The sequence below is a fragment of the Maniola jurtina genome, chromosome 9 (genome assembly GCF_905333055.1).
Source record: "Maniola jurtina chromosome 9, ilManJurt1.1, whole genome shotgun sequence".
In the NCBI taxonomy this organism is placed as follows: domain Eukaryota; kingdom Metazoa; phylum Arthropoda; class Insecta; order Lepidoptera; family Nymphalidae; genus Maniola; species Maniola jurtina.
Window position 1 is genome coordinate 2,513,147 of NC_060037.1, and position 124,241 is coordinate 2,637,387.

A 124,241-nucleotide genomic window follows, 5' to 3' on the forward strand; every position below is an offset into this window, starting at 1 on the left:
TTACTCTTATTAAGTACTAGATGATGTCTGCGTGGATTTAGATTTTGCAAAAATCCTGTAGGAACTCTTTTATTACCCAGGGCAAAAAGTTATAGCCTACGTCCAGTCGTCCATCGCCAAGATGGTAATTATCTCTGTACCAAACAAATAATGATGTGCATTTAGAACTCTTTGATTTTCCGGGACAAAAGTAGTCCATGTCTTTTAATGGGATGCAAGCTGTCTCTGTATCAAAATCGGTTCAGCATTTGGTGTAGTCCCGTTGGCCCCATTAACCGTGTCCCCATTAATGGGGCCAGCGGGATTAGAATAAAATTATTAAAAATCAGTCCCGTTGTCCCCATTATCTATTCCTATTCAACGGGGACTGTAGCGAAGGTGTACCTATATGGTGTGTTCACACATGTTTAAAAACATTATGGAGAAGTCTCAGGTACATTCAGGTTTGTTTTCCTTCATCAATTGCTTAAAACACACATTGCTCCGTAAAGGTAGAGATGGGTGCCCGGGATCAAACCCTGGACCCCTGACTAGGAGGCCAACGCCTTAACCACTGGGCTATCATTGCTCTCATTGTTAGGAATCAGGTTAGCTTATTATATTAGTATCCATTTGTTCTGTGTAGGCTCCAATTCTTGATTAGTATAGTGCTACTATATTCAAAGCCAAAAAGAGTTGTGTATGAAAAAAAACATGTAAGCTTCATTTCAGTTTTTCGCGGAAGGTATTTGAGAAGGCAGCACTGGAATGGGTGGTAGTAAATAAATATCTCAATCCAACCTAGAAATCCCGTCCTCACCTAAATTTCCGTCTAAAGCACAGAAGTCAAGTATTTTTACGTAAAAAATTAGGTCACCTTTGCAAAAATTAACAGTTTTTACCAAGTTATAAAATTTAATAAGGCTAGTAAGTAAACTTATGAGTAGCAATCAGCGATAGGCATACAGTGTTAGTAATTCATTTATAGGCAACTGTTTATGTTTTTAAAATAAGTTCCCTAGACATTTAATATGTACATTGGAGATATCTCTCAATAAGTTCCAATTTTCCAAAAAACGCAAGTAAACTATTGAAAAATCCAATTACAAAATTAAATTAGGTACAATGTAAAGGTTTAACAGCTTTGATAGTTCTAATAAATCCAAGTGATATTTTGAAAATGTGATATCAACAAGTGTAAATTAAAAATTTTCAACACCCCCGACAAATCATTTTCAAATAAATAATTATGTATATCTAGGCAACGTCTATCTTGACAGCTTGACATTTGTCAATTGACACTTGAATATTATGAACCTAAGGGTTATCTAACCTTCTTTTCTACAAGAAAACTAGAAAAGAGCTGATAACTCTTAAACGGCTGAACCAATTTTTTTGGATTATAGCTAAGAACACTCTCGATCAAGCCACCTTTCAAACAAAAAAAAGTAAATTAAAATCGGTTCATTCGTTTAGGCGCTACGATGCCACAGACAGATACACAGATACACAGATACACAGATACACAGACACACAGATACACAGATACACACGTCAAACTTATAACACCCCTCTTTTTGGGTCGGGGGTTAAAAAGAATACTCGGCTGAGTTTTTTGTTGGGATATCGGTGTCCCTACTGGTATCTACTTAAGTATCAAAAATATTGATGGCATAATCCATTCTTTGTTAAGATGTTTATTATAGGCACCTACCATGCTATCACCATGTTATCACTGATGCTATAATGTGAAGCAAAAATCTTCAGAAATCTAAACCTAATACCATTAACCTTCAACAGATGGTGTTGAACCACTTTCAGCCGCGTTATTATACTACATCTACAAGAGTACAAGATTAGAAAACATTTCCTAAACGTTATCAGCTTCGCAATTCCGTTGAATTGCAATTTTTGACATGGACATGGATACCTTAGGGTACCCGAGCCAAATAATCTATCTTAATCTGTTTAAAAATATAACTTAGTCTAATATACACCATTGTCTATTATACTATCTACTACCTATGCAGGTCTTTCAGAAATTTAAATCTTCATAAAGCACTAATAGATAGTGCTGTATTACTTTCAGCCACATTATTATAATCCGTCGAAAAAGTACAAGTTTGGAAAATATTTAATTTTATGATATTGTTATGATGATTTGATGAAATTTTTGAAATGGATGACGTCCCAGGGTACCGATTCCATAATTTTCTTTTAAGTTTCTTGAAGGGTGTTTTGGGCAAACTACCCCTGGTATCCATGTTACAAATTACAAAATTGCTCTTTTACAGAAAGTAAATAAATCTTTTAGTTAAATAATTTTTGGGGTTCCGTACCACAAAAGGAAAAACGAAACGAACGGATAAACCTACCTACCTACCTTTCATGATTTTAGGTCAATGGGAAGTACCCTATAGGTTTTCTTGACAGACACGACGGACGGACGGACAGACAGACAGACAACATAGTGATCCTATAAGGGTTCCGTTTTTCCTTTGAAGTACGGAACCCTAAAAACAAATAACTTGATAAAAACCAGTTAGTCGATCGCACTCTTAAAATGCTTGTAGTATATTATCTAAAGTGACATTTTAATTAATTAATTTAAAGACACCTTTACAATTCTATCTATCTCTGTTGTACACGAAACTTATATCCTAGATAAAATAGGTATTATTATTAATTTCAGTTTAGTAAAAATTTTAGTTTTAGTTTCGTGTACAATGGAATGAATAGGAGAATTATAACTGTGAGCACACAACTATTTGTTTAAATAGTTGTGTGCACAGTATCATACTGTGTATTGTGTGTACAAATAAGTATTATAGGTGTAGGTACCTAAGTTATTAAGATGTATGACTTTGTTGAAATAAATAAATTTGAAATTTGACCTTTACAATTAGGTACCAAGTATACCTACCTACCTAAACAAAAGTATCGAATATGTCATTGAAAAGGTTATTCCAACTCCAGCTTTGGTGACAGGTTCTTGGTCCCACCCCCGCGCCGGGGTTTTGTCCCACTGTTGGGCAATACTTGTAGTAAACTAGTACAACTTGTAGTAACTAGTAGGTACTACTAGTATTTACAGGTGATTTTTAGCGTACCGTATCTCCAGAGAAAAAAGGAAACCTTATAGGATCATTTCGTTGTCTGTCTGTTTGTCATATAATATTATATCAATTAAAATTTAATAAAATAATAATTAACGACAACGAGTGAGTATAAAAGAATAAACAGACTGACAATAAATTATTACATCGAAGCACAAACTATGTTGAATCAAGGTATCTTATATTTATTTACTAGTAAAATGATTTTCTGGGATAAAAATGTATGTAATGAGTTCAATAATAATATGTTTTGTTATGTTCGTGGGATGAAAGCTATTTAATCATTTAATTAACTTACTGAAGTAACTGAAATTATTTACCATTATAATATACGAGTACATCCTACTTATATTCTTTATATTATATGTATTACCTAGTGGTGGTAGTACAAGTGTAATATGGTTATACAGACGATGTTCAAGACTGTAATCCATCTACTTCACAGCGACGCGCTGGGAGGGACGAGTGCACTCGACGCGTGGCCGCAGTGTTAGCGTAAAAATGTAGAATACCAGTAACTGTCTCAGTAGCAAAAGAAGACAGGAAAATATAGCAATTAAAATCCATCATTGAAATTTAAAATGTGTTGCAAAGTTATTCTCGGAAGCTTTCGTGATGTAAAGCTTGCAACGATCAAATTAAATAAAATACACAAACCCACATACTACAGGGCGTAAGAAAACAGTCCCACAGACTACAGGTCATAAGCTAAACAGACCTTTCATTTTGTGACCCTACGTAATAAGTATCTATTCTAGTTGGATAAAGTTATAATATACTTAGTGGCAACGTTGAGATGAATAGAGCATCCTCCTTATCCCTCCCATCAATTTTCGATCAGCAATCAAAAAATTGTACCATTTTGTCTAGTAGGTACTCTACAGTTGTTCCGCGTGAAATGTTAATATCATATTATTATGACTCGGTCAAGGCGAAGGCAACTCGAGCGAAGACTTACGCTTATGAGCTTGTTATTATTATAAGCGTTTATTCTACGAAATTCCCGCTAGTAGTTAGGGCACACGCGTTTAGAATGATGCATTAATCCCTGTTCCGCGTGAAACCTTAATATATGACCACGGTTCGACTCGGTCACGGCGAGGGCGACTCGAGCGACGACTTGTACTTAGAAAGGATATTGTTGTTATAAGCGTTATGACCTTACTAAAACTTTGTGTCCTAAGTCTGCGAAATGTGCAAAAAAAATGTGTTCGATCGTTTCGTCGTGTTTGTCTGTCTGAGGCATAGATGAGTAATTTAGTTTCTCTCATTTGTGGTCTGAGGGTTACAACTTAGCACCATTATCAACCATCAATTCGATGGTCGTAAACGTAGGTTGGTTAAGAACAAATACTTACTCTACAAAAACATAGGTAATTTTTCAGGAGACCGTTTTGAACGCAGAATTGGGATTTTTTTTTAATTAAAAAGCTATTGTGAAAATTTATCATCGCCTCGTCTGGCTACGGGAAATTATCAAATTGAAATTATGTGATTAGAATATCCCTAATAATAATAATAAATGATCACTTTCAGCAGAAATCTTATAAGAAAAAGATTGTTGCACTCAGCATTAACGCTTAGGAAATTCAATTCCAACCAACCAATACAAATTAATATCAACCCTAAAAACCAAACACTAAAGTGTAAAATCCATTAAATTGTATCCAGCTTGCATTCTTTGTAACTTGCTGAATCATTTCAGTGGTAGACAGAGAGGGAGGTATAAATCAGCATATTTCACATAGATAAAAGCGAGATGGCTATGTCTTTTTTTGTTGCTACTCCGAACGTCTGGCTAATGCAAGCTGCGTCTTGCCACTGACGAAGATGGATGGGTTCTCCTTAGCAGTTGAATGAGATGACTGAGGAAGGATAAAGGGTAATTAACTTTGAAATTAGACCTAAGAATCGAATCTGTACCTAGAATCTAGATAAGATAAATCCGAGGTTGTAGGCAAGATAGATTTTAAGATTTCGTTGACTGTGAATAGATATTCTTCGGAAATAAAACCCGTTCTCATTGCAATCTAAATAGCTAGATACATAAGTACTAAAATTTTATATATAATATATTCTACACTAATCTTATAAATAGGTAAAGTTTGGAATTTGGATGTAGAAGGTAATCTCCGGAACTAATTATACCAGACTAGGTTATGTGCATAAGTCTATATGCAAACATATTATGTACATTATCTATCTCACCTCATAATCGGATAGGACAACAATTCGACATGTCCGGAGAGACATCAAACGGCTTTACGTGCTCTTCGATGCACAAGGGCATAACATGCCAACTTCTAAATTCTGGGTTGTTTTTCAGAATTTATTGATAGAAAAACTTATTAATTTTTCTGATATGAACCAGAAATTGAACCTAGCACTCCAAGATTCGCTGCTAAAAAGCTAGCCACTAAACCAAAGGGGGAGTTGAATTCAATACAAGCCATAAAGAATGTAAGCAAAGCTTAATTTTAAAAATACCAGATTATATAAATCTTTTGTCTACTACAATAAAAGAGTTATTTTTTAAAGACTTTTCAGACATCTTCAAACAATACATTAACACATCCATTATGGAGATTAAAATTCATAATTCCCAATTACAAAACTTGATTAAGACGCTGCATTCTAATGAGGAAATATGCTAATAACAGCCTGTGCTCTCATGTGTGCGCAAAGGAGGCAAAAAGTTGAAAGAAAGCGAGACACACTCTCACACACTTTGTGTCTTGGTCCAAGGAGCAAGAATACCGAGATCTAACTTTTTTCCTACTATAAAGCACCATCATATAATACAAGCTTTATTGCTATTACCATTTAGCGTATGGGCTAATAAGTAATATTATTCTAGCTTTAACTTCTACTTATGATTAATTTCTAAATCTAATTGACAGTCCAATAACAACTGTCCTTAGTTTATTCTACCCGAGATCCAATTGACAACAATTTATTGATTTAGAATAATTATTGATTGAAACAACAAAAATTTGTCAGCTAACAAAACCGTTTCAGTTTCATTTTATGTTTCAGCTGAAGATAGCAAATTAAACTTTTGGTTGCTTGTACATCATGGATTTCGGCAAAGTAACGCCTGCTTCTATACAACAAAATAAAAGTAGCAAAAATAATCTAGAATTGAGCTTATTCTAGTGATAAAAATTTTGACAAGCTACATTACAGCCACTACATTGCTAATGAGGAATATGCTAATAACAGCCTGTATGCTCCTTACGCATATACATACGAGTAAGTATGCATTGGGGAGGCAAAGCGTTGTAAGAAAGCGAGACACACTCTCGCAAAGTTTGTGTCTTGGTCCAAGAAGCGAGAGTACAGCGATATAATATGTTTATCCAATTTATCAATTGAGGATCATAATAACACCCAGTACGATCATGAGTGTACTGAGGAGGAAACCTTTGAACAGGTATTTGCAAGGAGGTTCCCTGTCTGGCAACCGTATATAAGGCACGGCAGTAAGCAGACCTCCATGGCTTTACTTTTCAATTTTATGGTATGCATTATAATGTAAGCAAGGAATAAGGCATGATTTTTTGAAGTTCTTATGGGAGCAAAGCCGCGGGCTGTCGCTAGTTTATCTATTTTTGCACCTGTCTATCGAATACGACTTACGGCCAAAATTAATGCTCAATCTATCTTTACCTAGTCGATAAGTTTAGCAACGCTGTTATTGTCAAAAAGAATTTTGTCGAGTAACAACATTGCTAAGCAACTTATCGACAGATTACAGATAGATTGATTATTATTAATTTCGGCCGTTACTGAACTGAAATGTTGACAGATAGCAACTTAGTACCTATCTGCAGCTGTTCTGTGGGTTATGAGCTCAGTAATTTTACTCTTACGAATATTTATTGGATAAATGTTTACACACAATTCCGGGAAACGTGAACAAAAACTGCACAAACAGAGACAGGCGTCTTCGAGATGGTGTGAAGGTTACTGTTTAGCAGCTCAGGGGTCGCTGTTTGCTGAGAAAGTGTGAACATCGGACACGCACCGCGAATTCATGCTGGGACAATATTTGTTGGAGGCAGATCATTTCAGAATATGGGGGTTATGGTTTTATGTAAACTAGCTACATAAAAATGTACTATGTATGTAAAAACTTGCTGTAGACTTGTTTTGTGACTAGATGATGCCCACGACTTCGTCCGCGTGGATTTAGGTTTTTTAAAAATCCCGCGCAAATTGACATCTAGGCAACTTTTTACCCGGGAATCAAAGAGTTCCTACGATATTTTTAAAAACCTAAATCCACGCGAACGAAGTCGCGAGTCTTGTATTTTATAAATCTGTAGTTATAACAAATACCTACTAAATATGATTTAAATCCTACCTATTTATTTTTTATTTATTTATTTTATTTATTTATTATTATTGACATTAAAAAATATACAGAGAGTTTTTGTTATATTCAGCGCCACAAAAACCACACACGTATTCCACATACTGGACTAAGATAAGACGTCCTCGCACGACCACTCTCGGTTTCTACGCCCCTGTAGCATAGCCTAACTAGCGCTAGCTTATTAGCCTAACCCGAGAATAAATTAAGTATAATCACGTAATTATGCAAAATTAATGTGACTCATGTCATAATGTTGTATGGTTGAGCTTGAATCGGATGTCCTTGCTCACTTCTGGTTCAGTCAACTCTCATAGCCGACTGTACAAGTCGATAGACTGAAGATATTTGTACCTGCTTGTTTAGAAAAAAAAATTGGAAAAACGCTGTTACTAACAAGCATGACTTGGACCATGCGTGGAAGCGCTTTAGGACCGGGCGTCCTTGCAGGTCCACTCTCGGTTTCTACGCCCGCGTAGCCTAGCGGCGGTCAACTCTACTAGCCGACTGTATGAGTCGGTAGACTGAAGATATTTGTACCTGCTCGTTTAGAAAGAAATTGGGAAAAACCCTGTTACTTACAAGCATGACTTGGACCATGCGTGGAACCGCTTTAGGACCGGGCGTCCTTGCAGGTCCACTCTCGGTTTCTACGCCCGCTTAGCCTAGCGGCGGTCAACTCTATTAGCCGACTGTATTATGAATCGGTAGACTGAAGATATTTGTACTACTTGTTTAGAAAGAAAATTGGAAAAACGCTGTTACTAACAAGCATGACTTGGACCATGCGTGGAAGCGCTTTAGGACCGGGCGTCCTTGCAGGTCCACTCTCGGTTTCTACGCCCGCTTAGCCTAGCGGCGGTCAACTCTATTAGCCGACTGTATTATGAATCGGTAGACTGAAGATATTTGTACTACTTGTTTAGAAAGAAAATTGGAAAAACGCTGTTACTAACAAGCATGACTTGGACCATGCGTGGAAGCGCTTTAGGACCGGGCGTCCTTGCAGGTCCACTCTCGGTTTCTACGCCCGCGTAGCCTAGCGGCGGTCAACTCTCCTAGTCGACTATACGAGTCGACAGGCTGAAAGGATTTGTTTGGATTGTTATTTAACGTAGGTATTTAGTACCTAAGTAAATAAGAGATTTATTTTCTAACAAATACAAATATTTCAACACGCACGTTCTCTTTACAAGCTTGATTATTTTCTAGCCCAATTAACTTTTTACTAACATTTTATTCATATTAATTGGAATAAAATTTCTAACAGATGATTCCAGGCCTAATATCGTAGATTTAATTATTTTCTAAGTTCTGAAATTTATAAGATCCGAAGCCCTCATTATTATTTAACTTATTAAAATTAAGTGTTTTTAGTAGAAGTTATTTATTTATTTTGTATATCTAAACGAGGCTGTGACCACGTAAGTGTGGAAATACTGGTCTCTTAATTTTACTAACAGAAAAATGAAGAAGCCACAGTTAAACAGTTGTAGTAGCAAGCTGAATTAACGATTGCATACCCCAATCAAATTTTCTATAGGTCTCGTGAAAGAGACCGTACAAATTCCACAAAAAATTACTACACGAGGCTTAGAGAACAAAATATGAGGCTTACATCGCGTCAGGAAGCATTGGGTAGGAGCGGGCGTCCTTGAGGGGACCACTCTCAGTTTCTACGCCTTCGTAGCCTATCAATAGGCGAGCTTTATAGTGAGACAAGAGACAAGTGAAAAACTTAAGAACTTAAGAACGTCAGCGTTGGGAAGTTCGTCGTTTACGCTTTTCTCCGAGAAGCTTCTCCGATTAATGCTCTTACGATGTCAGCTAAGGCACTGACCGGATCAAAAACTTTGAGGGCATAGTGGGGTGGTTTTGCAAGCAGTGGACTTCCATAGGCTGAAACGATGATGATGAAGGGAAAATAAATTTTAAACCAAGTGAGAAAGCATCGGGGTAGAACCAGGCGTCCTTGGGTTTCCACTCTCGGTTTCTACTCCTCCGTAGCCTTTCAATAGATGAACTTTACTTAGCTGTAACCAGAGTGTAGTCCCGAATATTTTTATTCGTTCTTTAAAGCTTTTTATGTGCTTTAACCTTTTTTTTAGAGGTCATGGATAGATTTTTATTGTTCTCAAGGTTACGCTTGACTGCAGTCTATCATCAAGACAGCCAAATTGTAGTAAGACATGCTTCATTAAATAGAATCTTATACTACGATATTTACATTCTTAAACAAATAATCTACCAACAAGCTGATCCGCCCGGACTTCGATTGGAATTTCTGACAATTATTTCAAAAGAGGAACAGGTACAAAGTTTTTTTTTTTAATTTTGTGGATATTTTTGCTATTATAATATGACTAGTCATATCATTTTGGGAATTTTGTTTCATTAAAAACGTATATAATATGTAGGCATAAATAATAAATATATACGTTATATTATATTATGTACTTTATTATTTATCAAAGAAATAGTTAATTAAAAAAATATAAGTAACATAGACAGGTAGTTAGATAAAATAATGTATAATATTGTATATGCAGATCAAAATCCCCAATTACATAGATATCTGGAACTTTTAAAGTAAACACAAATTATATCGTCACGGTGTGGATTCTAGAGCACTAAACTAAAGTCTAACTATACACGAGTATGAGCTTAGTGACTAAACAAAAACACTCGCCTAATGACCGCGCGCCACTGACCTTCACTAAAACAAGTACGCTAGAATTGAAATTGCCCAACTGTTTAATGCAACTTGATTTTCGATATTTTGGCGCTGATAGCAGCAGTGAGCGTCATGTGAACGTACTCGGAACTAAATGTTACTGATGAGACATCTATCAACATAGTGGCAACACGAACACCATCACACAAAGTAGATAGGCTGTACCTACGCTCGGTGGGGCACGTCAAATCGGCACAAAAAAATATCGGTCGAGTGTGAGTTGGACTTGCACACGAAGGGTTCCGTACCATCATGTAAGAAATAACACTTTTTTATGGCTTGTCATTTAGAAATTTTTAGTATTTGTTGGTTATAGAAATACACATAAGTACCGACTATGAAAATTTTAACTCTCTACCTATTACGGTTCACGAGATACAGGAGATAGACGGACGGATAATGGAGTCTTAGTAATAGGGACCCGTAGCTTAGGCACCCTTCAAGTACAGAACCCTGAAAACTGTGATTTTTTATGACACTACTCTTCCAGCGTACCTAGTACTAGGTGTATAATGTGTCTATTTCAGTGCCGCGCGCGTACAATAGACAGAATAATTGCGCTTTCGGAACTACGTCTTGCACTTAAGAAGTGCGCACACTTGCGGAAAATTAAGTACATATGACAATTATGTCAGAAGTCTGTGTGTTTTTCGGTATTGTAAAGGAACCTAAAGTGAATTTGGGGCAGCAAACATTTGTGGATAAGACCACAAAACACTTTGCCTTATGTGCCTATATTTGTCACATCGACCGATAGGAAAGAACATAATATATTATTATTATTTTATTATATTATTAAGACAACCAGATGAGTTTATTATGGACCATCCTAACGTAAAAGCTATGAATTAGATTCCTCTTTTTTCAAGCACTCTAAGATAAACACCTGGGTAGAAAAAAACAATCCGCTGATTCCTCTATAGTAATAACTATTCTGTACATTAGGTATCTTGGTAGAATATTTACATATTGGAGGGAACTCATGCCTTTATCGTGAGTTTTTGAGATTTGTTGTATGGACATGAAGTCAATTATACTAATTATAAAAAATAATACTCGTTGAGTCGTAAGTATTTATCTGGATTTCGTCTGTGTTGGTGTTAGCCGGCGGGCGTGCTCTTCCTTTTTGGAGTGTTTTTTTTTTTTGGGAAGCGCTCTAAGGGGGTGCAGTGCGAATGTCGGCGAGCGCCGGCACAGACGGGGTTCATACTTGTATAGTTTAACTAACTTGTTACAAATAACTACAAACTTGACATTGGCTAATCTTTGTAAAGCCAGACGAGAGAGAAAAAAAAAAGTATTTATTTAGGACACCTAACAGGTTACAATTCAAGGCATTTTACTAAAGTTATCAGCTTGTGATAAAATAAATATGACTATAAGTTAGATTGGGGAAAAAAAAACAAAAAATGAGGCAAGTGAGACTAATCACATAACAATAAAATATGTACCTGTTGAAAAAAAAAGTCTATAGTGTGTGCGCGCTCCTGCATTATAGATACGTTGATGTCTAGAGAAACTTAAACCCACTAGCTTGAAAAAATACGTCAGAAAAAAAACGAGCGTGTTAAACCGTTTGATGTAAAGCAAAGAGTAATTTTACTTTTCATAAATTAAATTGCAGGCAACGTTTCTGTATTTTACTAATATATAGCTATGGATAGTGACTTTTTTTGAGTAAGAATTCTGTATCTTTATAATTTTTATATTAATGTTTTTACCTACACTACAAGGAAATTTCAAAATAACTTTTAAATACTTACATATCAAAAATTACAAAACCGGCAGGAATCGAACCTGCGTCTTCTGAGTTCGCGCCCGACGCTCTAACTGCTAAGCTACGACGTAGCTAAGTAGTATAGTTATCGTATCTTTACTCTGTGCTTCGGATATTAATTAATATTTTCTCACTTACTATGAAAATGATAAACGACTCCAGTGCTTTTAAATAGATGTGTCAAAAATATCAGGAAAATATGAAAACTAGTTAAGGTAATAGTTTTCCCACGGTTTTACAAAAGAAGGATGGATCGTATAGGAGTAATTAAAAAGTACGGCCAATAATAACACAAACTACTCTGCCTAATAGCTAACAGGCACCAAAATAAAACTTAGACGATCTAAAAGTCCGTGTAGGCTATCCTATCGACGTACGTAGGGAGATTTATCAAAATTAGGATACCGAGAAAGGTTCGGAAAACCCTGTAAACTCTTTTTGATATTATTTAGTATACGGCTGCGTAAAAAAAGAAATATAATGTTTTAGTCAATTTCTGTATTCCACCATAACTTCTAAATGCCTGAACAGATAAAAATCATTCCTTACACCATTCCAAGTGACACTGACTGCAAAAAAAAAATTCAGTATGGTGGCTGCATGGCACCATATTTTCAAATGTGAAAAAAGCTACTTTTAAATTCGTTTTTGTCAGTGCAGTCCTGTTTTTATATTTTTTTAAACAAGTTGTTTTCATATTTATTAAGTCAAAGTGTAATACCTACTTGAAAAGAAAGTAAATGCAAAATTCTACTAAAGACATTCGTTTCATTTTCCTTCACCCTTAAAGTAAGTGATATTTAATTACTTAAAACGCTCATAATCTTTGACAAGTTAGAGATGGGCGTACACGGAATCGAACCCCCGACCTAAGATTAGAAGGCGGACGTCCTAACCACTAGCCTATCACGGCTTACGTATAAACGTAGGTACTTATTACTAAACAATTCGAAGCTCGCTACTGAACTTTCGGTCCAGTTACTGACCCCTTTTTTCTATTTTTCGCTTCGACGTAATAACATAGTATTTGGAAGATTAATATACCAAGGCTAATGCATATCATTAGTTAGAGTGGGCCCTCTCGAACTAGCTTACGATATGTAGTGACGGCGTAACCAAGCACGACTAACCAAGTTTTATAACCAACATCACCAGACCTGTACTTTTGGCCATCCATGTAGGCAAATTGATATAGGCTTTTATAGATAACTAGCCGATGCCCGCGACTTCGCCCGCGTGGATTTAGGTTTTTCGAAATCCCGTGGGAGCTCTTTAGTGCACACACACATACACACATATACACAAACTTTCGCCCTTATAATATTAGTGTGGAAAACGCGCCCGTGAAATCAATCGCATAATATTGATCTATTCTATCTCCCTATACCTATAAAACCGGTTAGGTACGAGTCAGATTCGCGTAACGAAGGTTCCGTACTACAGTCGTATTTTTTTCGACATTTTGCACGCTATTGTGCATAAAAATAAATAAAAATCTGTTTTAGAATGTACAGGTAAAGCCCTTTCATAATTACCCCACTTGGTATAGTAATCTTACTTTGAAAGTTGAAAATATACTAATTTTGCTCATGAACACTTTTTTTTAAAAACGAGTCAAAGTGCACCTAAAGTTTTACTTCAAAAAAGTATTACAATTACTAATAAATGCAGAGCTTTTCTGATTTGGCTTAAAGCGACCTTGGCGCGGGATTTCCATACAGTATCTATTTACATATCAACAGGTCCGACCACTCGGTCGCCAAGCAAGCGAGCTTCTGCAGCCGCCGAATAAATAGTCAACCACAATCCACCTTTACCAATAATAATATTATGCAAAGTTGTGTACAAAGTGAAAGAACTTTAAAAAAAATACCTACTTTTTACAAAGTTTCATGCAGAAAAGGATGCCTTGATTTAAATCCATACTTCCATACTTAATATTATAAATGCGAAAGTGTGTCCGTCTGTCTGTCTGTCTGCTACCTTTTCACGGCAGTTACAACAGTTTAACCGATTTTGAGTTAGCTTATATCCCGGGGATGGACATAGGCTACTTTTTATCCCGGAAAATCAAAGAGATCCCACGGGATTCCTAAATACCCGATTTGCATGAAATTTGAAACTGATGTTTTTATTACAAACTGATGTATTTATTACATACTGACTATTTATTTGAAAATGATGTTTTGGAAAACTCAGATACTTTGGATCGTAGGCGCGAAATAGTCCAAGAAAATCGGTTCAGCCGTTTAAGAGTTATCAGCTCTTTTCTAGTTACTGTAACCTTCACTTGTCGGGGGTGTTATAAATTTTTAATTTACACTTGTTGTCTGCTAGCTTTCACGGCCCATCCGTTTGACCGATTTTGACAAAACTTGGTACGCATCAGATATCTTGCATTCCGAGGATGAACATATCTGGGGACTTTATAATTTCCTAGTTTTTATAGAGTTACTACCTGTTTTAGTCAGTAGGTAGTTTTCGATTTTCTAAGGAGGGTAAGGGAAGGCCTAAAAGATCATAAAAAATTATCTTTGCTTCAATGAAACAAAACTCAAATGCCGGTGGCATATTGGCTTTTGGTTCTTTGATGATTCTGGTTTGAATTGACTTCAATTCAACCGTGTAAAGAAAGCATGACGTATTACATTCAAGTGTCAAGTTACACTGGTCAATAAAAGTGAAAAGTAAATAGTGTGGTCGAATGTAGAGCCATGGTGATTTGCCCGAATCTGCCTGTGGTCGCCATAGATTGTGGCTTGTGAGTTGTGACGTTTATATAACGCGTGTAAAGGCTGCAACATATTGAACGCGAGGCGGCTGCGTGACGTGATAGCCCTGCAAGCAGGCCAGGCTCACTTTGTCACGGGACCCTATGTCTACTGTGGCTCCCTATCTCCTTCGATCTCATAAGAAAGAGAGATATAAGAGATAATAGTTTGTAAGATAGAAAGTGATCCGTTTGTTAAACTTTAGATCGCAGTTCTGTGCGCGCTGAATTGTACTTTATTGTGTCGTAACAAGAGTCGCTATTTATTTAAACTTCTTTGTAGAGTAAGCCTTTTGTACCAGTAAGGTACTATTCAGTATTGTGTAAATCTGTGCTGCATGGCAGGATTCATTTTGATGTTTATTAGATGATTATTAGACGATGCTGTCTTCGTTTGTGTGAATTTAGGTTTTCAAAAATCATATGCGAATTTTTGATTTTCCGGGATAAAAAAATCTTTGTCCGTCTCCGGGATGCAAGCTATTTGTGTACTAAATTGCGTAAAAATCGATTAAGCAGATAGGCTGTAAAAAGGCAACAGACAGACCGGTAGACGGATTGAATAAAACTGTAAGGGTCCCTTGTTTTACTACGGAACCATAGAAATATGTCTGGTCAATGGACCACCTCCTTAACTGCTGCTGCAACTTGTTGTCGTTCTATCTACAGTACCTAAATTCTGCAACACTGCTTTTTTCAGAAAAGCTCTCAAATACAGCGTGTGACGTGGATTACGCCTTTATTTATACCATTCCAATTTCTAGGCTTGGAGCTGCGTACATGTTACTATCACGCGTTCTGTTTGTTAGAGCCTTACCTGCTAAAGCTTTGCCAAAGAGAGCGGAGAGAATTGAGGAAGTGCATTCGAAGGTTGCTATCCAATTTAAATTAAACTGGACATGTAGTGTCGGCAAAAAAAAAAGCGCGAGATTTTGTTCTTTTTAATCATGTGGTTAACATTACGTTTGTGGTGCTTGAAGTGATGATTTTGTCTAGACATGTCTCGATATAAAGATATTCGAATAAAAGCTCTAATAGATCAACGGATTAAAGATCCAAGAATTTGTAGAATCGGTACATTCATTGATTTTGGAAGCACCATTAGTTCTGTGGATTACCTATATTCCTACATACAAACTAACAAACTTCACTTATTAATAATATTAGTATAAATGGGCAAGGGGTTGGACTGGAATCCATAAAGGCTTAGGTGCCAATAATAATAAAAATCAATGAAAATTTGTAAAACACCGACATTTTCCCTTTAAGCTAAAAGTTACAGAAAGTTGTATTTGAACAAAATAACTATACTTACCAATGTATTTAATTATTATTAAAAATTTCAAAAGAAAAATAAAACCGACTTCAAAAACGACAAACACTAAAAAGTAAAAAATAACTTTTGTTTAGCTACACGTGTAATGCACCTAGGTATGAAGTCGAGCGAGCATATTAAAACAAAATTAGAAATCCAAGAGTGAAGCTCGCCCGACTTCATACCTAGGTGCATTACACGTGTAGCTAAACTAAAGTTATTTTTTACTTTTTAGTGTTTGTCGTTTTTGAAGTCGGTTTTATTTTTCTTTTGAAATTTTTTTATTTCACAATTTTTAGTGGCCCTACTGTACTATAATATGCTGTGCCCAGTTAAAACCCTACTGTTTACTAAGCTATTACACTGATCGCGAGCAATTTGCTCCTATCCATTGAGGAGTTCTGTTCTCCATCTCCGAAGATATTCATCAGATCTTCACCAAATTTATATGGGACCACCTGCACAGTATACCCTTTCAAACAAAAAAAATATTTTCCAAATCGGTCCAGGGGTCTTTGAGTAATCGGGGAACATACATAAAAAAAAAAAAAAAGATCCCGACGAATTGAGAACCTCCTCCTTTTTTGGAAGTCGGTTAAAAATGTATTCGCTCAAACTTATCAATACTAATATTATAAATGCGAAAGTGTGTCTATCTGTCTGCTACGTTTTCACGGCCCAACCGCTGAACCGATTTTAATGAAATTTGGTACAGACTTGGCATACATCCCGAGGAAGGACATAGGCTACTTTCTATCCCGGAAAATCAAAGAGTTCCTACGGGATTTCAAAAAACCGAACTCCACGCGGGCGAAGCCGCAGGCATCCTCTAGTACATAATATAATGTAGTAGGTATGCATCTATTATAGGCTCTATTATTTTGTTGTTGTCCGTACGAAATCGGGTCTGCATTCAATTAAGGTATTAAATATGTCTTATTTTGTCCAAGAATAAGATGCTTAGGTACGCAGTAGGTACTTACAATATTTGGTCTTGTCTTTTTTCAGTTATTGAATTAAATTATAACTGACACTTTTTTGTTCATCTAATAAGTACCTACCTAAATAATTGCAAAAAAGTGCTCCACCCTAAAGTTTTTGGCGTTATATTTATTTACTTTCTTAATTTCATAACTTATGGTTACCTACTTAGTAGTGGCCCCGCACGGCGACGATGGATGGGCTGAAATTATGATGGTCTAAGGTATCCCCGCTTCTTATATTTTGATTAACTAGAACTGCACATGATCTAAGACTAGACACTTTGGCATTAATAATATTAGTACGGATGTAATTATCCTACGGGTAATAAAATCCTAAGTCCTTGTCTGCCAACTCTCACTTTGCCACTTTCTCTCGTGGGAGGCTATGACTGCAGCTGTGCGCAGTAGATCGGCAGTTGCGAGACAGTTCTGTCAACTGCATACAACTGCATCCCAATTGCAATTTTGCAGTTGGCTATGCAGTCCAGTCATAGACACCTTAGACTGCATCTATCAATAAGTACCTACCTACTACCTAGGTACGTGCTTATTTTTTGCACTAATATGGTTTTTAAGTAGTTGTTGCAAAAGCTTTCAGTTAGAACTTGTTGTAGAACAATTTACCTGAAGAGAATGGATTTTAACTGTAACAAAAACAAATATCTAGGTATCTAGATCTCTGCCTACGTAGAGCCGTCTCATTTATTAATAATTTTGGTTCATTTAAAAAATTGATCACGGAACATGTATGGCGCATATGAAAGGCACTCGAATTTTTAATCAAATTAAAAAACCCCACTCAAATAGTAATCACTTCCATTGGGAAAAATGCACGCCGGAGCGCAAATTCAATCTGAAAATTTCTATATTCAAAAAGAGCAGCCGGCGTATGCACAAAAAAACATCATACTTGAATATTCCGCATCAGATTTTCGAGTGTAGAAGTACCAATACCATTTCTATCTATCATTCATTAGCACAGCTAGAATCCAATACGACATTTTTTACAATCCCCGGCACAAAGGACGGCGGTCCTACCCACACATAGAACCACAACCATACAAACACAACACGGGTGTGTGCGTAGAGAAAAACTTGAAAAAAATACCGACTGACCCGCGCACACATAGAAAACTCCACGAAAAAAATCACCGACACAAAGAAGGTCTACCGAAAACTTCTATACGAACTTTTGTACGCAAACACCGACGAATCACCCACACCAGCATAAGTCACAACGAAGTTTTGTATGTGTGCGTGAGTGCACCTCGTCCCTATAAGGGCTAAACTTAGCGTTTGCGTGTGGGTGTGCCTACAGTTGCAAGAATCCGAAACTTCAGCGCGACAACACGCAACGTGCAACATTTTAAGTACACAAATATTAACCGTATGCGATTGAAATAAATTTGAAATTCCTTTAAACAATTTATGGGATGTTACTTTTGGATTTTGAGGATTATGATGCGCAGCGCGGGTAGTTTCCGTACTAAAGTTGCGGCGCGAGATGCAGCGAAGGGTATGGGTATATGTGTGTATATCTCTGTTCCGCTCGCACCTCCCGCCGCCCGGGGCGGGGGAGAGGGTCGGAGGGTAGAGGGGTGTCGTGTCGCGTTGATGAACATTTTTCTCATTTTTTTTCCTTATTTTTACGCGAATCGTTTTTAAAGGGTTTCATCATAATTGCGAAGCGTCCGATTATGTTGACGACCGATAAGCCTTTCCTTAATCTTGAGACTGTTATGATAAATAATTAGGTAATCTTTCCAAACCCTCGAACCCTGGAACCCTCGTAGCTTTAGTTTTAAGTTCACGTAATTAATTATCACCACTATATCATCTTTCAAATCTAACAAATCGGACAAACAAAAACTGTACAATAATTCTATTTTTTGATTTTGATTTTTGATTTTGAAATAACGGACGCAAAAAAAATTGAGATATTTTTTATGAACTTTGTATTTGAACTGTACATGCATGCATCTTTGCAACTGCATGTTTTTTATATCTACTTAATAAACTTATTTATTTATAACGACTCTATATGATATTTTCACTTTAATTATTATTTTGCTACATAAAAGTGTAGGTACGTTCAAAATGCAGACAAAGAATAGGGAAAACCCTCTCATGTTAAGTTTTTTCCCAGCATCTTAGCCGAGCAAATCCATTTAATAACGAAAACCATCATAGTTACCTTACTCTACAAAAAATGATAAACGCAACACCACATTTTCCTGTAAACTAAGATGTGAGTCACCATTAAAAAGTTCTCTACTCTACTGTCTTAGTAACGTGAAGAAAAAAAACGGTTTTCCTTATCAAAGTGGCCGTAGACTTTTGTACGCATGTCTCGAGAGCAGGGTACGACGGTACGACTCGGCGGGAAACTTATTTTCCCGCCTTTTCAACTCGCCGCCATAATGCGAATTGTTTTGCTAATACGAATCTAATTAGAATATTATCTAATTATGTTTCTTGTTTACCCTTATAGTATTCCTTTGCCAGTTTAACTTATTTTTAACAGTAAAAATATTTTATCTAAATATTTTGTATATTTAATGTAAGTACCTATTAAGTTGTAGAAAAGGATCAGGGTTATTCCACAAAATTTATGCAATTTTCACATAAGAGTGCAGGAGTAAAAAATTAGTCAAAAAGTTGAGTTATTCATAGACTTTTTAATAAAATTAATTTTTTGATTAAAAAAATCGGTTAATAAATTGGATCGGCTTATCCGTACATGTTTCAGCATCCCGCTCGCAGGGGAAGCAAAAAAACAGCTTCGGCCGGCAGTCTCGCTGACTACGCGGCGCGCGCCGCCCGCATCACCCACGTTATTTAATTTTATTACATTTGTTCACGTGTTTCGTTTCGCGTACACATTCGGACGGCGGTTCAACTTCGCGCCATGTGCACCAAATTGTGATTTCGGACCCTAAACAAAATGGAACACCGTGGTACTTTTCGACAACAAAAAACATTTTTCGGCAAAATTTCCGTCAACCGCAACTAAACGCAGTTCAAAACTAGGTTCATTTTTTATTACGTTCGTTGATTTTTTTACACCTCAGTTTTTCACAAACTAATGCAGTTGAAACGGTTTAAGTTGATTCTTATGAGTTCTTTTCGTTTCTAAATGAAACTGTAACACACAACCAAGAAACTGTAGCACCGACAGACGGATAGAAGTAGACAGAAGGCGGCAGAAGTCGAGATGGCGCTTGCTTCTTCTGTGAGCTTGTACTACTCCATCGTGCAGCGGGCGGCGAGGCACTATCTAGAAGATTATTGTCATACAGGTGCGTATCTCGTTCTAAATTAAAAATGCCACCATTTTCCATTTTTCTTTTCAGGCTAATAAGAATTTCTGGAAAACAGCGCGCGCTTTTTCTAATAACGAGCAAATCGTTTAAAATGCTAAAAAAGGACATATTAATGAGCGTTTTTCTCGTTACAGTATAAAAATTTAATTCTAATATGAATTATTTCAGAAATATTTTTCTTTCAGTAATAATTATTAAGGTTTATATCATTCTGTATTTGAACACAAAAATAAAAGTTATTAATAACGTTTAAAATTAAATTTGAAAAATAAAACTAAATCAAATTGTACAAAGAATAACTTTTATCACCAAGCAATAAATCTTAATCCATTTATTGACATCAGCTTATGTTAAAGAAGAATCACTGATCACTCTATTATTAAACAGTAATGCAGTTTATGAAATAAATAAACCACATAATAATTCCTACGGTAATAAAAAAATCTAGAGTTGATCTAATTTGAATAAACAGTAGAGTTCTCATAGTAAAAAGACACAATTATCAAATGACTGGAAAGATCTTCCAATATAATTAATCTAAATAGATATCTAATAAAGGATAAGTAATAATAAATAATGGTAGGTTTCATATTAAGGAATGACCTAACTTCTCTAAAACCTACATGACGTGTAGGTGGTAAAATTGCAAACTAGTTTTTCCAATAGTTTTTATAAAGGTTAAATCAAAGGTGAATATCAAATAAAATATTCATAATAATCACTTTGTTTTTATTTATAAATTAAATAATTTGTTACCTCCTTATAGGTGAAAATAGGTGATTAATCTCACTTAACCACTTTTAAATTTTTAACAAATGCAAGGGGCAATCTTATTGGATGAATTATTTTTATGTAAAACTTTTTTATAAATTGATATATAACTTCCACTGTTTACTATGATTAGGTATAGCGACGGGTTTTAAGTTCCAACTTCTCTTTTATTTATCAGACTAAAACATCGACTTTTGGATCATTCTTCACTATCACAAACTATGTAATTAAAAATTAAATGCATAGCAAGTGTTACATTGCATAGACTGACCATGTAATTTTGAATCATCGAAATAAGCAATAACTCTACCGCCCTTTAAGAAATATTATAAACTTGCGAAGTATATTTTATATAGAAAAAAATACAATTGCTGAGTTTGATGTTAATTACTGCGCAAGCTTTGTTATGTAGATATTTGTATATTATATACATTATATCTTTTATTTCTATCTACACCAAGTCACCTCTCCTGCAAAAATTCTTCACAAAAGTCGACATCACGTTTTAGCCTTATACTTACAAAATAATAACAAGTGTAAATTAAAAAATTTATAACACCCCCGACAAGTGAAAGTTACAGTAATTAGAAGAGAGCTGATGGGCTGAACCGATTTTCTTAGATTATAGCTACGAACACTCTCGATCAAGCCACCTTTCAAACAAAAAAACTAAATTAAAATCGGTTCATTAGTTTAGGAGCTACGATACACAGATACACACGTCAAACTTATAACACCCCTCTTTTTGGGTCGGGGGTTAAAAATATTCCCCTTAAATTTTATTACATTAAAGACTATAAAACAAATACATAATACAGATTGCTATCTCAAGTTTAAGCTGGAAGCGAAAATAACTTTACAGCCTTTTTAGAGCTTTTTTGTAACATATTTACGATCACGTTATACTTAAACCGTAGCGCGTTGATTTTTTGAATAAATATGATTAATTGGAATAATACTACTTAGGTACTTATTTATTTATTCGTGTACCAATAACTTAAAACTAAAACATATACATACAAGTATTAAGAGAACAAAGCCTCTTGTAATACCGTTTTTACTTCCTCGGGAGGCAGGGCCTCACAGTAGTAGTAATATGTTTTGTAAAATGAATAAAGATTTACTCATACAATAAAACAAACATAAGTATACTATATTGTTATACATATTAATACTATAGTCATTTTTACTTAAATATCATTTACATTTGTCTCGTATAATTTATACATATCATAATACTTAATACTTTCGATGCCACATTTCAAGTAGGGTCCGGGCTCCTGTTACTGGACAGGCCCCCGTTTGCCGTCCACCTAACCGACTACTGTTAGATAATGCTAAAAAATAGGATTATTACAACACGCTTTCAAAAAATATGCATCTATGTCCCAACTTGAACATCATAACAACTCATCTCATCTTTTATCTTTAATCTTAACTACGCATAAGATTCTTCAGAACAGTGCAAACAAGTTTTAAGCTGGTTTGCAAAAAAATTGAATCTGTTATATTAATTCGATTTTTATACACATACATATACGTTAGGGACTAGTTTACGTCCACTATATTTTAAATGTATTAAAAACTATGGGCCTCCAGAAAGCTGATTTTGACCCCATGTGGTCAAAATCAGTTCGTTCAGCAGTTTAGAAAGTTTAAAAGGTATTAAAAGAAAAGAAAGAGGCAGAATAAGAATTTTTAAATCGGTTCAGATTAGACGGAGCTATGAAGTAAAATTGCCAAAAATGAAAATACGCGTCAAATTAAGCACTTCCTCCTTTTTCTGATGACGGTTAAAAATAAATACTTAGTAAATATTATGCTATAATTGTTGCCTTTTTATTTCACACATAGATGTGCAAAATTATGCACGTTTACATAGTTTTATTCACACAAAATAAGTGCATGGGAACCGGTGCACACGTGGACGGCACCTGGGTTTAGTGGACGGCAACCGGTGAAATCAGCATTTTTAGTATTTTAAATAGAATAAAAATAAATAAGTATACTTTTTATTTTAAATCTCACATTTTATAAAAAAAGACTATATTAGAAGTATATTCTAACAATTTATCATTTTAGGTTTTTACAAGAACATATATTGTCACCCTGTCAAACTTTGCAACTCCTCTAATTGGACGGTATCCGGTTCCCTTACCCTATCTTGACTTATGGTTTAAACTATGATTAGATGATGTCAGTCAGTCAGTTCACCCTTTCATATACGTATAACATTATTAATACTGATACTTATCAATAAAATGTATATTACACAAACGTATCGAATAAATATAGTTAATTTTAATAGCTCAATTAATCATTGACTGTTTTTTTAGCCTTTAGCTACCATTTAAAACTTTGGACAATAATACCTACCTACCAAAGACTTGTACAGTGTAATATATATAAAAATTACCTATTTTACAGACTAATATAACTGCTAATTTAATAGCTAACTAAAATATTTCATATAAGTACATTTTATTAATAATAATAATACATTTCACATGCCATTAAAATCAAGATAATCTTACTCCTGAGTCCTGACTAGAGATTAAGACCGCAGTTAGATAACTATACGTAGGTACCTACTTAGATCTTTATGTACTTACATATTAACAAACGTACACATTCATATAACGCTTTATTTTTTCCATGTTAAGTAAATTAATTTAAGTTAACAATTGTACAAAATAAACTTAAATCTAAATTAAAACTAAAAAAAATGATGATTAAATTAAAAACTAAAATAAATTAAATACTATAGGTATGTAATAAGTTGCTTATTAACTTAAATTACGTGTATATTGTAAACTCTTAAAGTTGTATGCTCTAATATTTCTTATAGGTGGATATTAACAATACTGCCTAGTATAGAAAATATAGATAGATGCATTATAGTAACTAAAACTTCTTAATATTGAAATTTCTTTAAAATTTAAAAAAAAAAAAAACATTTTACTAACTCTATTTCAATTAAATCAAATTCAGTCAAAATATTTTAGAATCAACCCGGAGGCAATTCCACAGCACGCTTACGATTTTCTCCTATTTTAAAACAAACGAAACTTACACAGACAGATGGACGTGCACAGAAGGTCTGGCAAAAACCATAGGGGTTTCTTGTTTTACTACGGAATACTAAAACGCCTCTACGTTCTTCGATAAATCGTAAACGACAACACTTTTCGCCCTGAGCGTCTTGAAAACCAATTGCGTCTATGGACTGGTTTGGCGGTAATGACACGCGGTCGTATTTAGACCTTAGGTACATATATGCAGAGCTGAAAGCTGCCTGCATCCTTAAGGTCAAGGTCAGATGCGTACACGGATTTGTATATACTTATGCAATTTTAAAGTTATTTTGACTCACAAACAATAACACTTCGCGACGCGCGTCTTAGAAGTCAGAACCAGCCGCGTCAAAGAACCAGTTTGACATAATCGCATCGCCGTCGGTAGAGTTTATATGCAAATGCAGTGCATCCCGCCTAAAGGTCAAGGTCACAAGGACACTTTGGCTTGCAAACTATTATTTATTTAGTGCTTACTACTTATGCGTAGATATTTAGGAGTAGAAGGGCTCACTGAGGTAGTTTGAGCATAGACAGACTGACTGATAGAATCCAAAGATATGGTCGCTAAATATGAGCCTCATAAGAAAGCTTAGAGTCACTCAGCGTCCAATGGAGAGAGCTATGCTGTAGAGTTTCTCTGCAAAACTAGGGTATCCACCATAGCTCAACAGGTAGCGAGGCTGAAGTGGCAATGGGCAGGTTACACTGAAAAACTTATAGACGTTGGTTCCCCGAGATGCTAGAATGGCGATCTCGTACCAGAAAGCGCAGCGTTGGAAGACTCCCTACTAGGCGGACAGGCTACATCAAACCAGACGCAGGGAGGACCTTGATTCTAGTGGTGCAAGACCGTGGCGAGTGGAAGTCCCTACAAGAGACCTACGTCCAGAAGTGGACGTCTATTTACAATATAATATCACGTACCTATAGCTTAAATCGTGGGATTTAGAAACTTAATATTTTGCATGTAGGCTCTCCTATATTGTAGAAGACATAAGAAAGGATTCCAGAATTTCCGACCGCGTGGAGCAGGATGGGTCGTAATTTTCTTCGTAACCAATAGGCAATAACACTTTTCGCTACGAGTGTCTCAGAAGTCAGAACCAGTCGCGTCGAAGAAACCAGTTCAACATAATCGCATCGCCGTCGGCTGAGTTTATATGCAAATGCAGTGCATCCCGCCTAAAGGTCAAGGTCACAGAGGACACTTTTGCTTACGAACTATTATTATTTATTCAGTATTTGCAATGTCACATAGTTCTATGAACAAGCGTTCGACAATCTTGATCATTTGCTTTTGGGGTAGCGTAATTTGATTTGAGGGTTGAGGTAACGTACCTAGTCAACTAAATCGTAATCAAGGACTAACGTGTCATCGATTAACAATAGAAAAACTAAGAAAAATGTAGTGAATAGATACAAACTTTATCCTCTATTTAGCCCCCATTAAGGGTAGTATTTCCAATAATGGTTTCTGTGAATGCCTACGTGGCAAATGAAACATACTTTCAAAATATCCCAGCTGGTTAGGCTATGCGGATAGAGCAGTCAGTCGGACAGGATATAGTCATAGATTATAATATTGCCTACCTATTAACCAGTTTCCCAAATAGCTGCAATGAGGACCATTGTACCCATTTTTCTTTGAGAAAATAAATAGTAATATTAATAAATGATTGAGAAGCTGAGCCGTGATGGCCTAGTGGTTAACATTCGCCTTCTATTCACGAGATCGGGTGTTGCACCTCTAACTTTTCGTAGTTATTGTGCGTTTTAAAGAAATTAAATAACACTTGCTTAGCGATGAAGGAAAACATCGAGAGAAAGCATGTATGCCTGAGAGTTCACCATAATATGCTCAAAGGTGTGTGAAGTCTGCTAATCCGCCTATAGCCAAACCCTTCTCATTCTGAGAGGAGACCCATGTTGAATAGCACCGGGCTGGCAATGGGTTGAATATTACTTATATAACTTTTCTAGAAAAAGTTTAGTTAATCTACATGCTCCGGTTTAGCGCTAACCACACGCGCAACAACTGTAAACCGACTGGCTGACCGAAATAATCTGTTATTTCGGTTGAATTCAGCTAAGCACATCAATAAGATTACAATGCAAGTTAGAAGTAAATTCGAAGATTCACATCGATGATTTTAACTTTATCAGACAATTGGAAGTAATTATTATTGATTATTATTATCTGGTGTAAACCTGTTTCCGAAATCGTCGCAGAGAATGAGAATCATTTTGCCCATTGCCAAATAATTTAATGATTATTATTATTATTTTCCTAGAAAAGGTTTAGTTCGCCGCACCACGTCCCGGGCCCGTTCCTAGCGGGTAATTGGGCGGAGCAAGTGTTAACATCTGATTACCGTGGCACCGTGGAGCGGAACATGCCCTAATCTACATGCTCCGGTTTGACGCTAACCACACGCCGCAACAACTGTAAACCGACTGGCTGTTGCAAATTATTTCTGTATTACTAGATTTTGGTTGAATTCAGCTAAGCACATTCAATGAGATTAGGTTGCAACATAAATTAAAAGTACTAACTTAAAAAACTTTTTAAAATGTAAGTCCTACAAAAGAGTTGAAACTTATCTTCTCATAAAAGTATTACTCAAAATTTAAAAACCCCCGACACAAAAACCTCTATAAGAAAACTAGAAAAGAGCTGATAACTTTCAAACGACTGAACCGATTTTCTTTGATTATAGCTAAGAACACTCTCGATCAAGCCACCTTTCAAACAAAAAAAGCTAAATTAAAATTGGTTAATTCGTTTAGGAGCTACGATGACACAGACAGATACACAGATACACACGTCAAACTTATAACACCCCTCTTTTTGGGTCGGGGGTTAAAAATATCCGTAAGTAGTCGAAACACTAGTCAAAAACCCTGTCGTATGCCATTAGGCAGTTAAAATCCGGGATGAAAAGTACTCTATATGCCCGTCCCCGAGGCATACGCTAACTATAAGCTAACGCTAAATAAGCTAACTCTATACTTACTAAATTTCACCAAAATCGGTTAAACTTTTGGAAGATGAAAAGCCAGCAGACAGACTGACAGACACATTTTCAAATTTATAATATTAAGCATGTATAGTATGAATGGATTATTACATATTAGGACAAAGTCACGGCCTAAAGCTAGTTCTCAAACAAACACATTAAAATCAAACTCAAAAGATTTGGAGATAACCACGAGATAAGCGACATCCGTACCAAATATCAATAGGATTTCAACCAGCGTGACGCACTTATCCGACGATCTCAATCCAATAAGTAGTAGCGGGTACTAAGTGGACCATTCCACGAAAATGTCCCTTCCGGTGTCATTCACCTCGCCTGGGAAAATCTTTTGCAAAGCCTACCTTTTCCAGTATAGAGTTTATTGCGATTTTTTTTTTCATTGGATGATGAAATGATGTAAATTTTCAATTTTTAACCCCCGACCTAAAAAAAGGGTGTTATAAGTTTGACGTGTGTATCTGTGTATTCGTATATCTGTCTGTGGCATCGTAGCTCCTAAACTAATGAACCGATTTTAATTTAGTTTTTTTTTTTGTTTGAAAGATGGCTTGAATGAGAGTGTTCTTAGCTATAATCCAAGAAAATCGGTTCAGCCGTTTGAAAGTTATCAGCTCTTGTCTAGTTACTGTAACCTTCACTTGTCGGGGGTGTTATAAATTTTTAATTTACACTTGTTATGGTAGTGTTTCACCCATAGTTTAATGAATTTTTTTAATGAGATTCAGATAATGCTCATTAAAATTAATTATACGTATGGGCCATTAAAAGGTAGAAGATAGACACACATTCACATTTATTTTCTCTTTGATTTTCCGGGATGAAAAGTAGTCTAGGTATGTCTGTATCTCTGCACCAAACATCAAAATCGGTTAAACAGATAGGCCGTGAAAAGCTAGCATACAGACAGACAAACTTTCACGTGTATAATACAAATATGGAATATGGATTATGAGTTAGAGTTTGTTTCAACTACTTTCAACCCTTTAGCAGTAAAATCCGTAAACGTGAAACAGCGGCGTTATCGCAGCCGGACGCACTTGTGCGCAGGTTTGTAAACTACCTTGTAACGCGATGACACACGTGATGTTTGTAAACTTGCGAAGCGCGACCACGCACGTGACGCTGATTAGGGGCTTATGATTCTCGATAGTGATACCAATGAACCGTCGAGCCTATTGCCTACTACCTGTTCTACTACTGAGCACAGGTCTCATTTGAAGAAGGGCTTAGGCCATTATTTGCCACGCTGGCCAAGTGCGGATTGGCAGACTGCACACACTTTTGAGAACGTTATGGAGAACTCGAACAAATCCCTGAACTCCCAAATCCCAGGTACCTCTGGTGCTGCAAATGTTCATGGGCGGCGGTGATCACTTAACATCAGGTGACCCACCTGATCATTTGCTCGCTATTTTATTAATAAAAAAAAACTTTCAGCCGTGTAAGTTTCCCCACAATGTTTTCCTTGCTCAGTAGTGCTAAGTAGTTGATCATGACGATTGACGATAGTGAAAAATATTAATAAAATAGGTACGATTAAAAATAACTTAGCATTAAAATACTTTTTGAGTTTTGACTTGAATAGGTAGAGTTCAAAGATAAACCCTTTTTTTAAGTCACTAAAAATGAGTCAAGCCCTAAACAACGCAACGCACGCTCGATCCACCCTCCTCATTGTATTGTGTTTGTAACGCGTAAATAAAGGGGGTGGCACACTACCGTGTGTATTGACCCGCCAAGGTCACGGCCAAGCCAAGTTCAAGGGCGGGGTCTGTACAGGGCCTACAGGTGGACTTTACCCTCGTTACCAAAACTTGTCTTGCTTACTTTCAGTTTTCTTTTTCCATGTACATTGGATGGTGATAAATGCGTGAGTGTGTATACTGCTTTATAAAAGTTTCTGTCGTAAGTTTTAGTAGTTTTTTTTTCTTTCAAATATTAGGTAATTACTTTCGAAAATCTCTTACAGTAAGTAACCTTAGTGATTTTTAATATCGTTCTATTCAACAAAATAATGAGGGACCATAATCAAGGGAGTGCGTCCTATTTTTTTTAACCCCCGACCCAAAAAGAGGGGAGTTATAAGTTTGACGTGTGTATCTGTGTATCTGTGTATCTGTCTGTGGCATCGTAGCGCCTAAACGAATGAACCGATTTTAATTTACTTTTTTTTGTTTGAAAGGTAGCTTGATCGAGAGTGTTCTTAGCTATAATCCAAAAAAATTGGTTCAGCCGTTTGAGAGTTATCAGCCCTTTTCTAGTTTTCTTGTAGAAAAGAAGGTTACATAACCGTTAGGTTCATAATATTATGTCAATTGACAAATGTCAAGCTATCAATATGGACGTTGCCTAGATACATAGTTATTTATTTGAAAATGATGTTTTGGAAAACTCAAATACTTTGTCGGGGGTGTTATAAATTTTTAATTTACACTTGTTAATCTTGCACACGTTGCTTAAACTATGACATTCTATCAAAGTACTTAATACCTATTAGTATGAATTACTAAGGTACTTTTGATCCCGATAAATCAAATAGTTCTGAATGAATATAGACGTAGTTGCGGGCACCACTTACTTGGTACAAAGACAGCTTACATCCTGGAAACGGATATAGCCTAAATTTTATCCCGGAAAATCAAAGAGTTTTAATAAACCTAATCCTCTGCGGGCAAAGTCGCGGACATCACCTAATAATAGTTAATTAACCATCCTTCGTTAATTAAGAATCTTCGCTTCTAAATATTTCATGTCAAATTACAAAATTAAATAACTTTTTAATCTAACAAACAAAAATGTAAGTCGATTAACTTTAACCTAATTCAGCGCATCAAAGCATAACCTACGCTTACGAGTATTATACCCATCCAACATATGCATAGCATTAGTTTACAATGCCTAGTACCAATAGCAAATAGATCACCCCTCGGAATAGAAAACCCTCATAGAATTACCCTCTATTGGCTATGGTATGTCACAATATGTTACGCAAATCTTTATTAGCGTTTGAGTGACCCTTAAAAATAAGTCAAATCATGTCTTTTTTGCTACACGTATGTTTTACTCTAGATTTTTTGTTATATGTTGCATGACTTAACTTTTGGATGAACTTACTTTTTTCCCACGCGAGCTTTTTCTACCTGTGAAAACATATACAAGTTTCTAGCCTAATTTTTCTGCTTTACTATATATCTACTTCTTCCTACTAAGTTTTCTTCACAAATAAACCTTAAAAAATGCGTACAGAGAGTGGAGAGCTTCAGGAAATAGAATTAAGAGAGATAATAATATGCTTTGTTGACTATTTATAGACGTACTAACTTTTAAAGTTTGATGTCAACTTTTAATAAAAAAATATCACAGAATACTTGTTATATACTAGCTGTTGCCCGCGACTTCGTCCGTGTCCCACGGGAACTATCTCTTCCAGTGGTTTTTTTTTTTTTTTTAAATATGAAATAAACCTTGTCCTAACCATAACAAACACAATAAAAAGAGAATTATCCAATTTGGACCAATCGTTCTCAAGTTAAGGCGTGACTAAGGGAAATAGGGATTCATTTTTGTAAAGATTATTAAATTTATACTTGGTCCTGAAAGGGAGATCGCCGTCGATGTTATAGATCGCAACCGAATAAGTTAAGTTACTGAAATAGACCAAAAGAGCAATCGTAGTCCTAACCTATCGAACTAAGAAACAAAATACTTCCCTTTAGGCTCCCGCAGTTGGAAGCGATAAGTTCGCCCGCGCCGTTTCCAAGTTGTGCGTAATTAGGAGCGGAAGTGCGTGACGTCACGTCCGGGGCAATTGAGCCACTTGCAGCTATTAGCGAGGTCAGGGTTTGCCCGCCGATTGGCGAATTATTTCATGTGCACTTTATGTTGCAATTGGTCGATTTAGTATGACGGTCACTCACATTTAACCCGCCGTCGCCGCGCCGCACACTTTTGATCAGTTTTCTCCCTTTTTAACCATTGACCCAAAAAGAGGGGTGTTATCAGTTTGACGTATGAATCGATTTTAATTTAGTTTTTTTTTGTTTGAAAGGTGGCTTGATCGAGAGAGTTCTTAGCTAAAATAATCCAAGAAAAACGGTTCAGCCGTTTGAAAGTTATCAGCTCTTTTCTAGTTACTGTAACCTTCACTTGTCGGGGGTGTTATCAATTTTTAATTTACATCTGTATTATTTTCTTTTTACATACAAAAGAAACTTCTACGTGTGAATTGAAATTGCACTTGGCCGGTTTACTTTTCAAGGTCAATTCGTTCATAAACTTAGCACCGACTGTAAACCACGCACGCTGTATTTATGTATGTATGCAAATATATACGTTTATTACAATAAGTGTAAGACCACACTAGAGAATTTGTCTCATGATTTTTTATTCTGTCGCCTGTAGTTAATTAACATGTTAAGACGGTTTTATTTTAATTGATATTGATGTTGCGAAAAATTACATGAGTGTAGGTAGGTCTTATACGTCTTATAGCACGAGTAAAGGAATAAATCCAAACCGTGAATTTGCGACATCATAAAAAAAAATTAAAAGGTGTTTAAATTTTCAAAGTAAGATAACTATACCAAGTGGGGTATCATATGAAAGGGCTTTATCTGTACATTCTAAAACGGATTTTTGTTTATTTTTATGTATAATAGTTTTTGATTTATAGTGCAAAATGTCGAAAAAAATACCCGAGCACGGAACCCTCGGTGCGCGAGTCCGACTCGCACTTGGCCGGTTATTTTTAATTTATTTGCACCAACAACTTCCATACAATTATAACTATAAAATATACAAATTCACTACAGTATGGTTGACCATTACAGGTGCACTTCTGAAAGAAAATAACACTAACCTAAAGTAATACAATTTTAATAAAGAGTTGTTGATCTGTTCAGTAAGCAACATTCCTATTCCTATAGAACACGGAGAAAATGTCGCTAGTATGTTTTATAGCTGCCGGTAAAGCGTCGCCGCGGCATTGACCGCGCATTACGCAACTACTTGACATCAATGAGCGCAGACGGACAGACAGACGGCGGGGTAAGTGACCAAGTTCATTGCTTGTTATGCGATATGTGCAATGGACTTGCATCGGTCATTGTTTGTATCCATTAACTAACTTTCAGGCGCAACGCACATCGGCAGAGTGCATTGGAGTCGCGGCAAAGTGTTTTACGATTTAGATTTTCGTACGTCTGTATCTCGTGAGCCGTAATAGGTAGACAGTTAAAATTTTCACAAAATGTGTAATTCTATTACCGCTATAATAATAAATCACACTGTATATTATAAACGCGAATGTTTGTGTGTATGTACCTAAGTGTGTATGTGTGTATGTTTGTTACTCATTGACGCAAAGACTACTGGGCGGATTTGGCTGCTTAGAATGCAGATCGATTATACCCTGGATGACAACATAACACATAGGCTACTTTTTATCCCGGAAAATTAAATAGTAAGAGATATGTATTTTTAAAAAACCAATAAGTTTCCACGCGAACATAGTCACGGGCATCAGCTAGTGAGTAATAAAAATTTCAAAATGACCGCCATGAAATTTAAAAAAATAATTTAGAAGGTATTATTTCTTGCATGATGGTACGGAATCCTTCGTGTACGAATCCAATTCGCACTTGACCGATTATTAAGAATCCCGTGCTTCCCGTCCTTAACTATCTCCTTGCAAAAAATCACGTCGATCTAGTTCCGTTGCTCCGTTGCGACGAGATTGAAGAACAAACCGACAAACAAACACATTTTAACATTATTTTAAAATATGGGTAGTGATTAACTCTAAACAAGTCTGCTAAAATAATAACCTTGCCATTAATTGCATGTAGTCGAGTAAGGTACAACTCACTAAAGTTGCATCGTAAGCACTAATTTAGCGGCAGATTTCAGGGAAACGTGTTCAGTGTCAGTGCGAGCGGGAACGGTAACCATAGCCGCAAAATAAGAAGTCTATAACGCGGTGGGGTGCTTTTTCTACACTTTTTGCTCGTTTTTAACGCTAAAGCATTGACGAAATATTATTTACACATACGAAACCTTAGCATTTTTTTACATCTTAAGTTGTAGGACTAGGTAAGTAAATGATAATGAAATAATGTACGAGTACTTACAACAAATATTAAATTTTAGTAACCTCTGAATTCCATACTATTTTATACTCTAGCGGGTTAATCGATTTCAATAACTAATTGTAAAGCCATTCAAATGAGTTCAAACATCTGAAGTTTTTTTTAACTCGAATTCCTTATTAGACCGTGGTCGTCCGTTTGTGTTCTCAGAAATTACTACGCGGATTTTAATACGATTTTCAGTAATAGAAAGAGGAATTCATTATCTAAGAAGGTTATAGATTATAAATTATGAACATTTTACGAAAGCAAGCCACCGCTGGTTTGATGAAAATATTGTGAATTAAGTCGGAAAAAATCGTCCCACTTGAGAGCTTTTCTGGCGTGCGCTGTATAAAGAGTTAAAGTTACACAAATACAATGGATAAGTAGTAGAATAGTTTCTCTCAAGCTACCCGTGCAATAGCGGAGCGGGTGGCTAGTTAAGTATGATTTAATCGCTGTCACTCGTACCATACTTAAAATAGCATTTTCCATGGCTTTTCGTGTTCACGCGACTTGGTCCTCGGTACTTACTCGTAGACGCGCAAACCTCACCGATAGCTCCTATGCTCTTTACATAGAGGCTTTTATAAGAGCTATCGTAGCTCAATGGTAGCTCAGCCTCGTTGTACGAGCATTGATAACATTGATATACATAACTTTAGACATACAAAATTGTAGTTGTAGAGTTTTGTGTAAAAGTTTTGGTGAAAAAATTGTCTACTAAGTCTTTTAGTGATCTCAAAACTAGAAATCATACACCCATATCAAGTGATAAAGTGCAAAAGCTGAATTAAAATCAGAGGTCGTTAGTTTCACACTTGACCGATTATTTAGTTGTTATTTTATTAACGTTTCCATTAACGTGCATTACTACTCGTTTTAGTGCCTACTTTCAAGGAAAACCGTTAACCATTATATTATTTCCATTCAAATCCCGTTTTCGTGATGGGTGGCAAAACGCAGTTATATTTTCTTCTCTTATTTTCTTTAATTTGTTTGTAAGCATGATACAAATTCGTTAAGATAAAAAGATCACATGAGAAGGGAGATAGTTTTATTTGTGCTAGACCAAGGAACTTTCATATTTATCTTTACGAAAACCGCGGTACTTACTGCTATTTTATAAGGAACTGTGTGTATCTTGGCTTTGTATATCAATGGTGTGTAGACAAAACTTGTAAACGGCAGCCGGTTATGGCTTATTTATGTGTTTATGTGTTTGATACGTGCTTAGTGATCGTTTTGTTTGAAATAATGATGCTATAACCAATCAACTAAATGTGCCATAGTTTTATCACTAGAATGACTAATGTTTGGTGTGTTATAACCTTTAAATAGTTGACATGAATTGGGTGTTTATTTATGTTTTTAACCCCCGGCCCAAAAAGAGGGGTATTATAAATTTGACTTGTGTATCTGTGTACCTGTCTGTGGCATCGTAGCTCCTAAACTAATGAACCGATTTTAATTTAGTTTTTTTTTTGTTTGAAAGGTGGCTTGATCGAGAGTGTTCTTAGCTATAATTCAAGAAAATCGGTTCAGCCGTTGAAAGTTATCAGCTCTTTTCTAGTTACTGTAACCTTCATCATTCAGATTAAAAATTGATTATCTTAGAAAACCTTCAATGAATTAAATGTCAAATAAGCTCGGTGGCTTATCATTCAGTGCTATAGACACTGAGTTAGCGAATCAGTATAGCCCCGTTGAACTCATTTTATTAACCCCCGACCCAAAAAGCGGGGTGTTATAAGTTTAACGTGTGTATCTATGTATCTGTGTATCTGTCTGTGGCATCGTAGCTCCTAAACTAATGAACCGATTTTAATTTAGTTGTTTTTTTGTTCGAAAGGTGACTTGATCGAGAGTGGTCTTAACGGCTGAAAAGTTATCACCTCTTCTCTAGTTACTGTAACCTTCATTTGTCGGGGGTGTTATAAATTTTTAATTTACACTTGTTTCATTCAACTTCTTTTGGGTGCCTACTCCTATCATTTACAATAATAATTGATATTCTCTAACAATTGGTTACCTTCACAACTTACTATTTTTTAACCCCCGACCCAAAAAGAGGGGTGTTATAAGTTTGACGTGTGTATCTGTGTATCTGTGTGTCTGTGTATCTGTGTATCTGTCTGTGGCATCGTAGCGCCTAAACGAATGAACCGATTTTAATTTATTTTTTTTTGTTTGAAAGGTGGCTTGATCGAGAGTGTTCTTAGCTATAATCCAAAAAAAATTGGTTCAGCCGTTTAAGAGTTATCAGCTCTTTTCTAGTTTTCTTGTAGAAAAGAAGGTTAGATAACCGTTAGGTTCATAATATTATTATGTCAATTGTCAAGCTGTCAAGCTCACTTGTCGGGGGTGTTATAAATTTTTAATTTACACTTGTAAATATCCTCTAGTAATCAGGTAGCTGTCAGGTAGTTATAAGGTGCCTGTACTTATTTTTTAACCCCCGACCCAAAAAGAGGGGTGTTATAAGTTTGACGTGTGTATCTGTGTATCTGTGTGTCTGTGTATCTGTGTATCTGTGTGTCTGTGTATCTGTGTATCTGTGTATCTGTCTGTGGCATCGTAGCGCCTAAACGAATGCACCGATTTTAATTTACTTTTTTTTGTTTGAAAGGTGGCTTGATCGAGAGTGTTCTTAACTATAATCTAAAAAAATTGGTTCAGCCGTTTAAGAGTTATCAGCTTTTTTCTAGTTTTCTTGTAGAAAAGAAGGTTATATAACCGTTAGGTTCTTAATATTATGTCAATAGACAAATGTCAAGCTGTCAAGATGGACGTTGCCTAACTACATAATTATTTATTTGAAAATGATGTTTTGGAAAACTCAAATACTTTGGATCGTCGGGGGTGTTATAAATTTTTAATTTACACTTGTAATAAGCTAGATTATTCAAAACAACTAAAGACCATCGGACTTGCCGAAACAATGCAAGGGAATTACAATTGAAACTCTTAATTAAAAAAGCCCAAAAGGAACCCGCGATACGAAACCGTCGCCTGGCAACACTGAAAAAAGAATTCTCCCGAATCCAAAAGAAGTTTTTTTTTTCAATTTATTTTAATTCATCTCGATAAATTAAGAACGAGGTAAGTAAATAAATAAGAAGTCAAATCAATCTTCATGACTGCTTTAAGAATAATACTAAGTTATTAAAATAATTAGTAAAGTCTAAACAACTTTTCGGAATAATTTGTGTGATGCAATAAATAAGGAAAACATCGTAAGGAAACCTGCATGCCTGAGAGTTATGTTCTGAAAGGTGTGAAGTCTACCAATCCACACTTCTTTCTCTTCTCTCTACATATAATATCTTCTTCAGACCCAGCAGTATAAAATGTACCTACGTTGATATGTTAGTCAATCAGTTTCATTTTTTATAATTATCGATACATGTAAGAACAATTACAATACATCTTTATAAATACCTACCTACAATACGAGTAAGAATTCAAGTCATACTTCGCGATTAAGATTAATAAGTACTGAGTTTGTTTAAAATAATAAAGTAGTCCAAACAATGCAAAGGAGCGGAGCGCTCGCATTACAATTGAAAGTCTTCATTAAAAGCCCAAAAGGAGCTCACCCGCGATCCGAAACCGTCGCCTGGCAACACTGAAAAATGCATTCGGGAGACAAAAGCAGGCTATTACGGCCCCAGGATTAGCCCTATTGACACTACGTTACCAATTAAAAAGGGAGGGGTGCTTTTTCGTCTCGGTTTTTTCAGCAGACACTTTTTCAGGCCGCGGGCGGGCGCTCTACCCCCCTACAGAGCTGTAGAGAAAAATCAATAACGCAGCACTTTTTTCCGCGCGTAAAGCATGCACCGACACGGCGCCGCCGATGTGTGAGTGCTGCACGCACACATCGATGCGCTGCATTGGGCTGTCAGTATTTTTTTCTTTTGGCATTAAAATTTGTTGCGCCGTTTCCTAACGTTACGAGTACGAGGCTTTGATTAGGATGCACCTGAAGCCGACGCAATATGGGAGCCATTTTCATGTTCCGGGGGCTCGGAGTGGTTGCCACGGCCGGCGAGGCTTTCAGTTACCGACGTATGCGGGGAACAATCGAGAATTCGCGACTAATATACTCTACTTGATGAACCCTACGCGCTTCGGCTGTGGAGAAAAACAATATATTTTTATTTCTGCACGCGAACAGAAAATGTCACGTATCCAGAAGAGTGGACTATAAAACCGACCGTTAAAATATAGCTCAGTAGATAATTTTGGCAAATATTCGTTAATACTATTAAAACACAATTGCAACTTTAAAATAGAATCACTTAGATTAGGCATTTATATAGAAGAGAGATGTTATGTAGACGTTAGTGTATTTGCAACAGACTTTTAAAACAATGACATAATGCTAGTGCATAATTTTGTATTCGCAGATGCATGTAAGAAAATGTACTAAACAAACAATCTAAAGAGTCCATTTCTTGATGCAAGATTTGGACGTGCTTTTATCTTAATTACACGCCAACGTTGAATGTAAGAAGTCCCGGCGAATTTTTATTTATTTCTTAGTTCCGAGCCTGAAACAATACTCTCATTATATTTAAAGCATAGCCATATCTACTCCAATTTCACAAAATGAAACAATTTAAAAACATTTTATCGCAAGCCTTTTGTTCGTATTTATTTTTAAAGAGTAAAGACGGCTATATCGCGCTCCGCTAAAAGGATTGCAGTAAAATGAGGAACTGATTCGTTGAAAGAACTGACGTCATTATCTACGAGCGATATTGGTTCAAGACTCAAGTTAATTCATAAAGAGCCAAAGAACTGGCGACCTTGGACGCGCTTCCGCAATCCTTTGAGTCCGCTGAATAAATATCAGACAAAAGCTTTTTAAGCCCCAACGGATTGTGTATACGCAGTGGGTAGGTAAAGTACTCCATTTGCATGTATTCCTAATGCTCAATACTCGACGACCGCACATCACTAATTGCGAACGCAGACTACCATAAAAAAGCATCACATTCTAAAAAAGAAACGCTTTGCACATTTTTATTTCGCATCGGCCGTGTCAGAAGAGGCTCCGTCCCGCTTGCACCCCATTGTTGCTCGGCGCACGGGCCCGGATCTCGTCATCAGTCCATCTTTGTCTGGCGTGCTTTTTTTGAATGTGCAAAAATATAAAAACGCCGATTCGGGTGGGGGTGGTCCCGTGGTACACTGCAGTTGTGTGTGTCATAATCGTTGTTTTAGAGTTGCCCGATCATAAGTCAATATACCTAGGTATTAGGGCACCGAAATGTTGTATAAACAGGAAATTATTACGCTTTCAGTTAAGACTCTTAAATGCTGCACTTGAATTATGCATAAGAGATTGTTTTAACGTTCACCTCCGTATTAATAAGGTACTTACCTATGTTGCACAAAAGTTCTTTCGATATTGACTACTTAAACGTTAACGTAAAATTTCGTAACTCTCAAGTACCCATACTAAATTTCATACCTATTTATTTTGATATCAGAAATATTATTGCAGGCTAAGTAAACATATATTTGGTTATACAAGAAAAGAAACGTATCTAACTAAGAACTTAAAGGCTTGGTCAAATACAAAGCGCTACGACAGCGACGCGCGAATGTAGCAGCGCAACAGTATTTCACACTTTACATGTACAAGGAACTGAAAGCAACTCAAATTATTATTATTTACTGAGCGTGGTTTTGATACAGGTTTTGGCCATGGTTAGCTACCACCTTATCGACAAAGACGTGTCGCCAAGCGATTAAGCGTTCCAGTACCATACAAGCGTATAAAAATCAAGGCATGTTCGTCATATTAGGTCGCATGAGATCGCATTCAACTTAATGGAGTATAGAAATATATTTTCGGCGTGAACACCTTCATAATAATATTTATAATTTTTATGATAGTGTTTCACCTACTCTTCTTGCATCGTTTCCTCAATTTTGAGGATCGTGGCTCCCCTTCGATGCAGTCTTTGCTACGATGTTCCTCCATTGCTCTCTATTTCTTGCCGCGTGGATTGTATCGCAGATAGATATGACGACCGCTTCTTTTATTTGGTCTGACCAAAGTATTGGGCTAAGTCCGCGGGGTCTCTTTCCTTCGATCTTACCAGTGACTATGAATTTTTCAATATTGTTTTGACCTACACTTCAAGGAAATTTCTACATAAATTGATATAAGTATTATACTTATTTAAAATTTATTATATTATCTTTATAATAATGTTGTGTATTGAGAGTAATTATTATTATAGACATTGGAATTTCGCGTTGGATGCGCCGTTCCTCGTTGCATCTTTCCAAGCCTTATCTATTCAAGTACCTCTAGACTCTGAAGTCTAATTAGAATATAGTCTGCGTCCTAAAAAAAAGTGCATCATCAAAATGACACTAAATAAACATATTCTGTGCGTTAGATGATACAAAACCTTATAAAACGGCGCCTTTCTCTACACCTTTCACCTGTCTACGATTAGCGCTCTGTTAATCATAGAGTAACAGGTGGCTAGTTTTTTTTTTGGTTAATCCAAATTGAGCGTAACAAGATCAATGTACGTATAGTGTATAGCTACTGCGCTGCTGATTCGTGTTGCCATACAAAAAACCAAGTGCGAGTTGGATTCACACACGAAGGAATCCGTAGCGTCTTACAAGATATAACACTTTTTAATCTTTTGGTGACTGTAACCAATAATTCACGGTTTTAGGATTTTCCCTTCACTTGGACTATAAGACATTGTTGCCTACCAAATTTCACGATTCTAGGTCAACGGGAAATACCTAACCCAGTTAACTTAGTCAAAACTAGTTACTTAAAACCTAGTTTTGATACCCTTAACGTGGACGACAGCCGGAATTTTTTTATTTCGATTTTCATTTTTCATGTTCAGAAGTTATCTTGAAAAAATATTTTCAAAGCCTCTATGAGTGTGAAGAAGAATAGGTTTCTATAACTATACTTTTTTCAACCTTATTGACAGACTGTTCGAAGCTGTAAGGGTTCTTGTTTTACTAATGGAACCCTAAAAATATGCAAAAAGTTTATAATGTGTTCGTGCTTATCAAACATTAATAATTCTGTAGTTGCTGATGTTGCCACACCTAGATGTTTATTTTATAGATGAAATGGTCATCAACAATGATTACTCAATATTACAGACACTTACCTATCTAGATCATCTTTTGATCAAGGATGTTGCTTCAACTTAAATAAGTAATCCTAATAATTATATAATTCACTACATGATGCCCTCAACGCAACGGTTTTCCAGAAATCCCGTGGGAACTCTTTGATTTTTCGAGATAAAAGTAACCTGAGCCACTCCCCCAGGTCTTTAACTACTTAAGTATATCTATGCGAAAAATTATATCGATCCGTTGCTCTATTGTCACATAATTGAAAGACAAATCAACAATTATGCGAACTTTCGAATTTATATTAATAAAACAGGGATTACCAACTTCCCTCATTTTCAGCTCTACCTAGGTATAGTACCTATCTATTGAGGGCTTAGACCCACACAAAACTCAAAAGAAACTACGATAGAACGTCATCAGATCGTGCAAGCTTGCGTGTATACATAGACGGGATATATGTATATTTAGGACAATGATCTTTTCATTTATTTCAATGACTAAGGAGTATGTTATACAGTCGATTTGCTTCCGACGCGATTTTTTGATTTGTTACTTTATTTTTGCGATTTCTGCAAAGTTAACACATTATGCAGAAAACACAAACATTAAAGTATACGGGTCTGAGATTGTTTGGTACTTTAAACTGAAAACTGATAAAAACCGACTACTTCTACCTTTTTAAAATATCGCATCGATATACCTGAGGTTAAAAAAAATTGAAGCAAAGCTCCCTACACCTAGCTACGAGCAAAGTAACCTACTATAGGTAGACAAATGAACTATAGTTACAGTGACTTCCATCGCGTTCTTTAAAAAAATTTTTGGTCAAGCGCGACTCGTACTCGCACACGAAGGGTTCCTTACTAGTGAAGTTAAGGTAATTACAATTTTTTTCATGGCAGCCATTTTTAAATTTTTATTATTTAGCAGCAATGGAAATACACATTCTGCAAAAATTTCAACTCTCTACATAATGGTTCACAAGATACAGTCCGCTGACAGTCAGATGGACGGACGGATGGACAGCGGAGACTTAGTATAGGGTCTCGTTGGCAGTCTTGGATTACTTACAGAACTTGATAAGTTTGAAAGTAACTTTAAAAGTATCACTCCGAAATAAAGTTAAAATAAAATTGAAGCGCTCAACATTTATAGGTCCATGCGCAAACTTGATTATAAAAAATTTTCAAAAGAAAAATAAAACCGACTTCAAAAACCAAAAACACTAAAAAGTAGAAAATAATTTTTGTTTAGCTACACATGTAATGTACCTAGGTATGAAGTCGAGCGAGCATATTAAAACAAAATTAGAAATCCAAGAGTGAAGCTCGCCCGACTTCATACCTAGGTACATTACATGTGTAGCTAAACAAAAATTATTTTCTACTTTTTAGTGTTTTTGGTTTTTGAAGTCGGTTTTATTTTTCATTTGAAAATTTTTTATTTCACAATTTTTAGTGGCCGCACTGTACTATAATATGCTATGCCCAGTTAAAACCCTACTGTTTACTAAGCTATTACACTGATCGCGAGCAATTTGCTCTTATCCATTGAGGAGTTCTGTTCTCCATCTCCGAAGATATTCATCAGATCTTCACCAAATTTATATGGGACCACCTGCACAGTATACCCTTTCAAACAAAAAAAAAATTTCCAAATCGGTCCAGGGGTCTTTGAGTAATCGGGGAACATACATAAACAAGTGTAAATTAAAAATTTTCAACACCCCCGACAAATCATTTTCAAATAAATAATTATGTAGGCAACGTCCATCTTGACAGCTTGACATTTGTCAATTGACATAATATTATGAACCTAACGGTTATGTAACCTTTTTTTCTACAAGAAAACTAGAAAAGAGCTAATAACTCTTAAACGGCTGAACCAATTTTTTTGGATGATAGCTAAGAACACTCTCGATCAAGCCACCTTTCAAACAAAAAAAACTAAATTAAAATCGGTTCATTCGTTTAGGCGCTACGATGCCACAGACAGATACACAGATACACAAATACACACGTCAAACTTATAACACCCCTCTTTTTGGGTCGGGGGTTAAAAATAAAATAAAAAATAAAAAAAAAAGATCCCGACGAATTGAGAACCTCCTCCTTTTTTGGAAGTCGGTTAAAAATAAAGTAACACAATGGAACTGGTTCCAGTGGCTTCCCTCGCCGTCTGTAAAAACTAGTAACACATATCCCACCAAAAACATTTCATGTAAAAATGTAGCCAAGACTCACAAGTTCATAATGTTTTCACTGTTAAAAAGTTATGAGATCTCTAGTAGAGCCAAGCCCCTAGCTGAGCTTAGATTTGTGCTGGCCATGGGACCTATCCCAAGTCCAAAGTAATATATAGCTCTTAAATGTTCTTGACTGTATCAAATTTATAACAATAAATAACAAATCACTCTACTTACAAGCTCTGATTCTACAAACCCTATATCTTGGTAAAAAAAGGACGGCTTGGCCGTTTAATGTTCGTAAAACTATTACATGACATAACATATTTTAAGGCCTTAAGGAATAGTTTGTTCGACAATTACTAATTTGTATTGTACTTCGTGATGGTCGCAGAAGCAATTCCGGGCTTAGATGTCATTTCAGATAAAAAATCCACGAACTGTAAACGGCCAAGCCGTACTTTTTTTACCAAGATATAGGGTTTGTAGAATCAGAGCTTGTAAGTAGAGTGATTTGTTATTTATTGTTATAAATTTGATACAGTCAAGAACATTTAAGAGCTATATATTACTTTGGACTTGGGATAGGTCCCATGGCCAGCACAAATCTAAGCTCAGCTAGGGGCTTGGCTCTACTAGAGATCTCATAACTTTTTAACAGTGAAAACATTATGAACTTGTGAGTCTTGGCTACATTTTTACATGAAATGTTTTTGGTGGGATTTCATTTCTTTTTGGCAGGTGCCCTAGATTTTTTTGGATCTATTTTTTGTAGGTACATCATTTTCATGGCCCACTCCCTAATAAATCTGCCAAGGACATCTTATCCTGAAAATATCAGCATTCTAGCGACAGAATTTACAGATTTGCTTTTCTCATAAGAGGCGTAGAGGGGGGAAATTTCCAAAGTCTTAATTTCCCTGTTGTTTGTATGCAATTTATAGTCTACATACCAAATTTCAGTCTTCTAGGACTTCGGGAAGTGCCCTAGAATTACAGACTAGAAGTTTGACTGTCAATAAATCTGAAACTATAAAAGCTAGGCAATTGATACTCAGTGCGTTTAATAAGTCTGCCAAGGACATCTTATCCTGAAAATATCAGCATTCTAGCGACAGAATTTACAAATTTGCTTTTCTCATAAGAGGCGTAGAGGGGGGGAATTTCCAAAGTCTTAATTTTCCTGTAGTTTGTATACAATTTCTAGTCTACATATCAAATTTCAGTCTTCTAGGACTTCGGGAAGTGCCCTAGAATTACAGACTAGAAGTTTGACTGTCAATAAATCTGAAACTATAAAAGCTAGACAATTGATACTCAGTGCGTGTAATAAGTCTGCCAAGGACATCTTATCCTGAAAATATCAGCATTCTAGCGACAGAATTTACAGATTTGCTTTTCTCATAAGAGGCGTAGAGGGGGGGCATTTCCAAAGTCTTAATTTTCCTGTAGTTTGTATGCAATTTCTAGTCTACATACCAAATTTCAGTCTTCTAGGACTTCGGGAAGTACCTTAGAGGTTTTGAGTAGAGGTTTTGATGATCATCAGTGAGGGACGAAATCGGCGTATTTTAGGTATCAATAAATCTGTAACCATAAAAGCTAGATATTTGATATTTGGTATATTTGGTAAATTTGCTGAGGACACCTTATACTGAAAATTTCAGCTTTCTAGCGTCATCCAGGCCGAAGTTATGACGGGTCGAAAATACGGCGAAACACTTCGAGAAAAAGGTACGTAGCGCCCCGGCCGCCGCGTTTGGCTCGTCTTGGCGGGGGCACTGCCGTGCCCCCTGATGACAGTTAAAGTATTGAGGTAGGTTAGGGATGAATTGCTTACATTTAGTAAAAAGTAGCTACTTATTCGTGACTTTTTAAGTACAATTTGCTTACAAACTAAATACAGTTCCATCTTTTTTCGTTTACTTGTAACACTTTCGTTTACATGTATGTAAACATGGGGTTTTAAGGCAAGTTTGGGTTCCACAATACATACTTTCATAGAACAATAGACATGTTACGTTCATACCTATTCATAATCATTGACATGATCAACCCATTGAGGGAGAGTCTCCTCTCAGAAAAGAAAGACTTCAGACACCTTGGAGAACATTATGGAGAACTCTCGAACAAGCAGGTTCTTCACGATGAAATGATCAAGATACGCAAATCTCGTAATAAATCAAAAAGCAAACATCATTTTAATCTTCATTTAAATACGGGTAATTAAGTCATTACCATCCGTGCTCAAGAGAGCAATAATGCCTTTCCGGTTATTATCATTCGTCTGATGAAGGCATTCACGTAATAGATGTCCGGTCGCACTTCTACGCACTGGTTCATACATGAGTTAGTCATTTTATTATAGCCACTCGATACTTGATAGGTGGGTAAAAGGTAGTTATTTGTACAAGTGTAAATTAAAAATTTATAACACCCCCGACAAGTGAAGGTTACAGTAACTAGAAAAGAGCTGATAACTTTCAAACGCCTGAACTGATTTTCTTGGACTATTCCGCGCCTACGATCCAAAGTATCTGAGTTTTTCAAAACATCATTTTCAAATAAATAATTATTTATTTAGGCAACGTCCATCTTGACAGCTTGACATTTGTCAATTGACATAATATTATGAACCTAACGGTTATTTAACCTTCTTTTCTACAAGAAAACTAGAAAATAGCTGATAACTTTTAAACGGCTGAACCAATTTTTTTGGATTATAGCTAAGAACACTCTCGATCAAGCCACCTTTCAATCGGTTCATTCGTTTAGGCGCTACGATGCCACAGACAGATACACAGATACACAGACACACAGATACACAGATACACACGTCAAACTTATAGCACCCCTCTTTTTGGGTCGGGGGTTAAAAACGCTAAAGTTGGAAATCTTGTTGATAAGGTAACAGTCAAATACCTCTTTATAATTATCATGATCAACGCATCGTACAGTTTATATTGAGTTTATATTCTATTTGTAAAAATTTTTTTTTTTCATCGGTTGACAGAAGGGCTGGCTCATTTTTTGCACAACGAATCAGCCTGGCTGTCCAGCGTGGAAATGCAGCCAGTATTCTTGGCACCATTCCACGCGGGCATGATTTGTGTAGTAATTAGATAAGGCTAGCTTTAAGTTTTATTGTAATATTTTCTTAATAAAAGTAAAAAAAGTTAAAATAATAAATATTCGCACGATAGAACAACGTTTACGGTATAGGTTTTCTTCTCGGCATCTTTCCCCACATAGAAAAAAGTGTCCACAAAAAGTTTCGCTCCCCGGCGACCTCACGCAGTATCGTTTTATTGCGATCGTGCTCGGCCGACTCCTTACCTCATAACACAGATTCCCTTTTCCTGTTTTACTCTTTTCTTCTCCGCTTGCTTTAACTTAACTGTTTTTCTTCCTTAGTAAGTGTGCTTACTATGTTAATCCTATATTTTTGATCACAAGTTAATTGAAGAGACCTTTTGATTGAATGTTTACATTTTAACAGATTACAAGTTGGGGGTCTTTCACAGTTTTTTAACCCCCGACCCCAAAAAGAGGGGTGTTATAAGTTTGACGTGTGCATCTGTGTATCTGTCTGTGGCATCGTAGCGCCTAAACGAATGAACCGATTTTAATTTAGTTTTTTTTGTTTGAAAGGTGGCTTGATCGAGAGTGTTCTTAGCTATAATCCAAGAAAATCGGTTCAGCCTTTTGAAAGTTATCAGCTATTTTCTAGTTACTGTAACCTTCACTCGTCGGGGGTGTTATAAATTTTTAATTTACACTTGTTAGTCAACTGAAACTTTGACGGAGCTTGCCATATTATGTTCAGATTACAAATTTAATTTGCTCAGCTACTAGTAAGTAAAATGCTGTAAAGTGTAAACTAATCAAGTATTATATTTAAGAGTACAATAAAGCTGACAAAAATTAATACAGCGATGTAAAAGCTTCCCTGGCTTCGTCTGTGTTGGCGTTTGGCCTTTTCAGAGTGTTTTTTTTTTGTTCTTAAAAGTGGCCGGTTTTTGTGTTTTACTGGTGTTTTTTGGTGGTGGAACTGACTGGGAAGCGCTCTAAAAGGGCGCCGCGGGTGTCGGCGAGCGCCGGCACAGACGAAGTCTATACTCATACAGTTTCCCTAACTTGTAAATAACTACAAACTTGACATTGGCTAATCTGTGTAAAGCTAGACGAGAAAAAAAACAGCTTCCCTTGACTGCGATAGTTTTTTAAAAAAAAATTGCTGCTCCTCTTCAGATAAACTGCGAACGAAATCGTACATGGCTTATGATTGTACACGTGGAAAAAGTTCCTCTCTAGTATCGTATTATCTCGATGAAGCGTGGTCCTCTCCTTACCTCGTAACATAGTTTCCGGAGCTTTCTATTTTTATCCTTTTTCTTCTCGCTCTAACCGTTTGTGTTCTTTGCACTTCTCTTTTTCATTTTTTTATATTTTGCTAACCTTGCTGCAAGCTAAATTGTTGTTTTTGGATATAGTAGCATATTAAGTACATAGCAAAATTAAAAGGATGACTATCAGAGCTAAGGAGGTCTTACAAGTTTTCACCTGGTGGTAAGTGATGATGCAGTCTAAGATGTACGCAGACTAACTTGGCAAAGGTATGGCGGATATATAAAACCCATATATAATAGTCGGGTTTCTACACGGCATCATACCGGAACGCACATAGGCTATTTTATAACCCGGAAAATCAAAGAGTTCCCACGGGATTCTTAAAGGCTAATTAATCCGTTTAATCGATTTATATGAATTGTGGTACGGATATAGTTTGCATCCGGGAATTATTTTTTTCGATTGTGCTTAATAATATTTATTGAAAATAAAAAATTAATAAACTAAACAACTAAACTAAATAACTAAATAATAATTATTAAAATAATGAACCTAAAACTAAAAACCTAAAAAAATATAATATAATCCGGGAAATTAACATAGGCAACTTTTTATCCTGGAAAATCAAACCCGTGAGAACTCACGGGTTTTTAAAAAAAAACCAAATCCACGCAGACGAAATCGCGGGCATCACCTGTAATTAATATATACGAACTTGTAATTTGTTTGGCAGTGAAATACAGAGTAAAAACAAGTGTACATTAAAAATTTATAACACCCCCGACAAGTGAAGGTTACAGTAACTAGAAAAGAGCTAATAACTATAGCTAAGAACACTCTCGATCAAGCCACCTTTCGAATAAAAAAAAAACTAAATTAAAATCGGTTCATTAGTTTAGGAGCTACGATGCCACAGACAAATACACAGATACACACGTCAAACTTCTAACACCCCTCTTTTTGGGTCGGGGGTTAATAATAACATAATCGAGCAAGAAGTTTATTTCCCCACGTGGTCCCTCGTACAGAAAAAGTGTCCATTAAAAGTTCCGGTCTCGCAGCTTACGCAGTTTCTTTTTATTGCGATCGCGTCGCACTCACAGCCGACTCCTTACCTTATAACACAGTTTTTCTTGCTTTTTCTTTTCTTTTTAACCCCTGACCCAAAAAGAGGGGTGTTATAAGTTTGACGTGTGTATCTGTGTATCTGTCTGTGGCATCGTAGCTCCTAAACTATTGAACCGATTTTAATTTAGGTTTTTTTGTTTGAAAGGTGGCTTGATCGAGAGTGTTCTTAGCTATCATCCAAGAAAATCGATTCAGCCGTTTAAAAGTTATCAGCTCTTTTCTAGTTATTGTAACCTTCACTTGTCGGGGGTGTTATAAATTTTTAATTTACACTTGTTATATCGTCTTTTAGTCTTACATGCCTACAAAAAAAAATCCATTATTCTATAAGTGTTTCTTACATTAAATATACGTAAATGTATAAATGGCTCTGAAAATACTGAAAAATTCAAAACTTTTACTACACAAAAAATGTTATCGAATAATTTTCTTTTATGATTAAACTAGCATATTCCCGTGACTTCGTCAGTGTAGACTATAAAAATTTCAATCCCCTATTTTACCCCGTTAAGGGTTGAATTTTCAAAAAATCTTCCTTAGCAGATTTCTACGCCATAATATCTGCATGTCAAATTTCAGCCCGATCTATCTAGTGGTTTGAGCAGTGCGTTGATAGATCAATCAGTCAGTCAGTCAGCTGATGCCTGTGGCTTCATTCGCGTGGATATAGGTCTTTAAAAATCCCGTGGGAACTCCTTTTCCGGAATAAAAAGTAGCCTATGTGTTAATCCATGGTATAATCTACGTCAATTCCGAATTCAGCCAAACATACACACATACATACACGTAAACTTTCGCCTTTATAATATTAGTGTGATAGATAAAGTGTTTTTAAGTAGGTACTCTTGATATGGTTGAATCACCACAGCAAAATCTTTCAGGAACATTTGCTACACATTTTCCATAAAAAGTTGTTATTTCCGACCTTCGCAACTTCGTTTTATTGCGAGTTGGTAGTTAACTTTGTTTCTTTTGTTATATTACCTCATAATTTTTAAAAAGTTTTCTTTTCATTTCTAAAACCTTCGTAAAAAACATAATAATCCCTTTACCATGGGTAGCTATAATCCATGTAAGGGGTCGTCATCAACATGTTACCGTCTCACTACTGAGTACGGGTCTCCTCTCAGAATGAGAAGGGTTTTGGTCATTGTTTACAAAGTCTGGTAAAGTGCGGATTGGCAGACTTCACACATCTTGAAGAGCACTATGGAGAATTCATAGGCATGCAGATTTCCTTCACCGTTAAAGCAAGTAGTGTTAAATTGCTTAAAAAGCATAAGTATAACTAAGATTACCTAATGAGATCATTGGTTTCGGAGATTACTCCCCACATCCACACTTACAAACTTACCTACCTCTTTATAATGCAGTAATTAGTGTCAGATTGATTTCTCACTTGTTCGCAACTTTGTTTTATTTTTAGTTTTGCAACCCTTATATAATTATCATTAGAAGTTCACAGACTTTCCTCTCCACATTTTCCCCCATATCGAAATGATTGTCCATAAAAGTTCCCGCCTCAGATTTTCGCGTCGTCTTATTGCATCTGTGCCCATGGCCGAGTCTTTAGACTTTACCTTGTTACACAGTTTCTCTTTCCCTCCATTTTAACTTTTTTTTTGTTTCTTTTCAGCCGTGCGTGTCCTAGTTTTCCTGATTTTCTTTATAAGTTCTAATTTGCTATTAATAAAGCAACATTTATTTTCTTGTTGCATATAAACATGAAGCGTGATCATACACGAACGATGTTAAATAGTACTATTGAAACATAGTGCGCCGGATTTTATACTTAGTGCACAAAAATATACTGCTTAAAAGAACTTTACTAGAAGCATAATTTGGCTCTCATATTTTAATAAATATTAATCTAATTAATTAGAACACTTCTTAGTTTCCTGGGTTAATTTATTAGGAATTTTTATTCTTTATCTTTGAGAAGTTTTCTTAAACTCAAAGGTAAAGAATAAAAATTCCTTGGCGCGTATGAACACGTGCGTATACACACTGTGTAGGTATGCTGAATGCATCATCACTCAGCTTGATTGAGATTGCACTCAAGGGCTAACTTGTATCCGAGTAAAAAAAGTTTCATTCAAATCTGTTGAATACTCACTCCGCGGAAAAATTGGCACCCTCTTATTTTAAAGCTTTAAATTAGCAAATTTGTGGTTTCTAGAGAAGCCTGGGGGAGAGTCGCGAGCGACACCGGGAAATAACGACCATAGACAATCGGACAAACTTTCATTAAAAACTTTTTGGTCAATTACCGGATTTATTATAAGTAAATGTGTACATTCCAGTCTCAAGAAAAAACCGGCAATTCATTAAATTGCTGTAAAAAAGGAAATTTCTTTTGAGCATTATAATTACGGCTTCGTTAAATTCTATACTTTGCTGAGTAAAGTAAAAGGCGCTTTGAAAGGACGGTTTTAAAATTGAAAACGGAGCTTAAAAATACGTTTCTTAATTGACTTTCAGAACATAGTGTAATGCCCACTGAATGGGGTTTATAAAAGTGAGCTCCTTCCTATATGAACTTTTTTCTCAGGTACACTTTGAGCTGCGCATATTTCGCAGGCACGGACATAATATTTGAACTGCTCCATATAGCGTTTTTAATATAAAAGCATAAACACTGGTGTTTTTCAATTAAACTGAGCCTTTTATATAATGAAATAACAAGTGTAAATTAAAAATTTATAACACCCCCGACGATCCAAAGTATTTGAGTTTTCCAAAACATCATTTTCAAATAAATAATTATGTATTTAGGCAACGTCCATCTTGACAGCTTGACATTTGTCTATTGACATGATATTATGAACCTAACGGTTATCTAACCTTATTTTCTACAAGAAAACTAGAAAAGAGCTGATAACTCTTAAACGGCTGAACCAATTTTTTTAGATTATAGCTAAGAACACTCTCGATCAAGCCACCTTTCAAACAAAAAAAACTAAATTAAAATCGGTTCATTCGTTTAGGCGCTACGATGCCACAGACAGATACACAGATACACAGATACACAGATACACAGACACACAGATACACAGATACACACGTCAAACTTATAACACCCCTCTTTTTGGGTCGGGGGTTAAAAAGGCAGATTTTGAATTAACCTACTGGGTACATACATGTAAAATGGGATGTAGTTACATCGCATTTTTAATTAAAGAACATTTATTTATACACTGGATAAATAAAAAGTGAGTACAATTAAAAAGACAGCAGTGTGTAACTATTCTAACAAGTTTTTGAATCGCAAAAAGAAACCAGCAAATAATTAAACTAGCTGGACAAAAAGGAAATGAAATTAAAATGACAAGAACTTAAAGTTATAATTTTTTAATGCTATAAAAAAAAGATAGAATTACAGTTCAGAAAGCACGTTCCACATTTGAAATCTAAATGGCATACGAAACAATCATGCAGATAATTCGAAATTTAAAACTATACATGACACAAAAGGGGACTGTGCTACTCCCTATTCAGTATTGAACAGTATAACTTGACCTGTAAATAAAACAAAAGTTCCTCCGAATGATCTATTTGTTCGAACGTTGAGGGAGGGGTGGGAGGTCATAGATACTGGCGTGTAGGTATAATGCACATTTTTGCATGGCGTTTTGCACGCGATGAGGCTTAGCTCGAGCTCGATTCTGCAGGCGTGCACACATTGACGCTGTGCACTCATAGCTACACAGTACACACGCACACTGATGCAGATGGATTTAGGGTGTTTGGGTTAGATGGATAGAATATTATTTATTGTGTACCAAAATGTACACTAGTTGTTCACTCGGAAGTTTCATGCTTTAAGGTCTTCCGTAAATTCTTGTAGAATTGGTTGCATGGTGTAAAAATTCGTGGCAAAGATATGTTCAAACAAATAAAGTCTGGGAATCGAAGATTATGCATGTGTTTTCTCGATAAAGTAAACCCCCATTAAGAAAGTATTTTCAGAAGTTTCGCCCGAAAAAAGCGAGTTACCTACTTTATTAAAGAGGGTCGAAAGTAGCCACGTTTAAAAGATAAAGAAAATATTAGTATAAAGTTCAAAATTACGAAAATGAACTTTACTGACGAATAAAAGTGACATTTTGACCCAATATAAAAATTATTATTATGAAAATGTCCAATTTGTTTCTCAAATAAACTGTTTGGTGATTGAAAAATCGGCTCTAAATAAGATAACTGAAACTTATTACTTCTTTTTAGTTCAATATTACATTTCAAATACGACAGTAGTTGCATTATACGTAATTATTATTAGTACTTAAGTAATTCTAATTTGAAACTCGTAGTACAAGTCAAGCTAATCTTTGATTACGTAGAGGCGTAGAACCGCTACCGATAGCGTAGTAGACCGTAGCACTGCGTCAGCCATTGTTTACCCAAAGAAAAGAGCAAAAGTGAGTTACGAACCAGTGTGGTACATTCATTTGACGATTTCAAAGCACTTAAGTTTAGTTGAAGAACAAATGTAAATTAAAAATTTATAAGTGAAGGTAATTAAATGTATAAGTAATATATAGTGAAGGTTACATACAGTAACTAAAAAGCTGATAACTTTCAAACGCTGAACCGATTTTCTTGGATGATAGCTAAGAACACTCGATCAAGCCACCTTTCAAACAAAATAAAACTAAATTAAAATCGGTTCATTCGTTTAGGCGCTACGATGCCACAGACAGATACACAGATACACACGTCAAACTTATAACACCCCTCTTTTTAGGTCGGGGGTTAAAAAACTATTCTTACTCTGTTTTAATGCAAACTATCTATTGTTATTTTATATCGTTATTTAAATGTAAAATGATGGTAAAATGTAAAAGAACAAAACAACTTTGTGAAAATAAACTAGGAACTTACTGTAAAGCACTGTAAACTAGGCAGGTAGGTACTGCAATGCAATGAAGGTTAGTTTTGACTATTCTACCTGTACTATAGACTATTAAATAGACAGACAGTCATTTAATCAGGCAATGGAGCTATGTACTGCCTGTGTGCCTTTTGAATGACTTATAGTTAGCGATCATGTCTCAGAGTCGTATTATTGGCAACACGTACTATTCGACTGAGGAACTGCTAATTAGGACGAGAAGACATCTCGAAGCTTATCGAATGCTGTCCAGCCGATTAGCAATCATCGGTAGCTTTTGCTTGCGTAACATTAAAAACGTTTTAAATTCAAGAAACAATTCCTAAGCTCAGGCATTTAAAGAGGAGATATGAATGGAGATATGACCAATCAGATTCTTAATAGATGACGTGAAAAAATATCACGTCATCTCTCTAAAATCTGATTGGTCGACTAAACACATTTTCGTTCCGCTCACGTTAAAAAAATCAAAATATATAATAAATATTCAATTAAACTTTTACAAGTACTTTTGAATCATCAAATACACCTACCACTGATTCGAAATGCCTTTCCTACCGAGAAGAACCAGCAAGAAACTCGGCAGTTGCTCTTTTAAGTGGACACTAGCATAGGTACTTGGTACATTTAACATCTAGCCTAGGCACAGACTCCAGACGTCCTGTAAAAGAAGAATCACCTGGAAATATCCCATTACAAATTATAACCAACACGTGAAACCGGTATAATACCGATCATTATTTTAATAGGTACCGACAGTAGTCAGTGCCGGGGGTGACGCTCGAAAAAATCACATCTCCCCGCCGAGTGGGGGGCATTGCGGGCCACTGGAGGGGGGAAAGGGGGAAGTGGGTGATGCAGGTGGGGTTGCCAGTGTTTTTATTTTTCGATTGGCGGATTGCAAGCTGTAATGATCGATGGAATTAACGGGCGATGGTACTGGCCACCTAGACGATCTGAATTTCGAATGCTGGAGCGTATTCTGTATTTTTCTTTCGGGTTAAAACTATTCGCTACGTTATGAAAAGGCATTGAAGTTTTTTAAGAAAATTAGGTGATGCGCACGCCTACGTGTGCGTGGATATAGGTTTTAAAATTCCCGAGAGAACTCTTTGGTTTCCCGGGATATAATAGCTGAGTACCAATGTGCGTCTTCAGAGTTTGAGATGCGAGTTATCTCTGTGCCTCTCGTCAAAATTCGTTAAACGGATAGGCTGTGAAAAGCTAACCTATACTATTACTATACAATTACTATAGCGTTCATATTAGATTAACTTGGAAAACCCCTGACAAAGACGGCTGACCTTATGTCTAAAGAGTCGGTGGACATAAGCGGCTCAATTCTATAGAGTTTGGAAACTCTTCCATTGCACGACCGTCGGTTGACGATGAACTAACAAGTTTAGTATTAGGTGCGAGGTAATCCTTCTTCGATCTTCGATTCTTCCTGTGTAAATATAAGTATTTTCAACTCACTATATGTATTTATAGAAAACGCTCCATTATACTTACATTATTTTGGATTTCTAAACCGCATTTTACGAAAAGATCTTAGGAATTACCAATTACTACAATGGTGGATATCGAAATATAAGATCACAACTTCCGTGACCCTACAGGGTAAGAAGCTTGCTGACACAAAATACTAGTAGGAAACCATGCATAATATAGTGCATGATTCATGGCACTCTTGTTTTAATGCAATTTAAATAGCGGCAGAGACGGTTGAGGTGGATGGCCCAGTGGTTGAGACTGAGAACTTTTCAGGGTAATGTGTATCTAACCAATTTAATATTAGTTACTTCAACGGTGAATGAAAACATCGTGATAAAACCTACATTAATGTTCTCAAAAGTAAGAACTCTGCCAATCCGCACTTGGTCAGTGTGTCTATAGACAAACCCATCATTCTGAGGAGACTTCAGTGTTTAGTAGTGAGCCGGCGATTGCTTGATAATGATGCGTTATGATGAATACAATGTTAGTGTTGGTTAGATACTTATCAGGTTTTTGGCACCTTTCGGGTGCTACTTCCGCATACGTACCAGAAATTAGAATTTCAAATTAAACTTTTAACGCTGATCCATTCACTTCTATAATTATTCCAGTAGGTAAGTACATATGATTCGAGTAGGTACATTATCATTACCGAGCACGACAAATATATTGAGGTGACAACATCCATATTCATACGAGTGGACGTAACGGGCGAAAAGCGCTATTTGCTTTGTCGGACGATGCTACGCCATTAACGCACTCGGCCATTTTTCAATTATGCGAAATGTATGTGCCGTATATAAATCATGCACATATGTGGCGCGAGAGGGCGCTGCGAGCGCATGTACGGGGGGTGTGTTTAATTTGTAAACGGAAAATGTATCGGAACATTTATAGCTTATCGTGACGTGGGAGGGTGCATCCAAAAAATTATATGCGAGCGATGAAAGGACCTTTTTTTGGCAACGCTCGGAAAGTCAATCAATACATGCCTAGACACATAGGTACATTATAACTACATAGTGCATATACTTTTAAGTAAGATAGGCTTGTGTTTGATGACACTAAAGTTTGATGGAAAGTAATAATGAGGTCTATGTTGGAACGCGCTTGACTGAAGATGCGTGTTGAAATTGGATTTTTTTTAAGAATATTGGCCAAGTTTATCATGATGACTAATAATCTTCTTTCCCCTCGAACTAAGTGTAAAGCTTGTGCTAGGAGTAGGTTACGACAATAGCGCAGCGGATGGGGTTTGAACCGGCAACCTTTGGATTTCAGTCCGCTCCTTTAACCGTTGAGCTATCGACGATATGAAGGTACTCAAGCTGCGTTACGTAGGTATAGGACGCGACAGGTCTAGTATCTACTTGTATCTGCAATATGCAAATCCAGGAAATAGCTAAATAATATCTGTCTGTTACTTACCTTTTCTTGACGGGTACGGAGATACGAGTAGCTTTCATTGGACATAGGCTATTTCTATACCGGAAAATAAAAGAGTTTTTATAAACCTATAAAAAATACCTATCCCAGGCTGATTTTAAAGCTCCAATCAAAAAGTCGAGATGCAAAAAGATACTCGTAGCTGTTAGTATACATTAATACTTACTTGTTATAAAGAGGCAAAGTTTATAAGTTTGAATCCAGGAGAATATTTCCAAATCTACTCATCCGATTTCAAAACTTCTTTCACTGATAGATAACTCTATCCCTTAGTGCATATGGTTCTAATTAGAATATGGATCCCGAATGAAATCGAAAAACAGAAAAGTTGCATCTCACTCACTGACTGACATCAATGTCCAGTCCGAACTGGCCAAACAGGCTGATTTGCACAGAGGTTCCCTTTATAATGTAGGCAAGGAATTCTCAAAATTCCCACGGGATAGGGAATTAAAAGGATGTCATTTTTTTCACCTGGCGAAGTCCCGGGTAGCCGCTAGTATCTGATAAATGTAAACGACTCAGATAGTAATACATTTCCAAGTAACATAAAGCATTAACGTTACAGTTTCTTGCGCGTGTTTTTCTTAAATTACCAGTAGGAAGAGGAAGTGCAGGAGACGACTGCCGACAAACTGTCAAATATGACAGTCGGGGCTTCGTTTATATGACAAGATAAAACGTTAAATTATTATGTTTCACAGTTTACATTCTACGTTATTAAAATACCTATAACTTACTTAGTTTCAATTTAAAAAGAGTTGATCCCATAGCCTGAGTTGTAGAGTTCAGAGTTCTGCGTTCCGCTTTCAAATTATGTTCTTTTGATTATGTAGGTAGTTACCCACTTAAGTAGTCATTAAGTATTATGTTATTATTATAATCCATAGAGATCGTTAAATAGCCCTAGGCTAACCTGCATTAATAAAAGTGCCATATAATATTTATCATACTCCTAATATGCGGTGTCGTATCGGAACGCTAAGTCGCTGGGCTACGGCTTTGTCGGTGTATTGGTAACTAACCACGGCCCAAGCCTCTCACCAGATTAACTGGTTTTTATTAAGTATCCAGAGGGAACTCTTTAATTTTCCAGGACAAAAATACCCTATGTCCATTATAGGGACGCATGCCAGCCATCGATTAAACGGAAGGCCTGTGAACAGCTAGCAGACAGACAGACAGATACACTTTCGCATTTATAATTAGTAGGGATTTGTTCCGAGATGTTTTATTTGGTCCGATAATCGTTTTACCTATATATAAGAACAAAAGCAGTAGATTTTTAAACAGCTATCTATTTTAATGGAGTCCGAACGTGATGTAAATAGTCAATGCCGCTATGTTGGCGACTCTGTTTCACAACTTTACTGTGACGCGACTTTAAATAGTTTGTAATTTTGTATCCTGAAAGCGAGAGTTGCATTAGTTTCAGGGTTGTCGACAGGAAAATGTAAATAATGATATTTTGAACATTCTAGTGATTTTTAGGGTTTTGTACCCAAAGGGACCCTACCAGGGTGCCAATAGACTGGGTGGTAATAGACTAAGGCTGAGATCGACAGAGCGCACTTTGACTTTGCTCAGCTCAGATTTAAGACACTGGTAAAACGAGACAGCGTTATATCGCTGGCATAAGTCTGTCTCGTTTTAACTGAAACTTAAGTCTAAGCAAAGTTATAGTGCGCTCTATAGATTTCAACCTAAGCCTCCGCTGTCTGTCCGTCTGTCGGGTTGTTGGGAACTATAATAGATGGAGGGTTAAACTTTTATGTATACTTCTATTACCGCTACAATTAGATGAAAACAAATAATTATCAAAATGGCCGCCAATTACTAGTTTTTGACCACTCACTTTTGCCATGATACATCATCATACCTGACGGTTACAAATGAACCTTACAAAGATTTGTATCATTTGTAACAACCGCAAAGCAAAGGGCTAATATTATATGTAACTAGCTGACGCCCGCGACTTCGTCTGCGTGGATTTAGGTTTTTCGAAATCCCGTGGGAACTCTTTGATTTTTCGGGATAAAAAGTAGCCTATGTGCTAATCCAGGATATTATCTATCTCCATTCCGAATTTCAGCCAAATCGGTCCAGTGGTTTTTGCGTGAAGGAGTAACAAACACACACACACACACACACACACACACACACACACACACACACACACACACACACACACACACACACATACACACACAAACAAACTTTCGCCTTTATAATATTAGTGTGACTATGTAAAAGGAAAAGGTGACTGAGTGACCGAATAACTGATCTATCAACGCGCAGCTCAAACTACTGGACGGATCGGGCTCAAAGCTATGAAGATAGCTAAGGCAGGATTTTTGAAAATTCATTCCCTAAGAGGGTGAAATAGGGGTTTGAAATTTATGTAGTCCACGTGAATGAAGTCGCGGACACAAGCTAGAAATTCGATACGTAGAACCCTTCCCATTCCGAAAAAGAAATTAATGATGATGATGACTATTACAGCCGACACATTGGTATGGATAAACATTGGTATGATAAAAAAAGCTTCTTTCAAATTAGATCACTATTGATTACGTGTTATCATTTAATTAATCTAATGTGTAACCGGTTTGTCAGTAGATAACAGAAGTTACTTGGCGTCCACTCAATTTGGTAGAACCTTAGAGTTTACGAAAAGAAGCTATAGAGTACTCACACCACTCATAAGCTATTATACCGATCTCTCTGCCTTATTTCTGAGGTCTGTAATTCCTTTCCACAAGTAAAGGCAAAAATTTCCCACCACATGAAATAGTTTTGCTCATAAAAAATTTATTACTAACTTAAACTAAACTTTATTACTACAAATAAATCAAGGTTGATATTGATTACAGGGATTTTCTTAAAATAATAATGCGAATGTGCTTACTAACTTATATCTGTCACGACAAGTGTAAATTAAAAATTTATAACAGCCCCGACACGTGAAGGTTACAGTAACTAGATAAGAGCTGATAACTTTCGAACGGCAGAACCGATTTTCTTGGATTATAGCTAAGAACGCTCTCGATCAAGCCACCTTTCAAACAAAAAAAACTAAATTAAAATCGGTTCATTAGTTTAGGAGCTACGATGTCACAGACAGATACACACGTCAAACTTATAACACCCCTCTTTTTGGGTCGAGGGTTAATAAGACAGAGTTGCTCCATAATGTTAGCATGAAGTTACATCAGTAAAGTTGTCGTAGTCGAATAATTTTAACTTTGAGTTTTTGTCAGAAAGTTTTTGAGCCTTGAGATTACTACAACAATGAGAATTAAAATGGTAGTTTACGGTTCAAAGGCTCACTTGCAGCAAACTCCTTAAGCCGGTTTAGTTTTTGTAATACTGGCACATTTTGACGTTTTTTTCGTGATTGATTCGAAATGGACTGGTATTGAAATATTAACTTACATTTAATATGGTTGCTTAAGCGCCCTACTCTCTCTATAGCTACTCGTTGTTTATATTATAACTCCACGGGTAAGGCAATTTAGTTTCACGGTCGATGAGAAAGTGAGAAAGGTTTGATAGTACAAAAAAATTTAATACTTAATTAAAATTTAATAATTTTAATTACTTGACTAGCCTTTGCTTTCGGCTTCGCTTATCCAAAACTCAGTCCAAATTGTATTCCGATAACTTAAAATCGATGTGATTTATAATACCATGTAGACGAAATTGAAACTTATTTTATTCAAATCACCTTTGATAAATGACTCTTACATATTTTTCTTATTGTACTGGTTACTATTTTAGTCAGCTGAAACAAAAGCTTCGAGGATATAGATCTGAAAAGAACCTGCAACAAATAGCTGGGTACTATTTTTGTTGTTATAAATTACACTAAGGTCAATTCTTAACACTTTGTAAACCAACTACGAACCAAAGTACGTTTAAAAGTATAAAACAAAATCCTACTCAGGGTTTCAGGAAGTGATGGCATGTCTCAAACTTCTGAAACGCGCGCTTTCAGGGGCCATTCACCCGCCCAGACACTCGTCTTACAAACTTAACTTCCACACCCATAATACACCTTATTGTTATCGACACAAAGTACGTTTTAACTTAACCCAACTACCCTTGAAAGTTTGCCTGAAAACAAATTGTTATGCATCACAATTGTTATTTAAGTAAAGGGAGTAAAGTTCGTTTTTCCATATCACAGTTTTTAGTGTAAAGAAATCGCCTCGGTTTTTCTTTTGACGGATTTCTTTTGAAAATACCACAGAATGTATTCGAAGTGAAAGAAAATGCTCGGTTTTCGAACTCTTTGTTTTAATTGGTGTCTGATTTTTTTTAAGTTCAAAATGAATGGTCAACGACATTTAAGGGGCATTATTTGCATTGTTTTCTTGTAAATTTTTCATTGTATTGTTTATTGTACACTCTAGAGACTACAAAGTGTCAAGACTCAAGTTGCACTAAAATGAGTAATTTTATTCTTATTGTATAAATATTTTTCTCTTCATCTGTGAAAGTCTGAAGGTTTTTACTTCATAGGGTTCCGTACTCGGAAGGTGCCAACAGGACCCTATAACTAAGTCTCCGCATACCTACTTATGTGCCTCCGCTGTCCGTCCGTCTCTCCATCGACCTGTTTGTCAGCGGCCCGTATCTCATGAACTAGAAAGTTGAATTTTTCACACACTGTGTAGGTATTTCTATTGATTGCCGCTATAACAATGCCGCGACGTTAATGACAAAAACAAATAATGACAGATGGACAGACAGTGGAGGCTTAGTAAGAGGGTAACGTTGGCATCTTTCGAGTACCTACCTACGGAACTCTAATAAAGGATTTTAAGAAATTCCAACGGAGTAAAACCGGGGCGCCTCACTTAGTCAAACAAAAATAATAAACGGTAAATTAAATCACTATCATTCAATTTTAAGTAAGTTTCATCCTCTCACACATGTTCAGTTAAAGCTGAATAGTGCAAACTACAAAATTTTATCGCTCGTAGAGGATAAGTGCTACGAAATGGAATTGCACGAAACTCAAGTAGGCAGTTTTGTTGCTACGAGCTATGCTAAACCAATGATGGGCATAGATTTTTTTTAAGCGAAAACTTCTTTAGGCGCGTTGCGCGATTTCGGGATGGGTAAAAACTTCAAGATTGCGTCATCGAGTGCCGATGGATCTAAAAATTAAACTAATGTTAATAGGTTTAATTTGCAAATGAAATTCTAGGTACAATTTATTAAAATCCAAAAAAAAAAAAACACTGAAGTTTTTGGTTCTGTCAGAAGTAACCACTGATTGCCATTATTTTAAAGGACCCTTTTTCCATTAAAAACATATTTAGGGGTTTTCTTGGGTTTACACGGTGGGTTTTCAAATCCTTAGTAAACTTTAACCGGCGAATGATGTTTTTACAGATTTCCATTATGAAAACTGTCAAAACGTCATAACATTAATTTATTACTGAATTAAGCATTATTTCCCGATTGGAAAATCGGTCTTTACCAAAATTTAGATTTGCTGACATTAATCTTTTTTAAGTTTTACTTACATAAAGTAAGATCCTTAGAATTCCTTGAATGAAGAGAAGTAAAAAAGTATGAATTTGAATCAAATCGATACCCAATCACGTGTTCAAAGGTTAGCTCAAAACGCTATAAGCCATAAATCCTTCCCAACAAGCACGTTAGACCACCCTTTTCTTACTAACATAATTGATCTTCGTACCCATTGATATAAAACCCAAGATATGTCAACGACATTAAAATAAAATCCTTATGTTACTTAATCTTACATGAATTAGGTACCCGAACAGTAAGTTACCAACTGTTTAGGTACGTAATTCATTGTAAGATTTGCGCCGCGTTTAAAAAAGAAATAATGTTTCTAGATAATTAGTTTTTTATAAGTAGGCATAGATAACTTAATTTATTTGCAGATTTTTTTAGAACTTTAGTATGCCTAAGTTTAATGTTAGAACGAAGAATTATGTTCTTCTGACCGAATCGGTATTGTAGCCGACCTAAACGGAGACTATTTTAATGCATAAGTATGTGCGCAAACACAGGGGCACTCTCTATTTCCTCTCTCTCATCCAGCAATCTGACGTTACCGGAGAGATATAAGACGCAAAACCAAACTTTGACCTTTACGCCCGTGACTCAGAGGCACGGGATGTAACACCCCAAACTTTTAAACTTTAAGCTGCTGCTGAGAATTTCTCGATAGAAAACACTCAATGACTTATTTGACTTTTTTTAATTTTAATTTATAGACTAGCGCTTGGCTGCAATCAGACCTGGTGGCAGGTGATGTTGTAGCCTAAGACTTTGACCTGGGATTTCCTGATCAATAACAAAATGTAAGCTAGTTATTAGACCAACAGATACAGATTAATAAAATGATAATCTTTGAAGAAGCTAAAGGACTGTGTATCCTTGGTTGTTTCATATCAATATTGGTATCCTAACCGATGCACGGGATCGCGTGCGAGGCGCCAAACGAATTCGTTCGTTGATCCCGCCATATTTATTACTTTTACTTTTTAATTTATTGCCGGTAGGACATGCGATGGCACCGCGAACTTCGCCCAACTTCGACTCTGCAATGCAGTTTGTCTGACATTCGGGAAATGCATTCTTCGCCGTGAACATTACTTTGATTTTGAAACGGTGATAGTAAAATTGTTTCTGAAATTATGACGACAATGTAACAGCGTTTTAACGCTATCCGATGCGATATCGGGATCAAGTATCGCTAGCGACATCGGGTCACATTATAGTAACTGCCCGGTAAAAATATATCGTTTACAATCAAAGGTGGTACAGTTAAAACTCTTATCCGATCCAAACAATTTTTGTGTGCAAAACCTGTCTAAGATACTTTTAACTAAAAGTATTGGCTTTTGACTGACATAGATAAAATGCTGAATGGCTCTACACTGCCTTTACATTGAGTGCAAAAAATCTCGCCAGCTCTGAGCCTAATCTGAGCGGCTGGCCTAAAACTTTAACTTTGCAGTCTCTATTAAAGTCTAATTTTCTTACACAATCTTAAACTATTATCTATCTACTCCAGCTTCGTTCAGGTTAAATTTCGAAAAATCCATTGTTTGTCCACGACAATGAGGAAACCTACATGAACAATCTCAAAATTTCTAGCCCCGGCTGTGTGACTTGCAGGAGGTGACATTTTTTTCATTTCTACAGAAAGATGTTATTATACAATGGTTTATTACAATTATAAACTTGCTATTTCCCGGTAGGTATACGTTGAAATGCCTCTTTGTATTGCAATGACTCGCGTACTACTCGTACATTGTACGTTGATGGTACTAAATCTATATATCAGAAACCATCCCACAAGTCACGTTAATGACTACAAAGTTTCATTGCAATTGCTTGAACAGTATATAAATGCATTAGAGATAAACAAACAAAGATATTTTATTTTTATTAACATTTTAAATAAACACAAACAAGCAAAAAATATTGTGTTGATAAGCTACGTTGTTACACAAACATTTCCAAATTAAATTCCTGCACGGGCCATTAATAAGGGCAGCCTAAATTAGTCCTCTCTCATCAAATAAGTCAAGCGCATGAAAAACAAGTTGCAGCTATTGTGACCAGCGAATCTTCAGCACGCTTCGTCAGCGTGCCCCGTGCATAATCTGTTAAAAATAGAGCTCCTTGTCTCTGGTTGAGAGCCGTTGTCTACGGTACCACATGTTGACATTCTCTCCAGTCTATTCTCAACCTTATTTTGAAACACATAAGCACCATCGTCGCCGAACTGAAAAGCTTCGAAGCTGCAATCTTTTTTTTTTCGTCTCAATGATGCTTTATTATACAGCCATGATAACTAATACAATGATGCAGCGGGTTTTTTGTTGAGAATTTTCCAATGTCGAAACATGAAGAGTAAAAGTATATGAAAGCTGTTGAGACGATTTTTAATAAATAAATTCCTCAACCGCTGTATTTTGCTACTATAAGTCGTGTTTCAGATTTCCGATAGCATTATGAACTACTTGAAAGCTCGTAACACTCGGAATGATATACCTACTTAGGTACGATGTAAGAAACTAAGCTCATAAGTTTGTGCTATTGATGCTTGATGATATTTTGCTTTGATACCTTAACTTATTATTATACCTGTAAGTATATCTTTTATATTTACATTATGAATAAATTCAAATGTTCAAATCCCAAGCACATACTTCTAACTTTTCGAAGTTACCTACCTATGTGCATTAAATTTCACTTGCTTTAACAGTGAATAAAAACATCGTTAGGAAACCTGCATGCCTGAGAGTTTTCCATAATGTTCTCAAAGGTATGTGAGGTCTGTCAATGTGCACTTAGCCAGCTTAGGGATAGCCCTAAACCCATCTCATGGGTTAAGATCTTGAAATAAATGACTTCCATTTGCATGACAAACAAATTGATTGATTGAATTCTTTGATGCATCAATATGATAATATTCACCACTTAACAGGGCTCTCTCCGTCACTCGTTTCATACAATCGTAGTTCCAATTTAATTTGAATATTAAGCAACCAAAGTCCATGAAATTTTGCAGACATATTCTAGAAACTAATATCTGTGTCTGTGGTGTTTTAGATTTTTCTAAAAATGTGTAGTTTTAAAATTACAGGGGCTCAAAGATTTGTATGAAAATTTTTAAGACCGCGTAACTTTGAAACCGAATATTTTAACAGAAATCTGGAAAACCACAGACATAGATATTAGTTTCTAGAATATGTCTGCAAAATTTCATGGACTTTGGTTGCTTAATATTCAAATGAAATTGGAACTACGATTGTATGAAACCCTTGTATGAAAGAGAGAGCCCTCTTAATATGAATGATGGAATTGACTGATGTAGAATCTGTTATCTTGAAGGTCTTGATCGAATCATGGAATGTAATCGAATAGTTATGCAGACAAGCGATACACAGCGACGTCCGCTATGGTGGCGTTCCTTTCATAATTAGCCCAAAATAGATTTGTCTCTCTCCGCCATGATGCATTTACATCATGCCTATCCCCTCACACCTCATAACGGCTAATTACGTACCAAAAAGAAACATTATCTTCTAGACGTCCTCATAACTCTGTCGCTCTTTCTTTGAAGGTAGAATGGTAACCTTCAAAGTAGCAATTGAAACAGCTGCAAATCGGCAAAATTATTATTGCTCTATCTTTGGCCTACAGCATAGAATATGCCTATATGACTGAACTTATCTTTGGACACAGCAATCATTCATCATCCATTGATCCATCACTGGCCCAATTGAGCACAGGTCTCTTTTCAGAATGAGAAAGATTTAGTCCACCAAGTGCATATTGGCAGACTTCATACACCTTTGACAACATTTTCAGGTTTGCATGTTTCTTCACAACATTTTTCTTCACCGTTAAAGAATTGATATAATATATTAATTGCTTCAATACAAATTGGTGATTTTTTCTATCAAAGCTTTAAAATTGTTTACAAAATACGGTCATTTTACATTTCGTATTTATAATAGGTATGTCAAGGTAAAAATATTTGATTAGATATAATCATTTAGCATAATGTTTAATTCACTCATTCGAAGCTAAAAACCAGTCCTGTGCCTTATTTAATAACCGATTTATCCTTCCGAGAAGTCCGCCCGTGACCGTGACTGAGTCATTTAAATGTAACTCGCTTTGTCCTTACGCGTCGTAACCTATAGATGTGATAAGTAGATAATAATATTCGTAAGAGTTCCCGGAGCCGAGAATGGCCGCTGAGGGGGTTTTAGTGGGTAGAAATCCCACATAACCCGATCCCTCCTCAAAGAGATTTGGTATCTTGAGAAGGTCTCCCCCCCCCCCCCCATCAACAAAAAAAATATGAAGGTGAATTCTGGTTGGAAACCAAATCATTTATTAAAAGTTCTGAGGATTGAACTACCGCCACTTTCTACAGAAGAGCAGGGTCCCATAATCGCCAGACATTTCTTATTTTCTAAGAAACAAAATGTGTGGGATAGAGTAAGTGTACGTGTAAGTCTTTTGGCATTTAGTTATAGGCGTATGTTAATCAGAAGTGTTTGCTGAGTTGCGTTCAAATCCTTTCAGAAGTTTCAGCGTGAAGAGTGCACAAAAAGGCAGGCAGAAGTCAAAATTTCAAAAAAATCTGTTTAGCGGTCAATATCTTAAGAAGCATTACGAATTCTAACCACTAAACCACCGTGACATTTAATTTCAATTTGGGTATTAATTAAATTTTTGCTATTTCCGTAGAAACCGAAAGTCGAAAATCTTGACATGATAATATTTAATTAATATAAACATTTCTGTCAGGTTCATTGAACTCTAAAATACATTTAATGAGAATTAAGAATGCTCGTATAAAACCACAAGTATTTAATAACACTTATACCCTTCCGGTTTGAATACCTAAAAGTAAGACATTAACTTCAAGGTCCCAAAACTATGCTCTACAGTAAAATAAAATCCGTTACTAAAAAAGTGTGAGTCAAGTTACTAAAAAAAGTGAAGACGTTATAAAATATCCTTTATTAGGCACTTGTCCCACCGCCGACGAGGAAGCTAGTAACTACCGACTATTTTTGAGCTCAAGAAACTTACAATCAATGTATATTGCATATCAATAAGATAAATATATTAAGAGTTGATGGCTGACAGTGCAAACAACCAGCGAGAACTCTCTCTTCACTAGTTTGTCGCAGCGAAAAGAGCTATCAAAGAAAAACTCTCTCAGCAAAGCTCTTTTGGTGGTCAAAACACTCGTGCAGTTTGCGCAGGGATTCACTCGCCCGCCGCAGTCTCACACTCGCTCATAGTTAAAATTACCCCAAGTACACACTCGTTTCTCGTGCTCGGCAACTCGTTTCTAGTTTTCAGCTCAACTAGTTCCTCGCTTATCGCCGGCGGTCGGACGGCTACCTTATGCTATTCTAGAACTTAAATTAGCATGAGTGGTACAATGCGTCACATGTCCTGAGGAGTCTATTTAGAAATCACAATTTATTATTATGACCTAAACCTATCGCCATTCTACTGAGCATGCTGGTTTAGGTCATAGTCCACCATGCTGGCCAAGCGCAGATTGACAGACTTTACATTTATTCTTAGAATATTATGAAGTATTCTCAGGCATGCAGGTTACCTCACGATGTTTTCCTTTGTTCACCGGTAAAGCAAGTGGTGTTTAATTGCTTGAAACCCACATGCCTACCTACTTGACTCCAAAAAGTAAAGGCGATCGAGATCGAACCCTGGACCCCTCGAATAGTCAGGTCAAAGTCGTAACCCACGGCGATATCACCGCTTACTCTAGAAATCTATGTACAAATTACAATTATTATGTACCTACCTAGTGGCTCATGCCAGCAACTTCGTCTGCGTGGATTTAGGTTTTGAAATCCCATGGAAATCCTTTGATTTTCCGGAATAAAATGTAGCCTGTGTCACTCTCCAGGTCTTTGACTATACCCATGCAAAAAATCAGGTCGAGCCATTGCTCCGTTGCGACGTGATTGAAGGACAAACCAACAAACAAACGCACTTTCGCATTTAAAATTCCCAAGTTGCCCCCGCCCGGAAATCAAACCTAGGATATTTCACCACTTCACCATACGAGTCGTGCGAGGGTAATAAACTTTATCCTATTTCTTTAAATTATACCGAAACCCAAGCGTTTCATTCAAGAGCAAATAAATAATACGTGAGCAAGTATAACCAAAAATTCAGCTGAGTGAAATGAAGACGTTTTGTAAAGTCAAGTAGTGTCAACAGTGCACAAAAAGTGGAACATAAGTGGAACAGCATTCAATTACACGGCAATAAGAAAAGTACCGGTAGCATTGCTGCATTTGTTTCAATTTAGAATGCATTAGCTCGTTTAAGTGCTGCTACGTGCAGCTTGAAGCTCCAAACTTTCAGCTTGATGGTTCAAAGTGACAGCTCGTTTTGGCGGGAAACGTGCCAACACGCCATTTTGGCATTGGGTTCTTTAACGTGGCAGTTATAAATTAATTCGATTAGGTGCTTTTTAGGTTGATTTCTGACAGAGAACTATTAATGTGAATGTGTTTGTTTCAACTAAAAATGCGTTAGCTAGTTTAAGTGCTGCTACGACCTAAGTACGTGGAGCTTACAGCTTCAAACTTTCAGCTTGAAGGTTCGAAGTGACAACTCGTTTTGGCGGGAAACGTGCCAACACGGCATTTTGGCATTGGGTTTTTTAATGTGGCAGTTAGGTACAAATTAATTCGATTAGATGCTTTTAGGTCAAGCTCCGAAAATTAAATATTAATTTCATATGTGTATCAATTTGATTTTTTTAGCTCGAACACCTCTGGCACAACGTCTTGTGGCCCGAAAGGCTGTTGTAATTTCTGAATCCGATTTGATCCTGAAAATCAATTTTGAAAAATATTTTGCATTTGTTCATGCATCTGATTGGAAAGGTTTAGTCATTGATTGCTGGAATGAATCTATTAGGAATAAGCTACCAAACGTCTTTCTAAACAATATGGTACAAAGGTCACTTATCACGTTTATGTGTTCTACCGTAGACATTGTACTTGATAAAAATAATTGGTAATATAGGTAAAGCATAAAACTATCTATGGACAAAAAAGGCGTTTAATTGATAAAAATAAAAGCCCATAAATCCCTTGGCGACCCATCCCTAATTCCTTATCCAATCGACATCGGTACCGGTTGTACGCACGACACTGCGTCGCGACAATTTATTTCGGTTCGGGGCAATGCACTTCGCACGCAGCCCTGAGATCGTGGCGAATAAACGAGAGTAAACATGGGACGGTGGAGTAAAAAACAAACTACAAATCAAGGCTATTAAAATTAGTTGACATGCAAGGAGACCGTGCGCTGTTTGAACTTAACAACTCGCCCGTGCTTTCTTATGTAGGTAGGTCTACGCCTCAGTACAGTCACCTTGCGTTTACAATAATGTTTGCAGAAATAGATGATGCCCACGACTTCGTCCGCGTGGATTTAGGGTTTTTTCCGAATCCCGTGGAAGCTATTTGCTTTCAGGGATTTAAAGAGGATTTAGGTTTTTTAAATCCCGTGGGAACTATTTGCTTTCTGGGATAAAAAGTTGCCTATGTCAGTTTTCGGGAGGCAAGCTACCTCTGTAGCACGTATAAATTGGTTAAACGGATGGGCCTTTAAGAATTCCGTGGGAAATATTTAATTTTCTAACATAAAATGTAGCCTATGTCCGTCCTCGGGATGTAAACTAACTCTGTACCTAGTAGACAGACAGACAAACACATTTTCACATTTATAATATTATTATGGATGGATTATGAGACTACCCCACTTCTATAGCGCAACAAACAGTGATGTTCACTAGCACTAAAATTGCAGCAAATAACGTCTCATTTGACATCTCCATACAATTTCGGCAAACGCACAGAAAGTTTAACTGAAAAATTTCACTTAGAACTATGTTTTGGGACATTAATATTTTCAGGCTTCAATTTCTTTTGCAATAAATATTTACAATACTTATAAAAGGTTTATGACACGTATAAGATTAGGTACAACAAGAAATGGCTATATGTAGCCATCTCTTTTTATTCCTATGGATTATGAACGAAAGCATTTCATAGCCGCTACGTATATGTAGAGAAACCTGTGCTTTCTTATCCTAAACTCTATGGCTGCTAAAGAAGCTAACGCATAATAGCTGGCTGTCAATATTGGCACAGCCAAAAGGTTGTAGAGCATTGCGCATTTAAAACTTCAGCATAAATCTATAATACACATAATAAATCGTTTTAAATGGATTTGGCTGTAATTAACGACGCGTTCGCACCCGCGGCCGTCGCAGCGACTAAAGAATGGCACCGACGGCAATAAAAGTTTAAAACACCCGATGTAACATGGATGCACTTTGTTATTCCTGAAATAAATGGACCGGACTCTGGACAGTGTACAGTACGCCCTAAATCGTACTGCGACACGGAAAAGCAATTTAAACACATGCTAATTAAAAACGGTCAATATGCGTACGCAGTTTTTAGCGAATTTCGTATTTTTTTACATTTAAAAATGCACTAGGTATCCAGTTGGCAAACATACTGTTGATAAAAGAAAATGCGATATAAAATTTCAATGTCCTTTTGTAGTTGGTAATTGGAAAAGAATTATTTCATACCCAAAAGATATACCTATTTACTTATAAAGTATCTTCGCTAATTCCTTCACATAACTCGTAGAACGGATGAACGTTGGGGCTCAAGATACTGGAATGTCCACCGTGCTTAGTAAAATGTACTCTTGAGAAACCGCCCAGTTTCCGCCCAGTTTGAGAAACAGAACGAGCAATCACAAGCGAGTCGGAGAGGCCAAACGGGACAAGTTTTGCTTTCAGGCACGCAGGTTTTCTCACGATGTTTTCCTTCGCCGGTTTAATTGCTTAAAACATACTTAACTCCGGAAAGTTAAAGGTGCGTTCCAGGGATCCAACCCCCGAGCCCCGACTAGGAGGCCGACGACGTCTTAAACACTATAAGCTTACTTTTCCCCTACTTCAACTTTATCTCTTTCTAACATTAGTAGGTATACATGTGAATTTGATTATCTATAGATATTTAGTGTAAAGATCGTTGATCTGTAGGGTATTTAATCTGCAAAGGACAGGTGATTTGTCATATCTCGCGGCAAATGTGACGTGGCACAAATGCACAAATCTTCGTAATGGTGTTTGGGCGCAATTAAAATGAGAGGCTCGCAATAACCGGCGATGGCCTAAGGGTGGCCATATACGGGCAGTTTATGAGCAGTTCACGCACCGCTCGAGCAGTCGTTTTTAACTGCCCGAACAGTAAGCAATACAACTGCAACAGTTATTCCGCAGTAATTCACCCTAAAACCCGGGAGGATAAACTGAATTTATTTCTGACAATTGAATCCATGCTGTAGGATGGATTTTCCGAAATAAGGGTGGATTTCTCGGGTGGATAACCGAAATACGAAACGTAAATTGTTGAAATATCTATAAACTGTAAATGATTATTTGAATGATAAGTAAGCTTGGGAATTAGTTGCTTTTACAGTTTTGATAGCTATTGTAAGAATTTTTAAATGATGTTGTGAAAAACACAGCTGAGTTTGTTGTGAGCTTTTTAAGAAATCAATGGGGAATAACTACGCCAGAGCAGTCGACAGCTCGAGCAACTGAGAGCAGTCAGTGTAGATAGGTACCGTGTAATACAACTGCTCGACAGCTACCGCTTAAGCGGTCTCATAATATGACAATGAAATGAGTAGTTTGCTATGCAGTCGCAGCTTGAAGCGGGCAGTCGTGACTGCTTCAAACTGCCCGTGTATGCCCACTCTAAGCTCGCTGGTGACGCGATGGCTATTTCTGTGCACGACGCCCCTTCGACAAATGCTAATGTCCTCTAGGACACTCCAGCGGGTGGGTACTCCGGTGTAGTCGCTTCTGTTCGATTTATCCAAATACATACCCCATACCTTTAACTAAGTACCTAGATAAGGCGCGATTATTTCAAAGTGGATTTTTATTTAATAAGAAAATACGAGAAAGGATCTTGATAACTGATGTATTTTTAAGGCCTGATTAGGTATCCCTTATCAAGCCTAGACCTAGACTTAGACTACATGGTGTTAGTCTAAATAAATAAAATAAAAAAATAAAGTCTTAGTAGTTATTTTACTGTACCATAAATCATAATAATTAGGTACATGTCGACTTAATTGATAATTAAGGATTATTATATATTGTATAGGTATGTCGGATTGCTAGCAAAAGACGGATTCTACTATCTATGATTGGTAGAGTATCTATGATTTGGTAGTCCTGCACGGGATAAACTTGATTCAAAAGCTACAAACGCTTTTAGGTCTACTTGAACGATACACCCTTACCGAAACACTTTTTATATTTTGAACGTAACGAAGTTTGCAATGAGTCAGCTCGGAGCATCCTGTTCTCATTGTGATCGCAGTAAGTGAACAAGTTCCATGATCCGTGAATCACCCGCTAAAACAACCGCCTACCAATTGTACAAGCCAAAGCATCGACTATTTTATAAATATGAGTGCTTTTTCATCGTCAATATGATCCGCTTAGCGGGTTGTTAAGCTGAAGTGGCATGGGCAGGACACATAATTCGAAAACCCCGTCGACGTTGGGGTCCCAAAGTTCTAGAATGACAACCTCGCACCGGAAGCGCAGCATTGGAAGACCCCCAACTAGATGATTATAGACTACAACAAGAATTGCTTGTTGTACAAAGGAACCCTAAAAAGGAAAGTTTATCATAGAGCCCGAAAGTTAACCACAACTCATCACATACCAGTCATCACTCCAACCGTCCGACTATAGTCATCAAAAATAATTGTCCAAAATCCAGTGGACAAACCACGAAATAACAAAAACTCATGTAAGTAGATTATGTTATTTCACCCGTTCGATTCTCGATCTCGATGACAAACATACAAATTACATTTATAAAAATTGTTAATAAGCTTTATACTGTAAATTATAAGCGTTATTTTCAATTTTGTGGGTAGTAAATGTAACTTTGTCGGAGCTTAATCCAGTGAGCCGCGTTGTTCTTCGGGTGACGGGATCGACCATCCGTGAACCCTAAGTACGGTCGGCATGTGTATTATAATTATTTTTTTTTCATAATTTTCGATGTTATAATATTGCTTGTTTTGACCGCACTGCACTTGGCCAGCTTAGTGAACTGTGGCCTAAACCCTCCCAATTTCAAGATTTAACTCCTTTAACGGTAAACGAAAACGCCAGGAGGAAACCTGCATGCCTGAGAGTTCTCCATAATGTTCTCAAAGTGTGAAAGCTAACCCCCACTTGGTCTGAACCCTTCTTATTCTAAGAATATACTGAATAGAATTTTTGAACTTGTGTAAAGTTAATTAAATTGTGTAATTTAATTAGAAAATATGAAAACACCCGGCTGAGCTTTCAGTTGCCCACTGGATGTAGTTCTATTGTTACATATTGTAATTTTAATGATTTGAAAAGAGCAACTGCTGAGTTTCTTGCCGGCTCTTCTCGGTAGAAACTGCATTTCAAACCGGGTGGTAGAGTCACAGACATAGCAGTTTTATACACTAGATGTCCTAAATAAAATGAAATACATTTTGATTTAATTTCTTCTTTCTTCTTCTTCTCTCTGGGCTGGTTTCCGCACTTAACCGTGTCCGTCTGTTGTGTGTGCGTTGCCCCTCCCCGCTGACGTCTTCACTCCAGTCATCCAAGCTCGCTCCAGAAGCCAAGTAAACCGCCCAGGTTACCGAGGGTTGTGTAAGTTTTAAAAATGTATGTAGAATTATATTTTTATTTATGAAACTTGTGCTGCTGTCCGTACTGGCTGCAGGATCAAACGCAGGAAGGGGCGGTTCGTCTCGGACCAGTTTGGGCCGCACTTGATCACCTCGCGACTCGCGCACCTCACTGACTTACATTCCTACCGCTTTTTATACAATACAACCATATGAAATTACCCGCTGTTTGCAATAAACTATAAAAATTCCATAACTTATCATTATAAGCATACATTTCATAAATAGTTTTTTCTTTAATTTAATCTTTTACTAAAGATTCATCTTCTAGCTCTACGATTTACCAGGCAGTATGGTCTACGATCTTTGCCTGTTCTGCCTACTGATTCGCTAACTCAGTGTCTAACACTGAGTTCCCGAGCTCATTTGACATTTATTAGGGTTCCGTATTTTTAATCCATTGAAGGTTTTCTACGAAAGATTATTTTAATGTCACTCAATAAAGCAGTAATTTAGAACCAATAAGTGTCAAATGAGCTCGGTGGCTATCGTTCAGTGTTAGACACTTAGCGAATCGCTCTCCTGAAGACGATAAATTGAACACCTCGCTTTATATGTATAACTTACTAGATACCCTAACGGCCGGTTCACACATGTCTCCGTTTTACTGTTCCGTTTTATCGTGTACGTTTTTTTTTCGTCGATGGCGTATGTAGTTGTATGAGCGACTTCACACATGGCACAGTATTCTGTATACAGTAAACAATATCGTTCCGTAAAAAAATGACATTCCGTTTTGTCATCGAATACTGGACGACGGAACAGTAAAAATATACGGTAACACCCATCACTTCGTCCGTTAGGTTTTTACGGCCGGTTCACACATGTCTCCGTTTTACTGTTTCGTTTTATCGTGTACGTTTTTTTTTCGTCGATGGCGTATGTAGTTGTATGAGCGACTTCACACATGGCACAGTATTCTGCATACAGTAAAAAATATCGTTCCGTAAAAAAGTGACATTCCGTTTTGTCTTCGAATACTGGACGGACGGAACGGAAATATACGGATACGTAGAATTTTACCAATACAACACGACAGCGTCCATCCTTGTAGAATAGCGGCGGCATACTGCGAGTTTTCTGTTCACACATTGCATCCAGTAATGACGGATCCGTTGAACGTTATATGGTGCCTATGTGTGAACAGAGCATGAATTTATGACGTATCCAGTAAAACGGACCAGTAAAACGGACTCCCATGTGTGAACGGGCCGTAACCCCATAGAAACTCCGATTTTCCGAGACAAAGCCTATTATGTCTGAATAATAATGTCTGAAAAATAGGCTAAACGGATGGGCCGTAAAACGTAGCACCATTCGCATTTATCAAATAATTATAATGCCGCTTTTTAAACGACGCATATAATAGACTAGCTATTGCCCGCTACTTCATATGTGGGTTTAGGTTTTTGGTTTGATTTTCCGGGATATGAAGTAGCTTATGTCATTCTGCAGGTCTTCAACTATACCTATACAAAAAACCACGTAGACTAGTCTCTCCGTTGCGACGCGATTGATGGATAAACCAACAAACAGACATACTTTCGCATTTATAATATGGGTAGTGATGTACGTACGACTCTACTTACGGCTTTTATTATCATTTAAAAAACAAGTGTAAATTAAAAAATTTCAACACCCCCGACAAATCATTTTCAAATAAATAATTATGTATATCTAGGCAACGTCCATCTTGACAGCTTGACATTTGTCAATTGACACTTGAATATTATGAACCTAAGGGTTATCTAACCTTCTTTTCTACAAGAAAACTAGAAAATAGCTGATAACTTTTAAACGGCTGAACCAATTTTTTTGGATTATAGCTAAGAACACTCTCGATCAAGCCACCTTTCAAACAAAAAAAACTAAATTAAAATCGGTTCATTCGTTTAGGCGCTACGATGCCACAGACAGATACACAGATACACAGATACACACGTCAAACTTATAACACCCCTCTTTTTGGGTCGGGGGTTAATGAGCCATAAAATAATTATAATTCTTAAACCATAGACCTATGCCTTAAACATATAAAAATTGTACCTAGCATTCTGACAATAAACTTTGAATACGAAACATTCTCACCATGTGTAACCCACAAACTCGAAACATTAAAGAGTGCTGTCACTCATTGCATCACTAAAATGAAAATAAATAAAAAGCCGTTTGCGTCACATCTTTAATTGAAAAAAAAAAATTAACGCGGGAAAGTTCGTTATACTAACTTACGAGACGTAGGAAAGGGGTAAATGCATTCCCATAAGATCCTACGTCATTCGAACGCTATAATTTAAAAAGGGTTAAGACAAAAAATCTTAATTCGAAATGACACCCCACATGTGGAGGCATCCGGCCAAAGATACAAGATTTAAAGCCGTACTACACGTCATTAAAACATCGCTGTCAAGTGAAGAAATCATTTGGTTGCTCTCGCGTTTCCTCCCGTATTATTTATCCGGAGATTATAAACAGATGTTATTCGACTATAAATCTTTGTCTCATGGCACATGAAAAGATGTATCGTGCACGGTAATGTATGCACCGAGCTTTATGCGTCAGGTTTCGCTATGATCGTAAATATTGCTAAAGTACATCGAGAGTCCACGGTTTATTTAGATCCTATTGTTTTAACTTTTAAGAAGTGCAATTAAACATTTTTTTCTGTACCATATACTCCCAGCCCACAGAGCATTTATAACCCTCGGAGTTTTAGTTTAAGTTGGCGAAAATAGTTATTACTTATCACCAATTTATCTTATTACGTCGTCGGGCTTATGTCAGCCTTTTTTTCGGGAGGTCAGGTGTTCGATTCCGAGCACGCACCTCTAACTTTCCAAAGTTATATGTGTTTTAAGTAAAACATCGTGAGGAAACCTGCTTGAGAGTCCTCTATTATGTTCTCAAAAATGTGTGAAGTCCGCCAATCCGCACTAGGCCAGCGGTCTATGACCCAAATCCTTCTCATTCTGAGGGGAGATCGGTGCTCAGTAGTGGGCCGGTGATGGGTTGATCATGATGATTACCTTATTACCGATACTATAAAACGAAAGGATTTCCCGAAAATCCATAGCGAATCCGGGGCGGCTGAGTTAGTCATAACGCACTTTTGTATTCGGGAGTCGGGTAATAGAGCGTTCATATCATGAAATCTATACATATAATAAAATTATAGAAAAGTGGTGTCTGTACAATGGAAATATATAAAAAAAGTAGCAGGGGTTGTTATTATATCGATGCCAAACCCGAAAATGTAATTAATTTTTTTTTGTCTGTTTGTCTGTTTGTCTGTGTGTTTGTGCACGCTAATATCAGAAACGGCTTATTCGATTTAGATACGGTTTTCACTAATATATGTTAGTAAGCTTCACTTAACATTTAGTGTTTATTTCATGTCAATCGGTTCATAAATAAAAAAGTTATGTCAATTAAAAGAATCACGGCGAACATTTTTAACGTACATGCTGCCCGAAAAGTCACTATTCCACGCGAACGAAGTCGCGGGCACAGCTAGTTCGATAATAAAGTTGAATAAAGTCAAAGTAAGCGATGGCTGCAAGATTAAACGAGGCTTGTAAACTAATTGGATATTTTATACTGCCAAAGAGTTTGGTCACGATCATCTCGAATCAAGATATCGACTAATCGATAGTGGCCGCGATAAGGGTATAGTAGCACGATTTTATCGCCCGCTTAGCCCATCCAAGAAGTTATTAACGAACGCCAGGCCACGATGGATGAAACGGTTTTATAACGTTCTCGGATGGAGTTGGCGCGCTTTTCTGGCTTCTTGCTTTCTTGTTTTTTTTTTTAAGTTTTCTAATATAGTCCTTTAAAACGTTAATCGTGTTATAATATATCTAAGTTTAAGTATATCGACTTTAAAAATTATGGGAAGTAATAAATAATCTTATTACGGAGCTCAATGTAGCTACTACGCACTACTAAATAGTAAGTAAGGACTGACACGTTTGTTGAATCTTTCTGTATGAAATTTTTTAACGAAAACGAATTCATTCGCAGTACATAAGTATACCTACTTAATAGTTTGTATTTTTATAAAGCTTTTTATTAAAATCGCATATAATACGTTGATATCACTACCCATATTATAAATGCAAAAGTGTAGTTGTTTGTTAGTTTGTTGGTTTACTGGTTTGACCTTCAATCACGCCACAACAGATCAACGGATCTACCTGATTTTTTACATGGATATAGTTGACATAACTGGAGAGTGACATAAGTTACTTTTTATCCCGGAAAATCAAAAAGTTCCCACGGGATTTTTGAAAATCAAAATCCACGAGGACGAAGTCCCTGTTGCTAGTAATAATAATTAAAACATTTAATTTGTCTTCACAAGATAGATAGGTGGGCAAAATTAAACCACAGCACAAGCCTACATTCGCTATTCATACTTTATTTTTTTAAACACACGTTACTTTCTTTGTTTCCTTCCGTTAGGTACAAGAATTTCCATAATATTTCAAAATCAGATTTAACCGAGTAGGTAATAATGCAGTATGTAAAATCAGAACGTCAGAGCGATATCTAATGGCCGGTCTATCGCTCGCCATTTGCATTTTCTTTTAGGCGGTAAAAGAAAATTGTCGCCTTTTCCCGCGTTTTTATGTAATCTATTGAGAAAGTAATCATTAGAAATCGTAATCATTTCGTATTTCCTTTTTTGTGTTCGTGTTCAAAATGCTTATGATTGTTTTGCAACAATTTTTTATCACTGTACTTCATAACAGAAATTAAGGTTTGCCATTAAAGTCCGCGTAATTTTAGGTTTTAAAATCATGCTAAAGTTATTGTATAAAATGTAATAACTGTAAAAACCAAAATCTCGTTCTTTTAGTCGTGTTTTGTGCGGAAGGATTCGGTAACCCATCGCATCACGATAGTGATGCGATGGATCAATGTGATGGTTTCTTGGGATACCAAGAAAACTCCTACCATTATGTTATTCATATTCATATTCATTCATTTATTGCAAGATTGTAAGTACAAAAAAGATGTTACATATATTATTAAGTAGGTACATATCACAATCTGCCATGAAATGGCGTGCAAAATTTACTAGCTTAATATTAACCCACTTTTATCCTGTCATTTACCACTAGGTGAGATAGCAGTCCAGGGATGACTTGTATCTGAATAAAAAATGCGGCTTAAATCGTACCTATGTACGATTTCGTATTTCACAAGTAGGTATATCATAAAACGAAGCGATGTAACCATCAACAATGTCTCGCCCGGTGTGCAATGTGACATTTTATTAAATTCTTATTTGGCAGCGAGTGTTGAAGCGGCGGCGGCACGCGACGTCGCGGCGACTGCACGCCAGCCTCGCTTATAGCTTCTGCCGATTTAAAATCACATTCCGCTGATTTACGAGTTACGACTGCCTATAGTTTTATCTAACGTCAAGGAATATTTTTTTAGGGTTCCGTACCTCAAAAGGAAAAACGAAACCCTTATAGGATCACTTTGTTGTCTGTCGTGTCTCTCAAGAAAACCTATAAGTTACTTCCCGTTGTGCCTAGAATCATGTTTGGCAGGTAGGTAGGTCTTATAGCACAAGTAAAGGAAAAAATCCGAAAACCGTGAATTTACACCGTGAATTTGTGGTTGCCTAGAAGGGGGGTGGCTTTTACTTAACCTAGATCCGTACTCGGTTTTAACGCGAATGCGACGGTAGAGCTGTAATTGACTATGGCCAAGTATAAAACTGAATCAATTTGGAAATTTTAAGTTCCCAAATTAACAGCCTAGCCGGGAACTCCCTCACTAACAGCACAGTATTAACCGCCGCGACATAATGGTCGTCATCACAATCAATAAATCAGTGGTAAATATCTTTTTTTTTGTTTGCAGATACGACAGCGCCTTACGTGCTGTACAAGGATGGAGTGGAGCGCGCTCCGCCGGGCACGCAGTGGGGCGGCGCCGTGCTGGACGGCGGCTACCAGCCCATGCAGCACCAGAGCCCCGGCGGCCCCAGCCCGCAGCCGGAGCCGCAGCTCGCGTCGCCCGCGCCCTCGCCCTACCCGCCCGCGCCCTCCACCGACCCCGCGGCGGACGAGGCCGCGCAGCAACTCGCGCAGCAACAAGCCCAGCAACAGGCCCAGCAGCAGGCGCAGCAGCAGACCTCCCCCGACCATATGCAGGTCGAGCAGCAGCTCCAGAACCAGTCACAGCCGCAACCGCCTTCACAGGACCATCTCGACAGAACACCCTGCTTCGTCCCCCAACCGGATCTACAACAGCAGTACACGCCCTATTTCAAGGAGACCAGACCCACGAGCCATATGCTCGGAACCGGAGGCTTCCCCTTACACTATTTGAAGCAAAACGGGGGAGTGCTCTCCTTAGAAGGCCCGCTGGATCAGTACGCGACGCCCGACCTGCGCCACTTGCCAGACATCGTCCAGCCGGAGCAGCCCAAGCCGCGGAAACACAACCCCAATTCCGAACTCCGCCTGTTCAAGTGCCTGACTTGCGGCAAGGACTTCAAGCAGAAGTCCACGCTGCTGCAGCACGAACGTATCCACACGGACTCGCGACCGTACGGGTGCCCGGAGTGCGGCAAGCGGTTCCGGCAGCAGTCGCACCTCACGCAGCACCTGCGCATCCACGCCAACGAGAAACCGTACGCGTGCGTGTACTGCCCGCGCTCGTTCCGCCAGCGCGCCATCCTCAACCAGCACCTGCGCATCCATTCCGGTGAGAAGCCATATACGTGCGGCGAGTGCGGCAAACATTTCCGCCAGAAGGCCATCCTGAACCAGCACGTCCGCACACACCAAGGCGAGCGCTATTCACACATATATGCCCCGCCCCGCTCCCCGCGCGCGGCGCCCGCAGCGACGCGCGTCCCTGCCGGCGCCGCGCGCGCTCCCCGCCGCCCCGAACCCGTTCGACTCGGTCTCGCATCCATTGGCCTTCCTATCAGACAAATTCTCGGTCCCCTCGTCGCCCGCTTCGCGGAGGACGCTCGCGAGACGCGGAACCGATCGCCGGACGCTCCCGTAACCGTCCTCAGCTCGATTAACCCACTCGTCGATTATCCTCATGAGGACGAATCAGACTAGTGACTGACCGAAATGTTCAATGTTGCAGACGTGTCACCGCACCTCATCTTCAAGAACGGGACGACGCCCACGCTGTGGCCGCAGGACGTGCCGTTCCCGCCCGACGAGAACAAGGAGGAGGTGCAGTCCACCTTCGGCGACGACGGGCCCAACGGCGACCAGCGCGGCTCGTGCTTCTCGCCCGGGGACACGGCGCAGTACCCCGCCTACTTCAAGGACACGAAGGGCCTCAACCACGCCGTCTTCGGCTCCAGTCTGTCGCTTCAGTATCTAAAAGGCGGGAAACTCCCTGACGTGCTAGGCGGCCGAGCGATGCCGCTGTACGTCCGCTGTCCGATCTGTCAAAAGGAATTCAAGCAGAAATCGACGTTGCTCCAACACGGTTGCATACATATAGAATCGCGGCCCTACCCGTGTCCGGAGTGCGGCAAGCGCTTCCGGCAACAGTCACATTTGACGCAACACCTCCGCATTCACACGAACGAGAAACCTTACGGGTGCGTGTACTGTCCGCGATTCTTCCGGCAACGGACGATTCTCAACCAGCACTTGCGAATCCACACCGGCGAGAAGCCGTACAAGTGCACGCAGTGCGGGAAGGACTTCAGGCAGAAGGCGATCCTGGACCAGCACACGCGGACGCACCAGGGCGACCGGCCCTTCTGCTGCCCCATGCCCAACTGCCGGCGGCGCTTCGCCACCGAGCCCGAGGTGAAGAAGCACATCGACAACCACATGAACCCGCACGCGGCCAAGGCGCGGCGCGCGGACGCCAAGACGCCGCGGCCGCTGCCGCCCGCCGCCGCCGTCGTCAAGCCGGAGCTGTACTTCCCGCAGTGCTACGCGCCGCCCTTCCAGCAGTTCCCCGCCGCCGGCGCGGACTTCAAGCCGGCCGTGGGGCCGGGCGTGGCGTGCCTGCCCGCGCAGTGACCCGCGCCCCCGCGGTGGCCGCACCCGCCGCACGCGCCGCACACGCCGCACCACGACCTCTACATCAGCGACCGCCTCTACAACTAGGCGGCGGCGGCGCCCTATACGACGCGCGCTCAGTATACGACTCGCACCCGCGAGCTTTGCTACATACAAACGAAGGATCGCTGTAAAACACGCTTCGGTCTGTAAATAACGATATTCTTTATACTCTATCGAAGGTCTGTCGCGAATGTACAGTTGAAGACTGTGTACACCATTAAGGACGTATTTGCACACTTGTATAGATTTTCGGTACGCTTTGTGGCTAAAATATACTAAGTAAATTGGAACTACAGATTGCTAAAAATAGATTGGTCCTTTATCTCCAGAGATCGAGTAATTTTTTGATAAAATCATTAATTTTGATACTATAAGAACGATTTTCCTTCACCTCTTCCACGCAGAATTAACGATTTAGGGTCAAGTTTAGGTACATTTTTCTCAGTTTACGTACGGATTTTATTCTTCTAATAAATATTTTCCGTTAGCACATAATGTGCACCTCAAAAAATAGGATTATTATATTAATAATAGTATAAAAATAAATAAAAACATCGTGTATAAATTTTTCACGTATTTTGCTTCAACCGCAAACCTTAATACAGTGCACTAAGGGTTATTTTGATATTGGGCAGGCAATGGTATGATTTCAAAATTATATCAGTCAGCGGCCAGCCGCCTTCGTGGGTGGTCTCTGCGTCGGTTGCTATAATTTTTTGATGTGGAAAAGATCGCTGTACGAACACAAAATAGTTCGACAAAACCCTAACTGATATTTATAGGTACTTATTCCGTGATTGTGCTGATATTTTGGCAAGGTAAGATAATAATGATAATATTATGTACCTATTATCACATTTTATCGTTAGCTGGATTTTTTCTTGAGCATGATAGTGATCTGATAGTGAACTCTCAAGGCTGCGACAGGAACTTGAAGACTAGAAGAACTAGATGTGTCCAGTTTGGGCTCGTTTTCTTAGTCATGACGAGATCTTACCTCCGGATTTGTGGAGTGACCTGATGGTATACCTCGAAAGTCACTATTGGAACTCGGAGACGAATAGAGCTAGGTGTTTCGAGTTTGGGCTCATTTTCTTAGTCATGATGAGATCTTACCTCCGGATTTGTGGAGTGACCTGATGGTATACCTCGGAAGTCACTATTGGAACTCGGAGACGAATAGAGCTAGGTGTTTCGAGTTTGGGCTCATTTTCTTAGTCATGATGAGATCTTACCTCCGGATTTGTGGAGTGACCTGATGGTATACCTCGGAAGTCACTATTGGAACTCGGAGACGAATAGATCTAGGTGTTTCGAGTTTGGGCTCATTTTCTTAGTCATGATGAGATCTTACCTCCGGATTTGTGGAGTGACCTGATGGTATACCTCGGAAGTCACTATTGGAACTCGGAGACGAATAGAGCTAGGTGTTTCGAGTTTGGGCTCATTTTCTTAGTCATGATGAGATCTTACCTCCGGATTTGTGGAGTGACCTGATGGTATACCTCGGAAGTCACTATTGGAACTCGGAGACGAATAGAGCTAGGTGTTTCGAGTTTGGGCTCATTTTCTTAGTAATGATGAGATCTTACCTCCGGATTTGTGGAGTGACCTGATGGTATACCTCGGAAGTCACTATTGGAACTCGGAGACGAATAGAGCTAGGTGTTTCGAGTTTGGGCTCGTTTTCTTAGTCATGAAGAGATCTTACCTCCGGATTTGTGGAGTGACCTGATGGTATACCTCGAAAGTCACTATTGGAACTCGGAGACGAATAGAGCTAGGTGTTTCGAGTTTGGGCTCATTTTCTTAGTCATGATGAGATCTTACCTCCGGATTTGTGGAGTGACCTGATGGTATACCTCGGAAGTCACTATTGGAACTCGGAGACGAATAGAGCTAGGTGTTTCGAGTTTGGGCTCATTTTCTTAGTAATGATGAGATCTTACCTCCGGATTTGTGGAGTGACCTGATGGTATACCTCGGAAGTCACTATTGGAACTCAGAGACGAATAGAGCAAGGTGTTTCGAGTTTGGGCTCATTTTCTTAGTCATGATGAGATCTTACCTCCGGATTTGTGGAGTGACCTGATGGTATACCTCGGAAGTCACTATTGGAACTCGGAGACGAATAGAGCTAGGTGTTTCGAGTTTGGGCTCATTTTCTTAGTTATGATGAGATCTTACCTCCGGATTTGTGGAGTGACCTGATGGTATACCTCGGAAGTCACTATTGGAACTCGGAGACGAATAGAGCTAGGTGTTTCGAGTTTGGGCTCATTTTCTTAGTCATGATGAGATGTTACCTCCGGATTCGTGAAGTGACCTGATGGTATACCTCGGATGTCACTATTGGAACTCGGAGACGAATAAAGCTAGCTGTTTCGAGTTCGGGCTCATTTTCTTAGTCATGATGAGATCTTACCTCCGGATTTGTGGAGTGACCTGATGGTATACCTCGGAAGTCACTATTGGAACTTACAAAACGAGCTCAAACTCATAACATCTAACTCTACTCGACTCGAAAGTCCAATAGTGGCTTTTGAAGTATACCTTCAGAGCACTCCAACAAGTTTCAAGGTATAATCTCGTCATAACTAACAAAACGAGCCCAAACTCGAAACACCTAGCTCTATTCGTCTCCGAGTTCCAATAGTGACTTCCGAGGTATACCATCAGGTCACTCCACAAATCCGGAGGTAAGATCTCATCATGACTAAGAAAATGAGCTCAAACTCGAAAAACCTAGCTCTATTCGTCTCCGAGTTCCAATAGTGGCTTCCGAGGTATAACATCAGGTCACTCCACAAATCCGGAGGTAAGATCTCATCATGACTAAGAAAATGAGCCCAAACTCGAAACACCTAGCTCTATTCGTCTCCGAGTTCCAATAGTGACTTCCGAGGTATACCATCAGGTCACTCCACAAATCCGGAGGTAAGATCTCATCATGACTAAGAAAATGAGCCCAAACTCGAAACACCTAGCTCTATTCGTCTCCGAGTTCCAATAGTGACTTCCGAGGTATACCATCAGGTCACTCCACAAATCCGGAGGTAAGATCTCATCATGACTAATAAAATGAGCCCAAACTCGAAACACCTAGCTCTATTCGTCTCCGAGTTCCAATAGTGACTTTCGAGGTATACCATCAGGTCACTCCACAAATCCGGAGGTAAGATCTCATCATGACTAAGAAAATGAGCCCAAACTCGAAACACCTAGCTCTATTCGTCTCCGAGTTCCAATAGTGACTTCCGAGGTATACCATCAGGTCACTCCACAAATCCGGAGGTAAGATCTCATCATGACTAAGAAAATGAGCCCTAACTCGAAACACCTAGCTCTATTCGTCTCCGAGTTCCAATAGTGACTTCCGAGGTATACCATCAGGTCACTCCACAAATCCGGAGGTAAGATCTCTTCATGACTAAGAAAATGAGCCCAAACTCGAAACACCTACCTCTATTCGTCTCCGAGTTCCAATAGTGACTTCCGATGATACCATCAGGTCACTCCACAAATCCGGAGGTAAGATCTCATCGTGACTAAGAAAATGAGTCCAAACTCGAAACACCTAGCTCTATTCGTCTTCGAGTTCTAATAGTGACTTCCAAAGTATACCATCAGGTCACTCCACAAATCCGGAGGTAAGATCTCATCATGACTAAGAAAATGAGCCCAAACTCGAAACACCTAACTCTATTCGTCTCCGAGTTCCAATAGTGACTTCCGAGGTATACCATCAGGTCACTCCACAAATCCGGAGGTAAGATCTCATCATGACTAAGAAAATGAGCCCAAACTCGAAACACCTTGCTCTATTCGTCTCTGAGTTCCAATAGTGACTTCCGAGGTATACCATCAGGTCACTCCACAAATCCGGAGGTAAGATCTCATCATTACTAAGAAAATGAGCCCAAACTCGAAACACCTAGCTCTATTCGTCTCCGAGTTCCAATAGTGACTTCCGAGGTATACCATCAGGTCACTCCACAAATCCGGAGGTAAGATCTCATCATGACTAAGAAAATGAGCCCAAACTCGAAACACCTAGCTCTATTCGTCTCCGAGTTCCAATAGTGACTTTCGAGGTATACCATCAGGTCACTCCACAAATCCGGAGGTAAGATCTCGTCATGACTAAGAAAACGAGCCCAAACTCGAAACACCTAGCTCTATTCGTCTCCGAGTTCCAATAGTGACTTCCGAGGTATACCATCAGGTCACTCCACAAATCCGGAGGTAAGATCTCGTCATGACTAAGAAAACGAGCCCAAACTCGAAACACCTAGCTCTATTCGTCTCCGAGTTCCAATAGTGACTTTCGAGGTATACCATCAGGTCACTCCACAAATCCGGAGGTAAGATCTCGTCATGACTAAGAAAACGAGCCCAAACTCGAAACACCTAGCTCTATTCGTCTCCGAGTTCCAATAGTGACTTTCGAGGTATACCATCAGGTCACTCCACAAATCCGGAGGTAAGATCTCATCATGACTAAGAAAATGAGCCCAAACTCGAAACACCTAGCTCTATTCGTCTCCGAGTTCCAATAGTGACTTCCGAGGTATACCATCAGGTCACTCCACAAATCCGGAGGTAAGATCTCATCATGACTAAGAAAATGAGCCCTAACTCGAAACACCTAGCTCTATTCGTCTCCGAGTTCCAATAGTGACTTCCGAGGTATACCATCAGGTCACTCCACAAATCCGGAGGTAAGATCTCTTCATGACTAAGAAAATGAGCCCAAACTCGAAACACCTAGCTCTATTCGTCTCCGAGTTCCAATAGTGACTTCCGATGATACCATCAGGTCACTCCACAAATCCGGAGGTAAGATCTCATCATGACTAAGAAAATTAGTCCAAACTCGAAACACCTAGCTCTATTCGTCTTCGAGTTCCAATAGTGACTTCCAAAGTATACCATCAGGTCACTCCACAAATCCGGAGGTAAGATCTCATCATGACTAAGAAAATGAGCCCAAACTCGAAACACCTAGCTCTATTCGTCTCCGAGTTCCAATAGTGACTTCCGAGGTATACCATCAGGTCACTCCACAAATCCGGAGGTAAGATCTCATCATTACTAAGAAAATGAGCCCAAACTCGAAACACCTAGCTCTATTCGTCTCCGAGTTCCAATAGTGACTTCCGAGGTATACCATCAGGTCACTCCACAAATCCGGAGGTAAGATCTCATCATGACTAAGAAAATGAGCCCAAACTCGAAACACCTAGCTCTATTCGTCTCTGAGTTCCAGTAGTAGGTTCCAAAGTATGCAATTTCATCAAGTCGGGAGGTAATGTAATGCTATCCTTCTCAGATTATTTTAGTCATAGTAGGAGCTCATAATTTCATAAGCATGGAAATGTTGTTCATTGCCAAGAAGTCATGGTGAAATATTTCATCATCAGACCCTTAGTCTGTAGGCACTGTTCTACTTACTGTATTATTGTCAAGATACATATTTAAAAAAAAAACTGTTAAAAAAAATAGATGACCAAATATAAAATAAAATAAAAATATCAAAGTATCAAAATCAAGTCGATTCACTCATTTTGACGCAGCTGTGTGCGTGTGGGCAGTGTACTTATGTAGTAGTGCAATTTTGATACCTATTCATTTTGCAAAGACGTCCTTAATAGTGTTACCGTTCAGAAAGCGAGTATAGATAGCATTTTTGCCCCGTAATATTAAGTTACCACGTAAGAGTTAGGTTTCTCGGCGATTCTTCGGTCGACACGGTCGAAATGTCCGTCAAAATCTAAGCGAATCGAACCAGAGATTAGATATAAAACTCTTCGTTGAAATATAAAGAAATAAGATTTGCTCTTTTACCACATTACAACAGTATTTCGCGATGAATGCTTTCGGTACATCGTTGTGCCTATTTGTAATAAATATACATATTTTTTAGATATTATTTTAATTTTATTTAGAAATATTAGGGTTATGAAATCTGGCAGTTAAAGTAGGATGAGAAAATTGAAGAAACGATGCTCAAAATTTCACTTAAGTTAAATATAGTTAATCGTTAAAACTTAGCCCAGAACGTGTTGGAGAAACGGTGCAGTGAATTGCAGCAGAAAATTATAGCAACAATGTAAACCAAAAACGTAGGTTACCTATTGCCATCATACATATTTTAATAGTGCTTACGAATATTCTGTTACTTCTGTAGAGGATGCAAGAGGTCCATCGCATCTTGTAACACTGTAGGTGCCAAATAACTTGAATTTATTCTGTCCGCGTGTAAAGATATGCCTAGTTTAGGTTGTTACCAGTTTTTTCAACGACATGACATTTGGCGAGATGCATTTAGGGCGTGGAAAGGGTCAGACTGAGAAAGGACTGTGATAGCTAAGGTAGGATATAAGCGTCTATTTCGCTCACTTAGCATAATGAAATTCGTGTATTGTGACGAAACGTGATTGTGAATCCTTTTGGAGTCGAGTGAATGTTTGAACTTTAGTTTTCGTTTTAGCTTCCTTTTGTTGATGTCGACTCGAAATTGCCAAACTTAAAAACTTTTATGTTCCTAAATTGAAATTTAGTAATTGTTTGGAGCCAGCCGGGGAGTCCCCGGCGTGGCGTCTTGACTGATTGGGTAAAGTAATTAATGAGTGAGATTAGAGAATTTTACCAGTTGAGTAACGTGTGTGATGTCGCCAAGTGCTTTTTGATACGCGTAGTCCGGCTCGGAGCGATGATATGCCAGAGTAAAACGCACGCCACACAACAAGCTAAGCTAACTTAGTTAAGCTTACTTCACGTAGCGTAGCTTACCTATACCCAACTTATGAGCTAAAGCAAAGCTAGATAAGCTAACTATCTGGATTTTATCGGAAATCTAAGGATGTACGAGTGACGTGATGGGCTGCCAGTCGACGCGTACGCATGCAGGTGTGCGCTAATGACAATAACAAAGAAAACTAAATAAGTACCAAGAATGTAATGGCCGGGGTGCACCCTTAACCTTGCGCGACAGGCGACAGTTGGCTTAGCTGACGTCGTCTGGTTAGCCAGCTCACATAGTTCAGTTAGCTCACTTAGTTTAGCTTTATAGTTCGCGATGTGAACCGGGGTATGAAAGATACCGCAGTTATATGAACTAAGCTAAACATAGTTAGCTTAGCTCGCAGTGGGGCCTGCGCTAAATGTTTCACTTAATTTTAGCTTAGACTATCGTCATTCGAATTACCAAGCAATTCGATCATTCATCGCGAAATAAACTTAATTATAGGAAGAATAAAGATATATATGAATTTGCGAGCTTGTCGGAGCGCCGCGTCGCTGAACGAGGCCTCGGTCATTTCGCGTCCACAATAGATACAGGTAGACTTAGAACTCCACATTTATTTAATTACGAATGACAGTGTAATATAAGTTTCGAGCAGAGAAATGATATATGAAATATATCAGCTTTGTTGTTATGTCGTTGTTAAGGGTTCTATCACACTGGCGTTAGCACATTCACAGATCATCTCGCTTTGAACAAGCTCGCCTAACGCCAATGAGAGAAGGCCCTAAGCGATCCTTCAAGTCTTCAGTGACTATAAACTGTGAAACAGCGAACGCGGAGCTCCGACAGGCTCTTTGACGTTTTATCATCTCTATTTGCATCTATAGACGACTTATATAGCTTATTTTTACGATATTATTGTGATGGTTTCGTTTTCCTACCGCATAAGGAATGTTACGTATTAACTAGTAGTGTAATAGAGTGCAAGTGGGAGTATTGGAGTCACAAACACTCGGATGAAAATTATTATGATTTGTCACAGATCAAGGTGACACGCAATATTATTTTTAGTGGAATCTGTAAATTAAACTCTTATCAAATTTGCGCTCATTGGACAGTTATGAAAAATTATACGCCGACCAGTTTTGAAGGCCAAATTTTTTAAGAATGACGACACTACAACACTTGAAAAAATCTCTAATATTTGTTGTTGCATATTTATCGAACCGAAATTAAGTTTATTGGCCGAAGCCGAAAACGATTATTTGGCTACCATAATATTCTGTACCGTAACCGAAAATTAACACTGAATTCTTACAAAACAACGGCTTAGACCAAATTCTGGCTGGTTATAGAACCAGAGCCAAAAGTAAGATTTCATTCGGCGATGGTTAAAGTAAAATCCAAAACTATGTTCTCGATCGAATTATCAACAGAACTCATACTTAAAGGAACGGTTAGAATATCTAAGTTCAAAAAGGTACCTACAAGTTCGTGACATTTTCAAAAAGCTGGCTTCAAAACTGATAGGCAATTCCGTCAAGTTTAAGTTTCTGATTACTTTTCCTATCAAACTTTTGGAGGTTTACAAATGAAAAACGAAAAAAACACCATTATCGAAGAAAATTTGATACAGTTATCTTCCGTGACTAAAATTTTCCACAGCATAATAATGTGATCCTCCTAAGGGCCTATGTACCGCTCCCGATGTACACATACAATAGACTAGGAATCAGTTTTTAAAGGTTCCAATTTTCTTCTCTGGCTGCGTTGAGACATTCGACTAAGAATTGAAAAAGAAAAAAATGTCTTAGTTATTTCGTGACAATATCTGTTATAATATCTACGCTATTTATGCGCAACATTTCTTGAAGTGAATTTCAAGCACTGATCTTGCAATTAAATATCAAAATATTGCAGAATATACTAGAAACATAGCCGTCCTCTCTAGAAAAGTTGTGCATGTAGAGCTGTACCATCCTATCGCACAAAATATCTGAATAGAAAAGTTCTCTGTTCGAATGTAACCGCCAATAACGAGTGTGGCCAGACGAAAAAAATTCAACCTTATATTATATTTTAATTATACCTACCACAATACAGCAGCCTTATAACAATAATAGCTATAAGTATTTTTATACAGTTTACGGTTAAATATTTCTGTTAAAAGCCGTCGGGAGCGGCGCTCGGGGCCGTAGCAAGTTTGAATACATAAATACAACACAGTGCCATAGCCGAGAAATAACCTCAAATTTATACTTATTAGATTTTTATACCGAATACAAATGGATTTAATTTTTAAATATAAACAAAGGTGATTAAGTATACAGAGATTAAAGATGATATTTTATACATTTATTACAAACAATATTATTAAAGGTAAAAATGTGGAATAGACTTAAATTATAGTGTCGTATTGCAACGTGCTAAGTACCTAAGTATCTTGGAGACAGGTTTTTGTAAGTTAAGCGAGACGCGAGTGGTGGAAAATTGAATATCAACATTATTATGTCAATTTTTCTCAACTTTTCCTGTGTCTCCATACAAAATAGTAAGGGTACGTTAATTTTAGCGACGTTATTTTTTCCACTGTGGTTATTGTAAATACATATCACATTTGAACAGGCAGTGTTGCAAGCTCAAAACGTCAATATTGCGGTTATTTTATTGCAATTGGTCGTTTCCTTGTTGAAAGAAATCATTATTTAAACGACCTTTAAAACCAGAATATGCATATTTTTTTAAAGAGATTTCATTTATAATTAAAAATTATATTTAAAAAATAATGATTCCGTAAATATTTTGTTGGCATTGCTCACTATTTCGTTATGTTGTTTGCTCAATTACTCATGTATGGGACACGTTATACCCACAGTTACATGTCTTAGTTTATCGTCATTTATGTATCAGTAAATATTTTTGTATGATAATTATTAGAGAGCACGGTTTTGCTTTTCTTTTGATACTATTTGTTAAGCTTGAGTTATTCTCGTCAGTGACATTTATATATACATACTGTAGAAGGAAAATTTAAAAGAATGTTTAAAAACGTTGGCAACATTTTCTACTAGTAAAAAGCGATATTACAATATTTATGCTAAATTACGCATTTGCCGTCCGTTGGTTTTTTTTCTCAATTTTTGTTAGGCTCTAGATCATTATTCATTTTGAAACATGCTTATCTAATTTGCTGCAGTCTTTACCACTGACATTTAGTTAGGTTCGTACCATGTTCCTAGCATTAAACACGTAATATTTATTTATAGCTCCACTAGCCAACTCTTTAAAGCTTTTGATATATGGCCATTATAATTTATGCTATATCCTATTTTTATTGCGCTTCTCTGTAACAAATGGAATCAAATTCCGAAGCAATATGTGTTAACTGTGCTTAATAGGAAAAAACTGCAAGTTATCTTTCTTTATACCTAGTAATAGTGAGTGCTACCCGATTATGTATACTTACTTATTGTTTAAGTTGTTAACAAATAAAAGGAGAGATTAAGATTGCATTGTGAAAAATATACTTTGCATTAAATACTTATATTATCAAGAGAGCGTCAATTGTATCAAATACAATGTTTAAGTAAAAATAAAAATAATCAGTGCTAAGCTTAAAAAATAATTTAGTTAAGTGTCTTAGATTAATAATGCTTGGGTAAAAGTTCGGCTTGAAAGTAAACACGATCGTAACGCTGACAGCTATATTTGTGAGCAATGTTAAAACTCTGTATTACACGGCAAAAAGAGTGTAAAAACTTTCGCTGAAATAGGGGAAATTACGCGTACTAAATAAATGTATTTCCCCAATTTTAGGTCTCAGTGAAAAAACTTTCGCTGAAATTGGGGAAATTACGCTTACTAAATAAATGTAAAATTTCCCCAATTTTAGGTCTCTCAATGTACGTAGTACGAGTACAAGACACACTTGGCCATAAAGACTGATAGTCCGGGTTGTTAGGGACCATAAATGGTTTCCATTAACTTACAAATTCTTTTATCTAAGCCTTATTAATTTAAGTTAAGAGTATAGATGATTTGAAACTCATTCTGTAGCGGAATATTTTTTCTAACTAGTCGCCTACCATGACGAACTTAGGTCCTAAATGTTGAAAAATTAGGCACACAGAAACGGAACCGTTGAAAAAAATTGAAAAGTCTGAAATGTTGAAAGTCAAAATTTAATAAAAAAAAATATTATGTCACATAATGGTAGCCGGCTAGTTCAAATTCCTTTATAATAAAATGCATTTATTAGTGATCTCAGGCATATAAAATCTACATATAAGAAATATTTGGCAAAATTGTAACCTTATGAATGTGTTTCCGAACCGATTACGTAGCGTTTAATTTTTGAAAAACGTTTTTGATTTTATTGATCCATGGTGAACAGGGCTGCTTCTAAAAACTGATTTTATTTGAATAACAGACAGATAAAGACTATATTGCACTTGTAAATAAAAAGCAGTCTATAAATTGAACGAGGTTGATCGATCATTTTGAACAGTATTTAATGTTTTTGTTTGATTATCTACCGGCAAATTAAGTACAAATTTATTTTTGGCAGCTGCAGAATATTTTATAATAATAATAATAATTTAAATTACTTTATAAAAGTAATAAGATTTATTATAAGGATGATTTTTATTGCATATTGAGTCTGGTATAGTTTCGATGGAAAAATTAAACTTGAATTTATTTTAAATTCTGTATAGAAAACTTTTTATGTTTTAGTGATAACACTAAAAGTGATACTATCCTTTTCGTAATTTTCTCTGCAGAAAAGAAAAGTAGCTTTGTGCATGTTGGATTCATTAATGGTCTGTATAACAGAGTTATCTTTTTTACAGTATTCGGTCAACCTCCTATGTATTAGTAATTTTCAATGTTCATACAATATACAGAAATTGTGCATGCGGTTATAAGTGACAACCATTTACAACTCTTAATAGTTAAGTATATAAAATAATATTTTATGTTAACCACTCTTATGTACATCTAGAGAAAAGATTAATAATATTTTGCGAGTTTAAAATTTTTAAACATGGCAATACCTTTTCGAAACATGCACAATTTATTACATGGTAACCCTTTAATAAATCGAATGTAATTTAATCTATCTCTATGTATAATATACAAACCAACCACGCGTAGATAAGTAAAATGGAACGTATTTTTTTGATAGTTGGCTACGAATTATTTAATTGTCTTCCATATTTGACGTAGTCTTTATTATCTTGTGAGGTTTTACAATGTGTTTGAGATGTTTTTCGGTTATCGTTTCCGGTTATTTGCACTACATTATATAGTTTTTAAAAGGATTAAATAACGCAGTCACTGCGTTTGAGTGCAATATACACATTTGTTTCAACGTTTTATTGTGTATTATATTTTATAATAATTAATTATTGCTTAAACTACTTATTAATTTTGCTAAAATCGTGACAATCGCTACTCTACTACTTTTTAGTCTCAAACGACCTAGATACATGCTTTTTCCGAAAAACTCATAGGACCTTTACACAAACTTCTTAAAGAAAAGTTAGAGTCATGTTTGAGAATTTAGCTATTTGAAAACAGTTGGTTACTCTTCCAACACTTTTAATTAACACAGTTAATTAGGTACCTACCTAAGAGTTCTAGGCATATGGGCTTTCTCATGACAAAAAATTCTCTGAAATTAGCTATGTATTTTGTTTGTTTGAAGATTCATTTCTAGACTAGCACTTGTAACGATTTACGTTGTCGTAGGTTCACAAAATAATTGGTAGCCAACATGGATGGCCTATTATTTTTACTCGGGTGCGACCGCATCAAGCTTACACTGCCACACTCGCCAACCGCTGTCATAAATATTATAAAAAAACAAATAATAATTAAATAATTAATTTTTATCACAATAGAGACTTGTTGAAACAGTTCCACGATAAAAATAAGAAGTTGTTGAATTTTTTATAAAAGATAAAACATATTAGAATATAATGATCTTGTAGTCTGGATTGATTTTTTTGTAAAAGATTTTATTACGTAGTATTCATAGCGTCCAAAACGCGCGTCGCCTATTCAGCTTATTTTTGCTACAATACTTATTTACTAACAATAAATGTTTACTTATACCGATATAGTACAATAGATATACAGATTTTACAAGATATACAATAGATTTTTATACAACAAAGCCGTGATATACTTATTACAAAGATTTTTTTTTACAAGGAGCGTAATAGGCGGCGTAGGTTTTCGGATGTACGGTTTCAGTGAAATGGGTGCTGTTATATTATTACTTGTACATATTTATTGTAATATACGACAATAGACTGGTAATTTTACAATGTTGTTAGGTTTCTACAGATGTATCCACCGGGGCTGGCGGGATTCGATGTTGTTTTGTTCGCTTTTTGCTGAACGACAACACGATTGTGTTTACTGTCTTCCATCGATATAATTTTCATAAGTGAATATTATTGTAAGCTTTGAAGCACGAATTTTATCACATAATTTTATTTAGAGACGATATTTCGGCTACATCAATTGTTAACCCATCCCTATGATGAGGTTATTAGAATAGGCACGGTAAAATATTAGCATAACGTAATTGATTGAACGCTGCTAGCAACATACTTTTGATAAGTTTCCGCTTTACTAAGATTCAATTTTTTGTATAGCAACGATGCATTTCAAAACACAATAGGTACCCCAAGTCGATAAGATTTGGCACATCGGTATTGAAAACCATACCCCAAAAAAAATTGAAAATCCATACATTTCTTAACTTGATCAACACACACTCTTCAAATGTCCTTGCAGTTTACAATTCAAACAAATATACTTAATAATGTAGTAGGTATTAAATGAAACGAACAATTTAGTTAATCATTTAGGTTACTAAATAAACCTTCAATATCAAAACTAATGATTTAATATGATCGTTAATATACATTAGTTTTGTGTTGAAATTTTCCAGTAGCCTAAACAATCGTCTCCCCTCAGCCCCGCCCACATGTTACAATAGAATATATTTTCTTACATACAAAGACACCGAAATAGACTATATGAAATTGATTTTAGACAATCCCAGAATACAAGATCGAACTTTTTACACACAACAGTTCAAAGCAGAGATTTTTCATTTTCGTTTATCCATATTATGATTTCTTCGAAAGCAGTTGGTTGCGATATGGTCACAAAGATCCAGGCGAAAAATTTAAACGTTGGCATATTTAAAAAAAAGTAAAAATTGTAAATATTTTTTCTAGTTCTTCCAAAATGATATCAGTATTAAATACAAAATTTGTCTTTGGTTAGATCCAAAATGTATGTGTGATCTATAGGAAGTTTTTATTAGAACCTTCTCGGTGTAATTTTTTATAATAATTATTATTATTACAATATTACTTTTTTAATTACTTATAATATTATTATTTTCATTACGATATATTTTAAACTAAATTGTATTGATCTTGCCTAGATTTGCATTTATGTTAGTTACGTATTATACGTTTTGAAGTTGATACCATCGTATTTATGTATATTGTATTAAGGGTTTTGTTTGTTTTTTTTTGTCATTAATAGAAGTAAAATGTTGTAAAAAGTAAGCTCGTTGTATTTTATCAAATAAACACTTTTTAGTCCAACTGAAGCAATATAATGCAGTTTTATTTCAATTTTGTATGAAAATCTAAGATGGAGGATGGGAATCAAAAGATGCAAATTTCGCCAAGCTTGAAGAGATATGGGACTATTAATTTACATAGACCCATACCCTATGTCGCTTATATTTTCTATAGAACCACACCCTTTGATAGCATAGCGATACTGGGTTGGGAACTAGATGCAGGTTAGCTTTATTGAATTAGGATCCATCCGTAAGACAATTTAAAAAGATGCTAAATATGAACGGTAGTATGGAGTAATAGTAGCGATGATAGCCATTCTCGGCCTCCTATACAGAGGGTTCGAGCACAGGTTTGAGCCTAGACACGCAACTCTAACTTTTTGCATTAGGTGCGCTTCAAGCAATGAAATATCACTTGCTTTAACGGTGCAGAAAACATCGTGAAGAAACCAGCATGAGAGTTTTCAAAGGTGTTTAAAAGTCTGCACTTGGTCAGCGTGTTGGACTGTGGCCTAAGCCTTTCTCGTACTTAGTAGTGGACTGGCGATGGGTTGAGATGATGATGAAGATGGAAATTTCGCTTAGCTTGAAAAGATATGGGATTTTGATCTATAGACTGATATCCTGTAGGTATAACTTTTTTGTAAAAAAGACTAATAGTACGCGGCAGGTCAAGATGGCAATCGGGGTAGGGACGCCCCACACACCCGCACAGCCCTAGCGCAAACCCGGCTAGCGTAAATCGCGGGATATCGCAGGACTGCGGGGCGTCCCCCCACCTCATACCCCGATTGCCATCACGACCGGTCGCGTGCTATATTAGTGCTTAATCGCATAGCAATACTAGATTGATAGTAACTAGACACAGGCTAAGATTTGAATCAGAATTCATCTCTGAAAGACAATTTAGAAAGGTGCTAAATATTGCCTACAATCTTATTTTACCCAATCTAAAAAACTAAGTATGGCCAAAGGATAATCAACAAAAGACAACATGTAAATTCCATAAACAATCTATTTCATAATCAATAAATCAACAATTATTCGCTGCTTTTTAACAAATTGTTTGTTAGTACTAACCTTATTCATATAGTAGCCAAGACTTAACAGCCAATAACAAAGATAGGATAATATGCCAAACATATCCTTCTGTATCGCTTACAATAAATACATCAGGAAATCTCATCAAATACATCAAATTGTATTTCTTCAAAAATCATTTACCTTGTTTCAACAATCTATTTAAGTGTACAATACACACACATATTCCATGGCCAAAGAGGTCCCAATTTTCATTTATTTCTTCAACAATCATTCGCCACGTTTCAACAGTTTGTTTATACTATCCTTGTTCAAATAAACGCACACATCCATGAAAGTTAGGGCCAACAACAAACATTGGCCCAACATGTCCTTCTGTAGGTCCTTTTGGTTTCTAAACATTGTTACCAGTTTATCAGGGACATACACTTGAGAATTCGACTCTCTATTTTTTACTTCTTGTAGGAGAGTTTCCACTGTTTGGTCTGTTGATACTCTTTCGTTGCCAACTAGGGTGCCGTACAACCTATAACAAAATAAAAGTTTTAATATACGAACTTCACTGACTAACGGCATGATGATTAGGAATCACTCAGCGAGCTGTGGAGAGGGATACCTATGTTAGGGATTGCTTGAAGGATAAGAGGAGAAATGAAAAGAATTGCAGAAGGAAAAGTTTACTGACATTGGCCAATCATCAGTAAGTTTAAGTAGCAGTGGGCAGGCCATACTTGTAAAAACGATGGTCATAGGAGCTGGATTTTCTTCGAGTTATATAGGTACCTAAGCATATTGAGTGGGACGTCAGCATGATGGACCAACGATATGCAGAGTGGCGAGAAGGAAATAGCTAGCTAAGAGAAGCTGAGGATCGGGATGGTGCTCATAAGAAAGGTACGAATTGAAGTAAATATTTGGAACAATGGGAACACTAAGGACATATTCTAACCTATGTGTTCCCATAGGTACAGTACCCGGCAGGAAAAATTGCACATCGAACTTTAGAAAGAAATATCGGCTTCGTAGTGTGTCGTTCCTGTCACTCATACCGGTAATTTGTCGGCCTTAACGACAGAGACAACGCTCTATGAAACCGTTATCTCTTTCTAAAGTTCGATGCGCAAAATTTTCTGCCGGGTGTACTGTATGTTCTTTTAATAATAACAAAATATGGTGGTTATAGCGGTTATGGCCGGCAGTACACCCTTTTAAAATTTTGCGCATGATAGCAAAAAAAACACAGTCAGCAGCGTTTGTTTCTAGGAAAATCATTGGATTTTAACTTGAATCTGTGGGATCCAAAACATTTAAAAACATCTGTGTGGGAGCAACATTAGTCAACTTGACATGACCTGAAATTACGGACCTGCATCGCGTCGCGTGTAGGTACGTCACAATGATAACCCTTGGAAAGACGGGACGTACAAAAGAGGCAATTAAAATCTTGAGAACTCAAGAGTTTTGACCTGGATACATAGTTGCTACCCAACCGTGTTTACATTACACCATTCCGTAAACTAAGTTCGCATAGTTACCTTAGAATGTAACTCTTTACGCTGTCTAATTATTTTTCTCAGCCCATGTTTACGAAATTCTTCCATACATAATCCATTAATATTATGAATGGCTACCTTTTTCCGAGCATCCGTTGGACCGATTTTGACTAAAGGTGCAGAGATAGCTACTACTAAAACTAAAAATAGTACTGAAGAGACCTAAGAAAACCTTAGAAAATGCTTACATAAAATTGTTCAAAATCGGAATGTTATGGTCATTTTTTCTCTCTCATCTGGCTTTACGTAGATTAGATTTATGGTCATTATAACTCAAAATTTTGAATACACCTGATGCTTCAGTCTACCATCATGACCATACCAAAACTTGTAAGTATTTTGAAAAACTAAAAAATGTTTCAACAGTAGATTATAAAGTAAATTAACGCCATCTAGTGAAGAAATGAGTAACCAGTGATGTAAGATTAGCTCGCACGATGGCGCCACTGATGAATGTATTTTAGGGTATATTATTTTAAGCTACATTTAAGGATCTAAGATCGGACTACTTTAGTATTTTAGTCGAGCAGCGAGTAATTTAGTAGTTAAAATACTCGCTACTCAATTAAAATCATTCGCTCAGAGTAGAGTTCACAAGTGAGTGGTATTTTGGAAGATGAACAGCCTGCAAGGCAATAAAGTAAACGTCGTCTTACGCACGGAACTCGCTACTCGACAAAAACAAAAGTTACAGACTTCAGACTCGCTACTCGACTAAGATACAAATGTAATCCGCTCTAGGCTTTAGGCTTTACAAAGTCTTACCGAAACGGAAGCGAAGGTCTCAGGAAATAGACTTTCTGTTTGAATTCCAATTTTTCACTACTCTCTTCATTTGCCCTGATACAAAAAAGATATTAAAACAAATAAAATTCGAAAACCGTGAATTTTTGGTTACATCACAAGATACATTAAAGAATTGTGTTTCTGACCAAATAATAATAATTAGTTAACTAAATTACATCAAGATGGCGCTGTGCGCATTAACTTGCATTACTATACTGGTTTGAGATTTCTTGTACTATAGTGCGGAACCCTTCGTGTGCGAGTCCGCCTCGCACTTGACTGGTTTTTATTTAGCCATTTTAGTAAATAGATCAAAGTTAATGTTAGTATGTCAGTGTGTCAGGTCTGGGATGGATTTTCATTTATCGAGATCTAAAAAAAATTCTTACCCATCTACGTAGAAGCTGTTTTTAGCATTAATAAGTGCAACGATCATAGCTATAAGTTGAGCCTTTTGTAAATTAACACCTAGAACTTTGGGATTGTTGGGGTCGCTACCAGCTGCTCGGAGGCTGGTGGCCTCTGCCTTCATGACGTAGATATCGGCGGTTGGTAATTGGTTTGTGATGTCCCATGCCTTGCCAATAAAAAATTAAAAAAAAAAAAACAGATTCAGAAGATCAACCAAATTCGAAAACTATTTAAGCTTCCACATTTCAAATTCTGTGAAAATTTCTACTCTCTACCTATTAGGCCTGGTATCCACCAAAGTGATGAGATGTGTTCAGTCGACCAGTCAGATTCATATAACAGAGGTTTGAAAAAATTATCGCGTCATCTTTAAAAGATATGATGGGTTAATTGTACATATCTCTCCGTTCCGCTTAGGTGGACACCGGGCCTTACGGTTCACGAGATAAAGACCGCTGACCCTTCGAGTACCTTCAGAATCTATAAAATAATAAACTTACAATATCCAATATATTAGTGATTTGCATCTTCTTACTGTCTGGGTAGTCAATACCATGGTACCTCCATTCTAGTACCTCATAATTGGCTTTATCGATGAGTGTCCAACACACTGAGTTTACTGTAATATACACTGCTAACACAGATTTGCAATTCTAAAACAAGAAAAAGTTTTATTTATGTACCTGCTAGGTACTAAGTAAGATGAACCGACTCCCAAAGCCACTACAAAATAAAATAAAAATTGTTGTTTCTACAAGTTGAAGTCACACTGGTACACTACCCCAACTTCAACATACTTGTATTGTAAATGTAGAAACAAAAATATATTTTTTCACTTTGTAATGGCTTTGGAAATCGGTGTTTTGAAAAGAATTTATGGTATAAAAAATAAATTTTGAGTTACTTAAAAACGCACCAAATTGAGAATCTCCTCCTTTTTAGAATTCGTTTAAAACTGGTTCTTCCATATTACATTAAGAACAATTACTTTATATGTACTTATTTTATTCTCAGAAACTATACAAATGAGACTTTTCATATGAGACAAATGTGTTATTTTCAACCAATTTCAAATAATGAGGTTCTGTGTTTGAATTATATTACATACTAGCGACCCGCCCCGGCTTCGCACGGGTGGACACTACCACGAAAAATCCTATCTATTTTCCGGGATAAAATATAGCCTATACGGATTCGGAAGAATCCCTCTAAGTAATGGTAAAAGAAATTTTGAAATCGGTCCAGTAGTTTTTGAGCCTATTCAATACAAACATACAAAAATACAAAGGTTTCCTCTTTATAATATTAGTATAGATAATGTTTGTTTGCAATTTCTCACAAACAAATGATCCAATAAGTACCTATTTCACTTACATGATCAAAACATTTTCAGGAAGGTTTTAATATAACATAAATAACATAACACATACATAACATACTATCATAATTATCAATATTCTTGTGCATTTTAACCTAAATCCGCATTTCTTAATTTCTATGTAATTTGGAAGATATGCAGAAATAGAAGGATACACAAATAAAAAAATCAACAACAGAGTACTTTAACCACAAAAGAAATCAGATGAAAAAAATTTAAAAAACTACCTGTCTCAAAGTCTCGCTTAAATGTGGATGCAGTACTTGACCTTTGATCTTTTTACTGAGATTCTGAACATTTTTTGGTGGTCCATTTATTATACTATCAAACAATTTTTCAGAATTTTTCTTAGTGAAACCATCTATGGCTTTTATATCTGATAAGTTTTTTATTTGGCCATTTTTTTGAACCCAGGTGGTGAAATTCTTTAGTCTTGCTTTGGTTATCTCATATCTGTAAAGAAAATCCTTAACTCAATTTTTTTATATCATAATCATTTAGTCGGGCTTCGGTAAAATTGTACAAAAAAAAAACACTTTTTATTTTTTTTAAATTTTTATGGCAGCCAATTTGCAATTTTTATTATTATAGCAGCAATAAAAATACATATTCTCTGAAAATTTCAACTGTCTACAGTACAAAAGATAGTCATATGGCCTGCTGACAGACAGATGGACAGACAACAGAGGCTAAGTCACAGCTGGGTCCCAATAGCAGGCTTCAGGTATGGAACCCTGAAAAGTACTAAGTGGTATAAACTTTTCAGACAAAATACCCATACTATTTTTTATAGCCCACCTGTTAAACCGATTTTTATGAAATTTGTTAGGGGTAGCTATCATCCTGGGTACCAACATAAACTGCTGTTTGTACCAGAAAATCAGAGTTCTAATTTTTAGAAATCTAATCCTGCATGGACGGGAAAGAAGCATCATCTAGTTTAAAGATACTCAAGTAATCTACTTTTCTTTGGATAAATTAAAATTATATAAACAAAACACAGAAACCTTCTTGGAGAGCTGTCGCGTAATACTTTTTCCAGTACTTGGGCAATCTAGTTGGGGTTGGAATGATTTTTAAGAATGGCCTATGCCGTCCACTTATGGTGGATTCACACAATGCTGTCGGGTTAAACCCGGCAGCATATGTGGATACAGCATTACGCATTTCGGCAAGAAACGGCTTGTTCACCTTAAGAATAAGAATAAGAAGTATTTATTTGCTAGAATATGACAGCTATATCTTATGGCTTCTATGTCAGCTAAGGAAAAATAGATCGTAAATAGGTACCCATAAACACCTTGACAAAAGGGATACATCATCATTCATAACATTCAGTATCTTTTCTTTCTGTACCTCTGAATACTTATTCTCCAGCTCACCACCAAAACATCGATTTACTATGGTAAATACACATCGGGAAGCCTGGAAACATAATATTACTTTGATAAACTAAAAGAAAAAAGCCTAAAACAAGTTTTATCCAATTAGAATTATATCTTACCCTAAATTTTACTGACAAACCAAACATTTTTTATCGATAGCGCACTACCACTGGTTAAATATTATTAATTTAAATAAAAATTTGTAATTTTAAGGTTAATTATATATTCTGTTGACATCCCTTTGCGGCATCCTTGGGTTGGGTTTTGGATTTGGAGTGTTTTTGTTTGCATAGGTACATTTTCAACATAACTTTGACAATGACAAAAAGTTTTGACATTGACGACCATAGACTAAAAAAATATCAAAGCCACCTTTCAGAACGTCTTGTATGTACGATTAAAAAAAAATTATTTTGAAGATTGAATTAAATTCATTTCTTTTTTATTTTATTAATTATTTTGGCTATCAAATGAGAATTTGTACATTATCATAATAATTTATTGGAGTGGTGCCCTCTATAGTTAACTAATGAAATTACCTTTCAAAGCATTTTTTTAAAAACAACAATGATGTCATGACTTTATAGATGGCGCTAGTTACATAATCATACACTCAAGGTGCTCAAGCAAGCGGCAATTTTAATTGCCTTATTTTGAAATTATCACAAAATCGCTAATAAACCTAACGGATTACGGACGTAGTATAAAAGGGAGGGATAAAATTGTGGTAGGTACCCACAATTTTATTCCTCGCAGTTTATGTGAGAACCTTGTGAGAATTGAGAAGATACCGCCGCGGCATCAAGATATTGGGCAAAGAAGTTGAAACCTGGAATGTTAATGGAATAGCATGAACTTTTTTAAGTCACTTTGTGACTTTACAGTTCATAATGTTCCATTGACATGGGAACGAAATTCAAAAGCGTAGGTAAGTATACAATATCACGTAGACATACCTTGGTACGTACATAGAGCAAGCAATGCCTATTCTATGAGTCCATAATATCTAGGTACATGAATCGGTTCAATAGAAGTAAATAGGTAAAGTATAATAAGGTAGAGTTAGGCACGTTACCTACTAAGCCCACTAAGTAAAAAAGCACGCTAGATTTGAAACAATATTATTGTACCTAAGCACAACCTAAGTAGGTATCTAGGTAGGTACTAGGTAGGTACTTCGCGATTTAAAAAAGGAATATATCTTTTAGCAGTAGGTACCCACTAAGATAGAGCAGTAGCTCAAAATACATAATAGGCAGTAGGTCAATTCCGAAAAACCTGCATCAAATCAACGTTAGTACATAATAGTTCAATGCATCAATCATTATTACAATCGTAATTGTTGTGATTGGCTGAATTTATGGAACTCTTGTTGCAATGATGCATTGTGTCCAATAGTGAGCGAGCATCAAGGTGATTGCGATCGTGACATTGTAGTTGTCAATTTATCGTAATCAAGGCGCCTGTATAATGCTGAAGTTATTAATAGTTTCAATGAAGTCAATGACCAAAACATTTGATTTAGAACACCTACGTACACAAAAATCAAATTAAAAGTATGGATTAAAAGCAAGAAACAAACGAAACGATGACGCAACCGGAATTTTGACATTAGATGTCATTTTATTATTGTAAGCAAGAAAAGAAAATTCAGAAAATTACGAATTCGAATTGTGTCTTTTAATTTGTCATGAAAACTGAAAACCGCTGAATTTTGAAGAAGTGCATCCTTAAATCGATAATTCGAAAGAAGAGAAGTAGACTACAATAAAGAACTACATATTTGTAGATAAGAAGTACAGAACAAACTAGTTACAGCTGGATCGTCGAATCGAGGCCAGCGAGAAAAGAAGAGACGGCTATATTCTCTATACTGCTCGAACTCATTTAACGCCCCACGACAAAATGGCGGTTGTTGCCGTCCGCGCGGAAATCGCGCACGCTTGTGCATTCGATCACCTTCTCTCTTCCGAGATACTGCAATTACTGTGGTTCGAAAGCGTATAACCTGATCATACTCAAAAGTGGACACCTGCTAAACTTCTCAATGCTGAAAGGTGAGTGCTTACAAAGTTTTTTTTTTCATTTCAGATGTTCGAGCACAAATTCAGAGCTGGTGACAGGAGTGACATTTGTTACGGCTTCGTGATATTCCGTTCTCTTCCGTCATCGATTCACTTACTTTTCCTTTTAGGATTTTTCGCAGCAGTTTTTTCTTAAGTAATTTTAAAAATCTTGTTATAGATACATATTGTAGGTATCTTAGGTATCTTATCATTTTATCATCACGACTCCTCAACAAGTCCTCAACCCTAACTTTTTATTTAGTTTCATAACTAGTTACTTATGTACTAAAATTAAAATTTTGGTTCGCACTCTTCGCATCTCCTCCGAACTCTTACATTTTTCTTGAGAAGCAATGCAGTCCACGTGTCGCTTGTCAAACTTTATAGTGGTACCTACGCTGGATAATATACTTATTTAGCAATTTAAACCTGCAGAAGACTGGTTTATTCATATTGACCTGAACTGAGCTCAAAGTTCAAACCGCACACGTCACGAAATTGTATAATCCTTATCTCTAAAATTAGGTTAGGATACTAATCTGGGGACTATCTTTAGCATAACAAAATAATTTTATTGTAGAAGCCAGGAGTAGAATTAGTAGTAGTAGCAGTAGTCTAGTTGACAGGTTGTGATAATCACAAGTATCACAACCCATGAAAGTTGGAACCATACAACAATCGATGCTACTATATCTGACTCGATCATAAGTGCGGCAACGTCGCGTTTTGCTGCGCTGTGGAAGTAAACGGCAAACGCAAGGTTACTCATTGCTGCCAGCATATTATTATTACGATTACGTGCGCGGCCACACACAATTTTATTGTGTTTTGCGGTGATAATTATTGAAGTCACACAGATTAATTATGAGCCGAATTCTAATATAAATTCTAATATACCTACTTCCTACTTATTTAGCTAACCTTCTCCAAAAGTTTCTCTAAAATGTCCATCTATCATATGTAAAATGCACCTACAGTTCTAATCATATTTTTTAAATCCAGAATGATGAAATCATGGTCTCAGTCTACTGCATGTCATTCTCTAACTTTTCCGTCTTATCCTCACATTTCTTACATTCTTGATGTGCTATGAATATGATTTCAAGTTGTGTAGTACCTATACCTACACGTCTAGATCTTGGCCGAAACTGAGTTAAAAATAAAATAATTTTTACTTAATAATAAGAGTATCGTCATGGGATTGCCCCTCACTATTTCAACTTTTCAACCTCATAGAGTATTGAGTGACACAGTTACCTACTCGTTTTGTAAAAGATATATTAAAACAAATTGATTTCGAATATTGAATATGTACTAGGTACCGACCTAAGTAAATGTTTCAATGGTTTCATCCTTTGCGGCAGCGTGATCCGCCATTTTGTATGGACTTCGCGCGCGACATATTTGTTACTTTCCTTGACTTATGAGTTGACCATTTATCCAGAGTATCGAACTGTTTTAATAATGAGGTAGGTAGGTACCTCCATTCGTGTTTTTTTGTGAGACTACCTACAGTACCTACCAACATAATATCATAATCTACCTAGGTATTTATAAATAAATATTCGTGATCGACCGGACTATATTAATAAGATACATCACTCACACGATTAACCTAGGTACATACCTATTTATCAATTAATTACTAAATATAATATAAATTGCAAAAAAAACCATGAAAATAAAAAGAGAGAGAAAAAAGAACCATTCTTCTTTGAATATTTTTATTGCGTCTCCGATTCCTTCCTATGTAGACTATCCAAATGCACGGCATCCATTGCTGGTGCTGACACTTGGTGTGATAGTAATGTTCAAACGAAAACAGCGTTGTATGTTTATCATTTTAATTTCCACTGATAAAAGTTGAGAGTTGGGCACACTTATCTCCATAAAGTATTATAGGCAAAGTGGTTCCACAGGATGATTCGGTTTATATTGCTGAACGTAAATAGGGATACTAGACTAGGTAGGTAGGTAGACAAAAACGCGATTTAGGAGCCTATTGTGTTGCTAGATATCCAACTTCTAAAAGGTACTAGGTTAGTACCTACTTCTGATATTTTTGAGAATAAAAGGAACGTTGGAGTAATAATGTTTATAGGTCATGATCATCATCACTATGGCTTCGAATCGATCATGATGTCCTGATGAAGTGGCACCTATCTGCTCTAGAAATAGCTGTCAGAAAAATGCATAATTTATATTGATGACGTCTGTTAGCTGATTTGGTTCTGGCCAGACGGCTTCGGCGTTAATCGGCAACGTTCGTTCAATTTCGGCTCCGTGTCAGCCGGCCCACTCGAGTCTCGAGGTGCCCTCTTCTGCGCGGTGTGGCAACGTCGCATGATCCCTATAAATTGAGAACTATTTCTAAGATCGTTTTATTAATTTACGAAATAATAATCATATACCTTCTCACTTGCTATTGAGGAACCAATATTTATCTGGTGCATCTGCATTTTAATCACTTAATAAATAATTACTTATCTACGTGGGTATTTAATATACTTTCCTACCTAATTTTTACGTAAGAATTTGTAAGTAGGTTTCGAAATATGTACCTATCTACCTAGTTACTTATCGAAGATTACGTTCTAAAATGATGATAATAATAAACAGGAGATTTATGATTACACAAATGTAGAATACAAGAGAATGAGATCACGATGTCACTGTGTGCGTAGTATGTAGAAATCCCGTGCAATGAGTACATGTGGCATAGAGTAATGTGCAGAAAAAGTATTTCAACTCGAATGTCAATTCGCCGTCTCTTTTTTGTACACTACCGAGAGCTATGACTATCTCGTTCTCGCCGGGATCGGACCATTTTCGTGCATAAGTGCGGCGTTCTCTGGACTGAGCGTGTTCTGTATTATTAGTTTGAGTTCTTGCCACGAGCTACGTCGCTACTATGCCGGCGGCCATTTTCTTCTTTCTCTTTCTGCTAGTCAGTTTGGCAAGAGTCGTGTTTGAGTGCGCTTGTGTCTACGGATATTGAAATCTTCTTAATTGTTCTTTTTCTTCTTTGATCTCTTGCGCAAACATCCTTAAATAATATTATTATTAAAAAAATATTTATTAGAGTTATTGTTAGGAAGAAGTACAGTAAGTACCTACTTATTATTTAGGCATATGTATATTTACTAGTATGTATATATTGCTGTGTTTACTTATCGTTTTTTCAACTTTTTAGGGTTCCGTATGTATAATTTTGTAATTGTAACTACCTATTTTTTTTTAAGTTAGACATTGCAGTTTTTTAAATTTGGACATTGCAGAATTTGTAATTTTATTTGTTCCGGTTTTTTTTTAAATTTAAGCAGGTATAAGCGCACCGAGGTTATTCGATGTTTTTTCCGATTGTGAGGTGGTTGCTTGCTGTCATATGCATAGTTTGACAGCCTCTATTGTTCAATCGTTGTCAAAATTAGATTTTTTTTAAATCTCCAAAAACTTTGAATTTAGCGGGCAAACAGTTCGTTACTTTGAATTGTAAACTGGTTACAAACTGTAATGTAACTCGTTTTTATCGACCCCGAACCTCAAATGTCACTTGTGGGAGAAACCTCATCAAAGGAGTTAGCGTTAAAATGTCAATTTTATATTTGATGAAAAAATGAACAGCGCCCCTTTCGGATAATTTGACAGCTCGCTTCGCCATACAAATAAACAAATTAACAGATCAGTGCCAACTTGTGTGACTAGCTTTGTTAACCCATCACAAATTTCACTCGGCGTCTAATCTCTTGTTCAACGTAACTCCGCCGCCGTTCCGTATTCCACCTTCACCTCATTTTTTGTCTTTTAGTCTGTCTCTCTCTCGTTCGTTGAGCGTGAATGGCAGCGTGAAGCGACAGCAAGCTTGGTGATGTGACGTCTGCAAAGGATTGACGTATCGGAGTGCAGCTCTCTAGTCCCCGCCAGGCGGAATTTATTCCGGTACTGGGCGCAGTGAACCGCTGCTTCGCCCGCCATTTTGTTTTTCGTATGTTGATTGTTGATCTTTTTTGTAGGTATGTAAATTGCAATTGAAACTGTTTTGGCTGGTTGTAGCATTTTTCCGATCCGTATTGTTTTTATTTCTATCATTTAATATTACACGTATTCCTGTTAACATCAATTTTTTTCTGGTATTTTATATTCCCAACTTTAAAATTTTTCGCTAACATATAGGTTTTTAGGTTACTGTGAAGTCAGATTGCAATTTTAACTGATTGCAGTATTTTTTTGATTTTATTTTCATCGATTTTTTCGAGGTTTCTGAGCCGATTTGCAATTTTTTTAAATCAACAGTTTGGGACTTAGTCCCATAAAAAATTCTGAATCCAACTCCTTAATCCTGATGCTGCGGGATTACTGCCCACCCGCAGTTATCAAGATTAGGGAAGTGTGAATTAATATTAAAGGTACCAAGCAACCACTTCATGCTTGGATTCCGAGTCCCAACTCTTCAACTCTGATGATGTACAGCACTCCTCAACTATAGTGATTCAGAAACTGCGGATAGTGCAATATTATTTTTGGTACCGAGCATTGACTATATTACCTTTTTTATTATACCTTGAACTTCGGATCACAACTCAATCCTGATGCTGCAAGGTACTGAACTCTTAAGTCGAGGGTATTCGGGAAATTCTGATGGTGAATTGATATTTTAGGTATCAAACAACGGCTTCATGATTACACTTCAATTCTGAACTCCTCAAACCTGATGATGCAGGGTATAGCACTCATCCACCACCACACCATCGGGATTCAGGAACTGTTCCTAGTGAAATAATATTGCAAATACCGAGCATAGACTTTGTTATTGAATTCCAAGTTCCAACTCTTCGATCCTGATGCGGCAAGGTACTGAACTCCTAAGCGTGAGGATTTGTATAGTTTTGCTGGTGAATTGATGTTTTAAGCACCTACCAAGCAATGACCACTTATACTAAAAAGTTTAAATTTCTTTATAAACCAATCGACTTCCAAAACTATTACAAAGTAAAAAAATATTTTTTTGTTTCTACACGTGTATGTATGTTGAAGACGGCTTTTTTAATTTTTTTTTTTACTTTAAGTAACTATTTTCGCCTAAATTAAGTTTTGTTAAGCAACTTAAATGATCCATTTAAGTTGCATGTCGAAGCTAATTTTTAACCGACTTTAAAAAAAGGAGGTTTACAATTCGACTGTATTTTTTATTACATATTTGTTACGTGATTACTCCGCCAATTATGAACCGATTTTGAAAATTATTTTTTGTTTGGTAGGTTATATTTCAGAGGTGGTTTTGTCTATTTTAGTTTGGCGAAAATCTGATGAATGGCGAAAATCTTCGGGGATGGAGAACAGAACTCTTGAATGGATGAAAGTAAATCGCTCGCGATCAGTGTAATAGCTTAGTAAACAGTAGGTTTTTAACCAGGCATAGCATATTTTAATACATTGAGGCCATTAAAAATTGTGAAATAAAAAAATCTAATTAAAAATCTAGCTCTCCTCTTGTCGATTTTGCCGATGCCGACAAAACAATTTGTTATTTACACTTTACTGCCACCTTGGATGAATAATATCTGTATGACTGCCACTCACTATCCGCCATTTTAAACAGCATTTCTCAGTTGTAATATTAGTTCAAAAATTTGTCACTGACAAAACTTAGCGCTGCGGCTTTTACAAAAAATGCAGTAATCTTCTACAAACTATATTATATTCGATTTAAAAATCTGGAAGTATAGTATAAAATATAATATGGACATACAATCCAATCGCAGAAGTGGTAACAATATCGCAATCGCAATGGATGACATCAATGAAGGATAAAATAAAGGCGGCGCCACTAACGCGTAAATAGTCCACGCCATCTATGATCTTAGTCTGCGGCGATATGAATAATCAAGGTTATATTTGTATGGTTGTCTAGCGAGCGAACTAAATCCAATAGGTTTATAAATATCCCGTGGGAACTCATTGGTTTTCCAGGATAAAGTAGCTAATCTTACTCTCCGTCATTTCAACTATCTCTATGCCAAAATCTGTTATCTGTACCACTACACAAAATATATAATTCTAGTAAAATATAACAAGCTAGATGACATCAATGCGATAAAAACAAAACGCTGAAATGGTAGCAGCTGACTGACGGTGATGCCTGATTCGACCTTTTCTGAGTACGGAACACTAATTTTTGGGTTCCGTACCCGAAAGGTAAAATGGAGCCCTATTAATGTCACTCTGCTTTCTGTCTGTCTGTCTGTTTGTCCGTCTGTACGTCTGTCCGCGTGTCACACGTCTCTAGCTCGTAGACGAAATGAGTTACAAATCCGAATGTTTGGTAGGTTTTTCGTGTAGAACGTTGAACTAAAACCAAATATTAAATTAAAAAATGCAATTAAATTATTTTGCTGGGGGCTTTTCCCATACATGAAAAAGGAGCCGACAAAATTTTTTTTTTCTTACTCTAGCATTGTTAGTGGGGTATCATTGTTTAGAGCTCATTGAGTTGAGTACGGCCATATTTTTTTTTTCTTAAAAAATAAAGAAATGGGGGACGTCAAAGTCGTCAGTTTTAGACCATTTTTGTGACTGGGGCTATCTCGAAAACTAAACTAGTTAGTTATATGAAATTTCGGTATATTATGTACCAAATACTGTATTTAAACAACAAATACTGAAATACTTGGGTTTTTCTTTCACAGTTTACTACGATGTCGTAGGTCGAAAAACAAATATTTCATACACCATAAATTATGTACGGAACCCTAATAGAGCGAGGCCCGACTCGTACTTGACCGGTTTTTTTATTTTACTATGGATTAGGTATGAAAATCTGACCAAAGAAACTTAAATTTATTACCGCAAACAAATATTCTTATAAAACAAATTACTTCGAGGATTTTTGTATGCGAACCCCCATGGGGGTCAGAGAATGGGAGTTTCTATTTTTTCTTTGAAAGGGGATTTAAAAAACGTACCCTGTGGAAACTTCAACTAACTACCTACTATAATACCTAGTATATTTGAAGCTCTGACAGACAAGCGGACGGATAGGCAGACAGACAGCACAGACATAGTAATAGCACAGTTTTACGATATTCGTAAAACTGGTAATAGGTTCCCATTTGGCATTTGGTACGAAATCCTAATAAATGGAGAAACTGTCTGACTGACGTATCAGCTCAAATCGCTGGGCGTAGAATCTTGAGGTTTTGTATCTGTGTCCTAACTAAATTCAACCTGACAAAACCAGGGCGAGTCAGTCAATAATTTATAGGTTACTATTGTATTTTGCATGGATTATATACCCCTACCTATGTTAACTTTTGGTTATCTAATTCGTATCTCATTTATTATATCAGTAAGATGGATAAATTAACTTATGTAATAAACTTTTATTTGTATATTTTTTTTCATTAATTTCAGATAATCTGCGCGTAAAAAGTGTATGGAAATGTTGAATAATGCAACTAATGGCAGACACTGACACAGAAATAAGTGTTCAAACGAAGATGTCAACCATTCAGCAAGAGTCTCTGAGTGAAAAATTTATTAATACTAGCTTAATTCAAAGTGCACGTATTGATAACATTACTGACGAATGTGTAAAAAATCAAGAAATTGAAGTTGATGCAAATGTTGACGCAGTTGATCAAGCTATTCAGTCTATTGCAACAAACCAGATACCTATTTTGAATCAAAAAAGTAATGATAATTTTGAAGACCTTAAAATACGTGATAAACAATCTACAGAAAATAATGAAAACGATAAAAAAGATTTCCAAGAAACAGTAAATAGTCAGATAACAATTAAATTACATATACCAGTTGAAGAAAAAATAGAGATAGGATTCTGTAATGTAGAACATAAAAATAATAGTGAGATTAAGAATAAGAACAAGCTAGAAAATAAACAGAATTGTGAGTTGGATAAAGATGTACTAAGCAACAGACTGTTAGAAAATAAAATAGAGAATGAGGAACAAGTAAAAGCGAATACTGAGAAAGACAATGTTGAGACACAACATGATGTGAACATCAGTATGAGGAAAATTAAAATTGACAATCTTGTTAATAGTGATATTGAAGATACAGTTGAGGACCAATTTGTAGTAACTAATGAAATGGAAAACAAAACTGAAAAACAAAATCAGGAAAATATTGAGGTGGATATTACAATTGATGAACAGGATAAGATGAACAACATCGTAAAAGTAGATACAATTGATGAACAAGTTGAAGTGACCGATGTAGAAGCAGAAGATAGAATTGAAAACCAAAGTGGAGTAGAAGTGACCAATGAAACAGAATATAATAATAAAAAACAAAATCAGGAAAATATTGAGATGGATATTACTAATGAAGAACAGGATAAGGTGAACATCCATATAATAGCAGATAAAATTGAAATGACCCATAAAATGGAAGATAAAAGTGCAAATCAAAAGGAAATTGAAGTGAATAATAAAACAAAAGAAAAAATTGTAAACAAAGAAAGTGTTGAGGTGGATGTTACGATTAAAGAACAGGATAAGATTAACATAACTATAACAGCAGATGATAAAGTTGAGCAACTAAATGAAGTGACCCATAAAATAGAAAACAAAATTGAAAAACCTAGTCAAGAAAATATTAACATTGATGTTACAATGGAAGAGCAGGATAAGATTAACATCAATATAACTGCAGATAAAATTAAGGAACTAGTTGAAGAGACCCATGAATGTAGAGAAAAAATAGGAAACGAAACTGCGGAAAATATGGAATTGGATATTATAATTGAAGAACAGGGTAAAGATGACAACGGTGTCAGTAGTACAGCAGATAAATGTGTGGGAAAAATCGATATGACCCATGAAATAAAAGATAAAACTGAGATACAAAGTGAGGAGAATATCGAGATGGATGTTGCAATTGACGAAAAGAATAAAGTTACCAGCAGTGTAACAGAAGATAAAATTAAGGAAGATGTTAAATTGAATAATGCGATTGAGGATCAAGTTAAAGAAGACCAAACTGAGCAAGGAAAAGAGGACGATAGTGAAATGGATGTTACATTTGAAAAACACTCCAAAATTAACGCTAATGTTACAAACGATAAAATTCAGGAAGGAAATGAAAAAATTAGTGTGATGGACGTTTCATTTGAAGAACGGGATGAAGTTAACAATAGTGTTATAGAAGATATAGTAAAAGTTGATAATTTGATGGAGAATACTATTGACGATCAAGTTAAAGTAACCAGCGAAATAGAAAATGAAATTGAGCCAGGAAACAGAGAGAATAGTGAAATGGATGTTACATTTGAAGTACAAGATAACGTGAACACTAATGTAACAGAAAAAAAAATTGAGGAATTACATTCAGAAAAGGGAAGTATGCTTGAAAAAGTAAAATATGAGCTGGAGGCACCAGAATATTCAAACAACAGTGCGAAAGAAAATAAAACTGAGGCACAATCTAATGATCATAATGAGAAAGTTATGTTCGATAAATTATGCGAGGATAAAAGTTCGATACAAGACAAATTTGAAGAACAGCAAAATGAAATTAGTGCCATAATCAATAAACTTGAGCAAGAAGAGGAGGGAAGACAAGTCAAAGATAACGTTATAGAACAAATTCAAATTAACAGTGATATTGAAGACAGGCAAAATGCCCAAATAAGTATACCAAAAGACATAATCGCAAACCTTGATGAAGGAAGTGCGGATAACTGTAAAATAAATCAACTTAAAAATAACCCGCAAGCTCCACCTGTAAATTCTGAAAAAACAATTGACAAGAATAGACTAGATGACATAACAAACATTACTCATGATGTAGCTCAAAAAAATAGCCAGTCTGAAGAAATAAGCCAGGCAATTGGCAAACACAAAAATGAGAGTGAAAGAATGTCAGAAAATGTACACAATACAACCAAAATTGATGCTAAAAATATGATTGAAAATACAGAACAGGTACTAGAGATACAAGATAGTAATGAAGAAAGGAGATCAAACACGATCAAGAACAATACTGAATCTGCAATTACCCAAATGGATACTGATGAGGTAATTGACATAGCTGATGAAAAAGATGAAGACGATGAAAAGGAACCTATAAATATAGAAAAAATTGATACTTCAGTAAGAAAAGCAGAAAGTGAGTTGAAAAACGATATCCAAGAAAATAAAAGCATTTCTAATGATGAAGTAGCTGCTGAAACAGATGAGAAAAAGAAAAAGCTTAAACATATATCTAAACTGTCCAACACACTAGACATTTTGTCAGATGAGGAGGAAAATTTACCTAAAGAAGAACTTCAAAAGAAAAAATCTAGTGATAAAGAATGTACGAGTATAAACATCGATGATGATGATGATATTATGCTGATTGATGAAGAATCAAGTCCTAAGGATGAGAAAAATAAAACTGAAAGTAAACCTGAACCGGAAAATGAGGTCCTTAAGCAAGAGAGTGTAGTAGAATTAAAAGATAAAGAACAGCTTTCTCCAATATCCGATAGCAGAAAAGGTATGAGATATTTTTTAAATAATTTTATAGTTTATGTAGTTTGGAATTATTTACTTTATAATGTTATATAGGAGTAAGGTGAATAACTTATGTCCGGTATTTGGTGGTACATTTTGACAGTAGTTTTTTTTTTTTTCAAATTATTAAAAATGCACGTGAGCAAAATGTATCATTAAGTTATTTTTTTAATTCTTGATTTTAATATAAGTGTAGATAAAAAATATTTGTTGTGTAAATGCTTGTTATGAACAAAAATTTATATAGATTAATGTTTCGACGTTATAGGATTTGGTATGCCATATGATTGTATAGTGTTTGTATTACTTTCTTTTCTTCACTGAAATTATCTCTGAGCTTCATTTGTTAGGGGCACAATATGGGATACAAATAAATATGACACAAGCAAGATAACTTCTACTTATTATGATAGATACCTACCTAGTATCAGATACATACAACAGTGAATTGTAATTTTTACGTTTGACTATTCTCGAATTCATAATAAATTAAGATAATAGTATTCTTTTGTAATAATATACACAATACACAAATAACGACAATGTATGACATTAATATTAACTTGTGAAATGATTGTAATAAAATTGAAAATGAGTTAGGGTTGATCAGAATAATCCTTGTAGGTAGTCATGTATTCAGTATTTATGTTATATTTTACAGACACAATACAAGCAGAAGTGGCTGCCCCAAGTATTGCTGAGACGAAAACGAGTGAACCTAAAGTAGACTTAATAACGCCAGAAGAAACTCCTGCATCTAAAAAACCACTGGTGAAAATGAACTTCCTCAACACATACAAGAAAGACTTAGCTGATATGACAAGAGATGAACTTGAACAATTCTGCATTTTAAAAATAGTTGAAAGTGTCGTAGACCGAAGTAATTTAAGTGAAATGAAATCGCAGTTTAAAGCTATGGCGCAAAATATTGAAGAATATAAGAAAAAAGCTTCAGCACTTACAAAACAAAACCGAGACTTACAGGTTGTGTTAAAGTCAGTTCAAGAGGAACAGAAAAAAAAGTCGAATATGCCAATAACTCCTTTGAAAATAACAAGATCTGTTGGTATGCAGGTGCTAATGACCGACAAAGTTGGCGTGCGAAAGAAAGCGCAAAATCCTAATACAGCTAAAAACAATGCTGCTACTAACAGTGGACCCAATCGGCAAGGAAAACCAGCACAAAATAACATAAGGCTTCAGAAAATGCTAACAAATACTACTCATAATTCACCAATTCCTGTGCCCAGATTAGTCCCGGCAGTTAACAACAGCAATATGAAAATACAACCATCCCCTGCAAACACTCCAGGAAAACCACAAGTCACAGGACCTGTCGTCAACAAATCGCCAGTCACTAATGTGTCCAATGGTCTACCTGCAACGCCACTTCCAAAACCTGAAAAACGGCCACACAGTCGAATGCAAAATAATGATTCATTAACAGTAGATTTAACGGATGATGAGCCACCAGCCAAAGTAATTTCACGTAATGCTGCTCCACCAGTAAGATTAGTGCCACCGCAGAATTTGTTGGCACCGAACAGACAACCATTCGGACAAAATGTTAGTAGCCCTCGAAAGGTATATATACCCATTAGTGGCTCTCAAACTCCGGTGGGCGTCAGACCTGGACAGACTATTATGTTGAGAACAATTTCTCCACAAGGTAAATTATTTTTTGTTATGAAACGTCTTGCTTTTAACAAATCCAATATAAACAACCTATTTACTAAACCATTATATTTTAGGTCCAAGGCAAAGGGTTCCTACACCTGGGATTGCGAAACCAAATCAAAATCCTGGTGCCGTAAGAATGCAGCGAGTCCCAAGTCGACATCCGGCACCTTTACCAGAATCGGTAAAGCAATATCAACCACAGAATTGGAAAGCCTTGCCTCCGGCTCCCGAGCTCAAATTGTCAAAAGTAGAAAATGGAATTGTAATATCGTGGAAGATAGATGGATACCAAGAAGATACCTATGAAGAAATTGCTAGTTATCAATTGTACGCTTACCAGGAGACTACGTCGCCTCCGAGTACTGCTCTATGGAAAAAAATTGGCGATGTCAAAGCTTTGGCACTGCCTATGGCATGCACGTTGACACAGTTCATGGCCGGATATAAATACTACTTCGCAGTTAGAGCTGTCGATATCAGATCTCGCTTAGGGCCTTTTAGCTTGCCTGGAAGTATCCTGCTCTTAAATAAAATGTAAGACTGAATTGTAATTTTTTTTAATATAAGTTGCGTTTTCAATGTCATACATTGTTATTATTTGTGTAGAATTGAATGTTAGAACTGAATACTATTATTTTAATTTATTTAAACTAAACACGGTACATGACTTACAAACATTTCGCGATTTATAATTTTAAAAAGAAATGCTGTTTTTTTTAACTTATTGTAAATAGTTTCCCTATTTAATTCGACAATCGCATGTAAATATTACAATTCACTGTTGTATCTGATAATAGGTAGGTACCTATCATAAGTAGTGAAGTAATAAAGATTTTAATACTAAGTTATCTTGCTTGTATCATATTTATTTATATCCCATATTGTGCCCCTAACAAATGAAGCACAGAGATAAATTCAGTGAAGAAAAGAAAATACCTACTGTACAATATTATGGCATGCCAAATTGCCAAATGCAAATAACTAATAAGATACGTAACGAAATGTTCCTACACTATTGTGAAAGTTAAATATGATGCAAATTCCATATCGAAATCGGTTAGTCAATAATTTTATCAGAATCGGTCAGTCAATAATTTTATCAGAATCTGTCAAGTAGTTTTGCCATACATTACATAGAAGTACCATGCTGCCGCGTTGTATGTGGTGTTGCTAAGTAAAAAAATCTAAATTTGAATGTTTTTTTTTTAAATATAAGAGTCATTCCATTTACATAACTTCGCGATATATTCTGATAATACAGCATAATGTGCCTGCCTTTTTTTAGCACTAGGTAAGTATAGTATTTGAGCAGATAAACCTGATAGGTTGCGAGTCCCTGGCCTATCAATGGTTTTTATGATTCTTTTTCGATGTACAAACAGGAACAGGTTTCCTAATTTCTCTTTAAGTTAAAATTAGGTGAAACCTGGTAAAACTTTCTCCATTTTCAACATTGACATTTTCAAGATATAGGTAAGTAGTGTTGAATTGGGGATCCTGTATCAAAATCCATGGGGATTTTGGATCACTCTCGCTAACGCTCGTTCGCTACGCTCACCGTGATACAAAATCCCCATGAATTTTGATACAGGATCCCCAATGTAGGCTACTGTCCACAACAACACATTAAATAAATGGAGTATTCCTAAATCCAAGCAACAATTAATCACTATCAACAGTGAGACAAAATCCTCAATGACTAGTTATTGCGGATCCTATATCATACGCCCGCACCGCACAGTGGATGATATAATACGATGAGTTCGACGAGACTGCGGCATTCATAAGAAATGCGAACGAGCCCATATGCATGATAATTTTACGTCTAAAAGTTTGCTCTCGCATAGTTAACCATTTGATTTGTTGCGCTCAAATTATTTTTGTATATTGATCGTGTTTCTGCTTGATCCGGCATTGCTGTATTCATTAGTATGAATTTCGATCGATTGATTCGAGGCTTGCGCATACTTATAATAGGTTGGATAAAGGTAGACTCTTTAAATGTTTATAGCTCATCAGAAATATATTCGTATTACATTAACGATTGCTTTTCCACATATCGGACATAACATTTTATCCAACGATAAAGCACATTTAGTACACGTTATAGCATGACCACATGGTATATAACACGCAGCTACTTCTTCTACAAGACAAATTTTGCAGCAAAGTGTTTCTTTAATATTTTCAACACATAATATGTTTCTGTCTGCAAAAGAACTTATTATATTGTTATTTACAAATTGTTCAGATACTTTTGATGCACCACAAACATCTTTGCTATCACTTTGTAGGTATGTTTCACCCTTCACAAGTAAAACATAGGGACAGGACGGAAACCAGCGTGCGTGCTCCGACCATGGATGATCTTCGATGCCCCAGTCTTTGAGCCTGCCATCACAAAAGTAACAAATCACGCGATCACTATCTCCTGTATAAAAAAAACCAGCATCAGCCATTTCTTGAGGTTTTTGATTTAAATCTTGAGGCCAGGTATCAAAACTTCGCAATCTTGCGATTTGAGTTGCATAGCGAGGATATTTAGGATATATTAACTCCATTCTGATCTACAAACAATGAATTTTGGATAAAGATTTATTAGTAAAAATATATTATAGCAGATTTCTAGTAAGGTGTGCAAGCTTATCATACATTATTATTTATCGAAAATTAATTCTTTAATGATGAATTTAGACACATTTCCCGCTATTTAAATATATTTCGATTGTTATAAATACTTTGATAAATAGAGATTAATGGACGAAAAAAATACGTACAATGCGTACTAATATAATAAATTCACTGATGCCCCCACGACTTCATCTGCATGGATTTAGGTTTTTAAATCCTGCGGGAACTCTATGATTTTCCGAGATAAAAAGTTGTCTATATCTCTCCAGTTCTTTTACTATACCCACGAAAAATCATGTCGATTCGTTGCTCCGTTGCGACGTGATTGAAGGACGAACCAATAAACAAACAAACAGACACACTTTAGCATTTATAATAAGTATGATTAGTGATGCAAAAAGGCGTCTGTCTAAACTAAAGACTAACGGCTGAATCTTGCCGAAATTTGATACACAGACAATTCACATCTTGGAGACGGATCCAGGATATTTTTTGACGTCGAAAATTAAAGGATTTCCACTCAAGTTTTAAATCAAATTCGCAAGGAAGAAGATTGAAGCATCAAATAGGAGCAAATATTATTAGACCTTTCACAAATTTTATACCTACCTATGGAAAGTAGTAAAATGTATAACCTTTTAACATTTTAACTATCGCGAGTCCGACGCATACCATTCCTTTTACGGTTAGATCTCAATTCACTGCGTAACTATAAACAACAGCGTCTTCCATGCTTCAAAATCGAACACCTATAGCTGATGCGGCAATAATTTATACGTAAGACAGTGTTCATACGAATGTATAAATCTAGTCTGATTACTTTCGCAAATATAAGTTTTATGTTGTGATGATTTAGTGTTTAAAGTTACATGCGCAAATGTTTAAATCTAATTTATTTCAATCCATTTCGTTTATTATGAAAGAGGTTTTAGAATTCGAGCGTATAAATAGGTCGATCCTAAGCGTCACCATTCCTTTCTTTCCGAGTTTTGGATACGACGACAACAACAGTCGAAATAAAGTATGTAAGTATTTTTATTTTATATGTTTATTTTTGAATTAAGCAACTAGGTACCTATTGAATTTTTATTTGGAGTTTTCATGTTGATAGTTACTTAAATTGTTTTTCAGGGCCTCTTCATCTTTCATCAATCCATTTGACGAAGACGAAGACCCCATCGCTTTGGTGCAGCCCCCATCAACATCGAAGTCTCTTAAGAAGAAACGTGAGGTGAAGCGGAAGAAGACGATCAAGAAAAAGGAGGTGACTTCTTCTGCTCCGAAGAATCCGTTCGAATCGAGCGGATCGGAATCTGAACCCGAAACGTCTCCAAATACACCTACGAGTCCATCTGTTAAGCGGAGGAGGTTTATTACCGAATCTGAGGTGAGTTGTCTTATTTATATTTTATTGGATTAAAGCTTTTAAAAGACTTCCCAATAAGAATGTTGTTAGGCAATTGGTCTGTATATAAATTTATGAATATAGTTTGTTAAAGTTATTATTTTGTTAGGGATCATATCCGAAGGGTACCAGTGGGATCCTATTACTAAGCTACCGCTGTCCGCCCGGACGTCTGTCTGTCAGCGGGCTTTATCTCATGAACCATAATAGGTAGAGAGTTGAAATTATCGCAGATGATACTAAATTGAATATTTTTCAATTTCAGGATGAATCTACTAGCAAGCCAGTGCGCGCTGCGAAATTGAGAAGTTTTCTCAGTCGGCGCGTTGCGTCGGGGTATACATCCCAATCAGACCCATCGAAGAAAGGCAGCTACTACTTCGAGCTGCGCGTCTACAACTCTGAAGAAGTGGAGAAACTCGCGAACAATGAGCGTTGGAAGCATGCCATCTGCACACTAAAACTTGCAACTGATTTAAATTCGGTGGTATGGAAGTCCCTCACCAAATTAATTGATGATAGTAAGGCTGAACTAAAAAATATTCAGCCCATTTTATACCCTGCAAATGAAAATAATTTCTAAGATAAATTTTGTAAATTAAATTTTGTAAATCTTAGAAATTATTTTCATAAATAAATTCAAAAAATATTTCATCTGCAACATATTGTATATAATAAGTATGACAATTAAATTACTATCTTTATGTTTGTGCCTGTAAATATTTTTTAACGTGTTTTTTTTACAGAAATTACAAAGCCTAAACCATACAAAGCCTAGACCATACAAAGCCTAGATCATACAAAGCCTAGACCATACAAAACCTAGACCATACAAAGCCTAGACCATATGAAACTAGAAATATAAAAACTAGAACCATATGAAACTAGAACCATATAAAATTAAATTAACGTGTTTTTTTTTACAGAAATTACAAAGCCTAAACCATACAAAGCCTAGACCATACAAAGCCTAGATCATACAAAGCCTAGACCATACAAAACCTAGACCATACAAAGCCTAGACCATATGAAACTAGAAACATAAAAACTAGAACCATATGAAACTAGAACCATATAAAATTAAATAAAAATGTCTAAATGTTCATATCGAAAGATTTGAAGTTGGGATATTAATAACGTGATACTTACAGCCCTTATACTCTTACTAAGTCTGCACATTGTCTGAAAATAACTAGATTACTTTATTTTAATACAGTCATCTCATAACTATCCAAAATTTAAAATCTAGAACTGAGAAACTAGAACCATACAAACTAGATACTTGACATGTTTGAATGTTGATATCGAAACATCGCATTACTTCCATTCTATTAATAACTGTTTACTGTTTATTAGCCAATAGCTTGATTTATTATTTAGCTGTATTTCCTTACCGATTTTTTATACGCAGAATATTAAAACCAGAACTGAGAAACTAGATACTAAATAGATAAACAAGATAAGCAATTCTATGAAATTGAAAATGTTTTTCTGCAAAGAGTGTAACCTTTATGTTAAAACATCTATATCGTCACATAACAGAACAAATACTCATAAATCTAATAGTTTATTTCAATCTAGATATGAGAATGTGCAAATTATAAAAACGGCTTTTAGAAACAGAATAATCAGTTACAAAGTAAATCCGACCTCTACAACTTTAGTTCCAGAGAGTTTTTTTTCACAAATATTTAAAACCACACGCGAGATCATAAATATATCTCTAAAGAAACACACTGCCATTAAAGTAAATTTCGAGTTATTTGTTTCGTATATTTTACCAAAAAATTTTGAAAAGTCTATTAAATCTTTCAGTACTAAATATGGTATTATAGTCCAAAGTACTGATATTGATAATTTTTTATTACAATGTGCTCAAAAGTTAACTTGCAAATGCGCAGAATTCGAACAGTCAGAATCTGGTTGGACAATTGATTCTATCAGTCATTTGGAGATAAATATTAATAAATATAATCCTCTGAAAGGTGGATCATATTTGGCATTACCATCACATATAAGAAATACAAAATCATGTCTAAATATTCATAATTTCGATGATTGTTGCTTTTTATGGTGCATTGCTGCTAAAATGTATCCTACAAAACTTAATTCCAATAGAGTTTCATCATATCCTCATTATTCATTGCTTTTTGACATAAGAAATATGACATTTCCTCCGGGAATTGAAGATATTAAAACCTTTGAGAAGAACAATCCAACTATTAGTGTAAATGTTTATGGGTTAGAAGCCAATAATACAGTTACAGGTCCTTTGTATGTGACTTTAGCTCGAAAACTTACCCATGTTAATTTATTATATATTACTAAAAATGACAAAGCCCATTACTGTTTGATTAAAGACTTTGGCCGACTTGTGCGAAGGCAATTAACAAAACACAAGTCTAAAATATTTTTATGTGATGAATGTTTTTTATATTTCGCAAATGAACAAAAACTACACAATCACGATTGTGCTAAAAGACAAACTGTACTTCCAGAAGATGGTAGTAAGTTGCATTTTTCAAACTATGAGAGAACTCAAAGAATTCCTATCGTGATATATGGCGATTTTGAGAGCTTGCTTTGTAAATATTCAAACGAAAATAAATCTCTTTATACTGAAGATATACAAACACATGAACCATCTTGTTTCGCTTATTACATATGTTGCCATTCTAAACCTGAGCTTAATGACTTTGTAAGCTATCGCGGACCAAACTGTGGTAAAAAATTTGTTGAAAGCATTACGCGAGATGTAAAAAGATTGCACGGTATTTTAAATACAAATAATCCAATGTTTCCTCTTACTACCGAAGAGTTGACTTCATATAATGAAGCAAAAATTTGCTGCATCTGTAAAACAATGTTTAAAAAATATGATATAATAGTAAAGGATCATGACCATTTTACAGGTAAATACCGAGGCCCTGCTCACAACACTTGTAACATAAATGCAAAAAAATGTACGTTTATACCGATCATTTTTCATAACTTGAGTGGTTATGATTGCCACTTATTTATTAAAGAATTATCAGAAATTACCGGAAAAACGAGCTTGATACCAAAATCTAAAGAAAAATATATATCATTCACAAAATTTTTACCTATTGATAAAACAAATGCTGCTCAACTGAAGTTTATCGATTCATTTAATTTTTTGAGTTCGGGTTTGGATAAACTGGCAAAGAGTCTTCATCCGAATGATTTTCAGCATATGCGTGTATTTATTAAGGATGAACACTTATTAAATTTGGCCTGTAAAAAGGGTGTCTATTGTTATGATTATATGGATGCATGGGAGAAATATAATGAAACAAAGTTACCAAAACATTCGATTTTTTTTAATAAACTCACAGGTGAAAATATTTCCATTGAGGATTACGAACACGCTTTAAAAATATGGAAAACTTTTGGTATAAAAAACTTAGGAGAGTATACAGATTTATACTTACAATGCGATGTCTTATTACTATGCGACGTTTTTGAAAAGTTCAGAAATATGAGTTTAGACTATTATAATTTAGACCCCTGCTATTATGTATCATCTCCATCTTTAAGTTGGGACG

The 124,241-nt window shown here is 36.5% G+C and overlaps 3 protein-coding genes across 10 annotated transcripts; 2 read left to right on the forward strand and 1 right to left on the reverse strand.

Moving 5' to 3' along the window:
* Window positions 1-19,859: 19,859 nt before the first annotated feature.
* On the forward strand, window positions 19,860-81,671 carry LOC123868575 (zinc finger protein 629). Its single transcript, XM_045911141.1, has 3 exons — window positions 19,860-20,348; window positions 79,268-80,116; window positions 80,513-81,671. The coding sequence occupies exons 1-3, from the start codon at window positions 20,264-20,266 to the stop codon at window positions 81,412-81,414; spliced, it is 1,836 nt and encodes a 611-aa protein (XP_045767097.1). The 5' UTR covers window positions 19,860-20,263; the 3' UTR covers window positions 81,415-81,671.
* Window positions 76,871-102,682, reverse strand: LOC123868576. 3 transcript variants are annotated; one of them, XM_045911143.1, is made up of 8 exons: window positions 102,496-102,682; window positions 102,292-102,416; window positions 101,219-101,444; window positions 100,114-100,266; window positions 99,592-99,779; window positions 99,182-99,256; window positions 97,114-97,389; window positions 76,871-76,903 (listed from the first exon to the last, which is right to left on the reverse strand). In XM_045911143.1, the coding sequence occupies exons 1-7, from the start codon at window positions 102,520-102,522 to the stop codon at window positions 97,134-97,136; spliced, it is 1,050 nt and encodes a 349-aa protein (XP_045767099.1). In that variant the 5' UTR covers window positions 102,523-102,682; the 3' UTR covers window positions 76,871-76,903; window positions 97,114-97,133. The 3 variants fall into 3 exon arrangements, with proteins under 3 accessions (XP_045767099.1, XP_045767098.1, XP_045767103.1); XM_045911142.1 differs by lacking the exon at window positions 76,871-76,903 and having other exon boundaries at window positions 96,820-97,389; XM_045911147.1 differs by lacking the exon at window positions 76,871-76,903 and having other exon boundaries at window positions 96,820-97,389; window positions 102,282-102,416.
* Window positions 102,683-103,874: 1,192 nt separating this feature from the next.
* On the forward strand, window positions 103,875-117,487 carry LOC123868573 (activating transcription factor 7-interacting protein 1). Of its 6 annotated transcripts, XM_045911138.1 has the most exons (6): window positions 107,404-107,547; window positions 108,251-108,455; window positions 109,101-109,293; window positions 111,853-114,942; window positions 115,621-116,628; window positions 116,711-117,487. In XM_045911138.1, the coding sequence occupies exons 4-6, from the start codon at window positions 111,891-111,893 to the stop codon at window positions 117,175-117,177; spliced, it is 4,527 nt and encodes a 1,508-aa protein (XP_045767094.1). In that variant the 5' UTR covers window positions 107,404-107,547; window positions 108,251-108,455; window positions 109,101-109,293; window positions 111,853-111,890; the 3' UTR covers window positions 117,178-117,487. The 6 variants fall into 6 exon arrangements, with proteins under 6 accessions (XP_045767091.1, XP_045767092.1, XP_045767093.1 ...); XM_045911139.1 differs by lacking the exon at window positions 108,251-108,455; XM_045911140.1 differs by lacking the exons at window positions 107,404-107,547; window positions 108,251-108,455 and having other exon boundaries at window positions 109,012-109,293; window positions 111,853-113,427; window positions 113,659-114,942.
* The last annotated feature ends 6,754 nt before the right edge of the window (window positions 117,488-124,241 follow it).

Bases quoted from the DNA above. Each gene is read 5' to 3' on its own strand.
- LOC123868573 (XM_045911135.1), top strand. From the start codon at position 111,891: ATGCAACTAATGGCAGACACTGACACAGAAATAAGTGTTCAAACGAAG. The intron at 114,943-115,620 runs GTATGAGATATT...TATATTTTACAG, and splicing joins AATATCCGATAGCAGAAAAG to ACACAATACAAGCAGAAGTG. The intron at 116,629-116,710 runs GTAAATTATTTT...ATTATATTTTAG, and splicing joins GAGAACAATTTCTCCACAAG to GTCCAAGGCAAAGGGTTCCT.
- LOC123868576 (XM_045911143.1), bottom strand. From the start codon at position 102,522: ATGTTTGGTTTGTCAGTAAAATTTAGG. The intron at 101,445-102,291 runs GTGTTTATGGGT...TTTTCTTTACAG, and splicing joins GATGTATCCCTTTTGTCAAG to ATATGAGATAACCAAAGCAA. The intron at 100,267-101,218 runs GTAGTTTTTTAA...TTCTTGTTTTAG, and splicing joins TAAGCGAGACTTTGAGACAG to AATTGCAAATCTGTGTTAGC.
- LOC123868575 (XM_045911141.1), top strand. From the start codon at position 20,264: ATGGCGCTTGCTTCTTCTGTGAGCTTGTACTACTCCATCGTGCAGCGG. The intron at 20,349-79,267 runs GTGCGTATCTCG...TTTTGTTTGCAG, and splicing joins AGAAGATTATTGTCATACAG to ATACGACAGCGCCTTACGTG. The intron at 80,117-80,512 runs GTGAGAAGCCAT...TCAATGTTGCAG, and splicing joins GCACCTGCGCATCCATTCCG to ACGTGTCACCGCACCTCATC.